General features: G+C 54.6%; 2 protein-coding genes and 1 long non-coding RNA gene across 6 annotated transcripts; 2 read left to right on the plus strand and 1 right to left on the minus strand.

Moving 5' to 3' along the window:
• Positions 1-23,464: 23,464 nt before the first annotated feature.
• On the plus strand, positions 23,465-101,931 carry SRRM3 (serine/arginine repetitive matrix 3). 3 transcript variants are annotated; one of them, XM_039507349.1, is made up of 16 exons: positions 23,491-23,714; positions 50,002-50,103; positions 63,351-63,476; positions 65,485-65,565; positions 70,087-70,116; positions 71,616-71,684; positions 73,943-73,978; positions 76,616-76,666; positions 76,774-76,878; positions 78,067-78,244; positions 86,395-86,397; positions 93,580-93,917; positions 95,438-95,650; positions 96,906-97,043; positions 100,085-100,161; positions 101,385-101,550. In XM_039507349.1, the coding sequence occupies exons 1-16, from the start codon at positions 23,491-23,493 to the stop codon at positions 101,441-101,443; spliced, it is 1,830 nt and encodes a 609-aa protein (XP_039363283.1). In that variant the 3' UTR covers positions 101,444-101,550. The 3 variants fall into 3 exon arrangements, with proteins under 3 accessions (XP_039363281.1, XP_039363283.1, XP_039363282.1); XM_039507347.1 differs by lacking the exon at positions 100,085-100,161 and having other exon boundaries at positions 23,465-23,714; positions 101,385-101,931; XM_039507348.1 differs by lacking the exons at positions 86,395-86,397; positions 100,085-100,161 and having other exon boundaries at positions 101,385-101,931.
• Positions 28,898-42,923, minus strand: LOC120387125. 2 transcript variants are annotated; one of them, XR_005590039.1, is made up of 4 exons: positions 42,804-42,923; positions 42,505-42,639; positions 38,059-38,288; positions 28,898-29,051 (listed from the first exon to the last, which is right to left on the minus strand). It is a non-coding gene; the product is annotated as an uncharacterized LOC120387125 (long non-coding RNA). The 2 variants fall into 2 exon arrangements; XR_005590040.1 differs by lacking the exon at positions 38,059-38,288.
• Positions 101,932-124,750: 22,819 nt separating the features above from the next.
• On the plus strand, positions 124,751-130,058 carry HSPB1 (heat shock protein family B (small) member 1). Its single transcript, XM_039508535.1, has 3 exons — positions 124,751-125,238; positions 128,997-129,060; positions 129,740-130,058. The coding sequence occupies exons 1-3, from the start codon at positions 124,845-124,847 to the stop codon at positions 129,927-129,929; spliced, it is 648 nt and encodes a 215-aa protein (XP_039364469.1). The 5' UTR covers positions 124,751-124,844; the 3' UTR covers positions 129,930-130,058.
• The last annotated feature ends 10,423 nt before the right edge of the window (positions 130,059-140,481 follow it).

Genomic DNA, 140,481 nt, shown 5'->3' on the forward strand with positions numbered 1-140,481 from the left:
TGACGGTTGCGTTCTGTAGGCGCCATGTGAGCCAGATGTTGATGAACATCTGAACTGGCTTTAGGACTGGCTGCCCTAAATGTTAATCAGCACAATTTGGTTCACTCGGCTGCTCTCCTAAGCTGTGGCCGGCTTTCTGTTGAAAGGAGGGCGGGTCTGTGTTTGGAATTAGCTGCCATGCTGATTTGCTAACGGGATTTTGGCTCGTGACTTCCTGGAACTGGTTTTCCACGCTCCCTCTGGCGTGGGTTTTTAAGGAGACTGGGTAAGGAGGTGGGATTTCCCAGTGATTTAATGCACGACTGGCCTCTTACGTACAGAGACGTGGTGTCTTTATTTTAAAAACCGGGCAGTTATAGGAAGGATCTGGGGCTTAAAACTATACATGCTAATGAGAGTGAGGCTGGAAATTGGTACAGTGCAGTGTCCACTCATCAACCCATTCCTGGCCGCCGGCTCCCCCATCCCCTGCTCTTTCAGACTTGGGCTCTGCCATGACCCCTCAGTCCCAGCCCAACCCACAGCCCCTGCTAGCCCATTCCTGGCCTCTGCACATACACCTAGTTCTGCCAACGCCCCTCGATCCCCCACGAGCACAGCTCCACTCGAGCAGAGGCTGCCAGCTCTCATGCTCTGCACAAAGAGGGAACGAAGCACAAGCCACCAATCTCCTGTCCCCTCCGGCCATCTAGGGCCGTATTTGGATCCCGGCCTGCCCAGCGAGAAGCCTGGTGTCTGGGCCCACAACCATGTTGATCAGAGAAAGCGAGGCCCTGGTGAAAGCCCCATTCAATTGCAGGAATGACCCACCAGCGCAGCCCTGAGCGATCTCCATCCTCCCTGCTAGGAGGCAGGGATCTACCAGCCCCCCGGCTCGTGCTGCAGTGTGTAAGGTGGCACCTGTCCGGGACAGCTCCGGGAGCCGAGCAATGCCAGGCCCTCCCCGGCCCCGGCCATCTCTTCTCCCGGCAGGTTCCCAAGGCGTTTAGACCATCTCTCTTGCTTACACCCGCCAGTTGCTCCAACGACAGCCGCCGTGTCTGGATGTCTGGTGTCGCTGGAAGGTTGAAAGCCACCCCGGTCCCATAGGAGCGCACGGCCTGGGCAAGTCGCCCTGTCACTGCGTTACATGATCTGACTGGCGCTAAACCAGCCCCGGCTGCATTGCTGAGCTGGGAGGAGCACAGTCGTTTGGCTGCGCGTTCCCCTCGGGCTAGATTAGCCAAGACGGACGAAATTAGAGACGCCGTCCAGAGCACAGGCAAGTGCCCCAGCCATTGGGTCTAGGCCAGGGCTGCAGTCTGCGTCTGGGCAGCTTTGCTGGCTCTGTTGCCCTTGGACTTTCTGTGCAAGGACGTGCAAAGGGCAGGAGGGAGAGGGATGCTTGCAGAGCTCCTCGGGAGATGGGCCAGTGGTGAGGAGTCGAAGTGGGGTTTGGGGTGGAGGCTGACAGCTTGCGACCCCTCATGTAATAACCTCATGTCCCCCTGAGGGGTCCCAACCCCCAGTTTGAGAACCCCTGCTTTAGACACATAAAAACCATGACCTGAAAATGGTCATGGTTTCAAGCTTTTCCCTTCAATCATGAGGGCTAAAAAACTTTTTATTACTGACACCCGAGATTCTCATGTAATCCCCTGACTCCAGGGGCTGGGGCTTTAAGAAAAGCCCCAAAGAGTGCCAGTCTCTTGATAAAAATCCTCCATACCAGTGGGAGCAACGGATTCACCAGCTAACCCTTGAACGGCTCCCCAGCGGACTGGGTTTTTGTTACTGGCTTTTCTCTGACGGGAATGTCAATATGAAAAGAAGCAGGCACCTTCCCTTATGCCAACGCTAGCCTGGCTTACTAACACCGTCCACAGCAAGATCTCTAGGCACTTTGCAGGCCACCAAACTGCCCATTAACTCCCATGAATAAGGCCAGGACACGTTATCTCCATTTTATAGAGGAGTAAACTGAGGCGCAGGCAGATTTCACCACATATCCAAGGTCACCCTGTGAATCAGGGACAAAGCCAGGACTCTCCATTTTAGGTGGTCGTTGACCCCAGTGCCATGTGAGAACAGTGTGGATGTAAAACTCTACTGGATCAGATGGCAGAATCTGGCTCTCACTTTGCATGGTTGTGAATGAGGGTGTAATGGGATGTGGGGTGCAGGAATGTCTAAAGAAACATAAAAGAAACCTGTTATTTGTCAGGGTTTTTTTTTAAATTCTCATGATTTTTAAGTCAGTTTCATGATTTTGGGGGGCTTGGCTCATGATTTATCGGATACTTGGGGTTGGCAGTGTTCCTAGGGGGACTGCTTACGTGAGTATTCAGCAACGTGACCAAATGGGTCCCAAGCTAGCCCAAAATAAACAGACCAGAGGTGCAGACAGAAACCTGTGGTTTAACGGCTGCCCCTGGGCTATGATACACAGACTCTGAGGCTTGTTTGGACTTCTCAATGGAGCCATTTCCCGTGACACACGGACACCCCTGCGTGTGGTAGAACTTTGGCCTCCCACACTAAAAATTAATCCGTGCGATTTTCAGATGATAAATTAAAAAAAAACAACTTGTTGGATTTGGAGGAAAAACAGCCGATCTTGGTTCAGGAAGGCCCCGTTTGCAACACAGACACCTGGCAGGAAGACAAGGCTGGGCTAATGAACAAGGCAGCCAACATTATTATAGCTGGGGTGGAAATCACCTGCTGTGATTAATGCTGCTGCTTGGGATTCAAAACACGTTTAACCCACTGTGAAACTGACAACTAAGAAAGTTCTCCTCCGCTGGGGCTGGGTGGAAGGAGAGGGGAAGATCTGACCCGCAGTCTGGAAGATGAGGATTGCCTGTAACTGGGCAGCAATGGGATGATGCTCTATATTACTGTCTCATGGCCTTTCCTTCCAGAAGCTGCAATGGGATGTTGGCTTCCAGGCTGTGCTATGGGGGACTGGACCTTTAAGGGCTGAGCTTCCCAGCCAGAGAGGCTGGACGAGATGCCTTGAGGCTCTGGTTGTTAGGCACAGCTGATTGTAAGTGGACGCAGAATAAAGCAGATCTCTGGCAAGTGCCTTCAGCACGGAGTGATCCCTGAGCACCACACAGGCCTCGCTTCTACCTTCTAATCATTGGCAGGCGGCTGCACTGGAGGAAGGGCTGGCCGCTGACATGGAGAACGGGCAGTCGGAGGGCAATGGGTGGGGGGAAAGGAGAATTCCAGCCGCTTTGGGGTTAACAGGGATCTCCTCTCTGCCTTTCTCCCAGGCATTGAACCCAGCAGTGCTGGACCAGTCAGGCTTCCAGAGGAAAAGTTTGCTGCGGGCAAGAAGGTCCCAAACTGAGCTGGCTAGGACCGGAGCCGTGCAGTGGCCGATGGGCCGTGCCCTCTGAGAGGTGAGCCTGGGCCTGGGCGGTCGTAGGGCGGGTGTGTTGTTGTATCTTACTAGGGTGGTTCTTCGGCTGCACCGAAGTCAAGTGAAATTTAGCCCCTGACATCAGTGAGGCCCGGATTTCAGAAATGTTGGGCTGGAAGGGACCTCAAGAGATCATCTAATCCCACCCCCTGCCCGCAGGATGAAATATATGATCAGACAAATGGGGAAGGGGTGAATGGGAAGATGTGGTAACAAAATGAACAGAGTTTCACAGAAGAACAGACGTCTCCTTGATCCTTTATATATAAACCTAAACCAGCCCCGCACAGCCTCAATTATCTGAGCCTAATTTAACCCCGATTCCCTCTTATCTGAAACAGGGGCACGCCTGCCCACGCCTGTGAATTGCACTGAACCTTCGCTCAATTATCCAACACCTCCGTTAGCCAGAGTTGTCCACTGGGACATCTGGGGCAATCAAAGCAGTGCTGTGTTCATACACATGAGCCCCTGCGCAGCGCTGCCCTGCCAGCATTAAAATAAACAACGGCCCAGATTTGCCTACTAATGGTTATCACATTGATCCTGCAGAAAGGGGCTTCCTAGCTGGCTCTGGCTGCCCGCTGAGTGGATAAGTGCTGCCCCGTAACCAGATATAGGCATACTCTCGTCTGACACTGCCAGTCCAATGCCGGAGTATCTATGCTCTTACAACGGACCGTGCTAGCCCCATAACTGCTCTGGGACACCTGTTCAGCAGAACTTCTCCTGGATCACAAACGCCAACATCTGGCTGAAATACACCGAAATGCCCCATCAGCTCTGGTGCCCATACAATGTCCTTTGGCCAGAACCTTGCCATTTTCTCCTCCGTTTCCTCAAACCCACTCTGGAAAAATCCCCAACCTGTCTGTGACAGATAGGCCCCAATCCCCTCCCCCAAGCCACATTAGAAATTCCTTCAGCTCTTGTTGGAGTGGTTCTCATCCCGCCTACCAAAGTACTCCACCGGAGCGCTTTCAGCTCACGGCTCCCCTAAACTGCCTTCCGATAATTCAGCCTCCATACTCAGCCATTACCGGAAGGGAAGGCATAGGGTAGTTTTATACCATTCAGATTACAACCCCTTTACTCATATCAGGGAGCACTTCCTAAAGTGATTTGCATCTATCTATCTATCTATCTATCTATCTATCTATCTATCTATCTATCTATCTATCTATCTATCTATCTATCTATCCCCATACATCCCATCTATCTATCTATCCATCCATCCCCATACATCCCATCTATTTATCTATCTATCCATCCCCATACAACCCATCTATCTATCCATCCCCATACATTCTATCTATCTATCTATCTATCTATCTATCTATCTATCTATCTATCTATCTATCTATCTATCTATCCATCCCCATACATCCCATCTATCTATCTATCTATCCATCCCCATACATCCCATCTATCTATCTATCTATCCATCCCCATACATCCCATCTATCTATCTATCTATCTATCTATCCATCCCCATACATCCCATCTATCTATCTATCTATCCATCCCCATACATCCCATCTATCTATCTATCTATCTATCCATCCCCATACATCCCATGTATCTATCTATCCATCCCCATACATCCCATGTATCTATCTATCCATCCCCATACATCCCATCTATCTATCTATCCATCCATCCCCATACATCCCATCTATTTATCTATCTATCCATCCCCATACATCCCATCTATCTATCCATCCCCATACATCCCATCTATCTATCTATCTATCTATCTATCTATCTATCTATCCATCCCCATACATCCCATCTATCTATCTATCTATCTATCTATCTATCTATCTATCTATCTATCTATCTATCTATCTATCTATCTATCTATCTATCTATCTATCTATCTATCTATCTATCTATCTATCTATCTATCTATCTATCTCCATGTGTCCCGAGCTAGCAAGCTATCCCTATGTTTACCCTTCCATCTATCTATCTGGTTATCCACATATGTCCCCATCTAGCCAGCTAGTATGAAAAATATTATGGAAATATCATCTGAATTATTTTACTGCTCTGAATCTCCATCTCCTGTTCTCTCACTGTTTGTGGTAAATAATAACATAATATTCTAAATTTCTTTGGGCAGGGGCGCTATGCAAAGTAGAACACGGTACTATGGAGTAGCATCAATATTTCATAATCAGATTTCAAAGCACATTACCAAGTGGGTACGTAGCCTTAGGCTTGACATGGGAATTAATTCAGGGAAGTCCGAAGGCCTGTGTTTTGCAGGAGGCCAGACCAGATGATCACAGTGGGCCTGTCAGGCTTCAGAATCTGAGTTGTTCCCATTTTACTGATGAGATAACCGAGGCTAAGAGCGGGGAAGTGACCAGGCCAAGGTGCCACAGTGAGTCAGGGCATGGCCAGGGCCACATTCCATGTCTCTTGAATCCTAGTCCCTGGCTTGTTGTTATTTGTATTCCAGCAGTAAGCAGAGGCCTCAGCTGAGACTGGGGGCCCACGGCGTTAGGTGCTGTACGTAAACAATCCTGCAGTCTAAAAAGACAAGGCGGGTGCAGGGGAGGAGAAAGGAAATGCTACTAACCCCATTTTACTAATGCAAAAGTAAGTAAGAACATTTTCAAAAGCCTTGAAATGACCGAGGAGCCTAAGTGCCATTTTCAAAAATGAGCCGAAGTCGCACTTAAAGTCAATGGGACTTAGCCTCCTGGGGGCCAGATTTTCAAAGGTATTAAGGTGCCTAAAGATGCAGATAGACTCTTAATGGGGTATTCAAACCCCTGAGGCACCTAATTCCACTTGAAATCTTTTGGAAATGGGGCTTACGCTCCTAAGTCACTTGGGGTCAAATTTTCAAGAGCGCCCAAGTGATTTGCCTAGGGTCACAGAGGAATCTTTGGCCAAGTCCCAAACTGAATCCATATTTCCCGAATCCCCATCCAGTGCACAGAATGCACAAACACCCTACCCTATTCCTGGTCAGAAACTTTGCAACGGAAAATGCCGATTTGACAATTGCATGAGTACCCATGGAGCTCAAATTTCACAGGAAACCGTTGAAGTGTTTTGAACAATAAGGTGAGGAATATGGATTCAGTTAGGGGCTTGGCCAGAGGTTCCTTTATGCAAGTCACTTATTGTAAGATTTTCAAAAAGTCCTAAGTGACTTAGGAGCCTACACCCTATTTTCAAAAGATTTTAATGGGAGTTAGGTGCCACGGGGCTTTGAAACCCCACTGGGCATCTGTCTGGCTCTTTCTAATATACTTAAAAGTCAAAACATCCCCCTATTCTCTGCCTGTGGCACACAACAGTTTAGTCTCTGGTGGGCTCTTGTCTAATACGTTAGTTCACTGTATGGAGACTTGATTTTTATTTACCTTTTTTCATTTAGACGGGTAATATCAATGTTTATTTTAAGCACTTATTTTTATTTTTATCACTTTAAAATTTCCCAGTTGCAGGAACTTATGGGGGATCAGACACTGGGGGCGGAGAGACATGTTAATGGCAGTAGATATTAACATTCCGAAAGCTGACGCTTTTATGACTATTAAAATGTAAATTGTTAACATCCACCTGTCAAAATATACAAAGTAAATATCCTTAAATCAAAGCGGGATACGTTCTCAAGCCGCATTTCTCTTTACTTTGTAAATTGCGATGATTATGGATGGAAATGTTTTGTCCTGGGTTTGTGTGTGTAGGGTGAAACTGACATTTACCGACATTCACTGATAACCGTCGAATCCTTCCAAGCCGAACTATAGGCTATGGGGTTGAAATGCAGGCCTAACCGGGCTGGGCATAGTGGCCTGTGATATACAGGAGGTCAGACCAGATGATCTGATGGACCCTTCTGGCCTTCTCCCACGTGGAAATTCTGAATTTCGACCGGCACTTCTGCCTAGATCCAGCCCCCTCTGCACCCGGCGTAAAGAAATCGAGCAGATGCAGCGGGGCAGGGGTGTGTGTGTGTGTGTGTAAAATGAAAGAGGAGTTGTAATGAGTTAGCATGAAATCCTGTGGGCGGGCTTGTGGCGTAACAGATCTTCAGGGCATTTCATTTTGAGAGCGCAGCGCGTTCAGATAACGGACAGGCAATAAATACAGCTGCCTGCCCTCCGCGGTCTCTGCGGCTGCAGAGGCTGCCAGCTGATAGCAGTGCAATAAGAACAAAGCCTTGTAATTAAGTAATCAGACGAGGCTGGGAAGGCACAGTTATCAGGAGACAAGTGACTGTGAGGGGCAGCCCCTTGCAGAGGGAAATCCAGGGATGTTCCACAGGCTCTGAGGGTCTCTTATCAAGGCCAGTGTCTCTGCGCCAGGGCCTTGCTGGGCTGTGGGAGAGAAAGCCCTGCTTTCTGCGGTGCAGGAGGCAGGCTCTGTAGTGGGGTTGGCTGGCTGCTCCAGAGCTAAGCTTCTCTGTGAACGAAGAGCGCTGGCAGGGGATCGGGATTGTTGGAAGGTTGCAGCTATTGCGCCGCTTGGCGGATTAGGGGCACTATTGTGCTGGGAATGGTGCAGAGCTGCGCCACCCCGGGGAGAGCACCCCTAGGCCGTCCGATGGGCTGTGCAATCACCCTGCCTGCTCCCTGCCCCCTTTGCCCCCCCCCCCACTGCTAGGAGGCAGGCCCCGCGCGGAAGAGAGCAGAGGGATTGCGTTTACCCATTGACGCTTCCTCTGATTTACCCCTACTAACTGCCCACCCCCCCTTTCCGGCCAGATCCTGCTCCCACTGATTCAATGAGGGCTCCTGGATGGGAGTTTAAAGTTCAAGCCTTCGGTTTCTTAGATTTCCCAAGCCGCCCCCTTTTCCCAGCATTGTTTACAGGCCAGTTACTGTGCTGGACAAAGCCAGAAACTGGGTTCCGTAGGGATCCAGGTGATGTTTCCTTTCAGTTCCAGGCCAGGTGGATCCCCTCCTTGCTGAGTTTTGCGCCGTTCCATGCACTGAACAGACCCAAAAAGGTGGGGGCAAAAATTGTGTGTGTGTGTGTCTGAGAGAGAGAGAGAATTCACCAGATTTGTGAGGCAGGGTGAAACAGCCATTTGTGTCTGCATCATAAATGTGAGGCAAGGACAAATCACTCTCCCTCGCCAGTTTCACCAGCCATGCAAATTTTGGGGTGCTCTAGTAACAGGTTTGTCTCCCCCCTCCAGCCTTGCAAAAGAAAAGTCCTGGATGATGCCTAAGGGTGTGGTTCTCAAGGGCTCCGTTAGCTCGCGGCACTGAACCCGGTCGGGGGGATCTCTAGACCAGTCGCAGTTTGGGGGTGTCACTCACTCGTGATCTGAGCATAATGGGCTAAATCCTGAGCATGGGGGCAGCGTTTCTTTCAGAAAAATACCAAGCGTCTCTGAGCAGCGGAGCGAACTGATGGCGGAAGAACAAAGGGATCTGGGCTCAAGGTGGGCGGCAGGATTGGTCGGCCCAGTGCAGAGCCGGGTGAGATGCACCCAGTCTCCAGGCCTCTCCCCAACTGAGCGAGCCCCGATTTCAGCCTCGTGCCCTGTTCCAAGAGTGAGACTGGTCCAGCTCTGAGCCAGCCTGGGCCCCCGAGGGGTATGAAAAGGGAGAACGGGTCCGACCCCGGGTCTGAACCTGAGCCCTGCCCCTGAACCGCACTGAGCCTGGCCGAGCCCCAGGCGCATTGATGCAGATTTTGGGCTCTGTACGGGCCTAACTAGCTGATGCTCTGTGGCATGCGGGAGATCAGACTGGGTGAGCTAATGATCCCTTCTGGCCTTACAACCCCCGTGTTCTCCTGTTGGTTTATCAGTCCTGGAAGGTGACGCCAAGGGCTGGTCTGTGCAGGTTTCGTACAAGCTGGAAACCCTGCCCGATGGCCCAGCCGGCTTCGGCCCCAGGTGTGAAGCAGGCAGCACTAAACCGGGCAGCCCCAAAAGGAATAGGCCAGAGCGCTTGTCCCAGACGCTGGTTTAACACCTCCTCTCCCTGTGAAAGGGGGGAAATCTGAGCTGAGGTGGTGATAAAACATCTCCTGCCCTGTCTGCAGGACCTCGGGGGTCCACGGAGTCAGGATCTATGTCAGTGGGCACGAAGCTTTAGGAATCTCATCCCTATTCAGCAAAACACTTAAGCACGTGCTTCGCTGAATCAGGGCCTTAGTGGATCTGACTCCAGGAGTTTCATCAGGATTCAAGTCAAAGCTCGCCCCGTTTCTGCTGTTGGAGGACAGATTACCTGGGAAAGCCACATAGCTGGGGAGGGTGATTTCATCCATCTGTGAAATGATTCGATGATACTCGTACAAATAACATTGGACAGCCTTTCAGGAGGGCTGACCGCACCAATGGCCGCTGGGTAAAACATGACAAAATACAGATGGCTGCACTGCAGCTGTGCATGGGAGATGTATTCGCATGTCCCCTCGACAGATTCAAATGTCTGGGGACAGGTAGGACACCTGATGGTTGGGATCCAAGTGATGTTTCTGCAATTAGAGTGATTTGGGCAGGTTGGTAAGTTTCAGAGTCGCTGGGAGGTAAATCTGAGCTGGTGGAGACTCTTTCCGTGTTCCGTTCGGATCCCTTTGGGATAGCGGGGAAAGCAGGTGGCTGCAGGGAATTAGCAACACACGCAGCAGGACACGGCTGCGAGCGGCTGATTTGTATTCACTTTGCGACAGGGCGTCCCTCTCGTCTCTGAATCTAAGTACATGGAAACGTTGCCTCGGAAAGTGGACTCTAGTGAGGCATGTGAGTTTGGGGTGGGGGTGGGTTCTTTGTCTCTTGGTCTCTCTTTCTTTCACCTTCACTTTTCTATTTTCGCTCATTCATGCTCCCTCTAGCCTCTTGTCCCCTCTTTCATTTTCTCTTTTTTCTTTTCTCACTTTCTCGCCTTCCGTCTCTATTAATGCTCCTCCTCTCTCTCCCGAATCCTGTTCTCCCTCACAACCACAGTGGTTCCCCCTCGGTCCCCAGCAGCTCGCCCCAGGAAACGTCCCTGCCTCAGCACTTCCCCCCCCCCCATTCCGCCATGCACCACCCCCAGGCTTCACTGTCCCCTTGAATTCAAGGAAGCAAACAGAGGACAAGATGCTCCCACTAATATACAAAAGGGCCGGGTGCTGATCTCGCTGACCCTGGTTTTACGCCACTGGTGAAGCTGCATTGGCTTCAGTGGGTTTACTTCTGATTTACACTAGTATCAATGAGATCAGACCGAGGCTCCCAGGGAGGCATCTGAATGGGTCGGGGAGGAGGGGGAATCCACCTAGAAAAACGCCTAGAAGCATCTGGCATCTCTGCAAAGCTTTGCATCATCAGTGACAAAACCCATTGACTTCAATCAGACTGTTCACATTATCTATCTATCTATCTATCTATCTATCTATCTATCTATCTATCTATCTATCTATCTATCTATCTATCTATCTATCTATCTATCTATCAGTCCTGTCTTCATCGCTGGGGTTTAATGTGCTGCTGGTCAGGCTGCTTGCTCAGCAACACACGGTAAGAAGAATTTCGCTCTCACAAAGTTCTGTGGAAGCAAAATTTCATGGATTTTTGTGGAGTATCAGAGGGTAGCCATGTTAGTCTGTATCCACAAAAACAACAAGGTGTTTTTAAGGTGCCACTGGACTAACAGATTTCTTTGGGCATAAGCTTTCGTGGGTAAAAAACCCACTTCTTCAGGTGCATGGAGTGAAAATGACAGATGCAGGCATAAATATACCGACACATGAAGAGAACTCACTTGTCTTCATGTGTCAGTATATTTATCTAATCCTGACTGCGGCCTCTGAGTCCTATTGTAATAATAATAATAGTTCATGGATCAGACTCTATGGGGGGATAATGATCCTGACCGCCTTTGCGATCTACTGACGAAATGGTCGTGGGAGCCGACATAGAGCTGAAAGAGCCGGGTATTCTGATGATGGTTATTTCCTATATGGAGATAACTGTATCCTGAAATCGGAGGTCCAATGCGATTACTGCCAATCTAGGGGAAATTACCTCGCCACTAGCCCATGCTCTGACTGCCAGCCCCTAATTTCCTAGGAGGAGCTGATATCCAACTGCACCTACCTTTAGCGTGTCCAAATCAGAGACTGGATGTTTGAAGTGTAGATGGATTGAGGGGGCTTTCCCCAGAGACTGTACTGGGAAACAGAGCTGAGAAGCTCCCGTTAGGGAATGAATTATTTTTTCAAGTGCCCGCTTTTTCCTCGTCTCTTTTCTCTAGCTCTGTAAATATATATATATATACACAGAGAGAGAGACAGTGCTTGACTGGCACTAGCATGATCACGTACCCCAGTGCATAAGCAATAGAGTTAAGATGACTGCTTAGGTGCACCGTGATGGAATAAGGAAATAAAAACTAGTATTCGACAGAGGCTTTAGAATACCTTTTGACCCCCGAGGTTTAGTACTGTGTAATTGGCCAGTTGTATTATCATTTTTTCACTTGTCTTCCTTGAAGCGTGTCTTTATTCTTTATTTCTGTATTGCAGAGCAGGGATCAGGGCCCCATTGTGCTGGCCACTATAAAAAAACTATAATAAAAAGATGGTCTCGCCACGGAAGAGTTTCATCTCCCATGATGTACCACGCAGCTCAGTCAGAGGGGAGACCGTATTGCTTCCTGGGAGATGTAGTCCAGCCAGACAGCCAGTCCCGTAGCGGAGAATGGGGGCTTCAGGGCACATGAACTACAATTCCCAGGAGGCAATGCAGCACTATAGGGAAATACAGTTTCAGGTTGAACTGACTTAAAATGAAACACTTTGGGTCGGTTCGACAAACTGAAAGGGCTCCGTATTATTCCCCCTGTTTTACAGGTGGAGAAACTGTCACACAAAGAGGCCTGCAAACCCCAAGGCACGTGCTTAACTTTTCTCATGTGAGTAAGTCCCATTGATTTCAATGGCAGTGCTCAGGTGGAGCATGTGATTAAGTGTTGGCAGAATCCGGGGCTAAGTGGCTTGCTCTAAGTCACACAGTGAGTCAGTAGCAGAGGTGGGCCCTACAGAGGAAGAATGGGTCCAGTGGTTAGGGCATCGGCCGAAGACTTGGGTTCACTTCCTTAGTCACTGCGTGGCCTCGGGTAAGTCACTTAGTCTCTGTGCCTTGGGGCCCATCTGTCCAATGGGGATAACAGCCCTGCCCTGCCTGCCATGGGTGTTGTGAGGACAGATGCATCACAGATTGTGAGGTGCTCAGATTCCATGGCAAAGGAGACCCTGTAAGTACAGGAGATAGAACTCAGGAGTCCTGAGCGAACCCTTCCAAGTGCTGTTCAGAGTCGGCTTATGAATGGTTCCCAGGCTCTGCAGTGTAACAACAGAAAAAGGTCGGGGTTTGAGCTTCCCATTGCTGGATCTCGCTGTGCCCCACAAGGCAGCTCTGGGGTGGTGAGACCAGGAGGAGGGAGTACTGGCCATGCTGGACTGAGCCCTGTGATGCGTCCCATGAGACCATGGCTGGGGGCCTTGGTGATGGGAAGACTCAGCAAGATCTCAGCTACCCAGAGAGAGACCTCAAATTTCAAGAGCTGATTTCAAGTGTATCTGAGCTTCAACACAGGTGCTGTTCACACCACATGTCCCGACTCCCGATCCTCTTCTCTAACCACTGTGCAAGGCTGTTTGACACAGCTTTACTGTGTGTCCCAGAACGATTCGAGCTGCAGTGACTTTCAGTCCCAGGAGAACCCATAAGTAATTCCCAGGAAGGAAGGCCGCAGCCTTACACAGCCGGATTGGGGAGCCTGTCTCCTCCATGGAAGTAGCTATCCCAAGGTCTCTCACTGATACTTTCAGCACCCCAACCCTGTGGACAGCTCCCACCACACAGCTATACTGCCAGCTCTGCCCTTCCCAGCCCAGCTGCAAGGGCAGGAAAGTCCTAGCAGAGAATGAGACATTTCGGATGATGCTGTCAAGACACAAGCCCACAATGAAGCTACTTTTGCACTTGTGAGAAGTCACCAATATTTGGGGTTCTCCTTTAAAATCCCCCCAGAACATTACAGCCTCATGTCTCTAGACCTGACCGTGATGGGGGGGGGGGCATCAGAAGTTAGATCAGTGGTTCTCAACCATTCCAGAGTACTGTACCCCTTTCTCGAGTTTTCCCCCAAGTTCCAGCTCACTTTCAAACGACTTGCTGACAAAATCAGACATAAAAGTACAGAAGTGTCCCGGCGCGCTATGACTGACAAAGTGCTGACTCTCTCCTTTTTACCGTGTAATTATAAAATACATTGATTGGAATATAAATATACATACATTTCAGTGTATCGAGCAGTATAAACAAGTCATTGTCTGGATGACATTTTAGTGTGTATTGATTTTCACCAGTGCTTTTTGTGTAGCCTGTTGTAAAAACTAGGCAAATATCGAAATGAGTTGATGTACCCCCTGGAAGACCTCTGCGTACCCCCAGGGGTGCGTGTACCCCTTGTTGAGAACCACTGGGTTAGGTAGATTAGATGATATGGGGATGGATGGATGGATAGATAGATGGGCAGGGGAAAGAGCGGGAGAGAGGTGCCTATGCTAAATGGTTATAAGGGGACATCCGTGGGGATGTCTATACTGCAGCTGGGAGCATCTTGGGTAGACAGACAGGAGCTATAAGGGATCAAACTAGCGCACTGGTAATGTGACCGTTTCTGCATGGCCAGAGGCTCAGACTAGCCACCTGAGCTCAGACCCAGTGTAGACCTACCCTGGGAGGGAGCTGGGCCTACGCTAAGGATTGCACGGCTGACCCAGGGGGATTATCCAAACGGGGCTCGCGCCCGTCCCAAGGAATCGCAAAGGGTTTCAGCCGAGATTTGTAAAATCCATTTTTCACTGCGCAGTTTGTGCTGCCTTAAAGGGGCCTTGATTAGCAGAGAGCACAGCGCACCTGACCGCTGAGAATCACGGTGATTATTTGCGATGTCATCATCATCATCATTCCCCCCCCACCCTGGGCGGGCCCACAACAACACAGATCAGTCTTATCTTCTATCCTGGGCGCAGCGCTGGCTCCAGTTCCAGCCCATTTTTTGCTATCAACCTGAAGGTCGCGTCGCAGACCTCTCCATTTTTGGAGACTTCTTTGGCAACAGAAAGAATCACTGAACATCAAAGGCAAAGCAAAGACTCCCGCTTCACAGATTTGATTTGATTATTAAGAAGAAGAATATATCCAATGAGCACTAAGCACTCAGATAGGGCTTTTCAGCCAAGAATCCCAAAGCATTTTACAAAAGGTGGCGAAGTATTATTAGCCCAATTTTTGATGGGGAAACTGAGGCACAGAGCAGGGCAGTGACTTGCTCAAGATCACTCCTGGCAGAGCCAAGACTAGAATTCAGGGCTGGGATCTGGAAACTAGATGCCCAAAGTTCACAGCCCTAAATCCCTATTTAGGCACCTGCATGAGCACCCACCAGTAGGAGATGCTGGGCGTGCTGCTCTTTTGAAAATCGGGCCACAGGACTCCTGGATCTAATCACTGGAGAGCGCTGCCTAGATCTGCATGTACAGATCAGGCTGTCTTCCCGTTGTACAGACAAGGCAAGGCCCTTGGCTCTGCTTCTTGGGTCCTGCTGGAGTTGTGGGTAGGAAAGACAAATGTGCTGTTGCTCCCCAGAAGACAAGGGCCTGATTTTCAAACCAGGAAAAGTCCGATCTGAGCCTAATGCAGTGGTGGATGCAGAATGTCACAACCTGCATAGATGCCCAGGCCAAGCCTCTCATCTTCCTGATTGAACTGGGGCATCCTGGATCCAAGAGTAATGATGTCTCTCCTCCCCGGCCTCTGGGAATGTTTGCTGAGACCCAGGTGTCTCATTCTCTGCTGGTTATTTTTGGAGCAAAGAAAAAGAGAATGGAATTTGATCATGGAGGAAGGAGACAGGGACACGTGAAGGTGAAAGAGCAGGAGAGAAAAGTGGGGGAGGAGAGAGAGGAGGATAAACAAGAAGTGTCGTTCTTCTCTTACGGGCTCTTCCTCTCCCATGGAAAACAGATGCTGGGGAGGAGGGTGGGGCTGCAGGGAGACCCTGGGCGCCCGTTTTGGCTGGGGAACCGTTGCCCTGTGGGTTAGAAGTGCTGAGCGGCGATCGGCAATTCAAAGACTGTTCACGGATTAGCTGAGAGCCGGCTACGTGACCAGCGTAGAATCGCTGCCTTTTTCACCTCTGCCACAGCGTCGGCTATTCAAAGGCTCTTCCACCCGCTGGCGTGGTCCAGCCGTTAATAGTCCATACTGGGCTCGGTGAACAGCACCTCGCCTCTGGAAGCGCTTGACAAACTAGCAGGGGGACTGAGCCGGCTGCGGTGCAGTGGGCTGGGATTCAGGAGCTTTGGTTTCTTGCCCCCATGGTGTGACGTGGCCAAGTTACTGCTCACGGCTCCTGTTTCTCTCCCTTGCACGTACGGAGCGTAAGCTGTGCAGCACGAGGCCCAGGTGTATACACCGTGCACCCCTGATCCCAGCTAGGTGCTGCTGCAGTACATACAAGAGCAACAGCCGACTGTACTGCAGAGCTGTAGCCACTTCTGGGGTGGGGCGTGGCCGCTGTTGAACTGCACATGGCGACCCCAGCAGACGGTGTAGGACAGGGAACGAAGGGCTGCGTATTTAATGGAAACCACAGGGCGAATGTGGACAGGTGGAAAGAAACCGCCAGGGCTGGGATTTGACCAAGCTGCTGTTTGGGAAGCACAGAAACGTGCGATGGGGGTCCTGGGACTGATGGGAGTGCGGGAGAAGGGGTTCCACTCCCGTCCATCCCATCCTGAGCAGCACTCACTAGATGCGGGAGGGTCGACTCAGAGGATTCACTGGGGAAAGGTGGAATATCTGGGATGGGGGCCTTGCTTGGGGCACCCAACACCGACCCCACTGGGCTTTTAGCAAGCCCTCCCCCCCCCACACACACACACTGGCAGTAGACTTGCCATGGGAGCTCCAGTGACCTCGAGAGGTCAGGATCACTCCCCAAAGAGACAGCCCCTCCCTCAGCACAGGCGCCTAGTGCCCTGCCAAGGCACCGAGTGAGCATTGGATGGATCCGAGGGAGGGACGCCCCCAGCTGAGTCTTCAGCTCCACCTGGGGGAGGGTCTGAATCAAAGCAGCCGGCAGGCGCGGCCCCTCGGGACCCAAGCACTAAAGGGTGGCGCCATGGCGCGTCCCTGGCCGATGTGTGCACGTCACAGCATAGAAGGAAGGTGTGTGCGTCTCTGTGGGGTTAAGATCAGCTGACAGAGATGACAGGGATGGACTGTGAGGCACTTGGCATTGCAGCCAGAGGGGCAAATGGTCCGGCTTCCAGCTGCACCATGCGATTCCCAGAGGGTCTGGAGGATCAGATGCAGCGGGATCTCTTGGCCCTTTAATTCCTGAGCCCTTAAACTTTAAGGAATTTAGGACCAAGAAGATCAGGGCCCCAGGGCCAGGAAGTAAGACAACTCCTCTTTTGGTGCTGGCATTGGGATAGGAGACGGGGCCAGCCAATGACCTGCAGAGTTTACTAGGGATGCTTGGCCTCCAACTGCCGTGGTGGAGGATCAGGGCCTCGATTGGTGGTCCTGCCTGCAGTAGAAGGCCTGGCGTTGGGAGCTGTTTCTTCCCCGGGCCCCACAGAAAGTGTGCCAGAAGCTGTGGCTGTGTGCATGAGAACACCCTGGAGGGCCCTGGCGATCAAACCAGGCAGCTCCTGGAGCTGTCACTCAATAGCAGGCAGCTATACACCCTGGTAAACCTGCTCATATGTCCTAAGCCCATTCACTGTAGCAGCATGGAGTTTGGGGGTGCCCCACAGAACTCCTGGCTTTGCTTGGGCCCAATACTGCCTCAGAAATGTCTGTAAATCGGAGCATTACCAGCCCAAGGGTTGCCTGGTAAATGAACTCCGAGCAGGCGCCGTTCGAGATCAAAAGTTTCAGGGAGCATGTCTAGTGGTTAGAGATAAGCCTCCTTCATTCTAGTGGCTCTTGGCCACTGCCTCGCTCTGTGACCTTGGGTGAGTCACGTAACCGTTCTGTGCCTCAGTTTCCCCACCTGTAAAATGAGGATAATGTCTCATAAGTGGATTGTAAGGCTTAATGAATGAATGATCCTGAAGCCGGGTCATATTTCTGTTGTTTGAGGGTATTTATCCGGCAGGCCACACCAATACGCTTTTCTGCTTGGACAGCAAACGACTGGGGACCATCAGATTGCACGTGAGCCCCTGAGATTTAGGGGCGGGGGCAGGGGATGCTTCCCCTCCCTCGGCCGCAGCCCTGTGAAAACGTTTTGTAGCTGCAGTGAATTGCTCTGAGAAGGTGACTGGCTCCAAGCCCCGGCAAGAGGCTGCTATCGCCCAGATAAGCTTCCTCTAGGACTTCCTGAAACTGACATGGCTGGATGTGCTGCTCCCCCATGAGTGATTAGCTCATTAGCGTAACAGCTTTCCCCGGCGGTAGGCGAAATTTTGGAAGCAGATTGGGTGCCGCGTTACAGCTGGGCCATTTCACTGGCAATTCATCTTCATCAGAGCAGCCTGGCCTGGACTGCCACTGCTTCCCCGGACAAGAGCGCCTCTTCCCAGCCCAGCTCAGGGGAGATGGCTTCAGGACTGGGCCTGGAAGGGAGCGGAAGCACCGTGGTTGTGTGCGAGAGGGGAGAGCAGGATGCGAACTGGGCCCTGGTGTTCAGCTGGTCTATTCATTTACAGTCATTTTCCGCAGTCCTGGAATCAAAGCGTGAGCCATGAGTCAATGCACGGGTATCCAGCTGTTTCAGAGGCGCCTGTGTCCTCCATCCAAGTGCTGTTGCCTACCGGTGCGCCAGTGAATGTGGGTCTTTGGAGGGTACTAGTGTGTGTGAAGAGAGAGGGAGGGGATGAGCTAGACCTGGTGTTTGGAGCTGAACACATGGCTCGTGGCTTGTAGAATCACAGGGCTGGAACGGACCTCAGGAGGTCACCTAATCCATCACGCAGCTTGTCACGGAGTGAGGGGGAGTCAGGGCCCTGCACCCCCCACTTCCGGCGATTCACCGGGACTCTCAGTCAGCCAGTAAAACAGAAGGTTTATTGGATGACAGGAACACAGTCCCAAACAGAGCTTGTAGGTACAGGAAACAGGACCATCTTGGGGGGCAGGGAGCTTAGACCCCAGCCCTGGGGCTCCCTCATTTCCCCAGCCAGCTGCAAACTGAAACTCTCCAGACCTCCTCTCACCTTTGTCTCTTTCCCAGGGCCAGGGGGCACCTGATCTCTTTGTTCTCCAACACCTTCAGTTGGCACCTTTGCAGGGGACGGGCCCAGTCCATCAGCTGCCGGGAGACAGGGTGTCGGCCATTCTCTGTGCAGACAGCATCACACTGGCCCTCTCAGGCTCTGCAACAATCACACCCCCTTGTCCCAGCCCCTCGATACTTGAGAAATGCATTGGGGACACTGAGGCACTCGCAGTATTCAGAGAAAACATTAAGAACATTCCCCCTTCGTCACACAGCTGTAGACTCAATTCCCATCTCTGCTGTAGACTCAATTGGCAGATTTTTTTCAGAGCCATGCAGCCAACGTGCTGGGCTGCTGAGAAAATCCAGCCGTTAATTCTCACCTAGTCTTGCATGGGAACCTCTGAATTTTCAGCTACCCTCTGGGGCTTCCCCTCTCCCGTTTAATTTTCCAGGCTCTAGGAGCGTCCCAGAGACGTGTTAATATTTGATGACCAAATAAATAGATAAAAGCTTTTCTTGAGACAAGAATCACTCGTAAGAGAGATGCAGGAGCAGGAAAATTTTCCTTCTGGCCAGCTGGCCGCCTTCCTCCATCCGCACAACAAAGCGGATACGTACTAGAGTAAGATTTTCTTGGCTCCGACCACAAGAGGAAGGGTGGCCTTCCATATGCCCCCAGTGCTAAGCGGTGTGGTTAAGCTGATTTACACCAGCTGTGGATCTGGCCCACTCCTGTTCATGCCTCCATGTGTAGGGCTACAGCCATGGTACAGGGGCACCTCAGCAGAGCTGAGATCAGAGGCGCTTTGCCCACCGGGGCGGGGGCAGTGGCCCCTAGGCATGCTGGAGCCATTAAGGAAATTCCCCCAAAAGGTGCTATGCACCCCACTGATTCCCCTTAGGAGGCGGAGCTCTAGGCTTCTTCAGTGCCCCTGGGCAGCAAGGCAGCATGGGCTAGTGGGTAGGGCACAGGGCTGGCAGCCAGGAGAGCTGGGCTCTAGTCCCGAATCTGCCACTTATGTGTTGCATGACCTTGGTCAAGTCACTTTTCCATTCTGTGCCTCCACTTCCCCTCCGGACCTTTGTCTGGTTAGATTGTGGTGGTGTCCAGCTTGGCTGCATGCTGTGCTTTCCCATAGCCAGGCACTGTCCATGGGCTCCCCACCACACCTTGCCCTTCCCCCCTCGTGGTATAGTGCCCGTGGCAGCCAGCATCTCTGGCACAAGGCCCTGGAGCTCCACCCCCCACCGCTTTGGAATGGGCAGGGGATGCAGTGGGCATTGGGCATGGCATTTTCGGAGCCGTTTTCCTTCCCCCTCCCCTTCCACCGCCGCCGAAGTCCTTACAAGCTTCCGCACAGGCGGCAACAGAGGGCTGTGTTGCCTGGCAACTGGCAGTACATTGGATCAGTGAATTAAAATAGCTCTGGATGTTGACCCTTTGCAAATAAAAGTTGGAGCAGTTAACGAGCCCCGTAGCAGTGCCCCATGCGTGGCCTGGAGCCATGCTGCCAGGGAGCAGCGTGCCAGGGCCTGGGGGCCTGACTCGGTCCTTCCTCAGGGCAAACTCTGTGGTCCTGGCCCAGAACCCACTCCTGGGGTGAATTACACCCCCAGTCTCCAATCTGCCAGGCGTTTACAACACCTGGGTAGGGCACAGGGGCCTTGGAAGGGGAGAACCAACCCCAGGGGATACCTCCCCCCACCGTGAAACACACCAGCCCCCTATACCAGTCCTGCGCTCAGGCGCTGACCCCCACTGTTACAAAGGGGGAAACTGAGGCACAGAGCAGGGCAGTGACTTGCCCAGGCTCACAAATGGCTTTGGTGGCATTGCTGGGAATAGCTCCCAGTTCTCCAGCGTCCCAGACCGGCGCTTTAACGACTCTGTAAAGACAAGCTGCTCAGTTTGTTACCCAGATGCAAAGAGATGACTGGACGAGTTCAGAGCTCTGTGCGGGAAGAGACAGAGAGAGGGAGCAACCCCCATTAGCGTAAGCTCTTCTTAACTGGCACATGTATGGGGCTAAATTGTGCCTGTGGGTACGATTTCCATGCCAAGCGGAGTGTCCTTTGGGTGGGAAGGGAGCTGGAAACGGGGTTAGCTCTGGCATCTCCTGCACCTGCAGAGGGGGCACTGGGCCAGTCCCTCTGCACGGGGGCTCGGGGGGGGGGGCTGGTCTGCCCAGCTGTGGCCTCTCCGAGATGCAGGCCCCCAGCGCACTCAGAGCGTGGGAGCTGAATGGTTTGGGCCCTTTCCTGCCTGGATCTGTGGATCATTGATCCCGCTCTCGCAGCGGGTCAGTCCTGGTCTGGCCAGGGCACCCGAACCGGGAGTCCCATTCGTTCCCAAGTAGCCTGCCAGGGTGGGCACCTGGATGCAGGTTACCTGCAGTGCTGTCCCCTAGGAAGCCGGGGATGCAGCGGCTGGCCAAGGCAGCCTGGAGACGTCACTCCCTCCAGTCTCGTGGGTGGAAGGAAATGACTGGAGCATGGGCTCCTGGCCAGAGCCGTGTGCCCCTAAGGTCTCGCCGAGGTTGGGCTCTGGAGGAGAAGAGCCATTCGCCTTGCGGGGAGAGAACTCCATGGCCACTGAAGTCAGTGGGGGTTTCAGTGCTGGGGGGGGTTTATCCTTGACGTCCGCGGGGGCAGGGTTAGACAGGTGCAGGGCGCTGCTGAAACTCCCCCCCGCCCCTGCAGCTCCCTTCGCATGAGGCAAAGGGGCGGCGGCCTGGCAGAGCCCCTCCCTGGCAGACTGGCACCAGCTGTAGCCGCCCCCTCAGCGGTGGGCGTGGCTCTGCTCATTGGCAAAGTGGGCTCGTGCTGGGCTCCTCTCCGCTCCCGGGTGCTCAGGACGCAGCAGCAAGAACCTGAGTGGGCCAGATGCTCATCTCAGTGACACTGAGGTGTCCCAGGCCAGCACCCTCGATTGTCCCACAATGCATTGCTGCAACGAGGCGGACGGGCAAACCAGACTCTAGGCCGTAGGGGAGCCTCTTTGTCCCAGCTCTGGAACTCAGGCATTGGGATTGCTCCGCAGGTTTCCTGGTCTCTGTCCTCTAAATACGGGGAGGCTGCAGGGGGCTCCCTGTACTGGGGGGATGTTCCTGCCTTTATTCTAAGCCAAGCAAACTGCACCCCCAAGGCTTTTTGCAATGGGCACCTGATATGAATAATTAAGTTTTGTGCTTAATTTCATAACCTACCTTCCAAGAGACACGCAGTAGCCAGATTTCATCTACAGGCTCTAGGGATACGGGAGGCTGCACTGTGCCTGGTAATTCGCAATCGGCACCTAATCATTGTCTCAGCTAGCAAGTAGCTGTGGCTTTCCTCCCAGCACGCCCAGCTCTCTCAAACCTTTATCATTAGCTGAGGAGCTCAGCTGGGGTTTTCCTGCAGTGAGGCTTCAATGTGGCCATCATAGAACCTCCTAGACTTGTGCAAAATGCCCAGCTTGAGCTTGTGTTTAATGAAATAATCCAGTTCAACAAGATGACCCACGTGCTTTGCTACAGCCAGGGAATCAAAAGAGATGGCTCAGTGCAGCAGGGCAGAGAGATCTCTTCTCAAGTTGCATGTCTTAGAATTGTATAAAAGCTCTCGGAGACGGCTGAATCTGGCTTCCCTTGAAGCCAGTGGCCAAACTCCAGGATCAAATTAAGATGCGGGGAAGCGGTTCTGAAGCAGGTCGAATGCTACCACTACCAGAGGGGATGACTGACTGGTGTGGAAGCAGCCCCCTGCTCTGGCTGTCCGGGAGCGCTGAACCTGGGACGTCTGGCTCTAAAAGCGTGAGCCGTTACTGTGTGATCTTAATAACCAGCTCTGTAGCTCTCAGGCAGTAATAGATTCACACAGCTCTGTGCATGGTCCAGCCTCTACAGGGAGACAGCAGAGCTGCATTGGAAGTCTGGCTACAGCGAGAAGCATGTGGGTCACCTTACTGTGAATACAGATTTCAATCCCAGCTGGGTCAGCTCTCCTTAGATTTTCCAGGGGTAGGTGACTACGGTCTTGTGGTGCTATTTGAAATGCAGCTGTCCTCTATCGAGGCACCTCCTAGTTCCACAGCCCTGCTTCCTTGTGTGTGTCAGTCGGATCTGCTGCCGTTAGGAACCCAAATGGATTGTGGTCTGTCGGCCCTCCCGGTGTATCAGCGGCAGAATTGTTTGCTAAGTTCCATGGAATGCTGGTTTAGATGTGGGGGTGGCGGCTGCAGAGTTGTGATCCAGGGCAAAGAGGAAGACAGTGGGGTTGCATAGATGTCACCAGCGGCATGGTTTGGCCAGCAGAACCTTGATTACTGGTGATGATGTGCAAGAAAGAAAAGAACCCAGCTTGACTCTCAGATCCCAGGCATTTGCTAGTAAACCGATCAGGTTTGAGCTGGAAATCCTGTTGACACGACGAACCCAGATGCTATTTCTACAGTCTCTTTGCTGAGTAGGACCTCACTTCCTAAAGCCAACCAAGCTGGACCTCGCTGCAGTTGGTCCAGGGATGGGATCCCCTGTTGAAGGAGGGTCTTTCACGTGATGCTTTTATTGCTGGATGACATGGGATCTGTGCCCACTGTGCATGGCCCTTTCATTTGTGTCCCCATGGCTCCAGGACCCCTCCTTCTCTCTCTGATTTAACAGCAGCCGCCCTGCCTGGCTGCCGGCGTGCGTCCCCGATGTGCTGAGAAGCAGATTAGAACAGCTCGTCCCCCATTAAGCTGTCAGTATTAATTTAGCTGAGTGGCTTAGTGCTCAGCTGTATTTTTTTTCCTCCCTCCTGGTTGGGGATAGGGAAGCTGGAAATGACTTACCATGAATTTGTTTCTATCCCTCGCAGGGGCTGTGGAGTCGGAGGGCGCACGCTGGGATGGCCCTATATAATAACGGGGCCAAGATGCCTTCCCCCCAGGAGGCGGCCAACGGCTTTCCCCAACCCGGCGCCTCCGGCACCTGGCACAAGCCGGAGGAGGAGGTGCGGCTGGTGGAGCCCAGCCTGGTGAAAAAGGCTCACCGGGAGATCCTGGATCACGAGCGGAAGCGGCGGGTGGAGCTGAAGTGCATGGAGCTGCAGGAGATGATGGAGGAACAAGGGTGAGTGATGTCCTTCTGGAGGAGGAGGCTTTCCTGAGTGTGGCAGGGGGGGACACCGTTTCTCCACTAGCAAAGCCCACACCAGACACTCCAGTCTAGGCACACTGCTCTCCTAAGAGGCCATCAGAGCCAGGCCACCTGCAACCCAGTACATCACGCCCCGGAGCAGGCCATTGGCCGTCCTCCCCCACAGCAGGGCAGTGCCTGGGAATCCCTGGCCCCAGCCCCATATTCAATCCACTAGACCATGCTGGATTTCTCCACCCCTCGCCACGCTGCAGTCTAGGCCAGGGCTGCTCATGTTACAGCCTGAGGGCAGGAGGCAGCTGTCTAGTGCTTTATACAGCCCCAGTGCTCGACAGACGCTGGCCCCAAAGGATCAAAAACGGGCTTCAAGTAACGCCCCTGTGGCTGAATGTAGGTGGGTTTTACAAAAGTGCCGAGGTGAGTTAGGAGCAAAGGTCCTTTTGACTTGAGTGGGGCTTGTGCGCCTACCTCCCAGAGGCACTTCTGAAATCTGTGGCTAAATCTGGATTTTGGAGACTAAGCTGTGGCTCCTCTGGTTGGAAACATTGGCCATTGCCTCACTCCAGCTCTGTGTCACCTGACAGCTCCTCAAGGGGCTTCGGTACCTAACGCCTGTGGATTTCAGTGGAAGTTGGGAGCCCCAGGACCTGGGCCAAAGTGACAGCCCAAGAGCACAGAGAGCCAGGATTCGCACTCAGGATCTCCCAGCCTCGTGCCCGTTCGTGCAGACCATGCTGCCGCTCCAGTGATCAGTCAGAGGAAGCAAGGGAGAGGCTGGAGTGGCCGAGAGGTTGGGGTGCAGGGTGGTTCCTGCGGTGGGTTCTCTCCCGTATGGGGTGTAAGACTGGGAAAGCACCAAGGCTAAGCTGCTGCTACCAAACCAGAGGTCCTGGCAGATCCACGGTCCACCCCAACGCTGCCAGATCCTGCTCATGCACCTCTCAGAGCACATCATGTTCTCCTGGGAACACAGGAATCAGCCCCATCTCACCCAGAATGCTGCCACCCAGATGACTAGCACCTGGGTCTCTTCTCTGTTCCCTCTTCCTCCGTCCAGACTGCCAGGCTGCTCTGCGCCCTCAGGGGATCTGTCCCAAAGTATTTTGGGGCTGGATCTTACTGAGCCCACTGCAGGGTACGATCAGAGACAGGCAGATAAGCAGAGGGGCAGTGAGATGCACCGTTAGCCCAAAATGTAACGTGTTTGTGTTTTTCTGTCCTGCTCAGAAGCTACAAGGTGGCTAAGTGGCTGCCTCCTGGTTCTGAATACCCTCTCTCTGTCTGATCGCAGGGGAACCGTCTGACCCTTCTTTTCCATCTCTGTCATTTTCTCCCAGCCTTTTCTGACAGCTTCTCACCCTCGGCATTTCTCCAGCTGGGTAGGCAGGCAAGATGTCATCCGCACTGACAACACCCAGAGCTGTCTGGAGCTGCCAGTCTGGGGCATTCACACATGGAGAGAGGTTGTCTCCATCTTTCCATCGCCAAAGGCTGGTCCAGAGAGCTTTGCAGCAAGCCCGGCCCCCTGCCAGGTTCACTGGCTGGCAGCCCGGTGGCGCAGGGTGTCTCTTTGATCAGGGCGTAGATGGGCCTGGAGAATCCTGGCAATGTTCAGCCACAGGAATGAATCCAGAGGAAATGCCCAGCAGACTGAGTTAGGGTTAGGGCTTTGGGAAAGGAGCTTGGTGATCATGTTTCAATTAGGGACACAGGAAACTCCAGACTGGATCACACCCATGATCCACTTGTCCAGGATCTTGTCTCGGACAGCGCCTAGCACCAGATGCCTCAGGAAGGTGCAGGAGACCCCACCATAGCAGATATCTGCCCCCCATGAACGTCTCATCCTAATTAGGGATTGGTTTAAGGCCTGATGCAGGAAGATTAATATCCCTTCCAAAAATGTATTAACATTAACCGTTATAACTCCAGATATTCTTGTTATCCATATACATATCCCATCCCTCTTTGATTCTTCCTATGTTCTTGGCCTGAGCCACATCCAGTGACAATGAGTTCCACTGTCTAATTATGCATATTTCAGCCCCAGTTGTTCCCTGTCTGGGTTAAATTCTCCGTATGGGTGGGAGTCCTCAGTGTCCGTGCAAAGGCCCTCTGGAATGCCTGAAGGTATTTTTGAGAGTCGGGGCTGTAGAAATGCATGTTTTCTCTGTTTGCTAAAATTTTCTTCTCGCTTTTCTTGGGCGGAGAGGAGGGGGCGCCTTTCTCAGAAAGTCTTACCGAGAACAAAGGCCAAACGCCTCATGCACGTAAGATCCAAATTTTCAAGAGAAGGTGCACGTGGGAGCGAGTGGGCACTGAGCAGGTGGATATTTGGCCCTAATCTCTTCTGAAAACTGGGCTTTGATCCGTGTTGACACCCAGTGCTCACAGTGCCTCTGGCAAGATTCAGGTTAGCAATTCAGTGCTGCAGGAGTAACACGGGTTTGAAGTGAAGAAGGATTGAGGGTTACCTGTGCTGTGAGTGAGTCATTGACCAGAACATAAGAACAGCTACACTGGGTCAGACCAAGGGTCCATCTAGCCCAGTCTCCTGTCTACCGACAGTGGCCAATGCCAGGTGCCCCAGAGGGAGTGAACAGAACAGATGCTCATCAAGTGATCCATCCTGTCACCCACTCCCAGCTTCTGGCAAACAGAGACTAGGGACGCCATCCCTGCCCATCCTGGCTAATAGCCATTGATGGACCAATCCTCCATGTGTGGAAGGATAGTTCAGTGGTTTGCTTGTTTGCTTGCAAGAACCTAGACCTGAGTGCAATTCTCTTCTCAGACACAGACTGGGTAAGTCATGTCCTCTCTCTGTGCCTCAGTTTCCCTGTCTGTACCATGGGAGTAATAGCCTCGCCTTGCTTCTCCTGGGTGCTGTGAGGCTAAATGCAGCAACGATTGTGGCATGTGGATATTAAGGGACAAGCACATCAGTACCAGAGCTGGGTACACAATGGGGTGGTGCGTTGTGTGGGTTTATGTTGCAAAGAGTATCTCTGCCCAGAGAAGTCCTTGAGCCTTCAGCAGGGGGCAGAGATCTGCTCTCGGATCACTGCAGCAGGGATTCTGCACTGCCGGCTAAACTCGTTTCTAGCCTGGTTTCATCACCTGACTGGGGATTTGCGCTAGAAACCCTGTTTGAAACCTGATCTGGCCACATCCTTGGTTAGACGCTGCAACGGGGTTTAACGCGAGATCTCGTAGAAGGGAGCTAAGCATAGATTCGAATCTAAGTGATCTAACTGTGTCCAACTCCCCAAGCCCCGAATCTCTCCAGGAGGACGTCCCCCAGAGCCCGTGTCAGCTCTGCTCCTGCTCAGTGCATCACCCCAGTGGCTGATGCCGGGCCGGGCCTGACATGTGCCCGGCCTTCGATATATAACCGGAGGCCCCTGCACTGCTCCACAGCTAAACGCTGCTTTGAAGCCCTGACCTCCTCCCGTAGTTCGCAGGGCTTGGGAAAGAGCTGCAGAGAAAATAAAGCAGCGGGGCGGCAGCTGAATGCTCCATGGCTTGGTTTACAGTGGAGGCGGGAGAGGGTGTTTCTTTGCTTGCTTTGTTTACCGCTGCTCTTGGTGAAAGTAGCTGATAAATTATTGAGTTTTTCAATTATTCCCTGGCCTCCCGGGGGGCGGCGGTGGCAGGCACTTGACATGCTCGGAGCGCAGGGCGAGATTGGATTTCACGCTCAGCAGCCAAGGCAAACGTTGGGTGCGATTCACCGCTCTGGGCTCACCTGCCCTCCTCACCTCCAGCCCAGGCCTGGCTTGTGATGTCTGCCTCTGCAGCATTAGGGCTGTAACAAGAAATAGCAGCAGAGGTGAGAGGGAAGCTTCTACCATGCTCGTCCTCTGAGCACCTTCCGTGTAGGTTAACAAAAGGGGTGTGAATTCGCGTAACCGCCACTAGCACAGGGTGGGGCTTTGGTCAGCGTAAGAATATAAGAGCCTACTACTACTGCAAGCTAATGGAGCTTTAGCTCAAGGGGTAGAGACGCTTGCTTTTTTTCGCGTGGCAGGTGCATGGTTCAAACACTGCTGCAACCTCGTTTTAAAAGGTGTTTTTTTCCCTCTGAAATGTAACTTCATGGAGTGGTAGTTTTTTCAAGTGGTTCAGTTAAAAACTTGTATCTCTGGCTAAACAACCAACTCTGGTCCTTGCGCCAGATGCAGCTGCTTGGCTGGAAGTAGGGGGCTGTCTGTGTGTGGTACGGACATCGCAGCTATTGTAGTGATGGGGCCAAGAAGGAACCTCAAACCAACTCTCCCCACTCCCCTGAGTGTTGGAGAATAGGGCAGGGTTGGTGTCTGGGATCTGGGTTCCCATACTTGTGGGTCCGGGTCAGATCTAAAGGAGGGAGATGGCAGGAATCTTGCCAGGTCAGTAGATCATGTGAAATTTCTGCCCTCTTCAGCCAAAACGTCCCAGCAGCAGCAAGGCGCGATTCTTGCTGTGGTCACGTCGGAACCCAAGCTCCGTCTCAGACCCAAATCCACATCCAAACCTCCTCCCTGCTCTTTCCCCCCTAGATGTTTTGTTCCCTTCCCCTCTTTGCTCCTTTCTTGCATGGAGCGACTAATCGGCAGCCTCGGGAAGATGCAGCGTGGTGTCACTAGGCAGCACTGGCTGTGGCCAGCAGAGCCAGAGAGAACCACAGGGTCTGTCTGTGTCCAGCTGCCCAATAGAAACTTCCCTGGATGTTCATTCCAGCTAAGTCCCCTCTCTTCTCTGCCTGGACCCAGTGATCCACCCACCATGGTCAGAATTACATCCCGGCTTGTCTCTCTAGAGAGATTCTTGTTACTTGCCTCTCCCCGTGGCTCAGAGCCTGGCCCAGCAGATCCAATGCACTTCCACTGTGGCATGGCTTGGGGACAGCCCGCCTAGACCTAGCCTGGCACGTGTGTCCCAGTTCCTTTCATTTGAAGTAGGTTCATCTTGATGATCTTTCAAGTAGCGTTTCTCCGTCGAGATGTAGATTTCGGAAGATAAGCTCTCGGCCTGTAGTCCGAGACCAGCATAGAAAGGTCGCAGTAATCGCCTCGCTTCCAGGAAGCCTAAGAACATATGTCTCTGGTTCGATTAGCGGAGAAGAAAGTGGAGATGGTCACGCTGATGGCATAAGTTTGATTTTATTTGCATGTCGCTGAGGAGTGAGCGTTTAATCCGCTGGCTTTGTTGCAGGAGGGGGTGTGGCCTGCCATTCAGAAGACCTGGCTTCTATTTCTGGCTCTGCCACTAGCCCATTGGGTGACCTTCGGCAAGTCATGTCACTGCTCTGTGCCTCAGTTTCCCCACCTGTAAAACAGGGATAATGACACTGATCTCCTTTGTAAAGCGCTTTGAAATCTCCTGATGGAAAGTGGCCTATTAGTAACAAGTTGTGCCGGGGGGGTTCTCAGTCCTTATTTTTGGGGGAGTTGTATTTGGAGGTTGATGTTGAGCTTTGGGATCTAGAACTGAATGGAGAGCCGCCTCCTTAGACTCCTTAGAATTTATATAAGGATTGATTATTTTTAGTACTAATTGGATGATTCAGCGCCAATCCAATACTGAGACTAATTTGTTTGATTTTGCTTTGATCCTTTGAATTTAGCAGTGTTAATAGCAGCTCAGCTCTGGAGAGATGTTTTCTAGATATTTTTAGGTTTGTTTGAGAGCTTTTAACAACGTTTATAAAAACCGAAACTATTCCTGGATCACTTGTTCCCCAGTAAATAACATGGGTCCAAAACCTTTGATGGCCTGGGGGTGGATACCAGGCGGTCAACCTAAAACCCTGACCAACTACCCCTAAATCAGTCTGGGGGTTTGTCTCCAGTGCGGTCAGAGGTGTGAATGGAGCATGTGCAGACAAACCCAAACTAGTTTTGGTCTAGCCAGCACCACTAACAGGAGCAGTGAAGTCACAGCGGCACTCATGCTGTTGGAACCAGATTAAAGCTAGCTTGGGGTGTCTACACACACCCCAGTCACGCCGCGGATTGCACTGGAAACGTACCCTGCGGCTCTCCCATAATTGGCACTCGCAACAGGGACCCTGTTAGATCTTGAATGAAAAGTTGACCTATGTACGTTTATCCTTATTGGAACACTGGCACCCGGAGGGCATGGGGATGAACGGCAAAATAAAACCCTGCGATAGACCCTGGGGCCTGTTCTTTGAATCAACAGACTGTCCCAGCACCAAGCAAGCAGTACTGCAAAAAGCAGAGCCAGCCCTATAGCTTCCAGCGTTCGTGGTTGTGTGAGTGACAGAGACCGGCTGAGAAACCTGCTTTGGAGTTTTTCTAAATTGCTTTCTTGATGAGCTGAATTTTAGCTTTGAACGGCAAAGGGAGGGCAGCGTGACTGGCATCTAAGCACTAGCCGACTGCCATTTCTTTTTGGGCAAGGGGCTTCCTGAATCGAAACTGACAAGCGTGTTCTGACTCTGAAAGGTGTTTCACGCTCTGTATTTCTGCCTTTGCCAGCAAGTGCATTTCGAACAGCTTCAGGTTACAGCTGGGAAGTCTGTGGTTCTCCTGCCTCCGGGCCTCTTCTTGCCCAAATCACTTCACAGGGCCCAATTCGCTGTGCAGGATTTGCAAGGGTGCCCATTGGTGCGTTATTTGGCAGGTCCTGGTTAGCTGACAATGTGCTGAAATGCCCGGCCATGTTGCTGTTCAGTGCGTGTAGCTACAGCTGGGAGAAACCGGTCAGAAGATTTGCAGAGGTCACCTTCAAAGAAGGGAGGAGGGAAGCGGAGATAGAGACGGGATTATCTTCACTGACCACTGGGGGCTGCTTTCGGACCACAGCGATACAGCTGCCAGCACAGGTCTCTGGTTGGAACCTCGGCGTCCTGAGAGGTGGATTGAAGACATTCCCCTGGACTCCAGACTTTGGGGGCTACAGACAAGCGGGGGATTGTCTCCTCTGATGAGATGCAAAGAGCTTTCAGCTCTTTAGATCCTCTCAGATCTAACAAGGTGTGTCCTACGGGTATATAGCATAGCATCACAGACCTTAGAGGGCAAGACTGTCCCCTAGAGAAACACTTGGCTGTATCCAGTTTCTTGTTTAGATCTGCGCCCAGTCAGGGGTGTTTTCTGGGCTTTTGGATTTTGTCGGGCCAGACACTTAACCAAGCTGCGTCTTGGTTTCCCCAGCTGCAAAATGAGGCTGTCTTTGTTCTGTTCAGTGCTTTGAAATCCATGGATGGAGATTTCTCTGTGAGAGTGAAGGATATTTTATGAAGCAGATTCAGCACTGCAAAAGATCTCCAAGGCCGGGAGTGTTTGTTCGTTTGCTGTGCAGCACCTACTGAGGCCCTGATCCTTGTGTTGGGTTCCTAGGGGCTGTGTGGTTTAGTGGGATGGAGCCCTGGAGTGGGACTCAGGCAACCTGGATTCTAGCCTCAGCTCTGCTGGGTCACCTTACACAAGTCGCTTCCGACCCCTCGTGCCTCAGTTTCCCCAGTGGTTTGAGAGTTACTGGTGAAACTGCTATGTAAGAGCTAGGCATCGTTATTGCTGGGCTCGACTAGAATAATAATGAATGGACAGAAAACGTTAGCGTGCACACCCACAAAAAGGAATACGAAACATAACCTCTCTCTGGTGTTTCACGCATACCCATCAGTGCAGGACTAGCTGTTCATATCTCAGCACCCACCCGGGCAGATGTGTAGCAGAACATAACTCCCATTTAGGTGCCAAAATAAGGGCCTGATTTTAAACACTGCTCAGCACCCCACAAGTCCCCGTGGGACACATAAGGCCAGCTTTTCCAAAGGGCTCAGCACCCAGATGCACCCAAGGCCCACCCCTCAAATCAGTGGAAGTTAGGTGCCTAAATACCTTTGATCTGGGCCAGAGTCCTTTGGAAAATCTGGCCTATAGTATCAAAGTGTGTGTAAAGACTGCACATTCCCCTCTGCATCTCTTTTCTGCATTTCCTGGCTTTGTTTTTAACCCTGCTGCCTTCCCTCGGGTCGATGTTTCGCATTTAACACGCTTAATCATTTGGGAAGGGAAACAAGAAACTTTCAGCCCCAGTGGAAAGGATCCGCTTGAGAGAGGCACAACATACTCCAGGAAAAGCTCAGTCTCTGTCCATTAAATAGTCAACAGGCCAGACTGTAAGTATATAGAAAAGTGGCAGCCGAGAGATGGAACTAACAGGAGGTGGAGACCCCATTCAAGGGAGCAACTGAGCCTCTGAGTCCCCGCTCTGCTTTTTCTGTTACCAAGCAATTTAGTCATAGAAGATCTGTCACCAACCAGATGCAATTTGCTTTTAGAAGCCGGCACCCTTAGCTGCGTAGGATGCAGTTGTGACCTGTTCACTCCAGACCTAGCCACAGATTGAGGGAATCTCATTCATTATGTGTCCCGCATGAGGACCCTGGACGCCCCAGCCTCGGAGCGTGGTCCCATTGTGAGTGAGAGACAGGCCCTGACCCGCAGGGCTTAGAACTGAAATACACAAGAAGGTTAGAGGAAAGAAGGATCATTGCCTCTGCTTTCCAGTTGGGCGATGGAGGCAAAGAACGAGCCAGGAGTCGGAGAGAGAACAAGGACCTGAACCCGGTTCTGCTGAGTCCCAGAAGGCTCCATCGGAAGGGCTGGAGACCCAGCTCCTACAATCCCACTCTTCAGCGTCCCGTCAATAAAAGCCAAAGCCTGGAAGACCTGAATTAACTGTGTCCCTGGGGACAGCCCACCCCCAGCAACGTGTTTGTTCCTGCTTCTCCATCGCCTGCTTCAAAACCCTGAGCAACTCGGGAGTTGCCATATTTGCTGCCTCCGTATTATTTCTGACGAAGTTTGCCCCACTTGTGTTGGGGAAGGAATTAGGGTGTGATGGCACAGGTAGGGGTTTACACGCCGGATCAGCCTGTCGGTCTAGCTGGTTTGCAATCCAGGCCCTGCTTGCGCCCGATGCTGCAGAGGAAAACGAAGGTGTTGCCAGTGCCCCTACTCGATTGTGAAAGGGGGTCACCAGTACAAAAGTTTGAGAACCCCTGTTCCAGAGCAATGCAAAGAGGAGGTGCCGAGCCGCTTGCATGAGGCCCTCAATCACTTCCCCTGCCTGCGTCAAGGCCTTTCTAGCTCTTCTCCTTAACGAGCCAAATCCCTCTAGTCCTGACTAGCGTTGCCAGCTTTCTAATCCCACAAAACCGAACACCCTTGCCCCGCCCCTGCCCCACCCCTTCTCCGAGACCCTGCCCCCACTTCATCCCCCCTCCCTCTGTGACTCGCTCTCCCCCACCCTCACTCATTCACTCATTTTCACCAGGATGAGGCAGGGTTGGGGTGCGGGAGGGGGTGAGGGCTCCAGCTGCGGGTGCAGGTGCTGGGGATGAGGCTCCGGGCTGGGGGGTGGAGCCGAGGGGGTCAGAGTGGGGCCAGAAATTAGGGGTTCAGGGGGAGCGGGAGTGGGGTGCCACTTACCTCAGGGGGCTCCCCGCAAGCGGCAACATGCCCCTTGGCTCCTAGGCAGAGACACAGCCATATGGCTCTGTGCAGTGCACACTGCCTCCACCCACAGGCACCACCCCCCGCAGTTCCCATTGGCTGCGGTTCCTGGCCAATGGGAGCTGCGGAGCTGGTGCTTGGGGTGGGGGCAGCACGTGGAGCCCACCTGGCCGCGCCTCCACTTAGGAGCCCATAGGAGCCTAAGGACATTTCTGGGGAGCCGCGCGGAGCCAGGTAGGGAGCCTGCCTGCCCCACCAACTAGACTTTTAACGGCCTGGTCAGTGGTGCCGACTGGAGCCACCAGGGTTCCTTTTTGCCCGGACATTCTGGTAAAAAACTGGACACCTGGCAACCCTCATCCTGGCAATTTCTTATCATGCCCAGGCCTCTCTGAGCCTCTTTTCCACTGAATCTCCCCCTAGGGGCTCGATAACCGCCCTGCAGCTTTCCTGGCCGGCAGCCTCAGGCTGTCACCCTGCCACGCAGCAGTGCACAGAGGGGAGTAGCGATCCGGGAGGGGACGTTACCTCTGTATGCAGCACAGGCAAGACGGGGCAACTGATCCAGCCCTGGTGGGTGCCACATTTTTCTAAGGACGTTGAAAAACTGGGGAGGGTGCAGATAACTCAGGGGGCTGGAGGAAAGGCCTCACAGCTAGTGACTTAAAGAGCTCAATCCGCTGGGTTTGTGAAAAGGGAGCTCCAGAGGTGTCTTGACCTTGGGGGGAGAAAATCCTGGCTACAAGAGGGCTCTTTAATCTAGGGGCAACAGGCCTAATGAAGAGAGCAGCTGAATCATAGTGTGGCCTCCTGGGGGGATGGGGACAGTTTTCATGTGAGGAATCCTCTTATGTGGAACCTCTGAGCGGAGGCTGCTGGGTGCACGGGGGAAGGAGGGTGTTGGGGACCGTGGCGCCTGCATTGGACTCCAGAGCTTTGCTCCAGCTCTGAATCAAACCCCCTCCCCTCTTTGCTTTCTCCGTGGGTCTTACCCATGCAGCTGGCCTGAGGCTGCAGCTGGGACTGACTCCGGTGCAGGCTGGTTCTCAGAGGTGCTGGGCACCCACCGTTCCCCCTGATGCCTGCTGGCATCATGTGGTGCTCAGCACCCCTGCACATCAGGCCCTGCAAACAGGAACTTGTTCTCCAGGAGGCGTAATCTGCTTAGGGCTGTGTCACATGCCAAGCTGGAGGGGCATTGCTTGGGGGTTGTGGGGAGCTCAGGCAGTGCAAACCTTTGGGTCACTTTCTGCTTGTGGCCCTTGAGTCGTTCCTGGATGGCTGGGATTGAACACAGTAACCCCAAGAAAAAGGCATGCGAAATCGGCCAGCTTGGGGTCAGAACTAGGCTGAGCCACTGAGTTCCATGGGGTTTCTATCAGTAACCTTAAATCAAGGGCCCAGATGCCATGGTGATGGAAAGCGAGATAGAGGGGGGTATATGGGCATGGATGGATAGATAGTTAATAGGTGTGTATTGGGATGGATGGATGGATAGATGGATGGATGCTTGGTGTGTGTGTGGATGGATAGATAGATGGTGGCTGTGTATGGGGATAGATAGATAGATGATAGGTTTGTCTGGGGATGGATGGATGGAAGGATAGATGGATGGATGCTGGGTGTGTATGGGGATGGAGAGATAGACAGATGGTTGTTATGTATGGGGATGGATGGATTCTGGGTGTGTATGGGGACTGATGGATGGATGGATGATGGGTGTGTATGGGGATGGATGGATAGATGGTGGGTGTGTATGGGAATTGATGGATGGAAGGATAGATGGATAGACGCTGGGTGTGTATGAGGATGGAGAGATAGATGGATGGTTGGTGTGTATGGGGATGGATGGATGGTTGGTGTGTATGGGGATGGATGGATGGATGGAAGGATAGATAGATGGTCAGTTTGTATGGGGATGGATGGATGGATAGATAGATGGTTGGTGTGTATGGGGATGGATGGATGGAAGGATAGATAGATGGTCGGTGTGTAGAGGGATGGATGGATGGATGGATGGAAGGTAGATAGATGGTCGGTGTGTATGGGGATGGATGGATGGATGGATGGATGGAAGGTTAGATAGATGGTCGGTGTGTATGGGGATGGATGGATGGAAGGATAGATAGATGGTCGGTGTGTATAGGGATGGATGGATGGATGGAAGGATAGATAGATGGTCGGTGTGTATGGGGATGGATGGATGAATGGAAGGATAGATAGATGGTGGGTGTGTATGGGGATGGATGGATGGAAGGACAGATAGATCGTCGGTGTGTATGGGGATGGACGCTGGGTGTGTATGGGGATGAGAGAGAGATCTAGGATAGCGCATTAAATGGACTGATTGGTTGGACAATAGACTGGTCCAGGGATGCAGCTTCCTGACAGGCCCTTTGGGGATGCTGCTCTCCGACCTCCCTCCCTATCCTGGCAAATGCCCACGACTGCCCCCGCCCACTTGATCCCCCCCATTTGTGCCAGGCCCTGGCATGCTGGCACCTGCTCTGCTCCCTGCCCCCAGTAGTAGCAAACCCACTAACGACCCCCAGCTTCCGGCCACGAAATCCCCACACTTCATGTCACCGCGCTGCCGGCTAGGGGGGTTGGGACCTCTGCAGGGGACCCAGGGGACTTTGTACATACCTGGCAAAGCCTAGGGCTGGCCCCGGTGGTCGTTAAGACTTGTCCAGTGCGGGGCTGGGGTTCTCCCCAGCAGAGATAGGGGGGCTCTGTCTTTAGGACCTGGGGGAGGGGGTGGGAGGTCCACACGATGAGCAGGTTTCAGGAACTGTCACCAGCTTGCGTGCTAATGAGGCCATTTCGGCGCAAATGAACTCGTTCATATTAATTCCTTCCCCTCTTTCCCGAGTCGCTCTGTGAATTTCACACTTTCAAAGTGAGTTTCAGGAGATTAAATAGCCATAGAAAATCTGGGGAGGGGAAGGGTTGCAGGCGGTTCTGCCAGGACCCAGCCCACGGCACTGCAGCTTGCATGGGCTGAGGCCTGGCCCACGGGTCAGCTGCTACCCGACACAGTGCGGAGTTCCCCTAGATTTGGAAGAGGAAACGGCTGTGCTTGGAAAATGCTGACCTTGGGATGGTGACAAGGCTGTATGCCCAGCACCCACCCATGCCTGCCACTGCAACCTACTCGCCCCCACCATGCGCACAAACACAGGATCCCGCACACAGACTCACCATCGCCCCACAAGCCAGTGCGCCCTCCCATACACCTCCCTGATCCCCCATACGCAGCCCATGGACACCTCTCCGGTCCCCAGGAAGCCGGGAGGATGTTTGTCGAGCAGCATGTTTGCAGTCTGCGTTATCCTTGCTGTCTCCAATTTCAGTACGTGCCTTCGTTTTGTGCTGTTCACTTTCCTGCCTCATCCCCCCTCCGGGTCCCCCTTGGGCACAGGCGCCCCGGGATGATAGCGGCTCTTTCAAGTCCGACTGTGGGTTCTGAGATGCAGCGGCGTTCACAGCATGTGCAGTCGGCTGATTGAGAACATTTATGCAGGCTCTGGGAATAGGTAGAGAGGCAGCTTCCGGAGCCCAGACGTTTCAGAGCAGATACAGCCCCATCAGTGGAAGGACAGCGGGTGGAAACGGCAGGAGGGATCATGCCAACCCGACGTGTCCTGGGCCAGTGATTAGGGATAGGGGTTCGGATAGGCAGCCAGCCGCAGCCCAGCCCAAACGCCCTGGCAACTAGAGAGAGACGTGTGGCCTGATGCTCAGCCCAGGGAGCCTGGTTTGGCTCAAGATTCAGGGTAGGGCTGATACTTCCACCAGATCTAATGGTGGGGGGGGCGGGATTTTGCACTGCATCACACCCCCTGTGCAAATGACACCTGGCCCCCTTCTGCCCCAGTTACACCACTGAGCAGCTTGCACTCCTGGCTACACCCCCGTGTGGCTCACGCCACCCGTTCCCACCCGCTTCACTTCACTCCTGGCTAACGTACACCCGGACTGGATTGTTGATCAGCTGACACTCCCGATTCATCAGCCCTTATCGATTTCCACCCCTGAATGCTCTGTACCCAGCTCGCTCGTGCTTGGCCAGTCGGGCTGGTTGTGCGGGCTCTGGGAACAGGGAGAGAGGCAGTTTCCGGAGCCCTTTGGTGTTTCAGAGCAGAGAGATACAGCGCAAGCAATGGCTGGACGGGGAGTGGAGTGGCCTGTACCAATCACTCACTGCACCCCCGTCGAGTCACCGCCTTGATAATTGGTACCTGGCCCACTCGCAGCCCTGGCTGACCTGCCCTCGGCTCCCCTGCTTGGCTTACGCCCCTGAGCCACCCCTTTTAGTCCCAGCCCTGTGCCGAACCACTGACCGACATCCACGGGCCAACGTCCTCGGGTCACACCACCAATTTACACCCACCCGTGGTCCCTGTGATTTCTGCTCCTGTGGGAATCCCGGCCCTGATTGACTCGCCGGCATTGCTCGGGGCGGGATTTAACGTCGGGGCAAACCTTAGCCTGGGGCGTTGGAGCTGTAGTCCCTACTGCCTCTGTGTGGGACGTCCTAGCTACGGTTCCATTCGGGCCCGTCTTTGCCAAGGTTTCTAAGGCCTTGCCTGCTGTGTTCCCCGGCCTCCGCCCTGCTTTGCCGGCACCGCACACCGAGATTAGGGAGATACTCCTTCGTGCCGATGAGGCCTGCCTGCTGGGATTTCCCATGGGCTGCAGCCTGGCCGCTCCGGGGCGCTCGTGTGTGCAGCTCGGCTGTGCTGGTGCAAACCAGGGTGGCTCCATGGAAGCAAGCGCGGTCAGTGGGGCTATGCCAGCGGTGTATCCGACCCACCGTGTGTCCGCACACAACTCCGACCTACCAGGGACATGTGCGTGTGGAGCCTTGCCACCGTAGCCTCCTCGCTCCTCCATAGACCATCTGCTGCCACAGGCCCGTTCACTCCCCTCTCTGTGCGCCTGCTTCCCCGCTGCCTTGTCATTCACACCTGGGCCAACTAGGTGCAAAATGCTCCCCGGGGGGCAGGGGGGTGACTGGAGATGCCTGATTGGTAGCATGGTGCACCCACCCTGCCCTGACGGAGATGACTTCCTAAGGGAAAGGAGAGCAGAGAATCAGATCCTGGGATGAATGCAGTCCCCGCCCAAGGTGCGGTTGGGGCAGAGGTGGCTTCATTACGCTCCGTGTTCCGGAAACGTTCAAGGAACAAAGCTGTATGAATGGCAGCAAAAGGATGAGACAGACGGGGGAGGAGGAATAGCACAGCGAGCCGCTGAGACGCCCACCACCGCAGGGCTTCCTTGCAGCCTCCGTGCCCGGCTCCGTCTGGCTCTCCTTGTGGTGACTGTTCTCTGCCTCGCGTGGGAGAATCCCACAGAGTCGGGCTGGCTGCCCATGTGACTAGTGCAGTTAGGAGTTAGGACGGTCCAGAGGCCGGTGCCCTGGACTCAGGTACGGGAAACGTGGGTTCTGTTCCCAGCTGTGCCACTGGCCTGGTGGGTGACCTGGGACAAGGTGCTTCACCTTCCTATGCCTCCGTTTCCCCATCTGTACAATGGGACTAATGAGTGAGCTCTCCTTTGTGAAGCGCTTTGAGAGCTACTGATGGCAGGAGCTGGGCAATGGTATTGTTAAGTGCAAGGATGTAGTTAGTGCTGGGGACTGGAAGTCCGGACTCCTGGGTTCAGTTTCCAGCTCAGCCCCTTGGATAAGTCCCTTTCCTTCTCTGGCCCTCAATTTCCCCCATCTGTACACTGGAGCTAACGATACCTGCCTCGCAGAGCGATTGATTTGTTAGCATCTCTGAAGCGTTTGGAGCCCTCGGCTGGGAAGGGCAGAGCGCGGTTATTGGTGTTTCCTGTTGGCAGGGCAGCGAGCCAGGCAGCCTCTGGCGAGATCAGGCCCTGTGGAGCGCTGTCCACTGAGCAGACGCACCTCCTCCTGCTCTGCAGGCTGCTGTATCCCAGAGCGTCTGGAAGGGCCTGTGTCTGACGCAGCGGGAGCCCCACGCTGCTCCCTCCGAGCTCCTAGCCGGCTTTTCTTTCTCTCAGTGATGGATCCTCCTGTACTCCGGCCACAGACCCCAGGAATGGGAGTGAAGGGCTTAGCAGAGGGGAAATCATTCCTGCAGAGTTGCAAGCTTCCCTGCTGGATTACTATTTGTTTGACAGTAGCTCTCAGCAACAATCAGGGCCCCATTGTGCCAGGTGCTGTACGTACACCTGGGGAGAGAGACTAAGTGTGCCAGTGAGTTTACAATCTAGACAGACACGGCAGAGTAAGGGTGGGAGGGGAAACTGAGGCATGGAGAGGGGACAGTAACGTGTGGATGGTCACAGAGCACATCAGTGTCAGTGCTGGGAACAGCACCCTGGGCTCCTATCTCATCCTATACATGAGACAAAGCGTCACCTAGACACTGAGCCCATGTGGGGCAGATCACTCTGCCCGGAGACTGGCGCTGGCCCTTTCCCTGCCCTGCGCAGACATTTCAGGGTATCTCCCGCATTTCATCCTTTTGTGACACAGACCAACTTTCGGGGCTCAGCAGAGGGAGAGCGGGTTGGCTGGGACTGCGCCTCCGAGGCCAGTGTGAATCCAAGCGCGGAACCTCTGAGTGAGGGCGTCAAAACGTTCCCCTGCGTGACCAGGGCGTTCTGCTTTCTCTGCCCTCGTCTTCCTGCCGACTAACCGGGGCTCGGACCCTCCGCTGCTCTGGAGTCAATGGGGCTGCATCCTCCACTGGTGTCAACGGCATGTCGCTCCCTTGGAGCGAACGGGCCAGAGCCGCCCGCAGCTCGTGTAAATGGACACGGTTTCATTCGATTCGGATTGAAGTGGGGGGTTAGGGGCAGGGGGTGCTTGGTTGCCGCGCTGGGCGTGAGAGTGGTGAACTCGCTGCGCCGCAGGTGAGATTCCCTGCTGTGACGAAGGCCAGCACAAGGCATGAGCATGACTCTAGTCCTACCCACAGAGCGGGTCTCCTTCGACGTATCAGGATCGCTCTGCTGCAGTGGACACAGGACTAGCTCCGGGGCGGGACCCGAGCCGAGCCCAGCTGAAGGATTTTTCTAATTTTCAGTTTGCCAAAAATGGTCCGGATTTCGACTTCTCTTCCCAGGAGTCGGGATGGGACATTTTTCTAAATCTCAAACCATTTTCCAGGACAAGAAAACCATGCCCCGCCCAGCTCCGGCCCTGAATTCCACAGGCGAATGGTGCCTAAGGTATTACGGAAAAGAAACGGTTTGGAAGGACTGAAGGAAACTGCTGTCTTGGTGCCTTAATCCTTCCCCCCTCCCAGCCGCCCTGCTGGGACATTTCAAAGTGGCACCAGCCATTTAAAGTCAAGGCAGCGCCGGGGTCCGCGAATCCTTCTATTCTCGGGCGGATCCCGGCTTGGCGCTCGCCTTCTGGCAGCCATTCGCTTTGCAGCCAGCTTCTCTCTTCCAGCTGCGCATTTTGATGCATATTTTAAAGAGCGACCCGTGAGCCTGTTACATTCCTCTGCCTTTCTCCTCTCCTGCTCCCTTCCTTCCCGGCCTTGCAAGCTCCCTGGTGTCTGACGGCTGGCCCGGAACATCGCCGAGCCGAAGAGTGTTTTCCTGGGGCTCGCGTCTTTCCAGACGCAGCGCCTCAGAGAGCAAGCGAGGCAGCAGGTCCGTGACCAAGTAACTCCCCGCCCCCCCCAGCCTCCTGTCGTGTCGATTACACAAACTCTTACCGAGCCGCGGCCTGCAGAAGCCAATCGCAGCCGCACGGAGGGGGCCAATCTGCCTCTTCCAGGCATGACATTAAAAATACACCAGACTTTCAGACCAGGGGCTGCTCCTGGCAAATGGCGGAGCAGGTTACCGAGCAGAAAACACAGAGTGTCCCTTCGGGGCCGTGCCACAGGGCCCAATAGATGGGGAATTCTGGGACCGGCTGGCTTTTGAAGCGTGATAAATTCAGCCGGACAAGGGCATCAGCACAGGCCTCTCCTGAGCTGCTCACATCTGGTAGCACCAGCTGTCACCCAAGACAGGATCACAGGGAGGGAGAATGGTAACGGCTCTAGCCTCATCTCCCTTGCACTCGAACGGGCACGGGATACACCTGGGGAGAGACGGGCCTGGATCCGATCCCAAGACCTTTGAACTTAAGGAAGGTTCAGCGTTTGAACTTAATTTTTCCACCGGTTTCTAATCTAGATTCTCAGCAGTGATGCTGTACTGATGTCTCCCATCTCTCTAGCGTACCGAACCAAAACACCGGGTCCAAAGAGCCCCAGATTTGGGCAGCACAGACCTAGCGCCGAGGCCGTGCCTGGCTGTGTTTCAAGAGCCGGTGGAGAGCGCTGATTGTCAGCGATAGGTAACAGAGCCTCTGGGAGAAGGAAGGAAGGTGGGTTTTTGGATCAGAATGAAAGCGAGGGAGCAGAGAGGCGCAGAGACAGAGAATCTCAGGGTTGGAAGGGACCTCAGGAGGTATCTAGTCCAACATGGCGCAGGCCTCCTCGGAATGGGGGATTGGGACGCTCCAGGATCTCGGAGGCCTCCAAAATTGCAGGTCTGGCCCTCAGCTGGTGCAGCTCGGTGTTGCCCCATTGAAGTGAGCAGCGTCGTTCCACTGAAGTCAATGCAGCTACACCCGTTTAGACCCGCTGAGGATTGGGCCCCACATTGGTTAGCTCCAATGGTTGGCTCCTGAAAACCAGGACAGCTGTTGCCTTCAATCCCCCTGTCCCACGTGGCCTTCCTTGCAGGCTCACCGTTCTAGCTAATGTCACCGCCCGCAGCTCCCCTTCCTTACAGAAAAGACCAACAGCCCTGGTGCGGCGAGAGAAGCCAGGATAGGATTCATGCCTGATTGAGCCTCCCCGGAGGGCAGGTAGGCTCTGACCGGGACCTGTTTGGACCTGCTGATGGGTTTTAGGCCGGGCCCTGGCAGTGGGGAGGCGGAGAGCTGGATAACCCTGAAAGGACCCAGAGCAAACCCGGCTGTAGCATGGATTTGATTAGTCTGTGGTGCTTTGGATAGTGACTTTGGACTCTGCTAGCTTGGAAGGAATTGGCCTTTGTAGTGACTTGGCTGGAGGGCTGAGTCATGGAAACCACCAGAGAAGGTGGGGGAAGTATTGATTGGGGAAACTGAGGCAGGTGGCCTCTGCACCACCCGTCCTTGCCATGGTGATGGTGCCAGTCATAGCTCCACAGGGTTGGTGCTATGGGTCTTGCTTTAGAGCAGTCTCTGTCAGTAACCCCCCTAGTGTGCCCGACCCCCTCGGGGTCTCACTCCTCCCCCAGGGTAAGCCCCATGGCCTCACCGCCTCCTTGGACTGGATCTGGGCTGCCCGCACTCCTGCTGAGCTCTGCACAGGGAGTCCAGCTGCGACTGGCATGCCACCAGGGAGCCATGCACCAACGCAGGCCGCTCAGCCCCTGCCGGGTTTGTTCGGCGACTGGAAGACAGTGCAGAAAGTCCTGTGGTGAGCACAGAGAAATGGGCGTTGGAGTCCAGTCCATTGCGGTTACCCTAGAGCAGAGGTTCTCAAACTGGGGGCGGGTGGGCGGGGGGTTGTATGGGGGGGGTAGGAGACGCTCTGGGGGAAAAGGTACTGCTCACATTTTAGCCCCATCACTGAATAACTAGCAATGCGGATTCCTCCCGACAGATCAGGTCCCCGGCGGTGCTGCGCCCCTGACTCTAGATGGTGCTGTGCGTGCGGATGGATTTCTGTTACGCTTGCGGCGCGTTAGACAAAGTCGTTGCCGTCGGTACGTCAGTCCGTTGGCTACGGCGCGGGGCACGTGGTTAATTGTAAGCGTCACCCACGAGCCCAGTTTTGCTTTTGTTCTTATTACCAGGGCCGCCCGGGGGGGGAGGGGGGCAAGTGGGGCAATTTGCCCCAGCCCCCGGGCCCCACAGGGGCCCCCACAAGATACAGTATTCTATAGTATTGCAACTTTTTTATGGAAGGGGCCTCCGAAATTGCTTTCCCCCTCTGGGTGGCCCTGCGTATTACAATGGGTGGTTGGCTTTGTTTGAATCAGCGGCAGACTGTTTTCAACAGTCAGTGAGAGATGCATGTTGTGGGGTTTTTTGTTGGTGTGTGTACTGGTGTGGCGGGGGGAGGGTGAGACATAGACTACTACAGACACAAAGAAGGGGTGTGTGATCGGGTAAGTCTGAGACCCACTGGTGAACCCCTGGGGTCCAGCTCTGTCTTTCTGACCTCTCTTTGTCAGAGTCCCGGGTGAACGGCCCCCCGGAAGCCCTCAGCAGCCAACCCTTAACCATCCCCCGGCACCTCCCCACTCCTCCGTTCCCCCGCTGGGCAAACGCTGCTTGGCTTCCTGCAGAAAGGTGGGCCATCTGTAGGAGTTGATGGTTAGGTATCAAAGTCCTAGTGATTGGGTTTGCCATGGTGTTCTCAAAAGCTGGCCCAAGCCCCAGACAGGTAGGTACCATTCACACCTGTGTCATAGCCTCAGCAGAGAGCAAACAACTCTTTCTACCCACTAGGCAACCCTGCTGCACATAGGGGAAACTGAGGCACACACAGGCCGCACAAAAATATTACGGAAGAGTCCCACTTCATCACAGTGTCCAATCAAAATAGCTTACATTTTGAATAGAGGTCTCCCAATTGAGCGTTATTCCTGGAAATGATTTGGCAAATTATTTCCAATATCAAATCAAATTCAAGGGGCGGGGGGTGGGGGGAGATTTTTCCAGCAAAGAACTCATGGCTGAACAGGTCTATTGCTGTTACCTGAAAACTTGATTACGGAGAAATAGAGATTAGCTGGAACGTGGTAGTCTTTAGCACTTGTGTATTTCATCCTCAAAGCACCTTTCAAACATTCACTGATCTGCTCCACGGTCTTGTGAAGTAGGGTGTGTCTGCATGGGGAAATTATTCCAGAATAAAAGAGGGAGTGAATTTAACTGTGGTCAGTTCCCCTGGGTAGACAAGGCCTGGGATGAGTGTTTGTATCTCTGAGGGCTAGTCTACACTTACCAGATCGTTGAGATTCTCGAAGTTGTCTAATCTCGTCTAATCTGAGCGAGAACCAGCCGCCGGCGAGTCGACTCAGTCGGTACTCCACCACTGCAAAAGCGCGCGGAGGTTGACACGCGGCGGGCGGATTCCCGGCGCGGCGTCTGGTGAGTAGTTCGAACGAACTGGCCGAATTCAGCAGCGCGCTATTCACGTAGCTGAAACTTGCGTCACCTAGTTCGACCGCTCGGTCGACGACTTCCGATCGAGTTCGTTATCGCGCCTAATCTGGACGCTCAATCTGGACGACGCGAACCGAAGTCGTCCGGCACTCCACCCACCACAAAAAAGGCGCGGAGTGGACTTGGGAGCCGCCGCGGACTTCGATTCCACTGGCGTCTGGGCGGGTGAGTTCAACCAGGTACTTCGAATTCAGCTACGCTATTCACGTAGCTGAACTTGCGTACCCTAGTTCGACCCCCGCTCTTAGTGTAGACCTGCCCTGAGTTACAGATCACAGGATGGAGGCAGAGTGGATTAGTAGCTTGTCCAACCTCTGGCTCTGCCTACATGCAGAGTTGCGCTGGTTTATAGAGGGGTGACTTTTAAACTGGCTTTGTTAAACTGGCACAAAAGGCCACGTAGACTGACTTATTTTGGTTTAAACCAGACTTAATCAAGTTTAGTTTAAATCAGTTAGGCCTTGTCCACATGGAAAAGTTTCACCAGTTTAACCTAAGGTGTGAATTTAAACTGATGTAGTGAAACTGGCGCAGACCTCTCTGCGGATAATCGGCTTTCAGTTTCAGAGGGGCCCTTCTCCTTTCTGCTCGCATCAATTGGGACCAGTAAAATGCAGTAAGCCAGTGTTAAACTGAAGTAAGAGCATCCACGCAACTAACCCTGTGTAAACACAATCCGTGAGGCATTCTCAGGAGTGGGACTAGATCCCCAGTCACATAGGTGCCGGTGCTCGACCCCCCAGCCCCGGCCCGACTCCACCCCTCTCCTGCCCCTCCCGCCCCCATTCCAACCCCTTCCCCAAAGTCCCCGCCACAACTCCGCCCCCTCCCTGCCCCTATTCAATTCCTTCCCAAAATCCCCGCCCCGGCCACGCCTCTTCCCCACCTCCCAGAGCTTGCTACAGCCGTTTGGCGGCAGCAAGCGCTGGGAGGGAGGAGCGGGGACGCAGTGCCCTCGGGGGAGGAGGTAGAGGAGGAGGTGAGGTGGGGCGAGGGGGGGGGAGCTTGGCTGCTGGTGGGTGCAGAGCACCCACTAATTTTTCCCCGTGGGTGCTACAGCCCCGGATCACCCACGGAGTCGGCGCCTACGCCCAGTCATCCGACTTTCCAGTCCTGAGCTTAGACCACTAGGCCTCAAATGAGCCGTTGGATCCAGCTGGATTCAGAAATTGCCACTCATCTGCTCTGCGCTAAGACGTCGGTGGCTCTCTCCCTCTAGCAGGCACATCTTCCATGTCTCTGAACCGCCGCCCTCCTCTTCAAAGCCCTGCTGACTGACAGCCAGGTTCAGCGCTCTGGCTTTTCCCATCCGGGCGGCTTTTGAAGTTAGATGAATCAGAATAATTGATTTCCTAATTACCAGAACGTCCACATTTAGGGCCCAATCCTGGGAGGGGCGCTGAGCTGCCGGAACGCGTGGCAAGTGCTCTGCAGGGCTCAGGATCTGGCCCTGAGAAAACAGTCCCAGGAAAATGAAGCCTACATGGGTGAAATCGAATGATACTGCGGACAGCCCGACAGGGCAAAAAGAACATTGGTGACAAAACTCAGTAGCTGAATGAGCCACCGAGGGATTTCCTCTCCCGGCTTATTCCAGACAAGTGCCTAATCTCGCTGCAGCCCCTGCTTGCTTTGGGCGAGAGCTTCCTCGTGCACCCCTGCTTAAGTGCTCCAGATTCCTTGCTTCACAGCTGTGCTCAGGGCTGGTTCAGGTGTGCTCCAAGTTCATATGCAATGGCTGAAATCCACCCCAGTGTGGAGGAATGAATTAAGCCCCTTAAACCGTTTAACTCTCATTTAACAGCCACATCCCTGAAACCACCCCCACGTCTGCCACTGATTTGATCCCTCGGTGGCGTCATTAGGAAGGTCAATGACACCAACGTCCCATAATCAGTCACTCTTGTTCAGGCATATGGCACATTGGCGGGTGTATGTGGGAGACTTTCACTGCTGCTGCCCTTGTTCCATGGGTAGCAAAAGCTCCAGCTCCCAGACCTGTTGGTTTGGTGCCTTTCAGTCCCTCTGGCAGAGAAAGTTCTGTAAAAGGGCGTAGAACGTGCCGCCCCTGCTCCAGAATGGAGCGCGTGACCCACAAACAGCTCAGAGTGCTCGACTCTTCTAATGCCACCTGTCTGGCAGGAAAGTCACGTGACCTCAGTGCCAGTCAGTGGCATTTCCCTGTGGGGGACCAGGGCTCTCACACAGACCATGGGATGTTACGTACAGCTGGGAAGAAATTACCTGAGGGCAAACGACCTCGCTGGAAAACGCCAATTTGTTTCTCCGAAACGTGTTATTTTAATGAAACTTTGTTTCTGGCGGGTGGAAGGAAATAAGAGGGGGAGTGGGGGAGTTTTCAGTGGGTTGAAACATTGTGTTGACATTGTTTTTTGTGTTTGAAACAACTTTGTTTTCAAATTTCTCTAATCCCGTGTTCGTTTGCTTTTGAAAAGTCAAAATCAGCGCACAATGTTTCCGTTTGATCAAAATGAAACAATTCAACCGAAAATTTTGTTCACAATTTCGTTTCATGGGGAAATTTTTTGGGGTGGGGTGGGGTGGAGAATCGTGTTCATTCCATGTGGAGCAGAAGCATTTTCCAAATCACAGAATTTCCTGCAAGACAATCAATCTGGTTCCCGCCCAGCTCTCCAGCTGTGGCTTCCCTACCTGCGATGCGGCCCGATGGTGCCAGCTCCAGGACCGATTGGTTGTGGCCGAGTCACGGACTTGCATTAAGCTCGTCCCTGCCTGGGACGGAGAAATCGCGTTTCCATTTGTCACTTGCGGGGAGAATAATTGAGGAGGTGGCTGTAAACTGGGTGGCGTGTCTGAGATGGCTTCAAGGTTGCCCCTGAGTAGCCACAGAGGCTCGGAGATATGAGGGGAGGAGGTGATGAGCCATGGGATGGCAGAGGCTTTGCTGAAGGGATTGCCTGCCTCCCACCCAATTATAAACCATCCTTGGGATGGGATTTGTCACTGAGGACCTCTCAGCCCGTCTTGGGCAGCCGGGGATCACCTCACAGCGCAAACCATGAAGAACCTCCTTGCCCAGGGCCCTGCTCCAGGGTGAATCCATCCACAGGCCAGACTTGGAGCTTGTGGGTTCCAGTCTCAGCTGTGTCGGTGACCTTGGCCAAGTCACACAATTTCCCCTTGCCTCCGTCCCCCATCTGTACTGTGGGGATAATGAACTCCACCGTCCTTGGCTACTTAGCTCCTGATGCAAAGCTCTTCAGTGCAGCTACCACGTCTGGGCGTTTAGTGTCTCCAGCTGGGATCTGGATCATCTCCACTGAAGCACTGTGGGTGCCTGGATGCCACGGTGATGGGTGCCAAATAGACGCTGGTCCCTGTGAATAATAAACCAAATCCTAGTCTGTTTTGGGCAGTAAAGCCCACTGGGGGGAGGGAGGGTGAAGCTGGGAGGTGGATGGAGCCGAGGCAGCTTACCAGGAGGTCAGTGGCAGATGGCCCAGGCAAGAGTTTGCTCTCTGCACCGTTGGCATTAGGCCAGACATAGCGAGCTCTGTTTGTACTGCCTCTGCCCAGGGGAGGGGCTCTTCCCTGGAGATGCACCCTCCCCGCCATCTGGCAGCGAGTCGGGCCTCGCCCTCTGGTGCAGAGGCACTTGGCCGTCTGCATCCCTAGGAATTCGCACCAAGCTAGGGGTGTCACTGCCTGCCCCTCCCGCGTGGGGTGTCCAGCAGTCACCCCCAGCAAGGGGGCCCAGCACGGCAGGATGAGCTGTCTGTACCCATGGACACGCATGTAAAGTGGTGTTTTTAACCCCCCCCGCCCCCGTACAGCACCGACAGCTGAGATCCGACGCGTCCATTACTAGGCCTAACGCTAACGAGCTCCGGAGCCTGCCGTTTCCGTAGTTCAGAGCCCCATTGTCCACGAGGAAGGATGAGCATTGCTCTCGCCAGCTGCACGCCCCTCGCAGGGGCTGGCTCCGTACCCAGCTATTGCAGGGATAGTTGCAAATTGGGGGCCTGGGGCCCTTCTATCCATGGTGCTCGCATGGTCCCCTCACGCTGGTGTCTGAACACCCCCGGCGCTAACATATTTATCTTCAGAACACCCCTCAGAGGCAGGGCAGTTGTTCAGAGGGGGAAATGAGGCACAGAGAGACCAAGTGACTTACCCAAGGTCACGCGGGCCGTCTGTGGCAGAGTCTCGCAAGGCCCAGGCAAACTCCTTAACTACTGGATTGAGCTTCCTTTCCTAGGGCCTGCACTCTCCTTGTGCTGAGGCAAAAGCCGCCTGGGGCAGCCAGTGGCACTCGGAGGCCCGGCAGGAACGGCACAAGCTGCCAGCCCTAGCACAGCTTGGCATTGGCACGCCAGGGCCTCTCCAGGAAGATATGGGCCTCGGGGGTTACCAGGGACAAAGGGAAGAGGGCGATGGGAGTGAAAACTCCCCAGGGATCGGGCCAGTTTATCCTGCTCACTTGGCCTGGGCGATTCCCTTGCTACGATGCTGAGGCCGCCCCAGGCTGCCAGCTCCGGCATTTAGGGGGTGATTCTCCCTCATCTTCTAGCTCACACGAGTTGTTAATCCTGAGTTCAGGCCTCTCTGCTGGCCCAGGCCGTTTCTCCAGCCGCGGCTCATGGGCTGTGGTCTCCGGCGGGCTCCCTGCTGCCTTTGCCAGCTGGTCGATATCGCTTGGCTTGCCGCGTGCGTGCGCAGGAGAGGGAGGAGATGGGTCTGTTAGTCTCTGCTTCTCTCCGAGCAGGCAGAGCCCTTGGGGAGGAAGCTGTCCATCCTCTCCTCCTTTGTTCTGACAGCTCCCGTCGGCTTTGTGCCACGGAGCAGGTTACCGCCCAGCCGGCAGGGGTCCCCCCCTCAGAGCAAGCCTGCTCTGGCTGTGCCCCGTCACGCTATCTGCCCACCCCAGAACGCCCCCCAGTCGGGAGTCTGTGCTCAGGGTCTGGCCCCTTTGCTTTAACACAGACCCAAGCCCTTATTTAGGCCACACACCCTCCGTGAAGTCACTGGGAGTGGGGGACAGCGGAGGGAGGGCACGTCCTGCCTGGCCCTTATCGGGAGCCTGCAGTGTGCAGGGGGTGGGGAGGGGTATGGAGCTGGTCCCCTAGCTCAGTCTGGGTGGAAGCCGGGCACTTCCCGCCCCCCCCAGGAGAGCTGGGCACTCCCACCCCAGGAGAGCCAGGCCCTGCCCCCAAGGGGTAGGGAGAGCTGGCAGAGTTAATACCCAATGGTGGCTCTGTCCTGGCCCATGCTGGCAGCAGACGTGCTGCCCCACAGGCATTGTAACAATGTAGGTGCTTTCCCCACCCTGCTCTCCCCCCTTAACCTCTGGGTAAAGGGAGGGTGTTGGGTCCCCAGGGGCCGATCCGTCCTTGGCCGCTCGGCTGAGCCCGCCAGCCAGGGGGGCTGGGCGATACCCCGGCACAGGGCGGGGACTTCGGACACAGGGAGCGGTGAGCTGAAGGCCCGGAGAGGAGAGGGAGGGGAGGAAGCACGGGGGGGGGGGGGAGGCGTCGTCAGTGGAGTGCCAGCTCATGGCGACAGCGTCCCTGACTCTCCAGCTCTCTCTCCGCCCCAGGTATTCGGAAGAGGAGATCCGGCAGAAAGTGGGGACCTTCCGGCAAATGCTGATGGAGAAGGAGGGAGTGCTCACCAGGGAGGACCAGCACGGGCGCCAGATGTGAGTATGGAAGGGTCACTCCGCCAGGCTCGGGTGCGGGGGTGCATGGGGAAGGGTTCAATTCTCACCTCACCCCTGGCCTCGCTTCCTGATCTCTTGTCACGCCAATTTCGCGGATCAGGATCCACTGACGCAGGGCAGTTCTCCTTCCCTTCTCTCCCCACCCAGTAAATATGACGGGGAGCTGCATTCGTGCCCCCATCACGTTGCACAGGCTGACGGTGGAGGAAATGAATGGGTCTGAGATTGTTACCTGGTGTTTTCAGAACCCCCAGCAGGGGCAGCTTAACGATTTCACTCCAGGCAATGTCAATGGGAACACAGCAATTCCGGCTGATAAGATTCATGCAAGTCAGTATCTCCAACACTGCACTTTATTAGATTGAAGCACACACAGATATGAGCGATGGGTTTAGAACATCCCAACATCTGGAATGGTATTGAGTCATTAACAGCAGGTTCGCAGTGGCCAGTTGCTCACCCGCCGGGGAGAAAGGGTGTCAGGACCAACGTCTCTCAGCTCTCCTGGGAAGTCTCACTGCATGCGATACCTCTGCACGTTACTCAGACAAATAATGGTGCACAGGGAGGATGAGCAGTGGTGATCTCCCTTCACCGCAGCAGAGGTAAGAAATATATAAAGCGGGGCCTTCTGTGCCCTTATGCCTGTGGAGAACGCCTAGCTTTTATATCGCACTGTTCATCAGCAGAAGGCATCAGTGCCATCACTCCTATTTTACAGATGGGGAAACTGAGGCACGGGGAGGGAAGTGACTTGCCCCAAGTCAGCCAGTGGCACAGCCAGGAAGAGAACCCAAGTCCCTTGAGTCTCAGCTCTGTGAGGAGTTCCAGGGTTTCCCAGCTTAGGCCGTTCCAAGCTTCTGGCCACTTCCTGCCATTCCAGAAAATCTCTCCTCTGCCCTTCTCCTGTCAGTCACTCTCTTTTCTGCATCGGGGAGGCCATGGGGTGCAGCTCTCTGTCAGCCCTTGAAATTAATTTCCAGTGGAGTGGGTCAGATCTGGGTAAATCTGGAGTAACTCCATTGACTTCAGCAGAGCCTGATATCAGTCACTGTTGTGCCAAGCGATTACACTGCCTGCCTCGGCCCCATTTTGCTAGGCACTACACTGAATTTGCTGTAATTAGGGTTAGCTCAGTATAAATCCAGAGTTGCCCCCACTCATTTTTCACTTCGCATCTTGTGTAAATCCAAAGTAACTCCCCTGGCTGCACTGAGGCATGTGAACACACTGACGTCAGTTACACTGCTCCGCATTGGGAGTGACTCCTCTGAAGTCAGACTCTGGCCTCGGAGAACTCCCATCCTGTGTACGTGTGTGTGTCTCCGGAATGGGATGAAGGGGTTTCCACTCTCAAATCGGTCAGGTGAGTGGCACAGCTTGTGCTGCAAAGACCCTGAGTCTTAGTTTCTCCTCTCGCTCCTCCCCTGGCGCAGCTCCAGGAATATCCCTGTCAGCGCTTGGTTCTGCCCCAGCTTGAGCGTGATTTATCTGTGAAATGCTTAATGGCACAGCGAGCGCCGTTGGCAAGCCACACATCGTCTATCAGCCTGGAAAGCAGGTCACTCCGGGACAGGAATAGATCCTGTAGGTTCACTGAATATTAATGCTTCAGGAAATCAGGGCAGCGAGAAAGAACTGCAGCACAGGGGGATGGGTGGGGGGCGGCAGAAACTTCTGTAACCACACGCCAGCCGAAAAGCACAGCTGGGTACGGCTCAAGGGGTACCCGGGTTTTGGTGTCGGGGAGCGTCGCAAAGCCTTGCTGAGATCTGCTCCTTTGCTCGGTCGCTCACTGAAGGGGCTGGTGGAAGGACTCAGCAGCAAATCCAGCTGCAGTCAGCACCGTCTCTTCCCCAAGGGGGGGCTTTCCGAACGAGGAGGCAAAATAAGACCCCCAGGAGCGGAAAGCGACTAGAAAAACACTTACCAGCTTGGAGATCACCCCAGCCCTCTGGTCCCTGGGCCTCCATCTCCACCCTCTAAGCAGGCAGTGTGAGCTAAGATTAACCCCTTGCTCACCGGGACCTTGGCAGCAGTCATGCTTTGCAGGCGCACCTGCAGTTTTGCAGAACTGGGGTCCGGAGGGGGCCAGCTGGCTTAAATGGGCATTGCTCTGTGGTTGATGCCGGGTTTGGGCTCCTCCTGACGCCTCTGCAGTGTGCGTAGGCGGCGGGGTTTGCAGTCGAACTATTTGCAGACTTGGCAATGTCACGGGGAGTCCCACGGGGGGCGAAGGGCTGCGAGACTCCTGCGGCACATTGGACAGGAAACGGAGCTGTCTGACACCTGGTCGGCATTCTATAAATCCTGCCAGTTACCGCACTGCTTTCTCCCAGCTCACCCGCACAGACGTGGATCTTCATTGTAGGCCGTAAAGCAGGAGCGGGGGTAGGTGCAGGCTGGCGTCTAAGTAATAAAAAAGCAATCCTGTGTATCACGCTCCAGCTGCTGTCAAGGTAGCAAGAGTCTGGAAACTTAGTGCAGGATTAGAAAATGGGCTTGGGAAGGAATTCAAGTGTCGATGTCGCTCTCAGGTTATGCTGGGCGGAGGGGGCGGTGGACTCGCATAGAAGAAACCCCAGCGCCAAAGACTCCCACTCTTGGCCCAGGACCCCGTTGTGCTAGGTGCTGTACAACCACAGAACAGAGATGGTCCCGGGCGTAAGTGAGGTTGATATTATTAATGTTCTTGTTGATTTGTACATCAGCAGTGCCTAGGAGCCCTGGTCCTAGACCCATTGTGCTCGGTGTGGTACAGACACATCACAAAAGGACAATCTCTGCTCCAAGATTCTTACAAGCTAAGAATAAGAACCTAAGAACAGTCACACTGGGTCAGACCAAAGGTCCATCTAGCCCAGTGTCCTGTCTTCCAACAGTGGCCAATGCCAGGTGCCCCAGAAGGAATGAACAGAACAGGTGATCCATCCCCTGTGGTCCATTCCCAGCTTCTGGCAAACAGAGGCTAGGGACACCATCCCTGCCCATCCTGGCTAATAGCCATTGATGGACCTATCCTCCATGAACTTATCTAGTTCTTTTTTTGAACACTGTTATAGTCTTGGCCTTCACAACATCCTCTGGCAAGGAGTTCCACAGGTTGACTGTGGGTTGTGTGAAGAAATACTTCCTTGTGTTTGTTTTAAAACCTGCTGCCTGTTAATTTCATTTGATGACCCCTAGTTCTCATGCAATGAGAAGGAGTAAATAACACATCCTTATCTACTTTCTCCACACCAGTCATGATTTTATAGACCTCTATCATATCCCCCCTTAGTCGTTTCTTTTCCAAGCTGAAAAGTCCCAGTCTTATTAATCTCTCCTCCTATGGAAGCTGATCCATATCCCTAATAATTTTTGTTTCCCTTTTTTCAATTCCAATATATCTTTTTTTATATGGAGTGACCAGACCTGCACGCAGTATTCAAGATGTGGGCGTACCATGGATTTATATATAGGCAATATGATATTTTCTGTCTTATTATCTATCCCTTAATGATTCCCAACATTCTGTTCGCTTTTTTGACTGACGCTGCACATTGAGTGGATGTTTTCCGAGAACTATCCACAATGACGCCCAGATCTTTCTCTTGAGGGGTAACAGCTAATTTAGACCCCATCATTTTATATGTGTGGATGGGATTCTGTTTTCCAATGTGCATTACTTTGCATTTATCAACACTGAATTTCATCTGACATTTTGTTGCCCAGTCACCCAGTTTTGTGAGATCCCTTTGTAACTTTTCACAGTCTGCTTTGGATTTAGCTATCTTAAGTAGTTTTGAATCATCTGAAAATGTTGCCACCTCACTGTTTACCCCTTTTTCCAGATCATTTATGAATATGATGAAGAGGACCGGTCCCAGTACAGACCCTGGGGGGCACCACTCTTACCATTCTCCATTCTGAAAACCGACCATTTATTCCTACCCTTTGTTTCCCATCTTTTAACCAGTTACTGATCCATGAGATGACCTTCCATTTTCATAGACTATCAGGGTTGGAAGGGACCTCAGGAGATATCTAGTCCAATCCCCTGCTCAAAGCAGGACCAATTCCCAACTAAATCATCCCAGCCAGGGCTTTGTCAATCCTGACCTTAAAACCCTCTAAGGAAGGAGATTCCACCACCTCCCTAGGGAACCCATTCCAGTGCTTCACCACTCTCTGAGTGAAAAAGTTTTTCCTAATATCTAACCTAATTTTTCCTAATATCCAACCTATATCCCGTGACAGCTTACAAACCTTTGGTGAGGCACTTTGACAAAGACTTTCTGAAACTCCAAGTACACTGTGTCCACTAGATCCCCCTTGTCCACATGCTTGTTAACCCCTTCAAAGAATTCTAGTAGATTGGTGAGGCGTGATTTCCCTTTACAAAAATCATGTTGACTCTTCCCCAACACATGGTGTTCATGTAGTTCCATATAGTTGTTTTCCCCCGCAGAGGTGTCTACGTGCGGATGAATTTCCATGCATTACCCCTGGGGATAGAGGGGAATTGCTGAGCTGGGATGAGGGTTCTTCTACTCTACCTTGCTAACAACCCTTAGTGCTTCAGAGACACATTTCCTTTACAAGCATTAAACCCAATCTTGGTTCAGCCATTTCCGAGTACAAGGTTAGGGAAACGTACATTGTTTTGCCCATGGTAAAAAATCCTCGTGACCTTTGTTAGAAGCTCTAGCGCCCAGCGGGCTTTGGAGCAGGGACTTGAAATTTGGCAGGGGGCAGCCTTTGTCCCAGGGCTGTGCCTTTTGTTGTCCCTGTGGAAATCTCCCCAAATTAGGCCAAACTATAAGCCTCTGAAAAATTGCTGCTTGCGCATTGTCAGAGGAGCCTTGCTAGAGCCCAGGCTAATTCCCAAACTTTCCATCCACACCGAGCATGCCCCAGCCCAGAGCTGAAGTGACCGGAGCAGGTCCTTCCCTGGATAATGCTGTCTCAAAGTGGGCACCTCAAAGGAATGGAGACTTTTGGACCTGAACCTCTATGTGCCTCGGTTTCCCAGGTGTGAAATGGAAATCATACCACCCCTTCACCCCGCAGAGGAGTGGTGAGGCTATATTAACAGCTGTGAAGCACTCGGACGCAACAGAAATCCCATGAAGAAAACAATTTTGGCTTCAGATGCGGGGTTTGAATCGTGGGCAGTAGCTAACGCCTGGGGCCACACAGTGAGTAATGAGAAGATGACAAACTATTGAGGGGCCGCAGTTCAGCCCAGTCACTGAATGAGGCCGGGGTTCTGGGGCAAAAAGAGTGTGTGGTCATGTCGTTAAAGACTGGCTCATGCTGCGTGGGCACAAGGGGGTCACACACTTGAATGTTGGCATTTCCTCATTTCTGGGTGCTCGGCTTTGCAACCTTCATGTTCTTCTAATGTTGTTTTGGTGTATGTGCTACATACCAATCACGGAGCTCTCTGAAGCCACTGAGCGCCAAGAACGCCTGTCAGCATCAGCAGCGATCTCCCCATTTTACAGATGGAGAAACTGAGGCACACAGAGATTAAAGTGGGTTATCCAAAGTCACTCCGTAGGCCAGTGCAGAGCCAGGAATAGAACCCAGGTCTTCTGCTCACTTTTCCTACTGCCTCTGAGTTCCTACTCCAGCATTTCTTTTCTAATCCCCTCTAGCCCAACCAAACAGCTCCCCTCCCATCCTGGTAATCTCCTAAGGGGCTCCTTGCTGTTACTGAAAATAAATCTCACACAGGTTTCAGGAGAAGAGAAAAAAAAAATCAGCCAGGCAGCAAAAGCTGGTCCTGACCGGTTAAGCAAAGCTAAAGGGAGACAATCTTCGGATGGGGTGATTTTAGTAAGGGACTCCGGCCGGGACAGCCTAGCCTGGGAGCTGTTCATGGTGCTGAACGTTATCACCTGGCCAAGTGGTCAAAATTCAGCAAGAATCATATTTATTTACTCTAAAGGCATTGCCTGGCCTGCATGCACATCCAGGCAAAAGTCACACAACCCAATCACCGAGAAACACGCCGTTGGAAAAATGAAGGCAGCTAACCTGAGAAAAGCCTTTCTAATACCAGCCACCGTCCCTGTCTCTCTGGCTGGCAGCTGGCAGCCTCCTGGGAGGAAGGCTAATTTGCAGTAGAAAGGAAGCGATCTGGCTTGTACTTTGAGTCCACAACACCCTGGTTTTCACGCCCTTAAAACAGGCGATTGTTCACTCGGCTCTTAATTGGGTGAAACTCCCCGAGTGGCAGAGGTTCATGTGCATGGAGAGATGCTGCCGCTTGTCGTCCCCTGCTCAATGGCTGCAGAGGGGAAGGAGGCGCAAAGCGAGGCCGGTTTTGAAGAGCGTTTATCGGCCTTAATGTAAATCACATCACAAAAATACATTGCTGTCGGAGTCCCAGGGGAAGCCTGAGCTGGGTCCTGCCGGCTCTGTTAAATGCAGTTTCCAGTTGGAAGGAGTGTGACACTAGTTATCTGGTGCTTAATGAGCGGCTAAGGAGCCATCTTCCAAGCACTGGAGTAGTGTCAAGGCTTCGGGCCTGGTCCGTCCCCCGGTGCTGGTCAGGAGTCAATGAAATTGCTGCAGGGTGCAACTAGTGAGGGGAGGGGAGGATCTGCGGGCAGCACGTGCCCTGCAAATCCCGCTGCAGCACTGGGCGCCGGCTCTGAGCAGAGCTGTCTGCCTCTGCCTGCTGCATTATTGAAGATGATTTACGAGCCAATTCAGCGCAGGCAGCCTGAGTCAGCTTGACGGCCATGGCCGTGGTACAGGCCAGGCAGCTCCCCTACGCTGCCCTGCCAACCCTGCTGACCCGGAGAGACCCACCTAAGGGATTAGATGGAGAATTCTCTCTCTGAGGCCCCTCAGCCTCGGCCTCTTGGACAAGGGACAAATGGGACGGATGCTCGGCCACTAGGAACTGACCGGCCCGACTTGCGTCCTGTAGGCCCCCAACGAGCCATCCGAGGGGAACAATGTGGAGTCACTGCCCACCGGTTCCAGCTTCAAACTCCCCAGCTAGGGGGTCTCACCCTAGCCCATCTCATCCCCACCTTCATTTCGCTAAGAGCTGGTTCTGGCCAGTCCTTGTTTGCCACCCCCTTCCAGCGGGGGATGTGGGAGCTGTGTGCACAGGGAAATGCTGGAGAACTGGAGCGTTTAGATCCAGGGCCTGATTTTTAGCCCAGCCCAGGCTCACCGTTTTTAGGCCACCATGATTTGCAGGCGCTTTGGGCCCCGATCCTGCAGTCTGATCTAGCCAGGCAGAGCCCCAGGGCAGCCCGGGGGGCCAGCACGAGCACTGGCCTGCGCCCGTGCAGATCGTGCTGCAGGAGCGGCAGTTTAGGTTAGTGATGAGCAGCAGCGTTACATGAGCTCATCTCTGGACCCTGGCGCTAGGCCCTGCCCGGATGTGTTAGGCGAGAGGGTCCCTGCCCTGGAGAGCGACGGTCTAAGCACACCCGGTGGGGGAAAGGCAGTGCTAGTAACGCCACTTTACAGATGTGGTACTGCGGGCCAGATGTTCAGGAGCGCTCTGCACCTCCCATTGTTCTTGATGGCAGCCGGCCACTTTTGAAAAACCAGCCACTTGCTTAGGTGTGTCAATCGGAGCTGCTGGGGGCTGAATTTGTTTTGGAGAGCTGGGGCCAGGGAGGCAGTAGGAGAGCTGGGGGGTCAGACTCCAAGATCCTCTAGGCTTGGCTAGTGCCTTGGCCACACCCTGCCCCCCACATCCTCCCTCCCTGGGGGCTAGCTTGTGACACCCTTTCTCCCAGTGAGTACTACCCTGTTGCCCCTCATTGTAGCCCATGGCAAACCCCTTGGTTTCCATGGGAACATGATTGCACCCATTGGTATTAAGCAGATAAACCCCTTGGTGGGAGGAGAGACACCAAGGGTTTCCCTCATGCTGTTCCTCTCATTAACCATCTTCTCCCAGCTTCTCTGTAATAGGCAAGCCAGACCCCACCCCATCTCGACTGGCCTGGGTATCCCACACAGACTAGCCTCAGTTGACACTGAAACCATCTCACCTTCAAGTGGTCATAAGTGACCTTCAGATAACCTTGTCCTACCACTCCAGGTGACCCTTACCATTCCCAGGTAACCCTACGTGGCCTCTGCACTCACCAGTGGTGAGATATGATCCCCTGGCAATTAACTTCCCCGTGGCCTCCGACCCCGGGTGGACGGAAGGTGACCCTCAGTAGCTCCAAATGTCCCGCTGGTGACTCAGGTGAGCAGCTCAAAATCCTACATCATCTTGGGCAGTTCCTGCCAATGACCAGATAATCCTGCTGAGTCCCCAGATTGCTGTTCAGCCTTCTTTCCCCTCGGATAATCCATCCCGGCTTTCAACAGAACACCGGCTGAGCTCCTTCAGTGATAACCTGGTATAACCCTCTCCCAGTGACCTTCATTGACTTCTTCACCGCCCTGCTAATCCCGGATAATCCTTCTCTGATCTACGGAGGGACCGCACAAGCCCCCCGGAACTGCGAAAATCCAGGCTAACATCTCCCGCAACTCCAGATATCTACTGGGCCCCGCACAACCTCAGCTCCATTCCACTGACCCCAGCCAATGGGGTGTGACCCCATCGAACCTTTATATTGCAACCACTGTGGTGATCTCAGCCAGAGCCCTCAACATCCTCAGGCTGTTGCATCCCTGACCATCTTGGCTAATAGCCACTGATGGACTTACCCTCTAGGAACTTATCTAATTCTTCTTTGAACCCAGTTAGACTTTTGGCCTTCCCAACATCCCCTGGCAGTGAGTTCCACAGGTCGACTGCGCGGGCTGTGAAGAGGAACTTCCTGATTTACATAGTGGCATTATATTTTCTGTCTTATTATCTCTCCTTTTCCCAAAGGTTTCTAACATTCTGTTTGCGGTTTTGGCGGCCGCTGCACGCTGAGCGGATGTTTGCAGAGAACTTTCCACAGTGACGCCACGATCTCTTTCCTGAGCGGTTACAGCTTATTTAGTCCCCATCATTTTGTATGTACAGTTGGGATTCTGTTTTCCACTGTGCCTTACTTTGCATTTATCAACACTGAATTTCATCTGCCACTTTGTCGCCCAGTCACCCAGCTTCGTGAGGTCCCTTTGTAGCTCTTCGCCGTCAGCTTTGGACTTCAATATCATGAGTAATTTTGTGTCGGTTGCCAACTTTGCCACTTCACTGTCTACCTCTTTTTCCAGATCATTTACAAACCTGTTGGCTAGGACTGGGCCCAGTACAGAGCCTTCGGGGACCCCACTGTTTACCTCTCTCCGTTCTGAAAACTGACCATTTATTCCTCCCCTTTGGCTCCTATCTTTTAATGAAAGGATCTTCCCTCTTATCGCCTGACTGGTGCTTGGAAGCCCCAACCGAAATCAAAGCCTCATTGTGCAAGGTGCTGTGCACACATTCAGTGAGAGGTTACCATCGACATAGACAAGACAGAATTATTATTCCCATTTTACAGATGGGAAACTGAGGCAGAGAGCGATGAAGTGACTTGCCCAAGGTCATAGAGGGAAGCTATGGTAGAGCCAAGTGTTGCTCTCCCGACTCCCAAGCCCCTGCCTTAACCAGAAGGCAGCTTTCCTCTTGCTCGCTCACTTTGATACACCCACGGTCCTGACAGGCAAGAGAGAAAACCATGCAACCAATAATATTCCTTCGCAGGGTTTCAGAGTGGGAGGAATTTTAAGGGGACAATAACCTGCATTTATCGAGCGGTTTTCTTCCAGGAGGGTCCCAGAGCACTTACAAACCAGGCTCCCGGTGCCCACGCCCAGCAGTGAAATGCAGCCACAGAGAGGGTGCTGCAAAATAGCAAGCAGGGGCGCATTTTGGCCAGACGCGCCCGGACAAATCCACCCAGAGGGTCAGAGATTTGCCTCCTTACCTCCGTCACCTGGCTTTTCCACTTCGCAGCTCCGAACAGTTCTGCCCCATGCCTCCCTGCAGCTTCATCCGGGGGGGAAGATTGGTCTGTGCTCTGCACCTTCTCCGCGGGCATTGGAGCCAATGGCAAGAGTGCCTGCTCCAGACGTTGCCAGCCATGCCAAGCAACTTCTGCAGTGCCCGGCCTTGCCGTTGGGTGACGCAGGCGATGCGGGAAGCAGCAAATTTCATGCTGTAGCATGAGCCAAACTCCCAAGACACCAGGGAGATGCAGGCGCAGCTAGAAAAGCCGCTGAAGCCAGGAGTATAAATGAGTGTGGGTCATTGGCATGGAGGGGACAGGGCAAAGATGGGAGACGGGCTGGGCCAAAGCGCCTCTCCCTAGCCAGCCATTCCTTGTGACTACAGCTGCCGAGCCTCAGCCGCCGTGGCCTGAAATCCCCAGCCCGGCTGCACCGCTCCAGCTCTCCGCAGGGCAAAGACAGGAGGCCCGTTTCGGCTGCACTGCCTAGGGCACATACGCCCGCCCCAGAGCCTGCCATGTGTCTCAGAAGTGTGACTTACCCCCAGCCTCTCTCACTGGCCTGGGGCGCCCCCTTCGCTTTTCTCAGCCACTCGCTAGGCTGCAAATTGACAGGCCCCCTCACTGGCCCCCGTGTGTCTCTGGCGGAGCTGCCCCTATGGAGTCGTTCGTGTGCAGGGGGACCCAGCTCACAAACAGGGAAACAGCGAACGCCGCGATGCCCGGGGAGGAGGAAGAGCCGAGATCAGAGGGAAGAAGCAAGGTTTGAACCCCCGGCGAGGCTGTCCCTGCAAGTGCCTCCGTGAATAGGGTGACCAGATGTCCCAATTTTATAGGGACAGTCCCGATATTTGGGGCTTTGTCTTGTATACCTGCCAATTACCCCCCACCCCCATCTCGATTTTTCACCCTTGCCATCTGGTCACCCTATCCGTGAGTGCAGAGCCTCAGGCCCGCTGAGGTTGGGACATCGGCAGCGCCCCCTGCAGAGCCTGGTGGAACACGATGGTGGTGCGGGGGGGAGGGGTCTGTAGCATTTTCTTAGAGGGACTTTTGCCCCGCGTTACACCACCTGCTGCTGCTTCTCCCTGGGAGCAGAGATGCCTCCCACTGCCATGAGCCACATCAGAGCATGGGGCTCCAGCCAGGCAGTGCTGAGGGAAGGAGGAGCCCCAGTGCATGAGGGCAGGGCAGCCATGAAGGTGTCTTGTGGAGATGCTGCCTGATCTCAGCGGGCAAAGCCAGGGACGCTGTGGGGGGCCTGGAGGCAGGGTGCTGCCTCCTGCTAGGGGATTCCCACTTTAAGGCACTGGAGGCGGTGCATTTGGGTGCATTGCGGCTGGTGGTTGCCCTCTATTAGATCCCAGGGCGGAGATATGCCAAACATTCAGCCCTTGGGGAGTAACCTCTGGTCTGCTGGGGTGGCAGAGTTCTTCATCCTGGTGCCTTCTGTGCCACCCCCGTGAGCCCCCCACCTCCTGGGCATAGCGTGCTCCAGAGTCCAACCCCTTGAATCGGTTCCCTGCTGCTGAGTGCAGTCCAGGGGCAGGGCATCAGGACTCCTGGGTTCCTCTGCCTCGCTGTGTGACTCCCTTCAGCTCCCCGTGCCTCAGTTTCCTCATGATGGGTGGAATCCCAGCACTGCCAGACACCCATTGACTTCAGTAGGCCCAGTTCTCACTCAGGGCTCGTGCCGCTCGCTGGGCTCTTTGGACGGAAGGAGGCAGAGGCAGAATTCTGCTTCTTTCGAGAGTGGAGTGGGGTTCTCCGTGGGAGACCATCCGGGTGGGAAAGTCACATGGGCCCGGAGCATCACCCGGAAAATCAGAGACCGAGGCCAGACCCCCCACTGAGTCCTCATGGGCTGACGTAGGTCTCACTGGTCCCTAGGCCCCGTGCTCGATCAAGTTCCCCTCTTTGATTTAGATCCACCACAGACCTTCCATTGTAAGAAGGGCCACAAGGGCCAGATTGTGAAGCTCATCCAGGTGAGGCTGGCTGGGCTGCAGCCTCTTGGGGCATTGGATTGTTAGTTATATGTGTGGTGGGAGCCCCTAGGCGGCCCTGTCATGGACCAGGGTCCCACTGAACTGGGGGCTGCATTTTATTTATTAGGTGTATTACGGTAGCGCCTAGGCGCCCCGTCACAGACCAGGACCCCACTGTGCTGGGGGCTGCATGTTGTTTATTAGGTGTATTACGGTAGTGCCTAGGCACCCCCGTCACGGACCAGGACCCCATTGTGCTGGGGGCTGCATGTTGTTTATTAGGTGTATTACGGTAGCACCTAGGCACCCCCGTCATGGACCAGGACCTCATTGTGCTGGATGCTGTATGTTGTTTATTAGGTGTATTACGGTAGCGCCTAGGCACCCCTGTCACGGACCAGGACCCCACTGTGCCGGGGGCTGCATGTTGTTTATTAGGTGTATTACGGTAGCACCTAGGCACCCCCGTCATGGACCAGGACCCCATTGTGCTGGATGCTGTATGTTGTTTATTAGGTGTATTACGGTAGCACCTAGGCGCCCCCGTCACGGACCAGGAGCCCACTGTGCTGGGGGCTGCATGTTGTTTATTAGGTGTATTACGGTAGTGCCTAGGCACCCCCGTCATGGACCAGGGTCCCATTGAACTGGGGGCTGCATGTTGTTTATTAGGTGTATTACGGTAGCGCCTAGGCCCAGCACCCCCTTGCTCTGGGTGCTGTGTTGCCCCTGCAATAGGAAGGGAGGTATCTGCTCTCCACTGGGACAGGTCGGGCTCAGATCCCATCTCAGGCTGGAACGAGCGGTCGGGGGAACTGCTGCCAGTCTCTGCTTTCCAAAAAGGGGCCCGGCCCTCCGGCAGGATGGGTCTCCCGACCGGTGTGGCCCGGGGCTGCTGCCCACGCAGCTCGCTGTCTCCCGAAGGATTTTCAGTCCCATGTCGTTCTCTCTCGCTCGCATGAACTCCTGCCGTCTCTGGGGCTTGGTTTGCTGCTGCTGCCAGAGGAACGTAGGGGCCACTGGATAATTCCAGGGTAATTAGCAGTCGCGTCTGAATGAAACGGCGCCTGCACCTGGGCTCAAGGAAAGTCACCCCCGGGGCATTTGTACTGCTGATGCATTGCTCCGCTGGCCTGGTCGCCAGTGAACTGCTTTGGGCCACAGGACAGATGGCCCAATGGTTAGGGCTGGAGGAGAAGGCACCTCAAACCAGGCCTTTGGAGAGATGCCCCCCCAGGACAGGCTAGGCACAGGCCTGGGGCGATGGTGGCGTTGGCACAGCCTGGTCTATAGTCAGTGACAAGCCTGATCAAACTGCGTCTTCTCCCTTGGGCAGAGTGATCGAAAACCACCACATGGAGGAGTACGCCGTGGAGTACCCAGCGTACGGAGAGGGCTGCCTGCTGCCGTGTGACTGCCCAGCCGACTGCTACCAAGACCACTGCAGCCACAGAGAGCACAGGTGACTGGCTGGGGGGCTGGCAGGGGGCCACTGGAGAGTGCCAGGTCCATGCCCGGGTGCCCCAGAGAACATGCTGACATTACTGGCACCAGCTCCGCTCCAGGGCTCTTGGGAGAATAGACTCACAGTCCAACACACGCAGCCTTCAGGTGTTTGCAGGCGGCCAAGGGTACATCTGAGACCCAAGCGCTCCTCCCAGTCCCACCTGAACTGGGATTCGGGGCCAGTGAGCTGCTCTCAGCCGTGGGTTCGACAAATGTTCAACATGGGAAAGACACAGGAGGCCCGGTTTGGAAACAGGGTCGGACTGGGACTGTGTGGCCACATGTGCAGTCAAACCGGGGCCTGTTGCAACAATGGCCCACGCCCAGCGGGCGGCCGAGTGCGTGCCGAATAGCGCCCAGCCTGTGCCACGAAGCACGGGAATTGCACGTGCCAATCAGGCGTGCAGTCATTTGCATGTACATTTTGTGTGTGCAGTAAGAGCTTTCCAAAGGAGGCACCGACCCCCACGGGGGGACCATCTAGTTTCCAGTGGCCAAGCAACGGAGCTCCCACTCCTTCCCTCGGGACCCTCCAGTGCCGCTTAACACCTCCCAGGCTGGGATGCTTTCTCTAATGTTTAGCCTAAATCTTTCTTTCCTTCCTGTGATCCCATCGCCTCTAGCAATGCACACAGCCCCACTCACACCCTGAGCAGATTTCGCTCCCTCCCAGCTGTTTCCAGCCATCACATGTTTGCTGAAAGTCGTGTGCCCACTTAATCAACCCACGCAGCTTTCGCGCTTTTAATCTTCCCTCGGCAGTCAGTCCTCCCAGCCCTTTGATGGCTTCCCATACTGCTGCTCTCCGTGGGCTCCCTCCTTCTGGTGGTTAGGTGCCGGGGGGGCGGGGGCGGGAAAGCCCGAGCTTTGAGAGGAAAAATAAATGAACATTTCAATGCTGCCAGCCCAGTGCGAAAGCCAGGCCTCTGGCTTCCTGCAGAATCTTTCTGCCAAGGCAGGTGCTGCCAGGCCGATGCACACATCCACCACAAGGGGTCGCCGCACAGCCCCCTCGTAAGGACACATCTAGACACGTCAGCGTTGTCAGTGGGCGTAGAAACCTGGGTCTAGCGGAACAAGCTGCCGGCCCCCAAGGAACCCGGTTGGCCCCAAGCACAAGCCCTAAGCTAAAGGCGCACGCGGCAGGCTGGGAGAGCCACTAGAGAGGGACCTGGGCCGAGCCCTCCAGACCCGATCCAAAGCCCACGGTGGTGCGAGAATCTTCCCGGCGGTTTCAAAGAGCTTTGGCTCAGGCCCTGCGCAAGTGCATCACACGGACAAGCTACACCACCCACCGGTGGGAGCACGACGAGCCCGGGTGTTCCCAGGCAGCACGGCTGGGGCATGGCCGCAGATGAGCTCAGAAACCAAGCCTGGTGTCTCTCCTCCTGCGGCCAGGTCTGCTAAGGTGAGCGTCCAACACCGGCCGGGGGAAGCACGGCGCGGTGCATTGTGCGCACACCCGTTACTCCTCTCCTAAGCAACGATCACCTGGAGGCTCGCTGCCGAGATTCTGTAATCACCTCCCCCTGCCACATTGCCTCAAGCCTGGGATCTTCAGCGGCACAGCGCTAACCTCTGTTGTTTGAGCTACAGGCACAGCTCTGCTAGTGGGTAGCAGTAGTAGGTTGTTATCCTAGCGGGGAGCAGCAGTAGGCCGAAGTTTTAACAGGTGTTAGCTGTTACGATACATTCTAGGCTGCCCCGTAGGGCTGACATCCTCCCACACATGCTGAGATATAAACAGCTGCGTCTACACTAGGGTTTTAACATGTGCTAGTTGCTATGTCACCTAAAACAGGTTTGAAAACACCTTTATCCTTAACAAAGACAGGGCCAGATATACACACTTCTTCCCCACTGACACACACGCACACACTCGGGGGGGGCACCCCCCACCGCTCTGCGCAGGGGGGGCCTCGCGGTTACTGCTCCCCGCCCTGAGCCTCTCCCCTCCCCCGCAGGCTGAAGAGGAGGATGAGCAGCTCCGCCTCGCCGCCACCTAAGAAGAAAAAGAAAAAGAAATCGGGTCATCGCCGGAGCCGGTGAGTCACCTGCCCGCCCCGCCCTGCTCCTCTGCGCCCTGCCACTGGGAGGGGGATACCTGCCTGACCCCCTCCCCAGCCGGTTCCCTCGGGACCCCTCCCCTTCCCCTGGCTAGAGCGGGGCAGCTAGTCCTGTGGGGCTGGGCCAAAGGGGCGCAGGGCTCTCCCCGCAGCCGACAGCTGCCCCTGCAGTGCCAGAGCCAGGGACTCCTGTGCCTTCCCTATACGGCTGCAGCGCCTCCCGCAATGCTCCCCCTCGCCCCAGCCTGAGGTTCCCTTCTTTGCCCTCATCCCTCATGCCCTGGGCTGGCTCTCAGGGACTCCCGGGGGGAGGGCAGCCCTGGGGTGCTGGCATTCTCCCTGCAGTGTGCCCTTGGCTTGCTCCCTGGGACCCGATATTCCCCAGCACCTGCCAGACACCTTCTCTTCCCCCATCGATGCAGCAGCCTGCCCCTCCTCCAGCCTCCTGCCGTCCCCCCAGCTCCCTGCCCTGACTCGTCCCCCATCTCGTGCCCAAGCAGCAGGCTCAGGCCCGTCCCGCTGGGGGCCCACAATGACCTGCCATAGTTCAGCCCTGGCTGGCGCACTGAGCGGCTCACGCTGCAGCCTCAGCAGGACACTGACCAGCCAGACTGTGGGGAGGGGAGACTCGGAGAGATGCGCCCCCTGGAGCTGGTATTTAATGGGCTCCCTTATCCCTGCTTTACAGATGGGGAAACTGAGGCACAAAGTGTGTGTGTGGGGGGGGGAAATGCCTTGTCTAAGGTCACTTAGGGTACGTCTACTCTGCAGTGGAAGGTGTCTGCCCCATCTGGTGACCTACCCAAGCTAGCGTTGATCCAGCCAGCTCCAGTAACAATAGCAGTGAAGCCAGTGCCGCCACTCGAAGAAGTACCCAGGGTTACTGCTCTGGCTTCACTGCTAGACCAAAGCAAGCTCAGGGAAACCTACCCGGGCAGCCCTCAGACCTCCCACTGCAGTGTAGCCCCACCCACAGGGAGTCCGTGCCTATAAAACCCGGGAGTCCGGAGCCCCAGCCCAGCGTTTAGCCGCGCCGCCTCCCTTGGAAATGACGCATGACCAGAGCTGGGTCCATGGACTGGGGGTGGTTTTATGGCTTCATTGCAAGTTTCTTTGGAGTGTTTTCCGCCCAGACAGGAAGCTGTTGGTGCAAAAAGCTCACTCGCTTGCTGTCTGTCCCAAGCTGGTGTGCTGACCCCAAGCCCCATATGCATTGGTGGCGCCACTGCTGTCTGGCAGGCTCCCAGCCCCTCATAGAAATCCCAGCATTCCCAGGGCAGATGGAGGCAATATTGTCTGTCCCCCTAGAGTCTCTGGGATGGATCCCCCCCCACCCTCGATCCTAGGGCTAAATTGACTCCTCGCGTAAAGTAGAGGGACCACCGGGCTGCTCTAGCTTATGCTTGCTGAATCTGTCTGCTACGGTCCTACCTCCCTCTGGCCACCATGTCATGCCCCTGAGCTGCCCTGGTTTGGAGAGCCGAGGTGCTGGGGGGCTTCTCAGCAGCTGTGGGTCCCCTTTTGCACAGCTGTTGGCAAGGATCTGGCCCCCAAAGGGTGAGCGTATTAGAGAGGAGGGGGAGTGTGGCAGAGGGGGTGTCTCCGAACTCTAGCCGCGCTGGGTGCCGTCCCCTCTCGTTTTGCCCCATGCAGCTGTCCAGGCAGCTCAGGCAGGCGTTAGAATGGGGCTCAGTCCCCTGCATGGGGGTTCTGCTGGCCGAGCCCGCCTGGCGCACGGCCACAGCCCTGCGTGGGGCAGCCAGGGAGGAGAAAGCGTCTGTCCCCATAGCTTGTGCAGAGACGCCGTGGCCCATTCCATGGGCGCCCCCACCCCCAGCTGGGATGTGCAGACCTGTCCCGCTCAGCCCCAGCCCCCTGCTTGGGCCCGGTCCTGCTGGGGGACATGCTGAGCCCAGATAGGAGCCCGCTCCGCCATTGCTGGACTCCCAAACAGAGAGCCCAGCTTGTGTCTAGAAGGTCCTGATCAGGCCATGCCACGTCCCTCGCCCCGTTACCTGGGGGCACCTCGGCACGGGGGGGGGGGGGTCTCTGAGCTGGGGATGTGCCGCCCCATGCCCTGTCCCCGCAGTTCCTCACGTTCATCGCCCGGCACAGCCACCTCCCCCTGCCTTGGCACTGCAGAGCTGAGCCAGCACCTTTAACGAGCCTGGCCTGGCTGGTGATTAATCAGGGACCGACTGCCTCCCTGGCAGGCTAGGACGAGCCGCGCTTAACGAGGGAAGAGGAGTCGGACACAGGGCCGTTCGCTCTCTCCCCACAGGAGTGTGGACCCCCCCGCCCCACCCTGTGGGACCCGCTCCCTTCCTGTGCCCCAGCCAACCCCAACTCCTGCCTATCCTTGTTCCTCTCCATCCACCCTCTCCCTCTGTTTGTTCGGCTCCCCCCTCCCCATCCCCTGGGACTCCCTGCACCCCGACACCACCCCCTGGGTCTCCCCTCCCCTTCCAGCGACAGGGCGATTCGGAGGGAGTCTGCCCCATTCATTTTCCCCGCTTGGCAAGCTTTAACGTGAGAGGGAAGGGCCCAGAAATGGATATGGCATCACCACTTTCAGAGTCAAGGTGACTCCCTGAATATGCAGCGTTAGGATCATCGGAGCCTGTCAGAAGCCAGCACCGAGCTTTGGGGTCAATGGGAATTAGTCACCCAGCTCCCAGGCATGTTAACAGGACCCCCACGGCTAGCTACATTGCCCCGAGTCGTAAATTCCACCCGCCCCACCCGGAGTCAGCGTGTGACCCTGTTAGGTGGGAGCGTGGTTCAGCTCAGGGGCGGGCCAGGGGTCCCAGCGGCCACGGGGCGGCAGAGCATTTCCCTGCCCTGCCAGGCTTGGCCAAGTGCCCGGTGCTGGATTGCTGGAGTCAGACAGGGCGAGGGGAGGCTGCCTGTAATCCCAGGTGGGGAACCAGCTGCTGTGGATCCAGAGACACTCACCGAGGCGGAGAGAGAGGCAGGATTGTTGATAGCGAGGTGCTGTGACGGAGACATGCGCGCGCACACACACATACACAAAACACTCACAGAGATACAGACACACACACACACACACACACACACACACACAAAACACTCACAGAGATACAGACACACACACACACACACACACACAAAACACTCACAGAGATACAGACACACACACACAGATACAGACACACACCTCACTGAGACCGCTATGCACAGACACACACGGTGAGATACAACACCGACATAGCACAGATCCAGAGACATGCAGAGAAGGAAAGACACTGTTATGGAGACACACACACACAGATGAAGATAACAGCTAGAAACATGCACAGCTCCTGGCATGCGCACACACACACCCGCCAGAGGGAAGGACACACACACATCCACACATGCACACACACACACCTTACAGTAAGGCTCAAATGAGGATGACCAACATACATCCCATTTTGGCCAGGACAGTCCCCTTTTTAAGCCCTGTCCCGGACGTCCTGACTTTTTTTGGCAAAACTGGGCATTTCTCCCTGTTGCCCTTGCCAGCTGCAAGTTGCTCTGATCAGTTGGCAAGAGTGCCAGCTGATGGGGCACAGAGGAATGTTTGGGGAGGCCAGTGGCGACACGAGGCGCCGGGTGGCGGGGCTCCGGCAGTCAGCCCGGGGCGACGTGGGTCTTGGGGAGTCAGGGAGTCGTGGAGCTCAGGTGGACAAACCCAGGCCCGGGCATCATGGTGCTCGGGCAGTTAGCCCAGGGCGGTGTGGGGCGTGGGTGGTCGGCCCCAGTCCTGGGTGCCATGGGGCTTGGGTGAGCAGCAATGCCGGGTGGCTTGGGACAGCCCCGTGGGAGACGGGGGGTCGTGTGTGTCCTCAGGCAAGCGGTGATGTCAGACAGGCAGCTCAGCCCAGCCCCGTGCGGGGTCCCGATTTTACTTTGGTAAATATGGCCACCCTGTCCCAAATGCAAACTGAGAACAGGAGATAACAGCGGAGGGGTAATTCCCTTCGCCCCCGATTGCCAAGCACGTTCAAGGACCCTTTGTCGCTGTGGCCGCTTCCATCCCCTCCTTGCCCGGCTCTCTCTGCCGCTGGGAGCTCTGGCTCCTCTGACGGGAGTCTGTGTTTCTAAATGTCTTCTTGTTTTGTCCTGGAACGCAACCAGCCCCGTAATGTTTCCCCTCTGCACGGCCACGTCCTAACGAGGCAATTACTGTGCGTGCATGAGATAATCATGGCATGGAATTATGTCATTAGGAGATGTGCCATCACCCAGCCGAACGAACTCCAGGGCACATGCTGGGAGCAGGCCCGGCCCAGCGTGGGGAGACTGATGCTCAGCATCAGGGGGTGGTAACTGAGCAGGATTCGGGCCCCGAGCCCCACAGAAAGGGCTACGTGGAACAGCTTGGTCTCCATTAGGGGCCCAGCTCCTGAATAGGTCCTGGGTTCTGGCCCTCTGCCCACTGGAAAGACGCTGCTGCCACTAACGTGATTTATCTGTTTCCTCCCCCAATGTCAGCAAAAAGAGGAAACCCGGATCAGAGCGCAGGTGAGTGATGTGGGAGCCTGCTCCCCCTCCCCCTCCTCGCGGGCGCCCCTGAAATGTAAGGGAGGGCAGGAGGCAGCAGGCTGGCCATTCTTTCCAGCCCAGGCCTCTTCCCTCACTCTAGGTAAGTCCATATTCCCAGAGCTGCAGGCCATGGGCCAAACCCTCGGCTCCCTCCCCAGCTGCTGCTCGGGCCGTGTCCATGTCGACCCCCCGCTGAAGCCAGGCTGCCTCCCTGACCCAGCGAGGTGGGTATCTACGGGCGTGTCTCCACCAGGTGGGACTGCAGCACATGGAGACAGACCGGAGCTAGCTTGGATCTAGCTGTGAATCTGCAGCCGGCCCTGCCCGCCCAGGACCCCCGCTACATAGCGGAGTGGCCACGCGATCAAAGCTAGCTAGGGAGTGTCTACATGTGCTGCGGTCGCAGCCCGGGACTGCAGTGCTGCGATACCCTCAGGGGTCAGTGAAGTGCTTTCATTTAACCATCGTGTCCACAACATGGTGGGTTCAGAGTCAGATCCTCAGCTGGGGCTGGCTGCGGGGAAGCCTGCAGGGTGGCACTGATTGGCACCAGCTGGCGCCCACAAGCTGACTCTGGAACCAGGATTTTCAGATGGGTGATTTCCGGGTGACTTCAGTGGAGGCGCCAGCGCCGAGGGCTTTGGCAAATCTGATTCCAGCTGGGTGTATTGAGGTTCTGTAGCCTGGAAGCTCTTTGGGGCAGGGGCTCTCAGTTCAGTCTGTGTTTGTCCAGCGCCTACAATTAGCATAACTCGTAATACTAATTAGGAATCTTTGGCCCATGGGCTTTGTGACCTGTTTCCTGTGAGATCCTGCAGGGACCACAAGGTGGCGCTGAGATGCAACCAAAGTGTTTTTAGAGGTGGCTGAAAGGTTTAAAAAAACCATTTCAATCACATTTTTAAACAAAATTTCAATCAAAACACCCCCCAGGAAAATCCTTTCCCCCGTTTTTCAGACCCTCTTTAATGCTCTCGACTATTTTTGCTGGCTGAGACTTTCCGAGCCGCCCGGTGGATTTGAACACCCTGTTATAATTCGGTGTTGCTCGGTTATAATTGAATACCCTGTTATACTTCGGTGTCCAAATCCCTTTGGCTGCTTGGAGGGATCTCAGCTAGGGTGACCAGACAGCAAATGTGAAAAATTGGGACGGAGGGTGGGGGGGGTAATAGGAGCCTATATAAGAAAAAGACCCAAAAATCGGGACTGTCCCTATAAAATAGGGACATCTGGTCACCCTAATCTCAGCCCTTCTCTCTGAAACCTCCCTGCGTTGGGCTGGGTGTGCGCTGGCTCATGGGGACACGACGCTGGCTGTTCGGCAGGGGTCGGGCCCATGCCGGGTATCCGGCAGGAGGGGGCTGTGTTCTCAGACACTGGTCCTAGCGAAATCTGCGGCCCTGAGGAGGCCTCGTCCCTGGGCAGGGAAGTTCCACCCCACCCACCATTCAAAGGCTCCCGTGTTTGCTTTCCAGCTGCGACAGCTCCTCGCCGCTCCGGAAGGAGAAGAAAAAGAAGAATGGGAAGAAACACAGACGAGACAGGTACTGGGCTGGGGGAGCTGCGATCCTTCCCCTCGCGGCTCCATCCTTCTCCACCCTCCTTCCCCGGCTCGCTCCCTCCTGGGCTGGGCCAGGCCATGCAGCAGGAAGGGTTAATCCGCCCGTGGCTTGGGGGGAAGGGCCAAAGCTCCCCTGGGTGTAATTGGATTGACTCAAAACAGCTTCCGGCAGCTGCGGGTGTTGCACTGCGGATCTCCGGGGCCGTGAATAATGCAGGGCAGGCAGCCGATCCTGCTTACAAAGCAGCCGCCTGGGCTAAGGCCCTTAAACCTGAACTCAGCGCTCCCCCTCCCCCCAGGCTAGGAGGGCAGCGGGATGTTATAAATGACCCGTGCAAAGCAATTAGGACATCGCTGGCTGGGGAATCCGATGCAGCGGGCAGAGGCTCCAGGCAGCACCTGCGCCTGCAGCAAGCCCTGGGCTGGGGGAGTTTGGAAGGGCCAGGGGCCACCCGGCTGCAAATGGCCTCTTGGCAGGAGGCGGGTGGCGTCCCGCGTCCTGAAGGAGAGGCAGGACTGGGCTGTAACCACTGCGGCGGGTCGTCGGCAGTGGGGATCCACCCTGGGACCTCTGGATCCCGAAGCAGGAGCCTCCTGCCTGAGCTAAAAGAGCCCCCTCTGTCAGCCACGGCCATAGCGGGCCCGTCAACCTGTCTCCATGGCCCGGCCACACTGTCTCCCTGGCTCTCCGCTCGCGCTGCCTGGCCTCTCCCCGCCAGACGCCGCCGTGGCAGAAGGAGCGGCTGGCTGCACGGCCAGGGAGCGGGTGACACCGAGTCCCTCCTATTCTGCCAGTGAAATCCCAGCCTCGCTGAGCCTGTGTCTCCCCTTGAACCTGGGCTTCACACTGGACCTGGTTTCACCAGGGGGTGGCGCTCCCTGGGCTCGGCCCTGGTGGACAGATTGCACCGGGTGCTAATCCCAAGGGACAGCCAAGGCGTGGCATCGGTAGGGTCCAGCTGGAGAGCCCCCTGCCCTCCTCAGATCAGTCACGTAGGGTCACCCCCACCCCAGAGACCACACAGGGCAGGGTCGCTTTCCTTTCGATTACACACCCGCCCTTCTGGTTCCTGTGTCCCTCTGCGACTAGCATCCCGAGAGCGAAAGCACAACCTGGGTGACATCAGGGATGGCTCAGCCAATCCTTCTCCGGCCTGCCGGGCAGCTGACTGGTTCCTTTGCACGCTGTCATCTTACTGGGTTAAAGGATTCCAAAGTTTGAATCCATGATCATTAATAAATCTTTGATCCCCCCCACCCCCTGCTTTTTGGGCTAACACGCCCCAGGGAGGTGTGATCCTGCCAGCACCTCACTCATCCCAGCTGGACCAGAACCAGAGAAGGTGGCCAGACACTGTTAGAGGAGCTGGCTTAGGCCTTCTAGCATGCAGGTGCTGCTGTGATATGCAGCCGTACTTGGTATTACTACAGTACGTGGCTATTCTTGAGTGTTCGGCCATCGGCAGCCGTTCGCTGGTGTTACTGGGGGACGTTACACTCGGGAGTTGCGGTAGCAAGTAGACGGATTTGAGCTGCGAGCCCATCAGCTCTCGTGAAGTGACCGGGGCAGGGCTGGCTCAGGCCTGGAATATAACCCTCCAGGAAAGTCACAGCTGGTGTAGGTGGCACAATATCTCTGAATCAGCCTGGAGCCGCTGGCCTGGCATGGTGCCGGGGGCGCTGCGCTGGTGAAGGTGGCTTCTTTGATCCCCGATGTAAAATCAAGGTCCTGGCCAGCTGTCGTTAGTGGAGATCCCATGTTTTGCATGAGTCGGGGTGTTCGCCCTGGGGTCCTGCCTCAGTCCCGGGGCAGGTCATTCTATTCTGAACTAAATCCCAGCCCCGTTTCAAATGGACACAGGAGTCTTCTGCCTCCCCTGTTCCAAGCTGCTGTGTCATGGGCTGTTTAAACCGCTGCTGCCTGCCACCCAGATTGAGCAGCAGGTGGTTTGCGGGTGAAATGATTTCACCGGAGAGCTGGCTGAAAAACATGGAGATACATTTGTCTGCGGTAGATACCTAGGTGGGCATATCTGGGGCTGGGGGGCTGGCTAGGCAGGCGTGTATGGGGACAGTGGCTAGAGGGTTTGTAGGGGGGAACATAGATGCACCATTGTCCCTCTGCCCAGAGCCCCCTGGCTACCAGTTTCCCCTCCCTCGGGGCGTCACAGCTGTGAGCTGCCCCCTCAGAGCGCATCTCAACCCCTCTGCTTTGTTTCTCTCGTCCCTGTCGTCCCTCAGGTCTGAGTCCGGATCCCGGAAGAAGAGAAGACGCAGGTGAGAGCGAACGGTGCAAGAGCCTGACCCTCTAGCTTGGCCCATCCCACCCCACCCGCTGGTGCCCCCACGGCACCCTCTCCTCCCTCTGGCCTCTGCCGTCCCCTGCCCCGAGGGAAATTCGCTCCCTTCCAGGGACCGTTCAGGGGTGGCCTGGGTCGGGTGCCCCGGGCTGTTTGTGTCCACACCAAGTGGGTGCGGGAGCAGGGCCAGGCGCGTTTGCACCCCAGAGGCACATGCCGCCAGCAGGATTCCCCCTGAGAGCCAGGAGCAAAGGGGGTTCGGGGCGGAGCTGCCTGACGGTAACGCCCCATCTTCACTTCACCGCCAGCACCGACCTCCCCTGCTCCATCAGAGGCCACCGGTAAGACGCTTCCAGGTTGGTACCGTGCGTACCGGCTGGGCCCCAGGGACGCTGCCTTCCGGCCTGGCAGCTCCCAACAGATCCCAGCCTCCTGTGCATTCGGCAAGGCCGGGCCGCTGCGAATGGGCTACAGCTGCTCCTCAGCGTGCAGACGTAACAGACTCTCGCCACTGGAACAGGCCCTGGGAGCCACCAGGCCGCTTGTCTAGCCCTCCAGATAGCCGGCTCCATGCTTCAGAGAAGGCAAAGAAATCCACTGCCCTGCCTCTGATGTGCCTCCCTGACCCCTGTGCTAATTAGAGAGACAAGGTCGGGGAGGGGGTATTTTTGATTGGTCCAGCTTCTGTTGGGGAGAGAGACGAGCTTTCCAACTTACACAGCCGGGGGGATCCAGATCCAGGATTCCTCCCCCTGCAACTCCCCTGATCCAGGATCCCTCCCCCTGCTCCCCAGCAGCACCCCCAGATCCAGGATCCCTCCCCCTGTCCCCCAGCAGCACCCCCAGATCCAGGATCCCTCTCCCTGCCCCCCAGCAGCACCCCCAGATCCAGGATCCTCCCCTGCCCCCAGCACCCCCAGATCCAGGATCCCTCCCCTGCCCCCAGCAGCATCCCCAGATCCAGGATCCCTCCCCTGCCCCCGCCCCCAGCAGCACCCCCAGATCCAGGATCCCTCTCCCTGCCCCCCAGCAGCACCCCCAGATCCAGGATCCCTCCCCCTGCCCCCCAGCAGCACCCCCAGATCCAGGATCCCTCCCCCTGCCCCCCAGCAGCATCCCCAGATCCAGGATCCCTCTCCCTGCCTCGCAGCAGCATGAGAATCCGTTCTTTATTTCAGGTTGCCGGTCTAACTCCAAGCACATCGCTCTGCTCCAGCAAGGAGGACGAGGCTTTGCCCTCTGCCTTGTGTTTTGAAACAAGGCTCAAGTGGGGACGGAAAAGCCAGGCCCCCTATTGGCCGTTTCACTGGGATTCAATGGGTCCAGGCCTGGGGCAGGGCTAGGCTGGCGCCGGAGTGTGATTTCCAGCCCAAGGAGACCCACCCGGTAACAGCCGTGTGGGTGCGGTGGAGCCAGGGGCCAACCCCGGGGCACGGTCCGGTCCGAGATGCTGGGGCCGTGCTCAGGGCGGATAGTTCCTCCCGCTGCCTGCACGGCTATTTTCAGCCTGCTGTTTCCATCAGAGCTGGCGCGGGTTCCTTCTGAGCTGGCAACGACACCTCCAGCTCCAATGGAGACATCCTGGCTGGGGCGGGGGGTTAGGCACCTTGCCTTGCCGCACCCATGGCCTGGCCTTGTGTCGCTTCGCTGCTGCCCTCTCCTGGTGGAGATATACACCTGGGCGAAAAAAGGGCTCAGCCCTGGAGACAGCTGGAGAGGGGGATAAAGTGGGCAGGGGTGGAGCCACGGGCAACTCCTGTCCGGTGACCGGAGCCCGTGAGAACAGCCTCCGGCTTTGGGGTGTGTGGCAGTCTTAGAGTCATCGATACCAAGGCCAGCCGGGATCCTCGCGGTCTGATCTGCGTTGTACAGCCCGGGGCAGCTCCCCCGTGATTCTGCATCCAGCCCAATGCCTCCTGCTCGAGCGGGAGCATCTCTTGGAGAAAGACACCCCGTCTTGATGTAAAGCCCGCGGGTGATGGAGAATCCCCGTGACACGGAGCCAAGCTCTCAGAACGTGGGGCCCAGTGTTCGGCAAACCCTGGGCTGCTCGCTGGCGTCGCATCGAAACCGGTGCCAGACTCCCGCTGTGCTGAAGGAGATTTGCTTTGAATTTGGAGCGAGGGCAGGGGGAGGGCGTCTGAACTCAAAATTCAAAGTGGGGGGTGGGGGGTTTGGAAACCAATGCAGATCACCCAAGGCTGGAGATGACCAGGGATGGGCCGAGGTAAACATGCACCCAGCAGTTCAGTGGGGTCTCAGCTCACCGTAGCAGTGATGGGACCAATTCCCCGCTGACGTAAATGGGTGAAATGCCATTGGAGCCGCCCCCACTGACACCAGCAGAGAATTTGCCCCAGCGTGGGGCGTGTGCTGCCTTGTCGGTCTCAGCCCACGTGCTACGATGGGGATGGGCGTGACAGAGGGCCTGAGAGCCCCTTTTCCATTGTGTTGCTCCCGGTGCACGCCCCCCGTGTGCACCCACGCTGAGCGCCGCACATGGGGCTGGCCGGTTGGATGGCAGCTTGGAAGACAACCCCTCCCCACCCACACGTCCCTCTCGGGGCTGGGCCGCGCGCTGCCTCTGTGTTTTCAGTTCTCTGCTGTTCCGTAGGTCCCGGAGCCCCAAGAACAAAAGGAAAGAGAAAACCAAAGAGCGAAAGAGGTGAGGTTTCAGGTGCAAGCCCGGGGGAGGTTCCAGGTGGGAGCAGGGCCTTGATTTCTGGCCAGGTCCTTCACCCGCCTCCTCTCCCTTTTCTCTCTCTCTTGCAGATCCCCCAGCAACTCCCCAGCCCGCAGGTGCCACAGGCACAGCAGCTGCAGCTCTCACAGCGCTTCGCTCTCATCCGATTACAGCCACTCCAAATCGCCCGGCAGGTAAGCTTGGTCCCCCGAGGAATGCTGGCCTGTCCTGGACCTCGGGCAGGTGGGAGGTGGGGGAAAACTTGAGACGGCTCTGGGGTGGCGGGCTGGGAAGGGCTGGGTGAGCAGAGTGCAGGGGAGGCTGTCAGAGGTGCGCGTGAGCTTCGATTTAAAGGCAGGCTCCTCCATTTAGACCTGCCTCTCCCTTCCCCTTGAGTTATGGGGCAAGAAGAGGGGGGCTGGTTCTGACCTCCCAGCACCACCAGCCTGGCGCTCCTGGGGGCTCTTTCCGAAAGCGCCAGCGCCTGGAGTCAGGGGGCGTTTCCAGCCATGGCAGGTCTGGAGAAAAGCTTAGAAATGTGACCCCTGAAGGCTCCAAAACCAGACAAGAAATAAAGAGCCCCAAATGGTTGGGGTTTTTTTTAAAACAAATCTGATTTTTACACCAGTCTCGTGATTTGGGGAGGCCTGACTCACGCTTTTGGAGCAGTCTGTGTAGCGGTATCTGTGTGCGCGTAACAGGGTGGCCTGCCCCTTTAAGGGCCAGGTGGCTTTGGACCAGCCAGCCCTGCCTGCGCCATAATTAGCTGCCTCTCAGCTGGAGGGGGCGGGACTAATGGGGTCATGTGACAGCCCGGTAAACACCTGGGCTTTAAAAGGGCAGAGGGCTCAGTTTGGGGAGCAACCACAGGGAGCATGTGGGCTGCTGTGGCAGGTCCTGAAGCTGGGTCTGGAAGGGCTCCAGAGAAGCAGCCGGGAGTCAGGGCTCTGTCCCAGAGCAGAGGGACTGGAAGGGAGCCCGGAGGGCTGGAGCTGAGCCCGCAGGGTGGGCTGCAGAGAGGCCCAGTGGGTGGCAGAACCTTGTTTGTTTGGCCTTTTGTTACCCTGGGAGGGGTTAAAATTTAGTGAGTCACTTGGCCAGAGGACTCAGCGAGGACACCACCTCCAGCCTGTGTGGGAAGGCCCATGTTGGAGGGGGAAACTGAGGCAGGAGACACCTGCAGCACCATGCATGGCCAGCAGGGAGCACTGTGGGGGCAGCCCCACCAGTGACTGTGTATGTGTATGATGCCGGTCAGGGAGATGCTTGCCTTCAGAAAGTACTGGAGCTATGCCAGCCTGCCTCTCCCCCAGCCCATAGCTGCCCCCTTGCCTCTCCTAGGAGCCCACCCGCAGTCATCTGCCCTCTGCTTTCTCCCGCAGACTAACCCCCAAGCACAGAGAGGATGGACACAAGCCCAGCAGCCTCCGCTCGAGCCGCAGCCCGTCCTCCTCTCGCACCTGGCACAGCCGCTCGGCCACGCCGCACCAGAACGGGCACAAGGGCAGCGCCCAGAACGGCCGGCACAGCCACGGCACCCCGGGCGAAAAACAGCAGGATGTACGTATGCTCTTCTGTTACCACCTTTCGCCCCCTCCCTGCCCTGCCTTCCTCCTCCCCTCCCAATCATCTACCCTCCTACTTTGCTCAGCGCTTGCAAAGCCAGAGCTGGCAAACTCACCCGTGCGAGCCCGGCGCCTGTGTCTGCCAGACAGGCCATGCCATGCACTGACGCACACACCCCGCCCCCTCCATCACCATTGTCATGCACCTAGGGCCCAGGCCTGGGCAGCCCGATGCACTGCTAGGGGACTGGACATGTGTGGCTGGAGGGGCGTGTGGCGTGGGTGGGAGCAGGAAGCACTTTTCTGAGGTTTATTTCACGGTTCGCTTCAAGATTTCCCAATAAACACCGCCGAGGGGAGCAGATAGTGGGGCTTTTCCTCACTGACCCTTCCCAAGGGCACTGAGGAGGGGCAGGGAGCATTCAGTGCCATCTTCCGCCCTGCATGGCGCTTCCCGGTGGACCCGATTCAATAACCGAGGGGTAGCAGCATCTCTGATGAAAGTTGGTCACCACCCTCCCGACGATGCATCTGGCTTAGCCAGAATGGCGGAAGCCTCTTAAGAAGGAGCCCAGCGTCAGTAGAGTCAGGGAGCTCACTGTGGTGGGAGCCTTCGACTCACATCCACCGGTATCCTCTAACTCCACTCTCAGATCCGTCCCCACGGCTACACCCTGCCGCCCTTACTCCATGGAAGTCAATGGAGCGAGCAAGGCCTGCAGCTAAGTGTCACCATGGCCTGTAGGTCTGGCTAGCTAACCTCAGTCCTTCTTCTGGAGCGGGGGCTGGAGAGATGTTGGCTATTCCCCTTGCGTCTGGAGGCTTCATGCCCACTTTGGCTACAGCCGCCTTCCTCGTGCAAAGCTTTGGGCCTTTCCCGAGAGCCATGGGGCCCTGGTGCTTGGTAGGAAGCCTTGGCTTCTCTCTGTGTAGAGCTCAACCTCTGGGAGCCTGAAAAAGTCAAGTGGGGGAAAACCTGGTAGAAGTTTCAGAGCTTCTCCTGGTATCCTGCTGAGACCATGCGAGATGGTGAGACCCCCAGGAGCCTAAGCCAGGCCTTGCTTGCTCACAACTGGACCTGGCTCCAGGTGGAGAACCTTGGCTGGGGTTCAGAGCTGTCCCCAAACCGGACGAGTTTCAGGTGGTTTGGGGGTTTCACGACGAAAGTTGCCCACAGACCTCAAACCTGCCATGACTCCCATGGGACTGTGCTCATGCTCCGATGGATGGGAGACAGAGTGCTCAGCACCATGCAGGATGGAGCCCAAAACTCCTCCTGAGCAGAATTCTTATTGAGGCCTCAGGCCAATGTATGATGGTGATGGGTCAAGTCATTACGGTACTTGGCGCTATTGGTGCAGAATGCTGGACTGTGCCTTTGTACGAGCCAATGGCCCGTTCCTAATGTGCTTCCAGGAGAAGCAGCCGTACTAGGGTTTGCCACTGTTGCCAGAGCATCTGGGCACCTCACAAACTTTGAACGCATCCCTCAGAGCGGGTTGGAAAACAGAATTTCCTTCCCAGAGGAGATTCCAGATTTTCACATTTTTTCTAATCCAAATTGGAGCAAAATGTCAATTTCTCATAAGAAGGAAATTCTGAAAAATGTCAAGTTGGAAACCTTTAAATGTTCTCTTCTGGTAATGCGGAAACATTAGATAGTTAATGAGCTATAATGGCATAAAGCTTGTGTATATATAAAACGTTATATATTACCATTAATGTTAAGTATATGCAATAATTAATATAATATACAAGTCTAAACAAAACAAAATGAGAGTCAAAATGAAACACTTTGTACCTTCTCCAAAGAAAATGAAAAAGTCCAAACTATTTGTTTAGACATTTTAATGACGTTTTTGACAGAAATCCAGATGTTCCTGCAAAACACTTTGATTTCAGTGAAACTGCAGATTCTGACAGACCTGTTCTGTTGAAAATTTCCCACCAGCTCTGGCGTTTGTCCCCCGTGAGGCTGGGATAATAGTGCCAGTTATGATGAAGCATTGCCGTGATTCCCATTTCACAGATGGGAACTGAGACTAGGTGACTTGACCAAGGTCACAGAGAGAACCTGTGGCAGTGCAGGGAATTGAACCTAGCTACTGCCCTAACTATTAGGCCATCCTTCCTTTGCCACCCTCCAGTACATCTGCTCCACAGTTGAAATCGGGACCAGTCCACCACCATAGTGGTAGACCCCAGGGGCAGGCTCAGCAGAGTCCCTCTGGCATTTTGGCGGTGACCAGCTTGCAGTACACAGCAGCTGGACTTGACTGAGCCAAATGTATCTGTGCCAGAGCCAGGGACAGGGTGGAATGCTTGATGGAGACTCCCAGAGTTGCTGGAAGGAAGAGTAAATGGTGGGGTTTTTAGAAAGTGGGCTTAGTGAAGTGAGGACTCCTGGGTTCTGACCTATCTCTGCTACTGATTTGCTGAGTGGTCTTGGGCACGACACTTAACCTTTCCGTGCCTCAGTTTTCCCCATCTGTAAAATGGGGGTGATGACTGACACTTGGCTGGAGGCTTCGTTATCTAGGGCCAGATTCAGATTTCACTCCCCCTGCTTTAAAGCCCGAGGAAGTCCCCTGACGTTAGTGGAGTCGCTCCAGATTTCCATCAGTCTCTCTGAGGTCAGAATCCAGCCTTTAATGTTTGCAAAGTGCTTTGAGATCTTGGGATGAAAAGTGATGTAGGAGTTGAGGATAGTTATCACTGATCCTTCTTCATTAGCCACCTGTTCTCTGGGGTTCAGTCCTTGGGGCCCTTTGAGCTGCCTTGGGTCAGGAGCCACAGAGGCCAGTTCACACGGAAACGGGTCTTCTTGACTCAGTCAGGCCAACACAGAACTTAGCTATGATGCAAGAACACCCTTAGGACAGCCTGGCCAGTGTGTGGCTTGCACGCAGCCAGGAGATGCCTGCACTGCACCAGCCCCCAGCAGTGTGTCCCTAGCGCTTGCTGGCACGCACTGGGCCTGTCAAAGTCTGCCTGGTTACATCCCTTCCCCCCACTCCCTGAGCCCAGGCAGCTTCCTCCTGTGTGCTGGGGGCATCGGCCATCAAAGCGCTGGGCACTAGGTGGGGGACGCTCTCCCGGTGCCCAGAACTCGGGATACCTCTTGGCAGCGGACAGATGAGAGAACCAACAGAGGGATTTTGCCAGACTTTCCCAGCAATTGCTACACCTGGCCAGCAGGGGCTGCTGTGGTATCAGCGGTGTTTCATCCGTGCCCGGCCTGCAGAGAGGAGAAGGGGGAGGCAACCTGACCTGAATGCAGAGGGGTGGGGAGCAGGGGGTGGGAGCGGGGCAGAAGAGCGACATAGGGAACAGGCTGGGGCTGCAGGATTGGAAGGGCTCAGGCTGAGATAATTGCGGGGGGGGTTAGAAGCACAGAATGGGGAGCCTGCCCCTACAGCCCCCCAATACTCCTGCCTCTCCCCACCTCACCTGCCTCTCTGCTTCCCAAAGAAGTGTCCCTCCCCCGTAGTCAGCCCCAACGCCTTCCAGCTGTTGGCTTCTCCAGGCTGACCAGGGCTGTGCCCATCCACCCTGCAGCTGTGGGATGCAGGGCCGGGCTGCTGCCTCTCCTCACCCATCCCACTACGGGGGTGTCCCAAGAGGGAAATCAGTGACTGGGTCACGTCACAGAGGAGGTTGCACAAACCCTGGCAGCTCTGCAAAGGGAGAGGCGAGTGCAGGACCTTGCGCCATTCAGGTAGCAGGAATTTCTCCACACGGATCCCTTCACAAGCCTGGGCCCCTACCCGCTTTGTTGGGCAGCAAATGTCTCGCACTGCCTGGTTTCTATCCGGTGCATCATTCATTAGCGCTTGGCAAATAGGCTGTCTGGACAGCGTCCATCCCACAGCACGGTCACCAGCCAGCTGCCTTGGGCACATGCTCTGCTCTAGCGTCCTTGTCCGCCTGAGTCGGGGCGTGGTGTTTGATTCCTGACTTTAAATAGGAACCTGACCAATAGCCAGTTAGTGAGCAAAGCACTTCTCGATACAAAGGTTTGGACAAATGCTTGTTTGTGAGGATTCTGGGAATCCCACAGCAGCCGTCTAGATACTTGAGCAATGAATGAGCTGACGTAAATTCCAGCAAACGGAGCCCAGCACTTTTATTTGCAAAAGTATTTGCCCATGAAGAGGGATTTTGCTCTTCCACCAGCTCTGCCCTCCATGCGCCTGTCCTGAATTGCCAGCTCTCACAATTTTACTGCAGGTCTCGTGCTATTTGGAGTTTTTCTTAAAACCCCACCTCCTGGAGTCATGTGATTGTGAGCATCTCCTTTGGTTTTTTTCTAGCCCCCCTGGTTGTGGAAAAATGCTTGAAAATGCGAAACCTAAAGGCTCAGATAAGAGACAAATAAAAATAATAATAAATCCCTAGCTCTTGTATAGCACTTTTCATCTTTAGATCTCAAAGCACTTCACAAGGGTGAGCAGGGTCATTATTCCCATTTTACAGATGGGGAAACTGAGGGCCGGGTAAGGGAAGTGACTTGGCCATGGTCACTGAGCGGCAGAGTCAGGAGTTGAACTGGATTCTCATGCCCTATGCACTAGGAAACACTGCCTTCCTTCAGAAAGAGCACCACATTTAAAAAAAAAAACTCTCGTGACTTTTTAAGCCAATCTCATGATTTTAGGTAGATCTGACTCTTGGGTTTTGAGTATTTTAGTTGGCAGTATTGCCTATCAGCGAGGAACACCCCCGCCCCCTTACAGAAACTGCCCCTCCACCCTCAGCAGAAGGCTCTAATGGAAGGAGCTGATTGGAAATTTTCCACTTGAACGACTTTTGACGGAAAATGTAGTTTGCGCAAAATCAAAATTTTCTGAAAGAAAATTTCCATTTTTCCATTAGGAAAATGGAAACAAACTGTTTCATTCTGGGTTAGTTCGCCCAAAGATTCTGGTTTGTTGAATGGATCCGAAATGTTTCATTTTCAGTCCGTTCAGCATTAAACTACAGCATTGCCTCATGGGACTTGTAGTTCAGGGTATCTGAAGAGCCCATTCCCTCCTGTGGGTCAGGCACCCTGACTAGACTGCGTCTTCCATGATGTAACATAGTTTCTCCTCTTACTGAATGGTGTGCTGCATCATGGGAAATGTAGTCTGGCCATTGAACCTGGCCCATAGAGGAGACTGGGCATGTCACCGCCAAACTCCAGCTCCCATGGGGCAAGGTGGCACACTGGGGAAATGCCGCTTAATGGTGAACTGACTCACAACGAAACCTTCTGGGTCATTTCAACGAACGGAAAGGAAACATCTCAGTTTGGGTAGTTCGTAGCCAAGAAAATCCAAAGACAGAGTTTTTAGGCAAGACAACAGATTAAATTTATTAGCAGAGTTTGAGTTGTAAGCACTTCTCTTCGGATGCATCCCAATGAAGAAGAGCTCAAAGCTCACGAAGCTAAATAATAAATTTGTTAGTCTTTAAGGTGCCACAAGTACTCCTGTTTTTTTTATCTCAGTTTGGGAACATCAGAATGTTTCACTTCCATCAAAACTGCCGAAACAGAAGCATTTGCCGTTTCCAAATCGGCACTTTTCAGAACATTTCAGTCCAGGAAAAATTTCAATATTTTTCAGCGTTTTTATCCCAATTTAGGACAAAAACAACTGCTGAAGTGTCGGAATTCCCCGTGGGACAGAAATCCCCATTCCCACTCCGCTCTTTGCTTTAGGACACGTTTCCCCAGGGATTTCTGGCCGAGAGGGCTTCTCCCCGGGAGCCGCCCTGCGCCAGGGAGAAGTGTTCTGCCTTTGAACGCTGACCTGTGCTTTCAAGCTTTGCACCAGAGACCTCCTCTTTTGCCTCCTGTATCAGGATGCTGCGTGATCAGAAATCTCTCGAAGTCAGCGGGTGCCTCTGGCTGGACTTGGTTGGGCTTTGGGACAGAGTGCAAAGAGCTGGGGTTGATTTCCTGTTCATTCTGTAATGATCAGGATGTGATGAGAGAGGCTTTGGAGATCTTCTTGCACGGGGGCGGCGGGGGAAGGGTGTATCGTGGCCTTAAGCAAATGCAATCCTATGGCTCTAGTATATTTCGACAATCAAATTTTGCATTTTCATATTCCCCTTCCTTTCCTTCCCTCACCCCAATCCCCACTGCCTTTGAGGCTAATTCCACCAATTATATTGCCCAACCCAGAGATTTAGTCCAATCCATGTAGCGGCTCTTTGATTTCCTCTATATTGTGGTGGGGGGGTTTAATATGGTTTATTTTTATGATGATTCTACTTCTCATCCCACAAGCACCCCCACCTCCCTTCACAAACCCATGGCGATTTATCGATTGTCCTTGGTCTTTGTGAACCCTTCCCTGAAATCCCAACCCCCCCCCCCCCCCCGGATCAAAGGTCCCATGTGGATTTAGCAAGCCGCTGAGCGTGTCATTTGGATAACGATGCGGAGATGACCAAAAAGAGCCCACCATCTCTGTGTCCCTTCGTGGCTGCCCCATCACATCAGAGTCACGGCTGAATAAACACGAGTTCCTTTTGTTAACAAGCGCTGGCGGGGCTTTTCTCCGACAACTCTCTCTCTCTCTGTCTCTCTCTCTCTTTTTTGGTTCGTTTTCTTTTTAATCCCATCTGTGTTTTTCTTTAGCCTCCCGTTTGACAACGGTAATATACAATTCCATTTCTTGCTCAGCAGAAGCAGGGCTGGGGTGGGGGGGAGGGCGACTGAACGTGCTTTTTCCTTGTTTAGTTTTCCTTTTTTAAAAAAATCATTGATTTATTTTCCCTTCGTGACGTACAGAAATGCAAACTCTCTATTTCTCTGTTTCTTTTCCTGTCGTCGTTGTGTCGTCTTAGAATTTTTTTGCTTTGCTGCGTGTTAATGTGGAGAAGGGAAAAAAAAAGCAGCCGTGTTATCTTAATATTGACAACGTTGTATTTCCATCTCTATATTTTGAACTGAGCATTTAAAAGGGAAGATAACTGTGCAGAGAAGAAAAGTCGCTGGGCTTATTTCCAAATTCAAAATCTAACCCGCTCCCAAAAAAAACCCCTATATGGCCTTTTCGTTCTGCTCTCAAGGCACAGGAGTCAGTTACGAGATCTAATTATTTGTCTGGTTATGTATTTATTTATTTGTATTGTGGTAGCACCTTGGAACCCCAGTAATGGACCAGAGCCCGATTGTGCTAGGGGCTGTACAAACTCAGAACAAAAAGGTAGTCCCTGCCCTGGTGCTGGACCAATTTGTACAGTGGGGGTGCTGAGAACCATCAAACCAAACTGTCAACCCTGCGTATGCTGGAAATGGCTTCACGTTGGTTTCAAGCTTTGCCCCACAGTCACGGGGACTAGAACCTGATAGCTGAGTGTCTCATGGATTTGCGACTCTGGGACCGGAAGCTTTAAACCCCCCCACCCAAAAGCGTAAGAGGTAACATCATAAGAGTTGGCCACAGGGCGTGCTTTGCTGGGGCGGGGCTTGGCACAGGCTGCTACTACAACATCCACCAGGCAGCATTGCTCGTCCTTTAGCCCCCAGAGAACAGTCAGGGAGGTTGTATTGATTGTATGTGTTTCCTGAACGGTATTCACCAAATCCCACCCCTAAAATTAGCCTGGGAGGAGTATTGGCCTGTCGGGGGCAAACAGGTGGAGTTGACTTCCCTTTTAAATGGACCATTCACATTTTCATCCCATCCTTTCACTCCGGTTGCCTTCCCTTCCCTTCCCTCCCCCCACTCTCTGGTATCTCTCTCTCTTTTTTTTTTCTGTGGGCCACTCCTAGCCTACCCCAGTGCCCAAATAACCCAGTAAACCTCGACATGTTCTGCCGTCATCCGTTGCTTTCCTTGCATGCTCTTTGGGACTTTGTGATGGTACCTAGAGACTTTAAAACAGAACAGAAGTGCTGCTATTTAGAGGGCTGGTTAACCCACCAAACGAACCCCAATACGGCTGCCCCGCTCGCCCGCTGAACAAAATCAGTAAAAACCAGCCCCATGCCACCAAGCCAACGCAGCTCAGAACAAAGCTAACTTGCTCACAAAGGGGTCGAAATCACATTACTAAAGAGTCATTGTCTTTTTCCCATTCTGCACTCCAAATGTGGAGTTTATTGTTTTCTTTTTTATTATTGCATTCCTGTCACTGACAAAGCAGAAGGTAGGTATTTTGTCCGCCTCTGCACGTTCACTTCTGCAGATGAGCCTGTTGAAAAGCACCGTAGCTTGATTTAATGTTATTTTCTCTCTCTCGCTCTCTCTTTTTCTCTCTTTGTCTCTTTTTGGTGGCTCTGTATAATTTTTTAACTTGCATTATTTTTCCCAGTTAGCTACAAAGCCATGCTCTTCTTTCACGTTTTTTTTTCTGTCCATGTAACTTTTTCTTTCTTTCTTTCTTTCCTTTTCTCCCCGCCCCTTTTCTTGTTCCGTTGTTAGAATGCATTTCTGTGTGGTTTAGCCCTCCAACTATGTGTTTGTTTCCATAAATGGTATAATTCTGTCTAGTCCATTTGATTTCCTCTGTGATTTTTTTAGGGGCTGGGTAACAAGACAGACAAACTTAATGACAAATAGAGACCAAACAACAAAAAAATCTGATGATTATTCCAGCCTGCTTATTTCTTGGGTTATTGGAAGTTTAGTCCATTAGGTCATTAAGGGGGAGACAATATAGAGATGTTCTTTTTCCCGTCTTCTAATCAGCCTCTTGTTCCATTTGTGGTGTCTGGTTCAGGCTAAGAAGCAATTTTGGTTGGACTTGGTCTTGATTCAGCAAATTATCCCTATATGGAAAAACTGTAAACACATGCGTAACTTTAAGCACCTGCTTATGTCCCACTGACTTTAATACGTGTGCGTAGGTGCTTTGCTGAACTGAGTCCAGCGAGCGTGTTGTAAATTATGGGCCTGATCACGCAAATGCAGGGGTGGGGAGGAGACACACCGGTAGGTTCCCAAACTGGTACTGCGGCACCTGGCTGACTGTCCGAAGTGACCGGCCTCCCAGAACTCCCGTTCACTGCTATGGGAATGAGCCAGCTGAGGGGCTCGTTTTGGAAAAGCTTGGCCGTGCTAACTTCGCGCAAGGGTGACATTCACAGGACCAGCACCGGGCCTTAAAATTAGAGCTTAAGGGGGCGTAATGCATGCGCAGGCCTGGGGCTGCGCGGATGCACAAGGGTGACTTTCATCCACCGTGCTTACCGCTGTTAGTAGCCCACCTCCTGCTAGAAACCACTCCTGGGAATAGGCATCTGCTGGCCTGGGTCCTAAGCCTGTGGAGAGGTATTCCAGCCCCTCCCCGCCCGCTAAGGCATTGTCGATTTAAAATAATAACCATCCTCACAAATGGAGCCTGCTCACTGTTGCCCTTGAGTTTCTCTGGTTGAATGTTACAATGTTGGTCAATTTTGCTTTTATTCTTGACAAAGTATTTTAGGATAGTTCACTCCTGGTGCTAGTAGAGATAGCAAAGAAACAGATCTACACAGAGATGGGTAGGTCTGGAGGGCAGCTTTAGTTCAACAAGCAGATCGGCTGTTTCTCTCTCCCTGTGTCGGTAAAGGGTTAAAAGAACCGAAATTAGCATGTGGTCGTTTTCAGCGTTACAAGAGTGTGACTGGCCAGAGGCTGAGAGGGCCGCTCAGTCTCACCACTGCAGAACCATGGGAGAGCCTGCTAGGAAGGGAAATGAAGCGGGCGGTGTCTTCCCGCCCAATTCCTGGGCACTGGATGTAATTTCGATGTGTGTACGCGGTAGCCTGAATCAGTGGATCCTGTCCTCCCAACCTGGGGGAGTTAGTCCCCATGGCACCTTATTAAAGGAGCCCTGCCACATCCAGGTACATTTTAAAGCTAGGGGTGACTTTCAGTGCCAGCCTGCGTATCTTCCCCAGAGCCTCACTAATGCCCGTGAGCTTTGCCCAGATTCCGCTTCCCATCACTGCCAATTACCCATTTGCTTGCAAGGAACTTTAAGCGCGTCCCTTTTGAATGCAGCTTTTTGGTCCTGCCTGGGTCACGTCTCTCATCCCAGACGCCGGGGACGCCGCCAGCATACCCGTGGCATTGAGCCGTGATATGGCCTGTCTAAACCCTCCCCGCGTGAGTCCCTGAAAGCCAGGCAGCACATGCAGAAATTGCCCCGATTCCAACCGACCGAGGCACAGTCCTGTTATGCTACACGGGCATCTTAATCAAGTCCCCCCACTGGGCGGTTGGGGTCTGATCCAAAGCTCATTGAAATCAACAGGAGCTTTGTCATTGACTCGAATGGGGAGAGGATGGAGCCTTCGGGTCCTCGGATCAGAGCTTAAATGTATAGCACAGAGTTACGGCCCAGATCCTCAAAGGCTCCAGCTTTTGACAGGCGTTTAGGCGGTGCGCCGCTCAGCAGTGCAACACCTAACTGGCTTAGGAGGGAATTAGGCACCCAAATCCCTTTAAAAATCTGGGCCTTGGGCTCCCAAATCACTTAGGCACAGCGATGCTGAGTGGAGCGACTCCTAAACACCTTTGAAAATCCGGGCCTACCTGCCGACTTGGCCACCCAGATGTGGAAGCTGGTGATGTAACCCAAGAGCCTAACCGTAAAAACTGACCTCCTGGTCTGAACTAGGTAACTAGAGCAGCGCTCTCCACTTCGAATGTGCTATGTTCACCGGTAGCTAAGCGCCTCTCCCGTCGGGGGGAGTTGGTGGTGGTTGTGACGGGGGTGTAGATTCATAGCTGCTAAGGCCAGAAGGGACCATTGTGATCACGTAGCCTGGATTTAACACCTGCCCCAAAATAATTCCTAGAGCAGAGCTGTTGGAAAACATTCCCGTCTGGATTTAAAAATGGTCAGCGATGGAGAATCCGCCAGGGCCCTTGGAAAATTGTTCCATCGGTTAATTACCGTCGCTGTCAAAAAAGTAGGCCTTAGTGCCAGGCTGAATACGTGTGAGGTGGGGAATGGACGTGTGCTTCCCCAGTGCAGCCGAGGGGATTGTTACAGGGCGCCACACTAGCCACTTGTGTGCCATTGTCAGTCGCTTAGTTCAGGGCCGTTGCTTGCAGCTTTGATTCGCTGTGACTGTTATTACTGTTCGTTGTGTCTGAAGGTGCTGAGATGCCAGGGAGACTCCTCGGACCACCCCAGGACGTGAGAGAAGGTCAGGGACTCCATGATGTGGGGCATGGGGGACTCCTCAGATGTAGATACAAGGTGGGAACAAGCATCCCTGGGCTGTGAGACCGAGGAGGATAAATCATGGGGGTGGGGCTGTTACAAAGCCCCTGGGCAGGAGAAGCTGAGCTGGGAGGGGAGTGGGTGTCCTTGGGCCAGGAGATGAGAGTGGAAATGCTCATGCTGTGAGTCAAGGGCATGTCGCTGGCTGATTGGGCCCGGTTTGAAGTTGTTCTGGGTTTGAAACGGCTGACGACCTGGTGTTCCTTCCCCTGGATGTTCAGTGCGTTGCTACCCGTCAGTCGTCCAGGGAAAGGCAGCCAAGCTGCTGTAACCCGCCCTATCCCTAGTGTCAGCAGCAAAGGACACGGAGAGAAAAGGCCTGTCTGGATGCAGAACTCAAAGCTCAGGTCTGTGCCCCTGAGACTGCAAGAGAGATCAGGAGAGGGAGGGTTCCGAGGCAGAACTGAGTTCCCCATTGCAAGCCATTGGACTCCATTCACACCGAGACCTCGTCATCCCGTATGGGACCAGTCCTGTACCCACTGAACGCACTGGCTGCTGCTCAAGCAGTCTTCAGAATCAGACCACTCAGGTGCCTAACTATGGACGTAGGAGCCGAACCTTAAGCATCCAGGCTGAGTCTTTCAGAGGAGCCCCAGGGACTTAGGCAGTTGCCCAAATCTCATTGGAATCCAACACGAAGCCCCTTGGTTGGGCACCTTGACCCCCCCTTGGCATATCATAGGAACCGTTTCCTGAATCTGGGCAGCTAGAGGCCGGTTTTCCATGGTGCTGTGCACCCACCAAGCTCACTGACTGGGCATCGCCCCCGGGGACTGGGAGCAGCTCTGACTAGGAGGCCACTTGGATTTAGGAGCCTGACGTTAGATTGGGGCCCCCGGGTTGAGACAGCATTTTCCCGGTGTGAATTCCAGTGGTCTCAGGTCAGTGCCACCTGCACTGGAATCCATGTCCGTAAACTCCCGTCACTAAGCCCCCCGCGCTGGCCGGTCCAGCACAGACCGACCCTGCCCCATAGGACACAATGTCTCCCTAGCAGTGCGGCGACCCCGAGGTGGGGTGGGAGACACTTTGTCTGATTTGTGGGTAAAGAGAGGATGTCACTCTCCAGAGCTGGCAGCCTACCGGGTACCGCTCAGGCCAGCCCAGTTCCCCTTTGACGCGGCCGAAGAGCACCGTTAGCGTTGGTTAGGGGGATGCCGCAGTCTTCCCCATGGGGGAGCTAGGGCTGGGTCCTGCCCCACCTGGCAATGAACTTTTCACTCTCGGGTTAATCCCTAGCCAGCAACTGCCCCAAATCAGTTCGCTGCAGCTGGCAATCGCTGCTTAGCCCAGACTAGTGCACATAGTGCACGATACTGTGGCCGTTGGTAGACTGTGTGGAGTCCCAGGGCTGGAATAGCAGGGGGATAATCCAGTTCCAACGTGAGATGCATGGGCAGCGCTGTGTGGGTCCCAGGCGCTGCTCCAGCTCAGAATTAAGTCGCACGGGCAGCTTGGGTAAGTGCAGGTCTGAATCCAGCTGGAGGAATGGAGCCATTATTCTCGTCCACCCTCTAGCCCTGCCCCCAGCGAAGTGAAGGATAAACAGCAGCCTGACCTGTAAGGACGTGTGGCAAGCGGCACTGGTGAGAACGTGTGACTAAAACAATTGTGTTAGCAGCTGTGACTCGGTAGCGAGCACTATTGCAACAGGGAGGTGAAAACCCAGTAAAGGTGAAAGGCATGAGAGTGGGGCAGAGTTAAGGGTAGACTTAGGACCCCTTTTTGTGCCCCAGTTTATTAGCTCAAACTCTTTTCAATGGCGTCTGGCTGCTCATCGGAACCAGGCTGTGCCGGCTTGCAGGCGTGCTGGAGATCCTCAGCCTCATACAGCCTGAGCCGAAACCCACTGAAGTCAGCGGGAGCCTTTCCCTTGACTTTAACGGCCCACGTTCCCCTCGAAGCAGTATCAGCCCTAGGTTCTCTAACTTGTATTTGGGGTGGGGGTCACGACACATGCTAGTGAAACATACGAACATTTGTGTGACGTAAAATAGTGATTCCTGGGGCGGTTTGCACTGACAATAATTAGAAGGAACCATTGCTAGGTTTCCATTGTCAGCATATTGGACACTTCTATGGGTTGTACAAATGGGCACAGGGTAAAATAGAAACCCAAGAGCCAGCCACTCAAGTGTGGACTAGGGGAGTGAGCATAACCGCTCTGTGCCTCAGTTTGCCCATCTGTGGAACGGGGCCAATAATGCTGAGCTTCCCCGAAGGGGTATGACTTGGCTAATGTTTCTACAGTATCACTTGAGCTCTCTAGGCGAGCGAACCCCTCGGGCAGGGTGGCCATGAACAGCCTGGCAGCACAACAACAGACACCGTTTGTTGATTCACTTTATTTAGCGGGGTGCACTAGGGTGATCACATGGTAGTCACAGGCTAGCTGAGCTGTCAGCCACCACTGGGCAGCGCAGGTCAATCACCAGGGGGTGTCTTCACCCAGTCGGAACAGAATGAAACTGCCACGCCCGCAGTTCCAGGCAGCGTCAGCGGCATTTTCTCCTACTTCCACTCTTTTAAAATCAGGGGAGAAAGTGCCCCGTTTCCCCCCCCCCCTTCGCTTTGCTGATGTACTGCGAGGCCCCGGAAGTTAGTTCTTCATGTGCAAATCCGTGTGTGTCTATTTCATATCAAGCCACAGTAATTCCATGCGAAATGGGATTCAAGCCAACACACAGGCTCATGCCCTATCATAGCGACGAGTCAATGTACAATTGTGCTGCTTTCTCATAGGCCTCTCTTGGGCCACGGGGGCCATTGGTTAGATTCTGGAACGTTACCATTGGAAAAAAAAAACCCTTGCTGGTACCACTTCCCTACGGCCCTGCTCCCATCCCCACCATGGGATTTCATTGCCCGTGTCCTTGAGAATTCCTTCCAGGCCTTCGCTGATCTGGCAGGCCGACACGATGCTGTCGAAGGCCTACGTAGCAGGGTGCTGGCTGAAATATGCAGACGCTAAAGGCTTTGAACTCGATTTTTTTTAAGTCAAAGCCGTCCAGCCAACCAAAAGAGGTGCTCCTACGCTGAACTTGCGTCCCAAACAAAGCAGGGCTGACGCAAATGCAAATCCAGCTAGAGTTGGTTTCTCACATGGTTGATGTTTCCGAGGCCTAGGAGAAGTGAGTTGTTTCGTTTTATTTCTCTTCTTTCTCTCTCTGTCTCTCTCTCTCTCTCGTTCTCTCTTGCATTTTTGTGAATCTAATGATGCACTTATATTGCCCCGCTTTTCCCTTCTCTTCATACCTTACCTACTAAAGGAGGAAATGCCACTTTTTTGGTAAGTGGATGTTAACCAAGAGGGACTTAAAAAAAAAAATCAGAATTTAACAAAAAGGAAAAAAAAAAAAGGCAGCAGAAAGCAGGAGTCCGTGTAGCGCTGATCGGAACTCAGCAGGGCTCTGCAGTCACAGATAAAAGCAGTTTCCCAGGAAGAGTTCAGAACCATTTGTTTATTTCAGTAATGATGTGGAGTTTTCTTTTTCTTTTTTTTTTCTTTAATGTTTCTCTTCCTTCTTTTTGTTTTTTATACTTTGTTTTCCCCGCCCCTCCCCCCCATGACCTCCCAGCCCCACCCCTCGCCATCTTTCTGTGCTGTCTGCCTCACCCCTTGGTTTGTTTCAACCCAAATACCATCTATAAGACCCTCCACTCCATCCCTGCCCCTCAGGCCCACTTCCTTCAACATCCCGGTTCGGTTTGGTTTTTCCTCATTGCGTCCAATTTATTTCCCCTCTCCAACCTCGCTCTTATTTTATTGTTTTAGTTTGTTGGATGTTTACACGCAGTTTATTTTGGGGGGTTTTTTTTAACTCCCTTTCAGATGGTTTTTCCTTTGAAGTCTCCCTCCCTTCTCCCAGTTTTTGATTTCTGGATTTCTTTTGTGTTTTGCATGCGGAGATTTGCATGAGCTGCATTTGTTGAGGTCGAAAGGCTGAGCAGGAGGGCAGATTCAGAGTAGAGTTCTGTGTAGCCTGCCTTATGCAATGTGCGTTGACGTTGTGAATTGCACCTCTGGCTTGGGGTGCCCCTTTAAAGACCTCTCTCCCCTTCTTTCTTCTCTTCTTTCCTCCCCACCCCTGTTTTCTTTCTTCCCATCAGAGGCTGGATTCCGCGTCCTCTTCTCCCAGGGGGCACGTCAAGCCCGAGCCGCCCTCTCCCCGCTCCAAGGGTGGCCGACGCGGCCCCAGAAGCCCCCGGTCGGTGTCGCCAGAGAAAGGAGGCCGATGCTCCGGCGGGGACAAGTACCGCCGCCGCTCCCGGTCCGCGTCGCTGCACAAACACAAGGGGAGGAGCAAGGGCCAGGCCTCGGCCCAGAAGGCGTCGCCCCACTCGCTCAGCCACACCGACTACAGCAGCGATTCGGAGGGGTCGGCCTGCTCGCACCCCTACCCGGCGGCGCGGGGGGCGGAGAAGAACCACGGGGCGCACTTGAAAAAGTAAGAGTCGGGGCCAGGAAGGGAGGGGCCCCGGAGAGCTCAGAGCCCGGTCGCTGCCTCCACCAGCGAGGCTGACTGGCGTTTCACCCCGGAAAGCTGGGTTCAAGTCCCTGCCCCGCCATAAACTCCCTGCACTCCCCTGGGTGTCTCGTTGGCTCTCCGGGCCACAGCTCCCTGCCTGTCCAATGGGGCTCGTAGCCCTGCCCAGCCACGCCGGAGCCGGGTAAAGACATTAGAGCGTGCGAGAGGCGGAGATGCCGTGGAGGGGGGGGGGTAGATAGACCCATTAAGCAGAGGCCTTGGAGCTAACAGGGTGGGGTGATCATGGGGCCAGGTTTGACTGACTGGCTGGGAGCAGCACAGAGAAAGAAGAGTGCCGGAAATGAGCCTCGCGCTGGAGGGACTGGCTTGCGGGGATCCACCCGCTAGGCAGAGGAGCTGCTAAAGGGGAGATGTGAGCGCAGGCTACCCGGCTCCAAAGGACATTCGCACCACGGATCGCTCCGGCTGGGTGGGAGCATTAAGGAAGGGGAAATGTACGCTGGATAGCAGCTTTCACAGCACAGGATTCACTGGCCAGTGAGCGGGACCCCACCTGCCCTCCCTTATCTGCCCTGTCTATAGATTGGAAATGGAAAGGGCCTAGAGGTGCAGATTTCAGGTGTGCACATTCCCAGTTTGCAGGGAAACGCGCCCAGAGGAGAAAAGCCACTTCCAGTTGAATCTCTTCTGGTCTTCTTGTGGAGCACATGGCAATCCCCTGAGAATCAGACACTATACATGGCAACCCAAAATCACTGTAGCCTCTGTTCCCAATACTAGGAAGACAGGTATCACTAGGCTGTATCAGTCCTGTGTCCTCACAGTGGCTCATGCCAGATGCTTCAGAAAAAGGTGCTAGAAACCCCTTAGTGGACAATAGTGGGATAATCTGCTCCTTGGGGAAGTTTCTTCCTGACCCCTGAAAGTAAGTGGTTGGCGTATGCCCTGAAGCATGAGGATTTGTATCCCTTTCACAAATATTTGTCGCATCTAGTGGAACTGTTGAGGTCCCTATTAGTCATATGACTGTCTCAGACTTTTTGGCATCCTGCTAAACTTGGCCTAAGTATTATCTTGTGGCAGTGAGTTCCATAGGTTAATTATGTACAGAATACGGAGTGCCTTGGCAGCAGAAGTAGCCATTCTACTGAAGAGTAGAATTATGATTAGCCCTTCGTTAGTCATTGATGGGCATCCTAATTGACACAGTTGTGTGGGGTCACTGAATGTTCATGGCCTGATTTTCAGAGCACCTAAGGGGCCCATTGACGTCATTTGGCATTATGGGTGCTCAGCACTTCTGAAAATCAGCCCCTAATGGTTGTTGCTCCTGGATGCCCACACCGCATTGTTCTTAAGAGATTTAACTGGAAGTGGTGTGGGGTGTTCCTGTCTCCTGGGAAACATGGCGGACGCCAGCGGGTGACAGGGGGTGAGACTGAGATAGTGACTGGCTGTCTGATCCAATGGTCTTGCAGGGTGAAGGACAGACACCACCGGGGCAGGCCAAACAGCTGCTCCCAGTCCCCAGTCAAGCACTCCAGGCACAACTCCGAGAGACGGAAGAGCCTGTCCCGTAGCAGCTCCTGGAGCTCCAGCGGCTCCCCTTCCAAATCCCGGTCGCGATCCCGGGAGAAAAGAGCAGCACGGAGCCGGAGCCAGTCTCCATTGCAGAAAAAAAACGCAAGCAGGTAAGGTCCTAGCAGCACACGACCCCGCCCCAGACAGGATCACGGGGAAGGAGGGGAGGGGCGGTGGCTGGGCACAGAGACACACTGGCAAAGGCATAGGTCAGGATGCCAGCAGACGCTGGGGCATGGATACATGCACAGGGACAGCAGCACGCACATGGGGACAGATCTGTACCCATGGAGACACGGGCCTTACACACCAACCCATCCAATCAGGAGAGGCCTGAGTAAATAAATGTCCCAGAAGGGCAACAATCTCTGTCAGACCAAGGTGAAGGAAACCACCTCCTTCACTGGGCACATCTTTTCCCTTCGCTGCACATGCTCGTCAAGGGGTAATCAGCTCCAGCCTCCCGGCTGAGCTCAGTGGCTGGGGTAAGGAGGGATAGCTCAGTGGTTTGAGCATTGGCCTATTTAAACCCAGGGTTGTGAGTTCAATCCTTGAGGAGGCCATTTAGGGATCTGGGGTAAAAATCTGTCTGGGGATTGGTCCTGCTTTGAGCAGGGGGTTGGACTGGATACCTTCTGAGGTCCCTTCCAACCTGATAGTCTGTGATTCTGTGACAGGGAGAGAGTTACCAGCATCTCTAAGAGGGTCAGCACCCAAACCACACAGGGCTTAATGGATCAGGAAGGGGGTGGTGAATTGCACCCGGAGATCTGAGGGCAGCCAGGCCAGCCTGGGGGTGACCAGCCCCATAGAGATGCTGCCCCATTCTGCATTAGCTGAGGCTTCGGCGTGGCCCCCAGGGCTAGCCCCATTGCAGCCAGCCCTTCCCACATGTCTGGGGGGTAGATGGACAAGCCATGGAAGCCCCATCTCATGGGACAGTTAAAGCAGAGTCCTGCACTGGCCCCTGTGAGGTGCACTAGATAGGCCCGAATGGACCTGTTCCAGTGCCAACGTCTATATTACCCAGGGAAGCCATGTGTGGTCACGGCTGTAACCTATGCTAACAGGGGGTGGTTCTTCATCTCCCCCTAGTAGCTAGACTAGGCAAGGGGTTTATGAGTCTGCTACTGCCTCTAAAGTACCAGCGCTGTTCCTGTTCCAGTAGAGGCTTGTGTTTTTAACTCCACTGGTCCTGGGTTCCATTCCCACACGTGACCCACCTATGGGGTCAGCGTGTGTACACAAGTAAATATGGACTCTCACAGGCACAGCTCACACAGGGCACACGGATAGGCCTGTAGCAGCCATGCACACACACCTCGGTACATGCAGACCCAGCTAACATGTGTGGTTTGGCTCCAGAGAGAAAGACAACGAGCCCCGAACACGGCACAGTGACACGGATCCTGCGCGGGCCAGGCGCCGCTCCAGAAGCTATTCCCCTATCAGGAAGAGGAGGCGTGACTCTCCCAGCTTCATGGAGCCCAGAAGAATTACAAGGTAGCGCTCTCGATACAGGGGCTCAGCCCCGGGGGTCCGGCTCTGGCTCAGCTCAGGGGTTTTACTCATTCACTGATAGCCTCAGTGTCCGTCCCAAAAACGCCCTTTGCTCCTCTGCAAAGACAGAGCCCAGGTTGCTGCAGCTGGTCAGCAAAGAGGGAGTTAATTCAATCAATGTCCCAGGTGTTAAAGGTACACTGCCTTGTCCACACTAGGCTGTTAACATGTGTTAGCTAGCACTGTCCCAATCCTAGTCTAGACAAGGCCTCCGTGGCGAACCGTGGGCCCCATGATTGATAGATAGATGAGTGAGTATGGGAACAGATAGATACCAACATTACAAGCTTCTACGCTCCTTCAAAATAAGTAAATAAATACAGATTTTCTTTTAATAACACTTTATTTATATTGTAAAGCAAAAAATCCTGCCCCAGATCTGTTTCTCTCTCAAGCTGTAAATGCAGAATCTCCCCCTCTTTGAAATTAAACGGATCCCAGCCCTAAATTCCAGCGTGGGCAATATTTAGTCTGAGCCCAGACCCAGTTTGAAAGTCTAGAACCTTGTTCAGAGCTAGAAACTTAAACCGCCAACTGAGATTTGGCTTTTCTAGCTATTGTCAGTTGTGAGATACTGGGCCTTAATATTTGGACAGCTGGATTTATGGCAAACAGGCCTTAGGCCATGTGGTGAGAGGTGTAGCACTCACTTGCCCATGACAATTAGATTCAAGGCTTAAGAGGCGGAGAGGAGAGGAAAATTGGTACCAGTGCAATGAGATGGAGCAGGGGTTCTCAAACTGGGGGTCGGAACCCCTCAGGGGGTGACGAGGTTATTACCTGGGGGGGGTTGCGAGCTGTCAGCCTCCACCCCAAACCCCGCTTTGCCTCCAGCATTTAGAATGGTGTTACATTACAAACACTTGTTTATATATTTATTAGGGGGGGTCGCACGCAATGTGAAAGGAGTCACCTGTACAAAAGTTTGAGAACCCCTGAGCTAAAGCTTTCTGTGGATTTCTGTACATGAAGCCACCGAAACACGTGCTGGTGTTACTGATCCGGCTTTGCTACGTTCGAGTAGTGCAGTCCTGCCTTAGTATGGGGCAGATTCCCTGCTGATGTAAATAGGCAAAACACCCTGAAGTCGAAGGAGTTTTCACCCGTTTGCACCAGCAGGACGCTTAGAGCAGCACAGGCTATCATGGGTACCCAGGCCCCAGCCGTGCCAAGAGCGATGCACCCAGGTAATGTTGCGGGGCTGCTCGAAGTTACGCAGGTGGGGGTTTGCAGGGTCAGGCTGATGAAGCAAGGCAAATCGTTACTGCAAAAGAGAAGTGACACCATTGGTAACGGAGCAGTAACTTGCTTTGCTGCACATGTGATGAGCGTGTGTCTAAGCCGTGTTACTGCCATGGCTTAGTGACCCGGTACTGTACAGAGCTCACCTGGGGGTCTGCCCGTCCCCCAGCCCCACGTGTAATTACGCCATCGTCTCCTGAAGCTGCCTTTCAGCTCCAATGGCTTTTCCCTCCATGAAGGGGAGGTACTGGAAGTTTTCCAGGTGGGTGAGTTCTCAGTGTGTGAGACCCAATTGACAACAATGGCTGTAGCGCTGCATTTTCAGTTCCCTGGGATTGTGGGATGCTCCGGTGTCCTGTGAGCCTGTCTGCACTGGTGCTCTGGGCTGTACTGGCCTCAGCCACTGGAGGGTGTATGGGTGGGGTGATGCCAGTGGCAGCTTCCCTTTCCATGGATGGGAGAGCAATGGCATGGTACCATGGCACCAGCTCCAGAGGGCAAGGCGGGGACCCGGCCATCGGGCACCGTGTCTCAGCTGCAGTGACGCGCATTGGATGGGATGGGCAGAGAGTCCCGATGTAAGACCTAGGCCAGTTTCAAACGGCTGCAGCTCAGCTTCCGGCCTCCCCAGGACCTGCATTTCCCGAGTCAGAGGGGGGCCGTGGGGGGCTTGTTGCGACATACCACCCCAGCACCCCACGAGTCACCTAGACACGCACTTATAGTAAGGAGGCAAGCTTGCTGCTGGCTTGCACTTCCTGCAGCCCCCAGGGAGGCCATGGGCGTTGTCACAGGGCAATGCAGAATTGGGAACACCGTCCTATTTTGGTGCTCAGTCCTGGTCCTCCAAATCACCCTAGACAGAGGCCCTGCTGTGTCCCTTCCCTGCCTCCCACGGGCTGGAAAGGATTGTCACATAAGGACCTGGGTGGGGGGCCCCTGGTGTTAGTGGATTCCAGCCCTGGTGCATCCTTGCCCAGCCACATGATTTTATTACCAGTCTCGCAGTGCTTGGTGGTTCTCTTAAAGCCCCAGCTGCTGGAGTCCTGTGATTACAGAGAATCTCAGCTTTTATTTTTTTTAAGAAAAGGGAGCTCCTGGCCCTTGTGCTGGGGGGAAAAAACCTGAAACCGTGACCCCCCCCCCCCCCAAAGGCATAAAACCCAGCAACTAAACAGCCCCTGACATTTACTGTAGTCACAATTGTGTGATTTTTTTTAAACCAATCTCATGATTTTTGGGGGGAACCTGAGTCCTGATTGTTTGGGGGGGGGGGGGCTAGGCTGGGAGGTGGCTAGAGGCAGAAATGGGGCATTTGGCCCAAATAGGTAGCGGCAGGATGGTCCAAGGGTTAGCGCATGAGCCTAGGATGTGGGAGCCTTGCGCTCAGTTTCCTGCTCTGCCCCAGGTTTGCTGTGGGACCTGGGGCAAGTCACGTCGCCCATCTGTGCCTCAGTTTCCCTTTGGGGAAGAAAAGCCTGGCCCTGCCTCCCAGCAGTGCTGCAAAGCTGGCGAGGGGCCCAGACACTGCAGGAATGGGGCGGCCACGTACGTACCTAGGTCAGGAACACGGGATGCCGCCCCAGGGCCTGTTGCTGGCAAAGGAGCACCAAGCCCCCCCCACCCAGCCTGCGGGACGATTCAGCAGGCGCCTGGCGCGTCCTTGTTTGCCTCTGTGCCCCGGGTGTTTGTCTGACCTGTTCCTCCCCCTCCATTATTGATGCCAACCTCTCCTTTTCCAGCCCATCTCCAGGTGCCTCTCGGAGAGCGTCGCCGCGGGCCCAGGACCCCCCTCCCCGTGTCTCCCTGAATTCACAGCGTGAGGCCTTCAGCGCTAAGCCGCGTCTGTGCCGTCTGTCTCGCGCTGTCACTCCCACTAACCCCACTCACCGTGGCGGGTGGTGTTCCCGGGGTGCTGGGTCGGTGACATTCCCGCCTTCCTCACCCGTTCACTGCCTGCTGGTAGCCCCAGCCCCACGGGCCTGAGCCTGCGAATGCCGGGGTCCGGGGGGACGGGCTGTGACTTCTGACCGAGGGGCTGCCGGGGCCGGCATCCTGGCTCCCTGCCTTCGCCAGCGGCACAGAGCCTTGCAGCTGGGGGCCTGAGGGGCTAACGCCCTGAGCTGCCCTCTGAGTCGGGGGGGGGGGTGTTTGTGAATGGGGCTGAGCGTGAGGTGGGCTGAATGGGGGCTGTGCTGTGGGGCGGCCAGCTGAGGAAGGACTTAAGGCTCATGGGGCAGGGTGCTGAGGAAGTGGGGTGGGGTGGAGGGGCCACTGGGGCAGGTTTGGGGGACCCCCCCCAGCGAAAGGCACCTGGAGGCTTAGGGGGAAGGAACTGGAAGGCCATGAGACAGCATCCTAGCAGTGTGTGGCGGTCAAGGGGCCCATGGGGGAGGGTTTGGAGGCCACAGGGGCCGGGGGGAAGATTTGGGGGGGGGGCCTTAGGCCCGGGCCTGCCCTAGCCCTCCCACTAATCCCTAACTTCTGTTTTTCAGCAGCTTTAACTCTTTGGTGTCGGGGAAATAAACCACACGCTACACTTAACCTTTTTCCTGCTCTGTCATAGCCGCCTAATCCAGGACTAACACCCCAGGGGCACGGCTTGGGCACTGCGGGGGCAGCCAGGGGGCTGGCAGTGGGGTTGGGGGAGGCGATGCCCCAGAGAACATTAACACAGCAGGCAGCTCCTGCCTCCGCAATGCGCAGGTGTGAGCCATGGCCCCCAGGGCCTCTTGTCCCCGAGCGGCAGCACCCCCTGCCCGCCCGTCCCGCCGCTCTGGAGACACGCCATGAAACTGCTACACTGGGCGGAGGTCTGGCCCAGAGCTGGCCTTGGGGCCGGACGACTGAGCCCGGACATTCGGATCCAGCTCTGAATCTAAACTTGCCCCTTGGTTGCGGGGTTAACGTGGGGCACAGCTGGCTCTAAACTAGAGCAACCCCCCCCCCCCAGCTTCTCCCTCTGTGCTCAAGCCAAAGCCCAGAACCAAATCCAACGCGCTGGCTTGCCTGGCCCTGACTCAGTTTCCCTTTCCTTTGCAGTGCCCGCAAGCGCCCAATCCCCTACTACAGACCCAGCCCTTCCTCTTCCAGCTCCCTGAGCAGCTACTCCTACAGCCGGAGCTACAGCCGGAGCTACGACAGCTACAGTACCAGCCGGAGCCGGACTCGCAGCCCCCAGAGCCGCTCGCGCACCCCCAGCCCCAGCCCCAGCTACAACAGCCGCAGCAGCTCGGAGAGCGCCGGGTTCTGAGCCAGCAGCAGGCAGGCCCCCGTCTCTCCCCCACCCTCACCCGGCACCCGCCTCCGTGCCCACTCCTCCCACACCCGCCGGCCGGCCCCTTCCAGCACATCCTCGAGGAGGAGCCGCCAGGTGAGACCCTCCAGCCCAGGAGCGGACACATCTGACCGGGGCGGCCAGGGGCAACGGTGGCAGCTGCTAACAGCTGGCCCTCGAGGAGACCGCATGGGACGCAGACAGCCCCCAGCCCCCGTTGTTGTGCTGGATGAAGGTGGGGGCCGGACAGTGGAGGAGGGGACCCCCAGCCAGCGCTGGTGCCTGGGCAAATACAACCCTGCTGTTGCTCATCACCAGGGGCAGGGCGGACTCCAAAGCGTCATGAATTTTTGAGGGGGGGCGGGGGGGGGTCTTCTCATTTCTACAAACAACGGCCAGAGTGGGGGAGGGGGGCATGGAGCAAGGGAACAAAATACTTAACAGAGACCTTGGACCTGACCCTCCTGAAGTGGGGGCAAGGGCGGGGAAGAGGAGAGGGGCCTTTCATGAACAAAAAGCTCCTGGACACGAGGAAGGGTGCAGGTGGATTGTTTCTATTTATGTTGCTCAAGCCTGTGTCAGGTCCTTACGCTTTATTTCAGTTAATTTATTTTTTGAGCACAACTGTATAAATTATTGGGGAGGGTGGGGGCAGTTAAGCAGGTATGATGAGGTGGGGGAGGGGGAGAAAAGGGGGTGTCAGGGGACACTAGATCTGTGGGATTGATGCAATCCAGAGAAACCTACCAGCTCTTACTGTACATTGGCACGGCGGAGGAGCCGCTGCTTCCGCGTAGAATCCCTGGCTGCTTGGGACTGTATCGCACCCGTGGGAGGTGCCAGGGGGCACCCCCCACTTCCCGGAGCTACACAACGCCCAACGAGCCTCCACTGAACAAAGTTCGCCTCTGCTGTTTGCTAGCCAAGCAGCCAGCTGCGGGGTGCTGATGCCATCAGCAAATCTCTGGGAGCGCAGCCGCCAGGAGAGCACCCGGCTGCATTGAAGAGTTATGGATGGCGCGTCTGTTTTCGGGTGCAGTTCGATGGTCCGTTAGCACCCCAGCTGTGCAGCCGATCCAACGGGGGTGCTTTGCAGAACCCTGTTCATTCTGAGCTGCTCCCGGCGGGACGAGCCAATCCCAGCGACTCCGTGGCAAGTCGCCCCTGTAGAACAGCAGCACGCTCCAGCATGGCGGAGGAGTCTCTGCATGGCCTCACTCCAGGCTCGGTGCAGCGGAGCTCACAGGAGTCACAGTTACATGACCTCAAGTCACACGACTGGCAGCGGTAGCATCTGCTGCAGCCCCCAGCATGGCAGGCTAAGGGGGGGGCGCTCGTCTTCCAGAACTGGTGCTGCCTTTTTCGTGGAATTCATTTCATGCTCCAGCTTAGGGGGCTGTGTGCATCAGAGACCCCCAGCTGCTGCTCCAGCACCTGCCTCCCTTCCTCCTGCCCTGGTGAGTAGCCAGTCCTTACCCAACGCAAGAGGTTGCAGAGAGTCGAGTATGTACTGGTCACAGGCCTCTTCTGAGGCCCAGGCTGTGAACCCCACACCGGCCCCGGGGAGCCCTTATTCACCCATCTAGTCCCATTGACTTCAGGGGGTGACTGCCTGCTCCCCAGTGTAAGGGAAAGGGTTCACCCTGAGTGCCATGGGTGGGGGGATAAGCTACCCGTCCAGAACAGAATTGTTTCAGGACATCGCCGTGCAAGGGTTAGTTACAACCTAGTGACATCCCTTATATCCACCTAGCACCATGTCACAGGCTGATGTATATGAGCGAGGAGCCTGGCCCATTTTGGACCAAGGGAGACAGCAGGGTTTAGCGCAGCAAGAACTGGACTAGGTGTTAAGAGATGCGAGTTCCGTTCCTGCCACTACCACTGCCCTGCTGTGTAGCCTTTGGTAAGTCACAGACCCTCGCTCTTTGTCTCAGTGTCTCCCTTTGTGAGTCTTGCTATGTAGACTAAACGCCTGCAGGCAGGGAATGCCATTCAGTGTGGGGAGTTGGGGGTGCTAGGTCCTACCAAAACATAGCTCCTCCCCATAACTCTGTGGGTGCAATGTCAAAATCGCACCCTGAATTCCAAAGGCAGAGCCTTGCTTGGAGATTCCCCTTCATGCTTCCACCCCAGGCTCCCACTGGGTGGGGGGTGGGGGGGCACTAGAGCAGGTCAGGGAATTGTTTGCCAAAAAAATGCCGATTTGTTAAACCCGTTCATGAACCAGGGTTAGTTTGAATCTTTCATTGCAAAATTCTTTTGCCAAAAAAAATCCAACTTTTGTGAACAGGAAGGTTTCAGTATTTTGAGGCAAAATGATTTTTGGTTCCAAAAGCGTTAGCGACTTCAGACTAAGGAAAGGTGAGAAGAAAAGCAGGTTGAAAAGCCAAAGGAAAGGTTTGGATTGACCCAACCAGGAAAATGTTTGGTTCAGAAAATTTTCAAGACTTTGACTTTTGATCCTGCTCCAGGACGGGAACATTCTTCAAAAATCTCAGCATTCTTGTGTGATGGGAAAACCATTGCCCAGTTAGTCCTCTGTTCCCTTTCCCTTGCCTGTTCTTCCCCAGCTAGAATCCCGCCGGGGTCCCTTCTTCCAAACTTCCTTGGAGAAATAAGTTCAAAGGCCTTGTCCATGCCACGGCCCCTGATCACTTCTAAGCATTTGACTTCTAGATCTTTGCTTTCCTGATGTATCTCAGTGGAAGGAAGCCTGTAGGGCGAAAGCTCCTCTCACTCTGGGTGAAATTCACCAAGGCCTGGTGCAGGACCTAGAGGTGAATTTCTCCCTGGGCATACACAGCACTTCTACTTTTCTTATCCTTCTTGCATTTGTGCTCCGATAAATTCAACAGGTCCCTGGAGCGACCTCTTGCTCCTGCGTTGGCATTTATTCCTTTAAGTTCCAGTTCCGGATCTCCCCCTCCCCCCCATTTTCTTTTAGTCTCTCTTTGATCACTTCCTCCCACATCCCTTATGGGTCCCTCCTCCTTGCTCTCCAGAGCTTTCCATGGTTCTCGTTACACCTCACTTATAAGCCGTTCCTTCTCCTTGAGTTTGCACAGGGAATTAATCAGATCGGTGGTGTCACCCTAGAGGTGCCTGGCCTCATATGCCCAAAGGGAGCAGAGGACGTTGTCCTGCTGCAGTCCCCCCAGGAGGATAAGCAAAGCGTGTACTACAGCTGCTTCCTAGATGTGTATTTAAGCACTGGAAGGCCTGAGTTCCTACTCTGATGGGAGCCCATGCTGCTTGTAAAACTGGTGCACCAGTCTCTTTCTCCACCTTCAGGTCCACATCAGCAGATGACAGTCCTCTGCAGGTTCCAGCAGATGGACTCATTCCTTTTTCCTCAAGCAGTACAGGCCCAAGCTTTTAGCCGTGGAGGTCCCAGGTTCAAACCCCATTGATAGCCCAGGTGGGTTATAGCCACATACTCCTTCCCCTACCAATCACTGCCCTGCCAGATGTCACCATTCGGGAACCATCAGGGGCAGACCCTCAGCTGCTGAAAAGTGACTGGGCTCCGGTGGCGTCAGCAGCACCATGAGAATTTACCCCAGCCCAGGATCTGCCACGTACTTTAAACCTCTAGCCCAGGGGTAGGCAACCTATGGCACGTGTGCCGAAGGCGGCACGCGAGCTGATTTTCAGTGGCACTCACACTGCCTGGGTCCTGGCCACCGGTCCAGGGGGCTCTGCATTTTAATTTAATTTTAAATGAAGCTTTTTAAACATTTTAAAAGCCTTATTTACTTTACATACAACAATCGTTTACTTATATATTATAGACTTATAGAAAGAGACCTTCTAAAAACGTTAAAATGTATGACTGGCACGTGAAGCCTTAAATCAGAGTGAATCAGTGAAGACTCGGCCCAGCACTGCTGAAAGGTTGCCAACCCCTCCTCTAGACTCTGAACAGAGTCCAAGAATTGCGCCTCACTTGGGGTTTCTAGGCACAATCTCAGGATACAGCTCCTCTGTCTAGCAATCGCCCCTGAGCACTGAGACCTCTATGGTTCAACGGCCCAGCCTGGGGCCCAGAGCTGGCCTCCCCAGAAGCTTATGCCCACCCTTCCCAGGGCTCTAGCCATGTTACCACCCTGGGGTCACAGGTTGAACTCTTCAGGGGCATGGGCTAGGTGTAGCACAAAGCATACACATACAGACTTTGCATAGGCTCCTAAAGCCCCATTGCTCTGTACTTAACAGCATAATAAACACACCTGTCTGGAGTGAGTCACGACCAACCTCAGGGCAAAATGTCAAAAAGCAGCACAAACCCCCAGCGGGTGGCATGTTTTAGAATTAGATTTCGCCAACCCAGTAATAAATGTGAACTCCCAAAGTACTACGGAAGTCTTCTAATGGGGTCACAGACGGTCCCTTTAGAGACTCCAGGCTCACTTGCCACCCAGGCAAGCTAGACTATCTGATAAATGGTCATTTTTGGGTGGAAATGACCAAAACACCAGGTTCCACCCAGTCCCACTCACCAGGCTGATTTGCATCCCAGATCTCATGCCAAAGACAACGCCGGTAACCAATTTTAAAAGGTTTATTAGCTAAGAAAAGGAAGTAAGAGTTATTGAGAGGCTAAAGCAGATAGATTTTATCTGTAGGCGAGTCATGGGCTATAATTCCAAATGGTAGCAGAATTGTAGTAATCTGCCAGTTTCCCAAAAGTGGCTCAGGGCTACCCAGAACTATGAGGATCTCAGTCTTCTCACTCAGTTACTCGGCCCTGTTGGAATCCAAACAGTCCAGAGATGAAAAATTTTCTTGTGTCCCTACTTACAGGTTCTTCTCACAAAAACCAAGCTGACAGGGTCACTACCCACATGGGCTCTTTCTTTGAGGCCAGAGAGAGGGGCATGCATGTAGAGTTATTGATGATCTCCGACCATCACACACAATGATCACTCGTCTTCAAATGCACAGGAATTAACACTGGCCTGGTAAAGGTCTGCATTGGCATTTCACAAGGCTTCTTCCTTGTTTGATGGCTTATTTAGTTACAGGGATGTTACAATGTCAATGTTTGCCATTATATTCTAACAGGATACAGATACGTGAAAACAATGCATGCAGCATCCCATTCGTTTTCATGACGTTTAAAACCCCAAATACATTCTTATCTATTGAATAGTCCCTTTGAGCTGTACTAGTACACAAGTGAACTGGCCTGGGTTCCAGCTGTGAGTGTGTCAATTCTCAGCTGACACCTAGGCCTAAATGAAGTTCCCCTGCCTCAGTGTCCTCACCATACTGGAGAAGTCGGGGTAAGGCATATTATGGGATGGAGCCATGCCCCACCCCTCCCTTCCGTGGAAGTTTCCTCTCCACACTTAATCAAAGCAGCAAGTTCCCACCCTGCAGTCTTGCAAATTGTCTTCTTCTGGTTGCACTGAGTTGTCCCTTCATACAACATGCGGTTCTGGTTCCAGGTTGGAGCTGAACGGGGAAGGGGCCTGCTTTGGATAGGACTGGAATCCCTGTGGGATCAGCTGACCTTGGGAAATTTTGGCCCCAAGTGGTGGAAATCTCACAAGAGATTTCGGAGCCAGCAAATCCCACTCCTTCCCCTCCAACGCCCGCTCCAGATATGAACCTTGGCCCAACCATTTACCCGCTCACCTGGCCCTCACAACCTCTTTACCTTTGCACACCAATGGCTCAGAGGTCTCCTGTCGGTAAGGAGGCTGCTGCTCCTGAATGTAATTGCACCAGTTCAGACCAGGGAAGGACAGAGTAGCAGCAGAACAATGCACTGCCTGGATGACAGCTTGAATGTTAAGAGGGCCAGGGTGCCCTGTGGAGGGCGCTCCATGTGCTGTCGATGGTATTTTGTTGAGTGGAAATGGGGCTGGGATTGGGGCAGCCTGTGGACACATTTATGCAAAGCTTTATCTCTATCATCTTTAATAATCATTCTGTCATTCAGCAGGCGGCAGGCAGGGGCACCGAGGCGGCTTCCAAAATCTCCTCTTTCCGCCGGCACGACAATGCTCTGTTGTTGTTTTCACTTAATCTCTCTGAGCCACATGCTTTCTGCCTGGCTGGAGGGATGATGTATCGGAGCCTCCCCTGGCAGAGGGAGCAGCTGCTGCAGATTAGTCCACGGCTGGGCTTTATTGTTCTTTTCCAGCGTTTGTTTGCAGCAGGGTCCAAGGGCTGGGGTTTGGGAGGAGCCAGCCGCCTCTTTGAATCCCGCTGGGGTTAACAGTTCAGTGGTCTCTGCAGTTTAATGCTTGCTGTGGGGTGAGTTGGAGGTCTCAGCCCACAGCCAGGGTGCATTCTGGAGAGCAGAAATCTTCGCCAAACATGTATGTGTGCGGCCCATACTTAATAAATTACTCTTCTAATTCCTTGGCTGGAGGGGAGTGGGGACATGAGTGGAAGGAGGGGGAGCGGCACCCAGCTCACGTTGTGGGCTTATCCATAAAGCGAGCCACCTGCTTAAGCATCTTGAAATCTGCTGGCTCAGAAACTGAACCTTGGCCCAATTCACGGGAGCCGCTCCTGCTCGACACCGGAGTAACGAGGGGCAGAATTCAGGCCCTGCCGGGACCGAACCCACTGGAACGGTGGATGCGGCCACATGTGGAGTTGATGGATGCAGGTTGCTCCTTTGCTTCATTCCGGTTGCCCCGTTATCTCAGCGGCTAGAGGCCTGGGCGTTTGGCAGCCCAGGCCCGTGAGATCCACCCCAAAGCCAGGCCTGTCTGTCTGCAGCCATCCTTTGTTAGCAGCACAGGGAGGACAGGAGAGGGCAGCACAAGTTAAGGGTCATTGCCTGCATGTGCCGCGGAGATCCCTCGTAATGCTGAGGTGCTGGGGGTGGTGGGATTCTTTCTTGGCTGATCCTTTGAGCTCATCTCATGTTCCCCATCTTTAACTCCATTCCTTCCTCCCCCCTTTCCCAGCTGTGATTGGGGGACCCTTCCCCAGCATAGTCCCACCTGGGCAGGAGTTGCATTGGTATTTGTTAGCCGGCCAGGGTGGGACATACCCAGGCTCAGGAGGTGACGTGGCAGACGCTGAGCCCTACAAACAGGCTGAGAGAGTTCGGCTCCCTGGCGCCCAAGAAAGGCCAAAAACGCCAGAGGCCAGTGGAGCGAGAAGCCTCAGGAAGCCTGAGCTTGGGCAGGACAGTGCTAGATGCCTGCCCTTGCCCCAGCTCAGAGCACAGGGCCCCCGAGAACAGGCCGATTGGTTGGGACTTCAGCCTACAGCTGCACATTGTGCAACACAAGCTGCTTCTCAGCCAGAGGGGTGCAAAGACAGCCTGCAGGGGGCACCGGAGCCCAAACCCCCGCAACATCACACCCCACCACAAGGGGGTGCTCTGGTGGGCTGTGTGCATCACTACACCAGAACCGCGTATCTCCCTGGGGGCCCCCCCGTCACTACCTGCTGCCTCCCAGCCACATGTGCACAGAATAGGCCTGCCCCCCAGGGCTTAGGGGCCCCTCCATACAACGCAAGTGTCACAGACACGGTCGGCCTATGTCCAGGCTGTCGACTCTGCAGTCATCAGCGGGGATCAAACCTTGGACCCCCAGCCCCAAAAGCACGTGGGCTGAAAGGAGTCACTGCTAGCAGCTAATAGGCTCTTGTCCTCACTGGCCAGAGACATGATCACACACGCTGGCTTAGTGTGTTACATACACACGTGTTCCCCATGCTTAGTGGGCAGACACGGTAGGGACCCTGCAGTCACTCTATCCAGTTACAAAGGCGACAGTAGAGATTTAAGGACATCCGAGTATAAGCTACTCTCTAGTGTATGCTTGCTCCTTCCGCGCACTGACTTGCCAAAACAGTGATGTGTGTGTGTGTGTGTGTGTGTGTGTGTGTGTGTGTGTGTGCGCGCGCGTGTGTTACACACACACACACACACACCCTCTTGCTAGATGGAGGTGCCAAGCCTGGTTTTGCTGATCTTCCAGCTTCCAGAGCTGAGAAAAAAGCTAAATACTCTGTCCACCAAGCCTTAACACCGGCCGCTCTCTAGCGTGGTGGCCTCCAATCATAGGTGCTGACTCCAGGGGTGCTCCAGGGCTCAAGCACCCATGGGGGGGGGGAGAGAAGTGGGTGCTCAGCACCCACTAGTCAGAGCTTGAGTGTGGAATGTGATGAGTTCTGTGCTGCTAACAACTTCTGCCCTGGGGGCAGGGTGTTTGCTTAGAAACAGAGGCAGGGTGTTTAAGGTAACAAAAGGCTTGTCATTCAATTAAGCATCGGTAAATGATCCTGAAAGCATTCCCAGGTCTCCAGTTAAAAGATAGGAAACAAAGGGTAGGAATAAATGGCCCATTTTCAGAATAGAGAGAAATAAATCGAGGTGTCCCCCAAGGGGCTTGTCCTGGTCTGGGATCAGTGCTGTTCAACAGTGATCTGCAAAGGGGTAAACCGGGCGGTGGCAGAGCTTGCAGATGATACAAAATTACTCAAGATAGTTAAGTCCAAAGCAGACTGCGAAGAGCTACAAAGGGATCGCACAAAATGGGTGACTGGGCAACAAAATGGCAGCTGAAATTCAGTGTTAAATGCAAAGTAATGCACGTGGCAAGATAGAATCCCAACAATACATACAACACGATGGTGTCATTTGCAGTACTCTGGCCGCATTTCGTTTGCAGAGTACTGCAATTTGATAAGAATCCTGCTCCCTGTGCCTGGAGCATCCTGAACTGTGGAATGCTCATTCTCCTGCTTCAGAAGACTTACAAATTATCTAGAGTCAATGGGACAGATGCAACTGAATAATGTAGCTGTCTTTAACATGCATCAAGACCATACCAGGGAACTCGATGGAAATAAGACTGCGGACCGTTTCACCCAGAAAGCTACAGTGAGACGTAATGTCTTTAAACTGGGCCGTTAGTGAAGGCAGCTTGTAGGTGATTGCAATGACCTTTCTCCTGAATTACAGTATAGTATGTAATTATGTAGTTCATAACAATTGAATCATTATTAAAATAGTAAAGATACCAATGATGGTAGACACATTCAGGAACTAGAATATGAACTAAATGTATAAATATGCTCAAAATAGCCTCCCCCCAAAACTGGCAGAGCGCCCCACCCAAACACACATGCACGCCCCCCCTCGTCAAAAGCATCCACCAGCAAAACCAGAAGTCCGTGTCTATGCCGTTGACTAGGAAGCGAGTGGCTGACATGTGGTCTTGGGAACTGTTTCCCAAGTCTAGGAATTGGGCCAATCAAGGGCAGAGGCTCTGAATCTCATGGTACTTAGGCACCTCAGCTCCCATGGGATTTAGGCACCTAAATACCTTTGAGGATCTGGGCCAGAATGATTCCACCAGCCCCTACAATTCAGCTCTAGGTACAGCCGCTGAGTGCAATGCCTCTCATCAGAGCTGGCATCTGATGGGCAGCCTCAGCCCCATCTCCGGGGGGAACCAAGCCTTGCTCTGATTCCTCTGTTAGCCACTCTCCTGAGGCCAAGTCTGGCTGAGTAAACACCCCCCTCTGATGGGAGCCTGGCGCTAATGCTTACAAAAGCCTCCGCCTCCCGAGAGGAGTTCGTTATTATTCCATGCTGGTCTTTTCTGCCTCTGGAGAGGGGCTGGGCCGATCGCTTAGAAAGAAAGGCCATTACAAATGGCTTTGAAAGGTAAGGAGGAGAAACGAGAGTGTTTCCTGATAGCTTGGCTCATCCCACTGCATTAGCCTGAAACGCCTGGTGTTCAGAGTGAGACCTGGGATGCTGTCAGATCGGCACGCCTGGCCCGTCATACATCCCGGCGTGGGCACCGATGGCATCAGAGGCAGTGTACGGCGCGCAAGGAGCAAAGGGCCACTGCTCCTTGGGTGGGATTCCTAAAGGTATTTAGGCACCAATTGATTTCAATGGGAGTTAGGCACCTAACTCCCTTTGTGACTCCCACGCCTAGTCACTGCATTAGGAGAGGCCGTAACAGCTGCCGTCCCAGGGCATTATGCAGCAGTCTGATGTTGATGGCACTTTGCACCCCTAGGGCCTGATCTTCCAAGGTGCTAAGCACCCTTAACGCCCATCAAAGTCAGTGGCAGTTGAGGGCGTTCAGCACCTCCCAGAGCGGGCCCCAGGGTGGCAGACGCCTGCCTGGGTAAGGAGCGATGTGGCGCTCAGAGAAAGGGCCCAGCAGCCATGCAAAGTGTTCTCGTTTATTTCTGTGCGAGTCCCTCAGCCCGCCAGAGGGCATGGGTCACAATAGCCCAGGCCAATGGGCACGGTGACTGGGCGGCTCCGCAGGGCAGGCGATGTGCCACGGGGGGGCTGACTCGGGTCCAGTCCTGGAGTGCAGCAGCGTTACTCGCTAGAGGAACATTCCTCTTCCCTCCCACGGAGGGACCGTGTGCTTCAAAGCATGGACTCGTGTTGCTATGGCAGCCTTTCCCTGGGCAAGAGAAACTGGCCAAGCGGGGGCGGGGAACAGCAGAGACTCTGGTCCCGTTATCGGAACGCAGACAGAAAGTAGGACGTTCTGAACACATGGAACCTCCAGGCTGAGCGCCGCAAAGCTGACTAGGGGATTTAAACACCTGGGGTGAAATCCTGGGCCCACTGAATTTCTGTAGGCGTTTTGCCGTTCAGAGGATGACTTCAAATGAGCCAGGATCTCACATGAATTAATTCTAAGGGGAGCTGCGTGCCTAAATCCCCTAGTCAGCTCTGAAGCGCTCAGCCTTTAACTTTACTTCCTGAATCCTGGCATCCCTGTCGTGTGCAAATGAGTAAGACATCTCACTGGTGTGTGTGTGTGTGTGTGTGTGTGTGTGTGTGTGTGTGTGTGTGTGTGTGTGTGTGTGTGTGTGTGTGTGTGTGTGTGTGTGTGTGTGCGCGCGCGCCGGACCCATGCACACAATAGAGATTTAACATTAGAGATGGGCCCAACCCATTAAACAGAGCCTGGGCCAGATTCTGAGCACCCTACAGGCTGGCTGGGGCCTCTGTAAAGCAGGGCTCTGGTTCATATTTCAAACAGCTCCAGTGCTCAGGCGGCTCAGATCCAGGGTTCCAATTCAAGCCCGTCTCTGTTATAGGTTTAGGAGAAGAAATGGTTAATGAACAGCCCAGCGGTGTGGTCTCAAAAATCCTGACGCATGATAGAGCCTCATTTATCTCCTGGCCCTCAGCCCCGAGCCCTCTGGCAGCTGCAGCAGGGAAGACGTGATAAGGACCAGGACATCAAATTCGCCAAGGAGGCTTCTTCTACTGTATCCACTGCTAAAGAACAACCCCTCGCTCTGTAAATGCAGGCTGGCAAACTCCTTTGTTCTCTGGCACTGGCTCCACCTGTACTGCCAATTGAGCGAGCTACCGTCTTCTAGCTTTGCATGGACTGGGCCGTCCAAGAGGAGAGAACTCTGACTCCTGCTTGGTTCTTGGTTAGGGATGTTCAGAGGGCCAGACCATGGTATGGTGTAATGGGCAAGGCCCCATTGCAGTCAAAGGAGCTGCTTCCATTTACATCAGGGGAGAATCCACCCTGGCGTTTCAGTCACCCAAGTGTAAGGGGATTATGGGGTATGTCTGATCCTTCCTTCACATGTTCATTGTTACCAGAGTGGCTGTTTGAACTGAAACTAGTTGCAAACATATCTAGCATCTGCCAGCTTGGCCACGGAGCACCGGGGGGGGAGCAGCAGTGTGCTCCCCAGCTGGGCTGAACGTCGCATCCTCTGAGAAATTGGCAATGAACAGTGCCGAGGGACGGATAACAACAGGCTGCATCCCTAGATCATCAGTCTGGTTTCAGCAAACGTTGCAAACCAGCCACTGACATTAGGAACAGAACAACTTTCCAAAGACTTGGGGGCACTTCTTGATTTTAAAGAGAAATAAGAACATCCACAGTGGGTCAGACCAAAGGTCCATCTAGCCCAGTGATAGTCTTCTGACAGTGGCCAATGCCACGTACCCCAGAGGGAATGAACAGAACAGGTCATCAAGTGATCTACCTGTCACCTATTTGCCAGAAGCTGGGAATGGAGGCTAGGGACACCATCCCGGCTAATAGCCATGGATGGACCTATCCTCCATGAACTTATCTAGTTCTTTTTTGAACCCTGTTATAGTCTTGGCCTTCACAACATCCTCCGGCGAGGAGTTCCACAGGCTGACCATGTTTTAAGGAGCCCCTCTCTCCTACGATACCAGATACTATCCCCCCTTGCTGAGTTATCGCCCAGTGGGGTTAAGACTTGGACTAACTTAGGAGCACAGGCTGAAGCGGCTTCTTTACAGAGCAAGGGCACATTAAGCGACTGGGTAGTGGACCTGTTGCTGCAGGCCAGAGGTGGAGGATGGGACCCAACTGGCTATTGTCAGGGCTTGAATTTTAGGGGGAAAACCAAGGCAGGTTCTGAATAGCAAGTGGCTTGCTCATGTTAAAGAGAAGTGAGAAGTAATGGGGCCATAAGCCGGGCGTCAGGTAGCACCTAGAAGCAGTCAGGGGACCCAGCAGTCAGGGGACCCAGCCCCCCAGTAATTTGAGCACTCGACCTACATCCCTGTGAGTGGCGAGGAAAAGCCTCACCTCTTTTCCTAGCCCCGATGCGTCCCACTGACAACGCCTAGACCGGCCTGGCTTCAAACTCCAGTGAGCCTCCAGGGCTGGTGGGCCTGTAGGCTGCTGGCCTGTCTGCCCAGCTCATGAGGACTCATAGCCCAGGGCACCGCTTTGGCAAGTCAAACAGAACCTCACAAAACACAACGCTCCCAAGCACAGCAGGCTGCCGGGACCGAGGCCGATCACACTGCTCGCCGCCACCAGGGCAAGTCACAGACCCCACACTCCTCCCTGCAGCCCCCCTTCAGCTGCGCTCTCCCAGCCCTGGCTAGGGATCGCCTGACGCCGTCCCGGCTGTGTTTTGTAATCACACAGGACAGGCTGGCCCCAGTGCCCCAGGGCTTTAAATAGGGGGAGTAGCCTGTTCCATCTCCACGTGTCACGCCCATGTTTGTTTATGGGAGGGAGACGCTCCCCAGTGAAGCCTCACTCTCAACGACTGACCCACCCTTACAAGGCAGGGCTGGAACAAATCGACCGGCCAGTGCAGCGTTATTCTTCCCCGGCTGTTGGCTAGTGTTTACCTGGCCGCGTTTGGACTCTCCCAGGTGATAGGGCTTCGCAGGGGCAGCTCACCGCCCCTGCGATGGAACGCAACGCCCCTCACAAACTCAGCCTGTGGTCTGTGGGACCTGAACAAACAGCCCTTTTCATCACTGTGCACAGCCAACCTGCGTCACACTCGCATCGGGCGCCATTGGCCTTCTCTCCAACGCCCCTGGCCACCCTGCGCCGCTGTCCGGGGCTGGAGCGCCCTGGCTGGCCAGATTAAGCAGCGAGGGTGGGGTTATGGTTCAAATGGTCTTTACAGGTTCCCGGTGGAGGAAAGCGATGCTTTGCTCCAGTCAACGACCTCGTTCCCAGACATTTGTGCTAACTGGCTCCCGCAGAGACGCAAAGCAAGGAACGTGCTGTTACAAAACGATATTCTGTAGCGTGTTGGAACAACTGCCATTAAGCTTTCCTGCTGTTACGGTTTATTTGCCCTTGTGTGCCCCATACCACAGCAAGGACAATGTACCGACACCAAACCCTCCCCTCCCACACACAAAGCCTTGTGCTGGCCTGCACTGGTCAGGCCGAGCTGCATGCACTGGAGGGACTGCGTTCGGAGACCCACCGGTGACATGAGGTACTAAGAAAGGCCATACCCTCCTCCCCTCGAGCCTGGCGTTCTACTCGGACACACCCAACAGCAGCGACACACCAGACCAAGACAGCGCATCAGGGAAAAAGTCCAGTCTTCCTCGAGTTCGTCTACAGTGTCCGTCCCCTGCCCGGCAGAGGGAGCTGACTGGAACAAATACTCTGTAGAAATATTTCAGTATTTGCCTATTTTTCCTCTCCCCACCCCCCGCCGCCCCCTTTTTCGGGTTGTGAGTACAGCTGTAGACTCAGTGAGCTGGATGGATTCTAATAAAACATACAGTATATATTGTAATGGACTCGCAGGGTGCTGAGTGGTCTGTGTCTGGAGAGTGCATGGGGGTGGGTTTTGCAAAGACTGTCCAATATGAACCCTGTTCTGTCTCCAGATCGCTATCTAGGCCTGGTACACACCAGGTAGCTAATCTATCAGTGCATCTGTCTCTAGGTTTCTCCATGTTTCAGTGGGTCCCTCTCCGTTTCTTTCTGTCTAATCTCTCACCCCATTCACCCCTGCGGTCGGGGCGCAGTGGTCAGCGCCTGGCAGGATCACACCCTTGATATTTGTAGTACTTTCCTCACTCCCGTCAGCAGCTTTTCTTACCCTGCAGCCGTTTCCATGGCAGCGCTCACTCCTCCAAGCGCAGATGCCCTGACACCAATAAGCCTACAGACATCATCAGCTCTGTGTGTGTGTGTGTACTTTGCACATGTGACTTCAATACCGACACCGCCTGCAAAGCATCCAGGGCTTTTCTAGCAGGAGTGAGGCCATTGTTCCTGACCTCACCCCATCCCACCACCTTAAGTCATTCCTCTCCCTCCTTGACGAGCTCCGTGCCACAGGGGAACGGAGAAAGATGTTGCAAATCAACTCAGCGCTGCAGGTTGCATGAAATCAACCTGGGCCTTTAGCCTTTGGGAGCTGGCAGGGTGATCTGCTTTTTTTCCATTTAAGAGGTGGAAAGGGAGCAGGGGCACAAAAATGAACGGACGGGGAGGGGAGAACAAAATAGGTGGCTACTAAAGGAGAGAGAAGCTAGCGCAGACAATGGAGATGAAAGAACAGCATGAGAAGAAGACTAGGAAGCCGGAAGGAAAGACAGACAACATCTTCCAAGAGGGAATTGATCCCAATGAGAGGGAGCAATGGCTCGTGGGGCTATAAACATCAAGTACTAAGAGCTGGGACTTGGCGCTAATTGAAGCAGTCACCCTGCTGCTGGACGGAGCAGGGATTGTGGACCTGAGCCCTGGAAGTGCTACTCAGAGCAGGTACATTAGCGGGTGCAGGGAATGGTGCTCTCTGAGGCTCCATGCACAGCAGCTGCTTGGCCCGGAGGCAGTTTCATTGCGAGCAGGGGAGATGCTGCCATGGTAATGTCTCAGCTGCAGAAAGCTAATAAGGCCTCGTCTGGCTTTCCAGTCTGGGCACGTGCTTAGTCCCCGTGGGGGGCACGTCCGTCTCCAGCTTTAAGGGGCTGCAGCTCAGCTCTGCTGACGTTTGCCGAGTCCCTGCTAGCCGGGGGTGGTGGTTCCTCCATAACTAATTATTCAGCAGTTGTAGCATTGGGGATTTTCAGGGCAGAAGGGAACCTTGGCTGATCGGGTCTGATCTCCTGCATAACACCAGCCAGCAGACTTCACCCAGTTACCCCAGTAACGTGTATAGGGCTAAAGCATCTTTTCCCAAAAGGCCTCCACGTCTGGCTTTGGAGCCCTCGAGAGAAGGCGAATCCACCTCTTCCCTTGGGAGCTGGTTCCCAGGGCCGCTCGCCCGCTGTTAAAAATGGGCACCTGGTTTCTAGACTAGTCTCGTTGCTCTCCAACGTCAATTCAGCACCGATGGCCCAGCCCGCACGTGTGAGCCTATAAAACCAGCTCACGCTGCAAAGCGGCCCTACAGCAACAACGCCCTGGGCCCGAGACCGACCCTACAATCGCAAAGTGGCAATGGGCATGGGAGTGGAGGGAATCCGGCCTGACATGAAAAGGAAGATTCTCCCTGAACCTGGCCCAATTCATAGTGATGAAAGCTGCTGTGGTTGCTCTGGGGTCTGGGTTCATGGGTGCAGCAAATCCCCCATCACTTGGAGGCTTTCCCACTTTGGAGACGATACATTCACTCAGCCACGCACCTGAGGGCTCAGGACAGGACTCATTGGGGGAGCTGCCAGGAATCCAAGGAGGTGACCAGCATGGCTCCTCCTGGCTTTAAAACCTAGGAATCAATTACACTAGTTCTCAATGGACAAGTGTCCGCCTCACAATCCCAGCAGCACACCTGGCTGGCTGGCTGGCTGGCTCAGCAGACAGGCTGTACCTGGGGAGGGGCAGTGTCAGAGGAGCTGTCCAGGCAGTGCCTGTTCTAGGGGGTTCAGTCGCCCAGGCTGGCAGGACAGAAACACGGACAGTTTAAAATCCTCATGGCGATGGCAGTGGGCACGGCCCAGCTCTCACGAACAGCCCCCTGGGGACCCACCGCAGGGAGGCAGCATGTAGGGAATTGGGAAACCAGGAGAAAACACGAGGAGGAGGGTGCAACAGGGGAGGCCTCCTGATTGATACTGAGAAAGCAGGGCAATCGGCTAGTTATCTTAGGTGCTTTACACAAAACACAAGAAGCCTGGGAAACAAGCAGGAAGATTTGGAAGTCCTGGCGTGTTTGGAATAACAGAGACTTGGGGGGGGGGGGGGGAACTCACATGTCCGGAGCACTGTCACGGATGGGTATAAACTGTTCAGGAAGGACAGGGTACGGGAGGAAAGGTGGAGGAGTTGCACTGTGTGTAAGGGAGCAGTATGATTGCTCAGAGCTCAAGCATGAAATTGGAGAAAAGCCTGTTGAGGGTCTTTGGGTTAAGTTTAGAGGCGAGAGCACCAAGGGTGATGTGGGCATCTGCTACCAGACCAGGAGGATGAGGTAGATGAGGTTTTCTTTGGACAACTAACAGAAGTTTCCAGATCACAGGCCCCGGTTCTCATGGGGGACTTCAATCACTCTGACGTGTGCTGGGAGAGCAATGCACAGACCAGTCCAGGAAATTTTTGGAGAGTGTTGGGGACAACTTCCTGGTGCAAGTCCTGGGAGGAACCAACTAGGGGCTGTGCTCCCCTTGACCTGCTGCTTGCAAACAGGGAAGAATTGGGATTGGAAGTAGAAGTGGGTGGCAACCTGGGCAGCAGTGAATGTGAGATGATCAAGTTCAGGATCCTGACAAAAGGAAGAAAGGAGAGCAGCAGAATACGGACCCTGGACTTCAGAAAAGCAGACTGACTCCCTCAGGCAGGATGGGCAGGATCCCTGGGAGGCTAATCGGCGGAGGAAAGGAGCCCAGGAGAGCTGGCTGTATTTTAAAGAAGTCTTATTGAGGGCACAGGAAAAAAACCATCCCGATGTGCAGAAAGAATAGCAAATATGGCAGGCGACCAGACTGGCTTAACAGAGAAATCTTCAGTGAGCTTAAACACAAAAAAGAAGCTTACAAGAAGTGGAAACTTGGACAGATGACTAGGGAGAATAAAAATATTGCTGGAGCATGCAGGGGGGTGGGTTCTAGAAGGACAAAGCACAACTGGAGTTGCAGGTAGCAAGGGATGTGAAGGGTAACAAGAAGGGTTTCTACAGGTATGTTAGTAACAAGAAGGTCAGGGGAAGTGTGGGCTCCTTACTGAATGGGGGAGGCAACCTAGTGACAGGTGATGTGGAAAAAGCAGAAGTGCTCAATGCTTTTTTTGCCTCGGTCTTCACAGACAAGGTCAGCTGCCACACTGCTGCACTGGGCAGCACAGCCTGGGGAGGAAGAGATCAGCCCTCGGTGGTGAAAGACCAGGTTAAGGACTATTTAGAAAAGCTGGATGTGCACAAGTCCCTGGGGCCGGATCTCATGCAGCCGAGGGTGCCGAGGGAGTTGGCTGATGTGATTGCAGAGCCATTGGCCATTATCTCTGAAAACTTGTGGCGATCGGGGGAGGTCTCGGATGACTGGAAAAAGGCGAATGTAGGGCCCATCTTCAAAAAAGGGAAGGAGGAGGACCCGGGGAACTACAGACCGGTCACCCTCACCTCAGTCCCTGGAAAAGTCATAGAGCAAGTCCTCAAGGAATCCATTTTGAAGCTCTTGGAGGAGAGGAAGTTGATCAGGAACAGTCAACATGGATTCACCAAGGGCAAGTCATGCCTGACCAACCTGACTGCCCTCTATGAAGAGATAACAGGCTCTGTGAATATGGGGAAAGTGGTGGACATATCTTGACTTTAGCAAAGCTTTTGATACGGTCTCCCACAGTATTCTTGCCAGCAAGTTAAAGAAGTCTGGGCTGGATGAATGGACTCTAAGGTGGATAGAAAACTGGCTAAATTGTTGGGCTCAATGGATAGTGATCAACAGCTCGATGTCTAGTTGGCAGCCAGTAACAAGCAGAGTTCCCCAGGGGTCTGTCTTGGAGCTGGTTTTGTTCAACATCTTTATTAATGATCTGGATGATGGGATGGATTGCACCCTCAGCAAATTCACGGATGACTCTAAGCTGGGGGGAAGAGGTAGATATGCTGGAGGGTAGGGATAGGGTCCAGAGTGACCTAGACAAATAGGAGGATTGGGCCAAAAGAAATCTGATGAGGTTCAACAAGGACAAGTGCAGATTCCTGCACTTAAGACGGAAGAATCCCATTCACCGCTACAGGCTGGGGACCGACTGGCTAAGCAGCAGTTCTGCAGAAAAGGAGCTGGGGGTTACAGTGGACGAGAAGCTGGATATGAGTCAGCAGTGTGCCCTTGTTGCTAAGAAGGCTAATGGCATCTTGGGCTGCATTAGTAGGAGCATTGCCAGCAGATCAAGGGAAGTGATTATTCCCCTCTATTCGGCACTGGTGAGGCTACATCGGGAGTATTGTGTCCAGTTTGGGCTCCTCCCCTACAGAAGGGATGTGGACAAATTGGAGAGAGTCCAGCGGAGGGCAATGAAAATGATCAGGGGGCTGGGGCACATGACTTATGAGGGGAGGCTGAGGGAACTGGGCTTGTTTAGTCTGCAGAAGAGAAGAGTGAGGGGGGATTTGATAGCAGCCGTTAACTGCCTGAAGGGGGGTTCCAAAGAGGATGGAGCTCAGCTGTTCTCAGTGGTAGCAAATGACAGAACAAGGAGCAATGGTCTCAAGTTGCAGTGGGGGAGGTCTAGGTTGGACATCAGGAAACACTGTTTCACTAGGAGGGTGGTGAAGCACTAGAATGGGTTCCCTAGGGAGGTGGTGGAACCTCCATCCTTAAGAGGTTTTTAAGGCCCGGCTTGACAAAGCCCTGGCTGGGATGATTTAGTTGGGGTTGGTCCTGCTTTGAGCAGGGGGTTGGACTAGATACCTCCTGAGATCCCTTCCAACCCTAATCTTCTCTGAAGGTGTCAGTCCCAGCCAGGTAGCCAGACAGATTGCAAGGCCAAAAGGGACTGCTGTGCTCATCTAGTCTGACCTCCTGCCTTGCACAGGCCACAGAACGGCCCCAAAATAATCCCTAGAGCAGAGCTTCTGGAAAAACAACTCATTGGGAGTTCAACATTGTCGGCATCAGGACCCTTGGGAAGTTGGTGCAGTGGTTAATTGCACTCACTGGTAAAAATGGACGCCATATTTCCACTCCGAATCTGTCTAGTGTCAACTTCCAGCCATGGGATCGTGTTCGTCTAGCAGAGAAAGGGCTGTCATGCCCCTTATTCAATATTTGTTTCCCCATGTAGATACGGATAGCCTGTGATCAAGTCACCCTCCGCCCTTCTCCTGGTTATGCTCAATGGACTGAGCTCCTGGAGGCTATCACTGTAAAGCAGGTTTTCTAATCCTTTAATCATTCTCAGGGCTCTTCTCGGACTCCTCTCCACTTTATCACCATCCCACTTGAACTGTGGGCAGGATTCCAGCAGCAGTCGCACCAGTGCCAAATACACAGGTGCAATAATGTCTCTGCTTCTACTCGAGAGTCCCCTGTTTATGCTACCGCTGAGATTCTGGCCCCACCATTGCAGAGAGGGAAGATTGCCATGAACATGGGGGCTCTCTAAGCCCTCCTCCACTCAACATGGCCACCAGCTCCCCCACCATTAACTCCCAGAAAATGCCCTGCACCCTGGTCCTCATTCTTGCTCCATCCTGGGAGCTCTGCCCAGCCTTGTGCCAGAGCTATGGGGCCAGGCGGGTGGTGGGGAGGGGAGGCTGGGATCACCAGGGCATCTCCTTAGAACAGTGTGGGTTGCTTCTCGGGGACCCTTCCCCACCAACACCTCGATGGGCCTCAGACAAAAAACTGCTGTTATAAAAAGCCATGGAGAGCCAGAGGGGACAGACGGGCTCCCTCCCCCAGGGCCACCGCACCCCACATCTGCCTAGGGGGAGGGAAGAGGGGAGGGGTGGCCCAGCAACAGCCTGGGTTGAGGAGAAAGAAACCCATGAGCTCCCCCGACCCTTTGAGCCACTGCTCCACTAGGTGAGACATCGTCACCTCCCACCCCAACGCACAGGGACAGGCATGTTCTTGCCATCAGCTGGGGCTCCCTCTCCCCGGGGGGGTGGGGGGGGGCATGGCGGAGCTGCCTGGTGAACAGTAGATTTGCTCCCCAGCCCCATAAAGGGGGGGGGGGGAGAGCCTCATCCCTGGGATGATTTAGAAGGGACTGGGAGCAGGGGACAGAGCAGAGGCCGGGGCGTGTGCCCCCCCACCCCGCTCCAGCCCTGCCAGCGCCGGCCGGGTGCGGTAGCTGCAGCTGGCCGGCAGGGGAAGCTGGGGTGACGGGTTTGAAGAGCCCGCTGGCAGCAGCTGGCTGTGCCTGGGTGTTCTGGGAATGGAGCCCCCCGCAGCGTGGCGGGGGGGGGGGGAAGGTGCTGAATGATTCCCAGAGTCTCTCCCTGCCTCCCCCGCACTCAGCCGCCTCATCACGCTCTATTATTACTGCAGCTGTAGGAGCCGCATGGTGCATGGCAGATGGGCCCTGTCAGTCTCCGGTAATTGAGGCAACAAGCGACATTCGCGCCCCCCCGGCCCCTGCGCGGGTCGCGGCCAAGGGAGGCAGCCGGGAAAGGCGAGGCTGTGACCTTGCCCACTCTGGCACCAGCCCCATCTCTGCCCTGGGCCTGGCTGGGATCGGGACGCGTGCCTGAGACCCCGTCTGCTTTGAGACTGCTAGCTGGGGGTCTGTAACCACGGGGGCGTGCAGCGGCTGCTCGGCCATCCCTGCGTCCTCCCTCACCGGGCAGCCAACCCAAGCTGCCACCCACTGCCCTGGGGCACGATAGCCCCATCTCCCGCAGCTGCATAGCGGCAGAGCCACTGCTTTTGTTCCTCTCCTGCCTGCCCCTCGCCCCAGGACTCCAGAGACCCCCTCTGTGCACCCCTTGGATTGGATTCTCCGCTGCCCAGGCCCCATCCGAGCCCCATGTCACGTACGCGTGCAGCCAGCCCAAACCACCTCCCGCTCCGCCCCGGCCACACCGCTCCGTTTAGTGCGCTGGCTCACTGGGCGCTACGGCGGGTACGAGTGGAGCATTAACCCCAGCTGCAGCGGAGACGGACCTGGCTGTGCTAAGCGGCGGGAGGAGGGGCCGGCGCAGCGGTAGTGGGGAGGGCGGTGAGAAGCGAGACCCCTCTGGCAAATCGCGCCGGGATCAGGCTCTCAATTGCCTTGTCGTCGGCAGGGTGGGCACTGGCTCCTCTGCAGCCGAACAGCTGCGCTCAGCCCAGCGGCAGGTTTGAAACTGGATTCTGCCCCCCGCTGTGCCCAGCTAGGGAGGCAGGAGAGGGCAGCAGGCTGGGAGAAGGGACGGGCGAGAGGGATCATGCCCTGGCCTCTCACCGCCAGACGGGGCTGCAGGATGGGGCAGAGGGACCCTTGCCGTCCCAGGGGTATCTGAGCTGGAGGTGGTCAGAGTGCAGCCAGCTGGCCGATGCGTTCGCCCCACTTCCCTCCCCCACTACGTACAGAGGAGCCAGTAATTCCGGTCATGGGCCACTTTCGCTGCTCCCCGGCAGTCCACATCCTGAACTCCCCGGGCCTTGTCTACCTATTTCTCCACTATTTCACCAGCTCATGCTCTCTCTGCACCCCCTTCCACACCTCCCCTTTCCACCTCCTCCCACCCAGCCACCCCCACCCATCCGGGCACTTCCCCATCACTGCTCCATCCACCCAGCCGCAGCCCCCTTCCCCTCCCACACCCAGCCTCTAGCTTAATGCGGCTCCAAAGCCTCTGCCCGCAGCCAGCCCCTCCCTGGCACCCACCACCGGCAGCGCAGCTGCCAAAGAAGCTGCACCCGTAGCTCAAGGGAGCCCAGCCACAGCTAGATGCACGGGGGGGGGGTGGGGTGGGGGAATACAGCTGCAGCAAAGAGTCCAGTGGTTCTGGGCTGTTGCATTTTACCTACGAAGCCATTCTGGGAGCGGGCTCCGTGGTGGCCCATTGCACCCCTTAAGCCCCAAAGCCAGGGGTAAGCCTGAAGGTGCAGGGGAAGAGTCCCTCCATTCTAACCCCTGGACCACAAGCTGGAGCTGGACAGGGCATTTACATTGCAGGAGTCTTGGGGAATCTCTCCCCTGGACACTGAGCCCAGGCTCTGACTCAGGTTTGAGTCCAAGGCCCCCCCGCCCATTTCTGTCCACTCTGAAATTGGTCTGACGAGCACTCAGAACCCAGGTCCTTTACTCCTGCTAGTGGGAGAGTCAGAGCCAGAGTCCTGCTGTGTCTCAGGCCAAGCCCTGTCGTGTTGCAGTGTGGACACAGCTCAAGCCGCAGAGCTGAGTCAGGTTAGTATTGTGAGACCCGAGTCCAGCAATTGGAAACAGGGGTTTACAACGCAGTGTGGACGCTCAACCGTGGGCTCTGAAACACCAAGTCCACAAACCCGGGTCCTCTGACAGTTTTACAATGCAGTGTGGACGTACCCTTTGAGCCCCCCTGAGAGTAAAGCCCCATTGCTTTAGGTGCTGTACAACCATGTGGTAAGAAACAGTCCCCGGCCTGCAGAGGTCACCACACAAATACACGAGCATCATTATCCCCATTTTACAGGTGGGGGAATTGAGGCCCAGAGAGATTAAGTGACTTGCCCAGGGTTACAGAGAAGCTGTGGCAGGGCCCAAGAACTAAACTCAGCTCTCCTGAATCCCAGTGTCATGTCTTCACTCCCAAGCCAGCCTTCCTGCCGCTCAATGCTGGGGAGCCAGCCCCATTCTCCCCTGCTCACAAACAGAGCAGCTGTGGGGTAACAAAGGGGCTGGGAGAAAACGGGCCGAGCCTGACAGCTGACCTGCTGTTCATCAGCAGTGACTCAGCCCCTGTGTAATCTCCATTAATAGCCAGCTGAAATGCTCGGCTAAAAATAACCGGCTGCCTTTTCATAAGGGGCCGGCCCGTGGGAGCGGCTCCAGAGAGAAGCGGGCACTCGCTCCCCCTCCAGCCACAGCAGCGAGGCCGGACCGTCGGGGAAGGACAGGAAGCGCGACATGTCGGAGCGCCGGGTGCCCTTCACTTTCCTCCGCAGCCCCAGCTGGGACCCCTGGCGGGACTGGTACCTGGGCAGCCGGCTCTTCGACCAGCCCTTCGGCCTGCCCCACATCCTCGAGGACTGGGGCAAGTGGCCGAGCAGCACCAGCTGGCCGGGTTACCTCCGCCTGATGCCCAGCCAGGCCGCCGAGCCGGTAGCCGTCACCAGCCCCATCGTCACCTCGCCAACCTCCCCCAACCCGGCCTACAGCCGGGCCCTGAGCCGCCAGCTCAGCAGCGGCGTCTCGGAGATCCGGCAGACCTCGGACGGCTGGAAGGTTGCCCTGGACGTCAACCACTTTGCCCCGGAGGAGCTGGTGGTGAAGACCAAGGACGGCGTGGTGGAGATCACCGGTGAGTGCCTCCTTCGGCTTCTCTTGCCTCAGGCTAGGGGCAGACCTGGTCTCCATTGAACCTGAGCCGCTCTCAGCCCTAGGCCTGCTGCACATGTCGCCCCCAGGCGGGGTCTGTGACCCAGCCTCCACGGGGCCGGTCCACCTGAGGCAGCGGCAGCTCCCCTCCAGCAGGCCTGGCTGCCACCCGTGGCGCTGGAGAGCCCAGATTCTATCGCCAGTGACGACTGTGGCACCGGCGGGTCCCTGCGTGGCGAGTGCTGGGGAACGGGTGCAGCCTTTGCCCTCTCAAACCTTCATGCTGCGGCTTGGCAGCTTTCGCTTTCCTCTGGCTCGGGCCCCTCCGCCCCCCGCAGGCTGCTGCCCATTGCCCCTCCCCAATCACACAGGGGATGCAGCTCTGCCTGCAGTGAGGGGGAGAGGCCACATTTCTCCTTGCTGTTAGCCAGGAAGGCATTTGCTCCGGTGATGGAAGAAGAGGGAAAGGACTTGCCCACCTAGGTGCATACAATACATGGGACCCCAGGGATGGGGGAAGGAATTGACACGGGGACTAAACTGGTTATACCAGCCCGTGTTACTATTATTAAATATCTGTAATTCCATGTCCACCCGGAGATGGAAACCTAGATCACGGCCCCACTGGGCTGGGTACTGTACAAGCAAAGAGTAAGGAGTAGTCCCTGCCCCACTGAGCACACAAACTAAATAGACAAAGGGTGGGAAGGGAAACTGAGGCCCAGAGCTGGAAAATGACTTGCCCAGGATCACCCAGCAGGTCAGTGACAGAGCTGGGAACAGAACCAGGTTTCCAAGAGTCTCTGGTTTGCAGCCTAACCTCCAGCCCACGCTACCTCCAGTGGTTATAGATTTTGCTAGGATCCTCCAATGAAAGCAAGGAGCCTATATACCTTTGAGGATCTGGGCCCAAGTGCTCCGTTAGCGCGTGCACGTACTTGGCAGTGAATGCTCTGGCGCATTTTCTAGAACGGCACGAAACATGGCGGCTTTGGTTCTCAGGGGAATCATATGACCGCTGCTGGGGGATTTGAATCCTATTTCTTCCAGCCTCCTCTCCCCCTCCCCGCACTGCATCAGATTCCAAACAAGAGCTGGGCAAAAATCTTTCACAACCCAACATCTTCCATCAAAATTTCAAGGAGAAAAGCAAAGTGTGTGAAGAAGATGGAATTTTTGATGAATTCCCCCCCTCCTCCATTTTCAGCCACTTCTGTTCAACTCCTCCTTCCTCCCCACCCCCGAAAAAATTTCCAACTGAGAAACACCCCATGAAATTAAGTCAAACAACCAATGGCCCTGTGATTTGGCCCAACTGCTTTGGATCAGCTCATGTATAGATCAGCCCTGGTCCCCCTGAGCCATCCCCTCCCACCCTTTGTTCAAGGAATTTTTGCAGCCAGCTGTCTGAGGGCCAGGTCGCCAGCTGGTACAAACTTCAATGGAGTGATGCCAGTTCACACCAGCTGAGGATCTGACCCTGTGTTCAGTGTTTGCCGGGAAGCCTGGAGGCAGGTGAGTTGTGGTAACTGGGTTTTTTGGTGTGCAAAGCGACTTCTGTTTCGGCACTGAAGTCCGCACAACTAGCCCGTGAGCAATGAGATCTCACTGACTAAGAAGGAGCTGACAAGCAGCAGTTCGATTAGTTGACGCCTGGGAGTTCATTTTCCTTTCAAGAATAAAGGCTAGATGCCTGCATGCCCGACGTGAGCCATCCCACACTGCCATCAGCCGCTGAGACCAGGCAAAGGCTCCGCAGATCTGCGGCACAGAGAAGACACCTCGACAGTTTGGGGGAAATGCCTGCTGGGCTTGTAAAGCGATGGGTTACAGGACAGGATCTAGGTCCCTTCCGAACGCCATTCCAGCTGGAGACAACACTTCGGACTTCAGCAGCTCCTGGCAAAGCCTGAAGCTCTGGTGATTAACCCTTGGCAGGGCTGGTGCACGTTTGAGAACATGCAGGTGAAACTGACTCAGAACGGTGACCCTCAGAATCAAAGCTTAAAATGAGGGATTCAATCCAAGGTAGACAGGGCTCCCTCATGGGACACCCCACTGCGCCTGTGGGACGATAGGTCGGCAGTCAGGACCCGGCTGGGCAGAGATACCAGCACACCGGTTCAAATCCCTGCTCTGCCGTGGAGGCCTCGTGTGGACTTGGCACCAGCTTGCCAAAGGGATTTAGGTCATTGGGAGTTGGTGCCTAAATACCTGAGGACCTGGGCCCTCATCTGCGTAAGCCAGGGATAACATCCCTGGCAGGAATAGATTGAGAGGCACTCAGATACTACAGTGAAAAGGGCTGCATAAGAGAGAATTAGGGGTTGTTAGAAGCCAGCTCCTAATGAGAAGCCCAGGCGCTGCAAACCAGGCACCTGCCCCTAGACTCAGACTGTGGGGGAAAATGCAGCAAGTCTGCCTCTAAAACCTGGGGCGTGGCAGCTGTGGACAGGGGGAGCGGAGAGCTACCCTCTGAGCCAGCCTGTGCTTGAACCACCCAGACTGCAGCTGGCATGTTCCCTTCCTGAGGATGCAAATCCAGGAGATGAATTGGATGCCAGCTTTCCTTGGCAATGGATGGGGGCAGGGGAAAGACTCAGGGCATTTCTTCAGCTTGTAGTTTCTCCTGGTCTATTCCCGGCTGTTCAGCTCTGCCTGGCTCATGCTCTGTACACCAGAGAGAGCAACCTGGATGCTGCATCCCTTGCTCAGAGGCGTCCCGCCTCCCTGTTTTGTAACAAAGCTGCCTCGACGAGTGGGGGGGCTGGTTTTTTCCATTTGCAATAATAACGGATGCAAACGCCGCCCCGCCCGAGTGCAGGTAACCATGGTAACAGGGAAGCAGAGGATCAGCGAACTAGAAGGAGGGGAGGCCGAGCGGCGGTTTTGGGGGCTGTAAGACTTTCAGCCCAGCTTGGCTCTGGCCTGGTTCCCAGCCCCCTCCGTGCAGAGGAGCTTGCACTGCAAGCCAGGGAAGCTGCCTGCACGTGGGGATGTACCAGCTTTTCACCACTGGCCAGCCAGCCTGGCAGTCTCAGCCTATTCGTTCCGAATACAGTGGCATTCTCAGCTCAGAGGAGCTTCCGGACTGGCGGGCCGGGCAATGGAGGAGCCTTGGCAGAACATCCTGTTACATTAGTAGTTGTAGCCCCTCGGTGGGCCAGTCCCGGACCAGGACCCCACGGCGCTAGGTGCTGTACATACACAGAATAAAAACCAGACAGTCCCATCATAGTCCTCTGCCCAGCCCCGCCCATGGGCAAGCTTCTCCACCCGGTGGTGGGAATCTGATCTCGTAGGATTTCGGCTCTGTGGAAAACAGGCCACCCCTCACTGGAGGCCGAGCGGGAGAAACCGAACTGCCAGGGCTGATCTGGGGTTCGAGTCCTCACATTCGCCCCCAGCTTCAGACTCGAGGCTCCCAGCTCTGAAATGAAGCTGCAACAGGAGCACGTCCTTCTCTGCTTCCCCAGCAAGCAGCTCCTAGTCACCTTTGCAGGCCTGTGGTGGGCACGATGGTCGGGGAGGCGGGCTCGGGAGGAGTCCCCTGAGGGACTGGGGCGAGTCATTCCCGTCTCCACTCTCCCGGTGCAATGGAGCAGCTGGGTAAGCCCCCGGGGGAGCTCTGGCTGCAGAATTCCAGGGGAGTTGGGGACATAGCCCTGCCCCTGAGCCAGGCATCATTCCCCTGCATGCCTCGCTCGCCCCCCTGACACGGTCTGTCGCCTCCTCTTCCAGGCAAACACGAGGAGAGGCAGGACGAGCATGGATTCATCTCCAGGTGCTTCACCAGAAAATACACGTAAGTAGCTGGTTCAGCAGGGGGCTGGAGAAGAGAAGGTTCTTGGGAGACACTTGTCCTTCATCATCCACCAGCCACGGAAGATTTCTTTGCAAGAAGTACAGTGCAGCTCACCACACTGGACACGGGGGTGGGGTGGGGTGGGGTGGGGGGGTGGTTCTGGCTAGACCTAGGGGACGGACCTCAGCTGACAACCCCTGGCACTGGGATGAGTGGGGCAGGGACAGCGGAGACAGTGCCATGCCCCGAAGGCTGGCATTGCCATGCACCATCTGGAACATGCTCTCCAGGGAGACTTGGGCCGGCAGGCTCCCGTGTGATAAGGTTCCCCTGGATAGAAAGGTTCCCCGGTGCTCAGTCCCCCAGCTCCAGCTTAGCCCTGTGGTAGCAAAGTTCATGGAAAGGTTGTGAGAGGCAACGCAGCGGAGGGCAGGTCTCAGAATCTGGGTTCCTGGCCACGTCTCTCCCTGGGCTGGCAGAAGCTAAGGGTGGTGCAGAGAGCAGTGGTGGCAGGTTCCAGGCAGGATCAACTTCCAGCCCTCTATGGCTAAGCTGGAGCGGCATCACAGGATTGCTGCTGGAAGAGCGTAGACAGGAATCCGGTACTAGTGTAGACAGGAATCCGCCACTGACAAGCCCACTGACCCCACTAGCCCTTACTCTCCTCTCCCTTGTGCAGCCTGCCCCCTGGCGTAGACGCCACCTCGGTCCGCTCCTCGCTCTCCCCGGACGGCATGCTGACGGTGGAAGCCCCCCTGCCCAAGCCGGCCATCCAGTCCGCTGAGATCACGATCCCCGTCACCTTTGAGAGCCATGCCCAGATCACCCCGACTGATACCAAAAAGCCTGAGGAAGCTGCCAAGAAATAAGTAGGCACCTGGCACGGAGGAAGATCGCAGCCCGTCTGGCGCCACTCGCACCCCAAAACCATGTTTGTTTGTTTTTATTTTGTACTAGCGCATTCACTGAGTTGCCCAAATAAATCTGAAAAAAAAAAATCAAATACGCCAACCCCCCGGCTGCCTCTCCCCTGTGCTCCCCCGTGGCTAGCGTGTAGCCATCCGCACATCCTTGCTGCGTCCTTGGTGGGGCCTATTGCTTTGTAAGGGAGTGCTGCAAAACCCAAGAGAAATGCTCTCCATACTCTCCACCATAATGTCTGAGTGCCGCCCAACCGCCGGGTATTTCTCCTCCCAAGAGCCCTGCGAGGCAGGGAATGGTTATTCTCCTTTTATAGCTGTCACCTAAGGCACAGGGAAGCTCCGTGACTTCCTCAAGCTCATACAGTCAGTGGCTGAGCTGGGAATTGAACCTGGGGCTTCTCGCTATTAGAGGCATTGCATCCCGTGGGAGTGGGGACCACGTCGGTTCCTGCCCCTGTGGCTAGCAGGAGCTCCAGCACGCATGGCACGAAGGAGATACAGCGCTTAGGGGGACCAGACAGCAAATGTGAAAAATCAGGACGGGGGATCCAAGGTGGGGGGTAATAGGAGCCCTATATAAGAAAAAGACCCCAAAATCAGGACTGACCCTATAAAAATCGGGACACCTGGTCAGCCTAGCAGCGCTTCATGGCTTCTGCTGTGGCCTTGGTGATGGCCTTCGGGGCGTGGCCACAGGTCCATTCCCCTGCTCGACAGCAAGCAGAGGGGAAATGATTTTCTCCCAGTCTCTTGGCAGCAGCATATTCCTGGGAAGAAGGAAGGAGATGAGCTTGTTCTCTAGGCCTCAGGCCGCCTCTTTAGTGCTCTGGGGGAGGGGGTGAACTTCGGGAAACCCTGCTGCAGCGCTGTTTCCTCCTGACGGCCATTAGAATCAATGGGCCAAATCCTGAGCGGTGCTGGGTGTAATCAACCCCGTTCAAGTCCATGAGGGCGCAGCGGTGCCCAGGATTTGGCAAAGAACCTTCTTATTTTAAAGGGTAACCGGGATCGGTTTTGAACCACAACCAAGGTTTGCTGTTCTGCTTTGGCGGGCCGGAGGTTGGAACCAGGCCTGGTTTTATCAACGCTGGCTTGACTCATCCGCCAGGAATTGCTCTCTGCTGGGCTCCTGAGACCCGTGCTCTGGGATTCGCCCGTCCCTGGCATTCCTTTAACGTGCCACCGTTTTCTGGAAACCTCCAGGCAACCTTTGGACTCTGCTGAGCTTCCAGCCGTTCAGTCTGCCCAGTGGGGTTTTATCCACACTAGGAAACACGGACCCATGATTCCCCACCAGTGCAGCGCTAGCATTGGCACTAATGACTATTAGTCTTTAGTTATACAATGGTAGCGCCTAGCAGGGCTAATGGAGACCATCTAGCCTCTCCGGGCGGCTGCGGAGGAGCCCAGCCATTCCAGCAGAGCAGGTCCCAGAGCTGCACCCAGGCAGCTGTCCCCCCAGCCCCATGGGGGGAGGCCGGATTGGGCAGAAAACAGCACCAGCTGTCCCAAGCTGGGCCAAATGCTGGCAGCAAACCCCTGAACTGCCTGGAGCCTGGAGCCAGGGCTTGGGCCAAAGGGCAGCTCGGAGGAGCTTCCCCAGGAGACAGAGACAGGCCCAAGCCGGCGCCCCGGGGCTGGAGGGGGTTGGATGCCGATCCAGCTCCTGGGCTTGGGAGCCAATTTCTACCCGGAGGTTCAAGAAATAGACATTTAAGCTCCTGCTCCAGCCCTGCCCAGGCCAGGCCCCGCCCTCCCGTAAGAGACCCGGCTGACCCAAAGAGGGGATCCCACCTCCCCCTGCTGAGCCTTAGGGTGCCCAGGGTGGCTATCAAGTCAGGCTGCCCGCAGCTCAGCCAGTGGCTGCCACCCTGCCCCTTCCAGACACGCCCAGGCCCCTGGGGAGAGGCACTGCCCATCCACCACAGCCGCTGTTATTAATCAGCTTTATTAGGCTAGTGCCTGAGGACCTGCCTAGAACAGGGCCTCATTGTGCAGGGTGCTGTACAAATAGCCACCGATGGGCCCTGAAGAGCTTTCAGTCGACAGGGCAGGGTTTGAGGGGGACAGGGCAGGGCAGAAGAGGATAAGAGGGGCGGGTGCGGCATGAACAATTGAGGGAGGGGGTAGGTGATGGCCGGAGCCAAGCCCCATCAGCACAGGGCAGAGGGAGCCCAATCACGCTGTGGAAAGCTCGTCAGGGGCTCCAAGGTGCCTCTGCCAATTGCATGAGCTACATTCCCAGAGCCCCTTGCACGGTTGCTAGGGCAGCCCTGGGACATGGCAACGCCCACATGGCGTCCCACAGCCCTGCCCCAGGTGTGCACTGGGGCCGCGGGATGGCTGTGATGGGACCCCTGGCTTATCGTCCCAGAGCCCCCCGACAATCCAAGCCGGCACGTCGCATTGACCTCTCTGGGTTGGGAAGGGCCGAGCCAGCACCAGGCTGGACTGATCGGGGTTCTCTGGGCTGCCAGTGCAGGGATCGCCAAAGGCCCCACAGATACCCTGGGCAGGGAGGATTCTCAACCCCCCCTCCCCGCAGCCTGACCCACGGACACAGCCTTAGATGGGCAGCGCGGTCTCACTCACTGTTACTATATTATTGCTCTGACAAATCCCTGAGCTAATCCCCCTTCCTGAGTCAGACTCCAAGACAGAGACTTGCCGGGTGCTAGTGACCTGAAAAGAATCCCAGAGACTCTGGGAGCCTGGAGAGCTGGCGCTTGGAATCCAGACACGTTCCAGAAGTCGGCCAAAGCTTTCACCTGAGTAGCCAGCCGCATTTGTACACCGCCCCGGCCTGGAAAGGGTTAACAAACCCTGCTCATTAACAACCAACGATTCTCTCGTTAATCTCCTCCGGGACACGGAGAGCCAATCCAATCCCAGGTCCGTAGTGGGACGAGTATGATAGATCTCAGACCCAGTTCTCAGCAGACAGGAATCCAGGTCTCAAATAAACATGATTCAGCAGAACTGGCAGCGTCTGTTTAGGAGAGCGAGAATAGGAGCTGAATGCCTGGGGGCCGGGACAGGCAGTGCCCCCCCGTACACCCTTCCCAGCCTGAGACGGACTTCACTGTCCAGCACTTGGTTAAACAGTGTTAGAAGCAAGCAAAGCTGGCCAGAAAACAAGAACATTTTGAGGTTTCTTTCAGTATTAGGATGAAACATGTTCCAGGACCCTCTGAATCAAGTAGTGCAGGGACTTAAACCTGGGTCTTCCAGGCGACTATCCCAACCCCTGGGCTATTGGTTATTCTGGGGTGGAGCTCGCCTGTGCAGCTGTTTTGACCAGAAATTCCACCCTGGCCCCAGAAAGCTTTCCAACCAGCGCTTCAAAACGGATCCACTTCCGGCAAACACTTTTGGTTTCAACGAAAACCGGCATTTTCCAACAAACAAACGTGTTGGCAAAAACCTCCCAGCCCGCTGTCGCAAATCCTTGTGCACACTCCTATTGCAGTCCCAGGCAGCCCCGCCGTTCATTCGGAAAGTTTATAACTATTAAAAAAAAAATGAAGTGTTTGCAGTTGCTTTCTGCTGGCAATGAGGATGGGACAGAGATATCACTTACATCCTTGGCTCTTAACCCAGAGCTCATCTGTAGATCTACTCAGGAGTGTGTTTCCTAGTGGTTAGAGCAGGGGACACCTTGGTTCCATTTCAGCCCTATCCCTGACTCCCTGCATGGCCTCTTCCCTGTTCACACCTCCCATGGGTAAAATGAGGGTGATCGTGACATACTTCATAGGGGAACATCATGAGGCTTCAGTCCAATGACCTAATTTAATATATCACCGTTCTATGGGCAGAACGCATTCTGATTATTCTTATCTCAGTTCAAATGTCTAGTCTCACAGCCAAGCCGCAACATGCATCAGGACTCTCACTGCATCCCTGGAGAATTCCTTCCCCATTGCACCTCATCTTTCCACCTTTGTTCTAGAGCCATTCCCTGCAGTGCAATAATTCTCCTCTCCAGACAGCACCTTGTGAGTCATGCAGGCTGTTTATAGCCCCTGGGTCAATGCCTGTTGCTCAGCGCAGCATCAGACGTCACTTCTGGAATTACCCTCACTAGCCTCTGTCCCACCACGCTGAGGGAGCATCACTCACAAGAGTCAGAGAAGTGATGGAATCAGACTCATGAGAGCTTTGGAGCTGCTGAGAAACAGCAGGTTCTTCGCGACAAATGTGTCTTGTGTTACTAATATCATTACTGACCAACTGTTCCATAGGCAGTGGGTTCAGATCCTACCAAGCAGATAGAGACATGCACAGATATTATCTTAAAACTATATTTCATAGGCTACAGATGTGATCAAGACTCTAGTAATCTGTGAAAAGCTTAGATATAATAGCCATAAGCATGGTATAAAAACCTAGACGGAGAAACAGAATGATTGGAGCTTTGCCCAAAGCTCCAAAGGGTCACAGGTCCCATTCAAGAGAAGAACCCAAAAGTTCCACCACAAACTGCATCTGAACGATCTAAACTCTGACTCTTCCACATCACTGAGATGAGATTAGTCCAAACTCGAGGACTGTGTCAAGATCAGCCCTGGTAGACACGCGTGGGAATGGATGTTAGTGGACCCAAATTCGGATATCAGAAATTAGGACTTGTTGCTGAACATCATAATGAGGCAATGGGCTATTCCACCCATCACTCCCTTTGGGGTTCTTTAACAAATAAGTGACTCGTGTGTGTTGCGGGGGGGGACTAGATGGCTGGAGGAGGGGAGGTAAACGCAACAATTGCTGCCAACAACCACTGCACGGGGCTTTCCCATCACAGCTGCCACCCCACCATCTCTGTGGACCCCAAGATCTACCATCACACCTATGGGCCAAGATCTCTCTTGAGATCAGAGCCGCAAAGGCCCAGTCTGGTCAGGAGAGGGATCCAGATGGCATCACCACCTCCAGTGGCTCCAGCTAAATCAGGGATACGAGACTTTGTCACCACCTCCCCTTTGTGTGCCCTTGTCTTTCCCAACCTTCTCTCTTTTCTTTCCTATTCCTTTTTCCTTCCGTTTTAGCCAACCATGGTAGAAGCCTACACATCACAAGGCCTGGCAGGAGCCCAGAGGTCTCCAGGAACTCAAGCTGGTGAGTGTCAGCCCAGATCCTAGTGCAGAAGTGTCCTAGAACTGCCCCAAGAAACCCGGCACTGGACTCCTCCCTCCCTTTGAGGGGCTGGGCAGGGCAGTGAGGCCATTTTGGGAGTTTGCACTGGGGCTGCCCAGGTTCTCCTATTTCTCTGGCCAAACAGACATCTCCATTCCTTAGGGCTGCGAATCCAGCCTCATTCAGCATCAGGAAGGTGTGCACAGAGCGAGCTTCTTAAACACTCTCAGGGACAAGCCAGCATGGCTGGGATGGGCAGGAACCTCCCCTCTTCTGGCTGTAATGGCGGGGGGCCTTTCATAGCCAGATTTCAGGAGGAAATGGCTGGCGACCAGGAGAAGCTGAGCCGAGTGTTCCTGCCCAAACAGGACTCCAGGCTCTCGGGGAACGAGAATGGGGCTGAACTGCACAATTCCCGATGGGGTTTTGAATCGCCCGAAGTTTGGCTGCAAGCTGGCACGGGGAGAGGAGCCAGCTTGCAGCCAGAGTCAGAGTCCAAACACTGCAGAGGTCAGGGGTGTTCAGATTACACTCTGCCTACCTGGGCCCTTACACAGCACCTCACATATTGTTAATTTGTTCTTCGAGGCCCCACCCCCGGGAGAGAGCGTAGTAACATTGTACCCAATGTTACAGAGCTGGGAAACTGAGGCATGGAGCGAGACTAAGCAACTTGCCCAAGGTCACACAAAGAAACAGTAGCAGAGGAGAGACCTGAACTCTGGTTTCCCAAGTCCCAGCCTAGTGTCTTAACTGGAGGCCCAACTTCCCCTCCCAGCTACAAATGGGGGCCCATTTACGAAGCTCTAGTCCAAGTCCGGGTTCGAATTCAGGACCCATCCAAACTTCTGGGCAGCCAGACCGGAGGCTTCTAGAGATAGGAGCCAGCCACCAAACGGAGATCCAGGCGGGGGGGAGGGGGGTTCTGAATGCCCGCACGCTGCATGGGGCAAGGGGACGGGGGAATTATTCAGGCTGAGGGTTTGGGCTCCGCCATAGACCCGCGAACTCTGACCCGGATCTGGATGTGTGAAAGCCCCACACCTGGGAGCGTTGGGCTCCAGGGCTCTGGTCCGGCTCATTACAGCGATCACTGTCCTTTATGACGCACAGGACCAGCCCTGCCAGCCTAGCGCTTGGGGGCAGCTGTTTCTGGTAGTCGGAGAAGAGGATCGGCTCTCGCCGTTTACACGCAGAGCAGCCTCCGGTGCCCTGCTGGTTTTCTCCCATCCTGCCCCTATGCCAGCAGGATACAGAGGTCTCGACCTGCTGGGTCCCTATCCCGGCCAGCCCCCACAGGCAGCAGGGAATCCAGCCCCCTGGGCTGGCAATGGGGCCTAGGCCAGACTAAACACGCTGTGCCGGGGCTGCTGCAGATCCCAGGCGCCCGGCCTCCCAAGGAGATGAGTGCAGCCCTGGAGGGATCCCTCCTTATATGGAGAGAAGTGCAAGGGATGGGGAATGCCTGGAATTCAGACAGGGGCTGGGCGATGCAGCGGGTTTGGCTTTGCTGTCGCCCTGCCGTTCATCAGACCAGAGCCCCTCAGGCCTCCAGTGTTCACAAGCAGAAGCAATTGATCGCTGTTAACAGGGTGAGCCCTGACTGCCTGTAACCTCTCCCCTCCACCCGGACCAGCAGGGCCGGCTTTATGACCCGCGGGGCCCGATTGGAATACTCAGTGGCGATCCGGGGCTTCGGCAGCACTTCGGCGGTGGGGGGTCCGATCCGGGTTTTCCGTGGCACTGAAGGACCCCCCCGCCGCCGAAATGCCATTGAAGACCCCTGGAGCGGGGCCCCCTTAGGCGTGAGCCCCTCTTCGGCGCGGGGCCCGATTCCGGGGAATCAGGTGAATTGGCTTAAAGCCGGCGCTGCAAACCAGCTCAAGCCGCAGGCCCCAGTTGTCAATGGGAGAGGCCTGCCCCCCTGGGATGTGCTGCCAGCCTGGTGCTGTGGCTTTCCAGCACACTGCAAAGAGAGGAATGTGGTTTCCCCAGGCTTTCCGGGCAGAGAGGCGAAGGAAAGCCAGGGATCTGTGTCCCCCGCCCCGACCGGCCTAGCGATGAGCGTGTGTGCAGAAGGGTGTGTGTGCCGGGGAGAGCGGTGTGTTCTCGGGGAGACGTCAAATCAGACAGGCCTGTCGGAAACCGAGGTCCTCGAGCGCAGAGGAAACAAGGGGCCGCTGGCAGGCGCGAGTTCTCTCTGGGTACGTCTACGCTGCCAGCAAAAGCCTGTGGCACCACGTCTGAGCCAGGGTCAGCTGGAGCCTCCCCCTTTGCAGGGTCTCAGATGCTGGGCTCCAGCCGGAGCCTGAACGTTCTCTAAATTGTAGCTCCAAAGCCGGAGCCCGGAGTGGCTGAGTCAGTGACCCAGGCCAGCTGTGCCTGTTTTAATCACCCTGTCGACAGACTCTCAGGTCACCAGCCTTGCCAGCGCCAAGTGTTCCGAAACCATGAGTCAGGCCCCCAAAATCGTGAGTTAAAAAAACACCCCACTCCAAACCAAATAAAATCTTCGGTTCTGCCAAGTCCAGCACCTCCTATCGCAGGCAACCCTTTCATTTAACTCCTGGTTTCTGAGCCTTCAGGGTGCACCCCGGTCACGCTGGTCTCTGCAACCAGGAAGGCTAGAAATGTTAGTCTTTTGGCAAGGTTCTCCCGAGAGCGGCAGGAGCTGGGGCTTTACGAGAAAACACCAACCGTGGGGAACCTCGGCAACACTGCGCCAGCAGCAGGCTGCGCCGACTGTACGCGCACAAAGGAAAGGGCTTAATCCCGGTGGGGGACCCCTCCTGTGAGCTTCTGGGCACCCTCAGAACCCTCCGACCGCAGGCTGCTCAGCACCTGGCAGGAGGGGCTCAGCCCCAGGAGGGACGGAGACTCCCTAAATGAATTTAACCAGCAGCCGTTCCAGCAGCACAGATGGAGCCCACGACTGGTGCAGCCCGGTTAACTGGATTTCTGAGCATATGCAAAAAGGAGGAATCCCAGGACAGCATGGCCTCCTTCCTGCAACAAGGCGACAGGAGGGTGCCGAGGGGAAGGAGCGCATGGCCAGTTGTCCTGCCGGGTGGCCTAGCCTGCTGAACCAGGGCTAGGTCTCTACCCCAGCCCATGCTGCACAGCCCCAGGGCACGGCAATGGTTTACAGAGACCAACAGTGTCCCAGCTGGCTGGTCAAGGAACAGCAGTTCTCCATCAAGAAGCCAGGCCCAATCCTCTTGGGCTGTAAGCATGGTGCTAATGTGGAGACATACCAACAATCCTGGGAATGGCGGGGGAGGAACTGGCTTTGAAAATCTCCACCTATAGGACTAGGGCTGACACACATAGCTAATTAGATCCCTTCCCTGTGGCAAGTCATTTCCACTAAGCACATCATGTGCTAGGCTCTGAGGAGTCTAAAAATCTTGGCAAAGCCTGGGCTGGATCCAGAGTGGGACTGGATTGACCAGGGACGTTCAGATCTTTACAGGTTTCAGAGTAGCAGCCGTGTTAGTCTGTATCCGCAAAAAAAAAACAGGAGTACTTGTGGCACCTTAAAGACTAACAAATTTATTTAAGCATGAGCTTTCGTGAGCTACATTCCATTCTATGCATCCGAAGAAGTGAGCTGCAGCTCACGAAAGCTCATGCTTAAATAAATTTGTTAGTCTTTAAGGTGCCACAAGTACTCCTGGTTTTTTTTTTGCAGATCTTTACAGTTATCATCGGAACGGCCCAAATTTCTTTCATGCACAAAGCACTGAGCAAATAGAAAATCATTTAAAATAGATTACGGAGTGCGCTGTGGTGATCGCCTGGCACGTTTGCATTTCATCTGACATGCAAACCCCTTCATTAGCTGGGCTAACCCTGCACCTTTGCTTTCCTGAATTGCGGCCTAAAAAGTATTTCAGGCCGGCACTTATGCACGTGCTTCAGTGCTGCCCAAATCGGGGTGGATTTAAGCATGTGCTTTTCAGAAGCAGGGCCATAAATGAAGGTTATTGATCAGAGTCCTCTCGAGGAACTGTTAACATTCACACTTCTGGGGTAACGCGCCGTCTGGCGGTGCGTCACAGTAGAAGTTTCTCCAAGCAGTCTGCTAGCACGCATGAGAGGTGCTATACAAGTGGGCTGGACACCACACATCCTTTACCACCTCAGTTCCTTCCAACCGCTGCGCCAGACAAATCTGGAGTTTTTTCCTCAACTGATACCACCTTTGATAGTTTAGAGTTGTTCGAGTATTCAGTTTAGTAGAAGGTCATTTTAAGCACGGCAATAAGTGTAGATAGTTTGTTGCGTCGGGTCCACGTAATGGCAGAACTGAAGAAAAAGAAGGCGGGTTTAAGAGGATCACATTGGGTGTCCTAAATGCCAGGGGGTATATTCCAAATGGCCAATGACTTCTTTCAGTTCACTTGCCAGGAGTCTTCTAATAGAACAATGTGAATAACTGGTTTTTTAGTTCATTGGCATTTTTAAATAGGTGGCTTTTTGTTTTGGGTTTTTTTGTGGGGGGCGAGGGGGGATTATTTTAGTCCAGGCTGAAAATGAACATTTTTGAGAGGTTCCCCATACACAGTCAGCCAGGTGGTGGTTAGTTACACACAGACAGTGTTGGTTCTATTCGCTTGTCAGGCAGCTTACAGCACGCAACTAACAAACAAAGTCAGTCATACCATTCCACGAGCAGACGTGCAGACAAATCCATCCCTAGTGAAAGGTTTGAGCTGAAAATTCACTTTTCACACACACATTTAAACGTGTGACGTTTAAGAGCGCAAACAAACCCAGAAAGCGACCGCAAAAGGGCCACGAACGTGGTCGAACTGAAACTGGCTTTTGAACAGGACTAAATAGTCACAGATGCTATTTTCCAGCACTAGCCACTGGAAGCCAAAACACAAAGCTGGGTCAACTCACTCCTTATTTTACTTGTATTACGGCAGTACCTAGCGACCCCCTGCTGTGCCGACTGCCCTAGGAACGCACAGTAAGAGCCGTTTCCAGCCCCAAAGAGCTTACACTGCAAATAGAAGAGACAGAGCAAGAGTGGGAGAGGGAAACTGAGGCACGGAGGGACAGTGACTTGCTTGAGGTCACTCTGCAGCTCAGTGGCAAAGCTGGAAACATAACCAAAGTCTGCTGAAATCTGGCCCAGTGCCCTAACCACTGGCCCAAACTGCCTCCCATTAGTCACTGGATACGTTTTCTATAACAGTCACACTGACTAACGTTTAAACACGAAAACACAGAGATCTCCTGATCCCCCTGTACTTCCCGCCTTGGTCAGCCCTGGCAAAGAGAATGCAAAGTGAGCCTGAAATGCTATCAGACCAACCTGAGCCTAGCACGGCTGCATTCACATTACTGCAGT

This window comes from Mauremys reevesii, linkage group 20 (assembly GCF_016161935.1).
Source record: "Mauremys reevesii isolate NIE-2019 linkage group 20, ASM1616193v1, whole genome shotgun sequence".
NCBI classification, from domain to species: domain Eukaryota; kingdom Metazoa; phylum Chordata; order Testudines; family Geoemydidae; genus Mauremys; species Mauremys reevesii.

What these genes read in the sequence shown, in the direction of transcription:
- SRRM3 (XM_039507347.1), top strand. Translation starts at nt 23,491, where the DNA reads ATGGCCCTATATAATAACGGGGCCAAGATGCCTTCCCCCCAGGAGGCG. An exon ending in CGGAAGAAGAGAAGACGCAG is followed by an intron (nt 73,979 to 76,615) that starts GTGAGAGCGAAC and finishes GCTGTTCCGTAG; the next exon opens with GTCCCGGAGCCCCAAGAACA. An exon ending in AAAACCAAAGAGCGAAAGAG is followed by an intron (nt 76,667 to 76,773) that starts GTGAGGTTTCAG and finishes TCTCTCTTGCAG; the next exon opens with ATCCCCCAGCAACTCCCCAG.
- HSPB1 (XM_039508535.1), top strand. Translation starts at nt 124,845, where the DNA reads ATGTCGGAGCGCCGGGTGCCCTTCACTTTCCTCCGCAGCCCCAGCTGG. An exon ending in CGGCGTGGTGGAGATCACCG is followed by an intron (nt 125,239 to 128,996) that starts GTGAGTGCCTCC and finishes CTCCTCTTCCAG; the next exon opens with GCAAACACGAGGAGAGGCAG. An exon ending in TGCTTCACCAGAAAATACAC is followed by an intron (nt 129,061 to 129,739) that starts GTAAGTAGCTGG and finishes TCCCTTGTGCAG; the next exon opens with CCTGCCCCCTGGCGTAGACG.